At 42.1% G+C, this 139,845-nt stretch overlaps 8 protein-coding genes across 16 annotated transcripts; 7 read left to right on the forward strand and 1 right to left on the reverse strand.

Annotated features, from left to right (window-relative positions):
• Positions 1-2,380: 2,380 nt before the first annotated feature.
• SAR1B (secretion associated Ras related GTPase 1B) lies at positions 2,381-17,206 on the reverse strand. The gene is made up of 7 exons (XM_054841611.1): positions 17,028-17,206; positions 12,349-12,422; positions 8,658-8,777; positions 7,776-7,841; positions 7,117-7,220; positions 6,829-6,960; positions 2,381-5,369 (listed from the first exon to the last, which is right to left on the reverse strand). Exons 2-7 carry the CDS (start codon positions 12,404-12,406, stop codon positions 5,253-5,255), a joined length of 597 nt encoding a protein of 198 aa, XP_054697586.1. The 5' UTR covers positions 12,407-12,422; positions 17,028-17,206; the 3' UTR covers positions 2,381-5,252.
• Positions 17,207-17,376: 170 nt separating this feature from the next.
• Positions 17,377-44,403, forward strand: SEC24A (SEC24 homolog A, COPII coat complex component). Of its 3 annotated transcripts, none has more exons than XR_008579224.1 (24): positions 17,388-17,583; positions 22,969-23,490; positions 25,767-25,934; positions 27,617-27,694; positions 28,030-28,196; positions 28,785-28,957; positions 29,983-30,085; positions 30,892-31,018; positions 31,362-31,471; positions 31,851-31,963; positions 32,619-32,737; positions 33,371-33,426; positions 33,745-33,951; positions 34,312-34,432; positions 35,016-35,174; positions 35,695-35,868; positions 36,249-36,359; positions 36,786-36,961; positions 38,438-38,575; positions 39,254-39,358; positions 39,499-39,591; positions 40,162-40,265; positions 40,676-41,380; positions 43,930-44,403. XR_008579224.1 is itself a non-coding variant. In XM_054841411.1 (23 exons), the coding sequence occupies exons 1-23, from the start codon at positions 17,511-17,513 to the stop codon at positions 40,788-40,790; spliced, it is 3,312 nt and encodes a 1,103-aa protein (XP_054697386.1). In that variant the 5' UTR covers positions 17,377-17,510; the 3' UTR covers positions 40,791-43,740. The 3 variants fall into 3 exon arrangements, 1 of the variants encoding a protein (XP_054697386.1); XR_008579223.1 differs by lacking the exon at positions 43,930-44,403 and having other exon boundaries at positions 40,676-41,090; positions 41,182-43,740; XM_054841411.1 differs by lacking the exon at positions 43,930-44,403 and having other exon boundaries at positions 17,377-17,583; positions 40,676-43,740.
• A 1,322-nt stretch (positions 44,404-45,725) lies between these two features.
• CAMLG (calcium modulating ligand) lies at positions 45,726-53,089 on the forward strand. The gene is made up of 4 exons (XM_054841412.1): positions 45,726-46,098; positions 47,563-48,017; positions 48,797-48,862; positions 50,485-53,089. Exons 1-4 carry the CDS (start codon positions 45,933-45,935, stop codon positions 50,674-50,676), a joined length of 879 nt encoding a protein of 292 aa, XP_054697387.1. The 5' UTR covers positions 45,726-45,932; the 3' UTR covers positions 50,677-53,089.
• Positions 53,090-53,283: 194 nt separating this feature from the next.
• DDX46 (DEAD-box helicase 46) lies at positions 53,284-75,760 on the forward strand. Its single transcript, XM_054841888.1, has 23 exons — positions 53,284-53,395; positions 55,951-56,139; positions 56,419-56,559; positions 57,439-57,556; positions 58,492-58,657; positions 58,966-59,117; positions 59,428-59,541; positions 61,153-61,318; positions 61,682-61,802; positions 62,146-62,321; positions 62,771-62,892; positions 63,573-63,651; positions 65,488-65,570; positions 66,291-66,455; positions 66,819-66,981; positions 67,891-68,084; positions 68,661-68,798; positions 69,464-69,613; positions 70,260-70,457; positions 71,030-71,248; positions 72,136-72,280; positions 72,959-73,032; positions 73,797-75,760. Exons 1-23 carry the CDS (start codon positions 53,379-53,381, stop codon positions 73,842-73,844), a joined length of 3,138 nt encoding a protein of 1,045 aa, XP_054697863.1. The 5' UTR covers positions 53,284-53,378; the 3' UTR covers positions 73,845-75,760.
• A 4,653-nt stretch (positions 75,761-80,413) lies between these two features.
• On the forward strand, positions 80,414-93,507 carry C14H5orf24 (chromosome 14 C5orf24 homolog). 5 transcript variants are annotated; one of them, XM_054841345.1, is made up of 3 exons: positions 80,414-80,549; positions 88,800-89,232; positions 91,123-93,507. In XM_054841345.1, exons 2-3 carry the CDS (start codon positions 88,806-88,808, stop codon positions 91,161-91,163), a joined length of 468 nt encoding a protein of 155 aa, XP_054697320.1. In that variant the 5' UTR covers positions 80,414-80,549; positions 88,800-88,805; the 3' UTR covers positions 91,164-93,507. The 5 variants fall into 5 exon arrangements, with proteins under 5 accessions (XP_054697320.1, XP_054697316.1, XP_054697317.1 ...); XM_054841341.1 differs by having other exon boundaries at positions 88,800-93,507; XM_054841342.1 differs by having other exon boundaries at positions 88,803-93,507.
• A 4,019-nt stretch (positions 93,508-97,526) lies between these two features.
• On the forward strand, positions 97,527-102,251 carry TXNDC15 (thioredoxin domain containing 15). 2 transcript variants are annotated; one of them, XM_054841340.1, is made up of 5 exons: positions 97,527-98,228; positions 98,391-98,830; positions 99,397-99,560; positions 99,751-99,881; positions 100,673-102,251. In XM_054841340.1, exons 1-5 carry the CDS (start codon positions 98,060-98,062, stop codon positions 100,867-100,869), a joined length of 1,101 nt encoding a protein of 366 aa, XP_054697315.1. In that variant the 5' UTR covers positions 97,527-98,059; the 3' UTR covers positions 100,870-102,251. The 2 variants fall into 2 exon arrangements, with proteins under 2 accessions (XP_054697315.1, XP_054697314.1); XM_054841339.1 differs by having other exon boundaries at positions 97,530-98,246.
• Positions 102,252-102,652: 401 nt separating this feature from the next.
• Positions 102,653-127,119, forward strand: PCBD2 (pterin-4 alpha-carbinolamine dehydratase 2). Of its 2 annotated transcripts, XM_054841346.1 has the most exons (4): positions 102,653-102,806; positions 105,302-105,433; positions 123,883-123,963; positions 125,490-127,119. In XM_054841346.1, exons 1-4 carry the CDS (start codon positions 102,705-102,707, stop codon positions 125,583-125,585), a joined length of 411 nt encoding a protein of 136 aa, XP_054697321.1. In that variant the 5' UTR covers positions 102,653-102,704; the 3' UTR covers positions 125,586-127,119. The 2 variants fall into 2 exon arrangements, with proteins under 2 accessions (XP_054697321.1, XP_054697322.1); XM_054841347.1 differs by lacking the exon at positions 105,302-105,433 and having other exon boundaries at positions 102,674-102,806.
• On the forward strand, positions 126,476-138,013 carry CATSPER3 (cation channel sperm associated 3). Its single transcript, XM_054842245.1, has 7 exons — positions 126,476-126,585; positions 131,145-131,298; positions 132,035-132,275; positions 135,365-135,546; positions 135,929-136,051; positions 136,726-136,848; positions 137,870-138,013. Exons 1-7 carry the CDS (start codon positions 126,476-126,478, stop codon positions 138,011-138,013), a joined length of 1,077 nt encoding a protein of 358 aa, XP_054698220.1.
• Positions 138,014-139,845: the final 1,832 nt, after the last annotated feature.

Genomic DNA, 139,845 nt, shown 5'->3' on the forward strand with positions numbered 1-139,845 from the left:
CCAGCTGTACCTACTCCGGGGTTTGGGTACTCAGGTATCATTAAATTACTGAGATCAGGTCTCCAACAGTCCATCTCTGCCCCAAGCTACTGCCGAGGGTTTGCTCCAGCTAGTGCCGCTACGGGGAGTTAATCAAACCACTCTGACAATAAAGTACTGCCTTTGCTGGGGAAAATCTAACCAAACAATATAAATTCTTACCTGCCTGTGCCAAAAGCGAGCATTTGGACCCAAATACCAAGCATATGCCTTTAAATTTTCTCCTTTTACAAGGAGAGTGTTTATTTACACCACACATGTAGGCAAGAGAATCAGAAATTACAAGCAGATCCAAGCTTTGCACCCACTCTACACATTGCAAGTTTTTGTGCTGCTCTTTTCACTTACCTACTAAATATTGTCATGACTGGGTGCCCCATGCTTAGAGCGGCTTTGTTGCTGTGACCAGAGGTGTACAAGAGGAGGTGACCCAAACCACCACTGATCTACACGTGGTCTGTGCGGTATCTTCAGTAGCCTGCATGGGATGAAGGCTTCTGTCCTCTCTAGAACACCGACAAGCGGCGCCCAGGTCAAGGGACATTGCTTCATTCCACATTGCCGGTGGTTGCTGCGTTGCTCTTCTTATTCAGGCAGTGACCAAGTATGACCTAATCCCTCCGGACCTCACTTTCTTCACAGGTTAAACAATAAGAACAGAACCCTTCTGCCTCGCAGGAAGCTGAGGCAGCATTGGCAGGTAGAAAGCTTTGAGATGCTGGAATAAGAGGCATCAAAGGCTCTAAAATGTTACTATAAATTTCTTACTGTGATGGAACACGTGCCATAAGAAAAAACAAGGGATTTTTTTTAATTATTATTTTACCATAACTCCTCACCACCAAACAAGTTTAACTCTGGTTCAAAAGCAGTCAAGTAAGAAATAATTTGAAAAGTGTACACTAAGGAGAACATATACTTAGGATTGGAAAATAGGTGTGTCTCTCAGTAGGTGACGCTTCCTCAACAGGCCGAGTCAAACAGGGTTGAGCAGACTCTGTTTGCTAAGCACCTAAACCCAGTGGGAACCCCCACTCACCACAGTCCCTCCAACACCACAAATCCTAGAGGGCAGCTGCATTCTAAGGCAGTACCATTTGCCTGTAAGACTGGATCCTTCCATCTCATTTTAAAATTGCAACAAAGGAAAAGTCAGTTTTTCCATGCTTGAAAAGTAGAGGATTTGCTCCCGTGCACACAGGAACAGAAACCCTAGCAAAGAAGGGACCGAATTATTATCATACCCAGCTGAAAAAACCCAAACTCACTACTAGACCATGTACTAAGTCAGCACACTTTTTTCCCTGGTTTCGATAATCTGACAAGAGCTACCTGTTTAAAACTCCTTTTCTTCAAATTCCAAATCAGAATTTTATTTTCTATTCCCGATACTTAAACTTCAAGTGTGGAATGGGGTAACATAACAACAAACATCACATTAAGAACATGCTTAAGAACACTTTCATCTTTAGCTTTTTTTTGGTGCAGTTTATTATATAAATTATGCTTTTAAACATTTAGAGCACTCACATTTCAAAACAAAAGTGTTTAGATCCCCACTGAGATACTAGTGCAAAAAGTGGTTTATCTAAGTGCAGATAAGTTACACGTCCCCACTGGCAGCCAGTGGATCAGGCTGTTTTCAGTATAACTCCCAAGTCCATAACTAACAATTCTGTTATCTACACTAAATCCAAGCACGTTGTAGTCAACAGAAATATTGGACTTTGGTAAGTAACAACCAAATATTCCGACAGTACAAACAAGAGAAGAACAATTCAACTTCAAGCAGACCTGGGACTTCACTGGGATTGGAGACCACCATTATCATTTTTCTGAGCTGACTTTAGTTGTAAGTTATAAATAAGAGGATGCCAAACATTCTATTTGACGTTCAATTCCAATTATTAAAACACAATAAAGCTCACGTGCATGCAGGTTTTGTATTCCAGTGAATGCCACAGGTCATCTTTAGCGTATCACGGACAGTAGCTGAACACCAAATACAGGAATATTAATGAAATAATCTTGATCTGGCAAGAGAATAAATGAGAAAGCTCGAAGATCCTTCCTATCTCCAGTGCCAATAATTGCTGCTGAAAAATGTATTAAGTCAGGACTGAAATACAGCAACACCTCTCAGTTACACAATACCTACTAACCCCACAAGTTTAAGTAAATCCAAGCAAAATAAATCTTACTCAACTCATAGATGCTAATGTATGGGGTCACTGCAGTGAAATACAGGCCACTTTGTCAGAAGTGGTTATTAGTATCTTAGAAATCTGCATTAATTTCTGTTAAAGAACTGTTGTGATGTAAAAACAAAGTGAGACACTTCATAAATATCATCTTTATTCATGAGTTTTCTTTTTCACATTCTTTAAAGTGATGTTTAATTGAAATCTGCATAGTCAAGAGTGAAAAAAAAAATTCATAGAAGTCAGACCCAAATGTGAATGTTGCTTTAAGTTAAGAGTGGTCACAATCACAGGAATAAGCAACCTCCAGAAATAAATGGCTGGGGAGATGTGGATGGGATGGGGATGAAAACCACCAGAAAAACTCTGCTCGGTCTATTTGTCTGTTAATGAAGTCTTCACACAAAGATACACAACACCCATTCACATTCATGTGCACAACAGAACATAAACTACAGAAGATAGATACTTCCTCTACTGAATGAAACGAAACAGAGTGAGATCATTTGTCTTTAACTGAGTGTGGATCAGCTATTCCCACAACAGGAACCATTACAACACCCAGGTGGATAAACACAAGGTCCAGATTTCTTCATGCCCTTATTACACCACACTGAAACTAGCATCCTACAGTAGGAAACACAAAATCTGAGTATTTCCATAATACTAAGAATTACTCTTAACACCCACTTTTTAAAGCAGTATCATCCCCCTTCTTTTTTAATTAATACTATCATCCCTCTCCTCACTGCTAATGTTATCTGCAGTTCAAAAAGCAGGTGAAGAGGACCTCTCAGTGCCCACATAACGGCTCAGCCCGTGGAAGCAGTCTGCAGCAGAACACCTCCACCTCCAGCTTCATTTCCATAAGCACAGGCAACACAGTCCCAAGTATCCCGCATCAACACCACAGTGACTGCAAGCAGTATTTTTATTATTTACACCATCTACTGATTTAGCTGTTGCTCTCAGCATTATAACCATCATTAGAAAAATTTAGAGGGGAAAAAAAAAAGGCATGTCCCCTACATGACAGCTGTAGGTAGTAAAGACTCACATATTGTCCACACGCCGGTGAGAGGCCATTTCTTACCTCTGGTTTTGATTTATGCCACAGAGACACTACTCTACAGCTGAGCACTAGTGTAAATGCAGAATCCTCTTACAATACCGTCACTCTGAACTTCAGCATGCACAAACTAGGCTTAGCACTCTGCATATGACTGTACAGTAATAAACTTCAGTTAAAATTTACATGAGTTAGGTTCTGAATTATTCATCTTATTCAGATGCACAATCTAGGAATGTGGGGAATATTCAATCATACAAGTTTGGATCTGGGCAGGGAATAAGTCTCATTTATTCACTATGAGCCTACAGGCTTTAAATCTGAGATTCAAGTCCAGCAGGTCAAGAGAAAAAGTTATTTATGAAATCAAACCAGTCAGAAATACATTTGCTGCCATGGATATTGGAAACTTAAGGCCTGAAGTATTCTGGCAAAGACTTACAGCAGTGAGTAAAAGGGATTCAGCAAAAACATTTGTAGCAAGCAGTTCGTACTCTTACAAGGGCGAAACGAACTACATAGCGAAACTCAAACCCACCACGGTGAAATTGCAACTCCAGGGCTGAAACCCTACCTGCATACCCTACCTGCATTCGACAGGTTAGAGTAAAACCTCCCTGGCACACGGGAACACCAACCAGAGCTCTGTGGCAGTGTCACCCAGCATCAACAAGGTGTTGACAGACACCTACCGCAGCACCCCTCCTTTAAGGATAACCTGCTTTCTCCTCGGGGAACTAACGCACTCAAAGATGGGGAAAAAGTCAGAAGTCTGGAAACGAGGACTGCAGATAACCAAATTTTACCCCAGAAATAAGCCACCTGGGCAGCCAGCAGCTGGCACACTGGCCAGGTTTCAGGGCTAAACCACAGAAAACAATCTTGTCCCAGTTCAAAACACCAAAAATAAAATTGGCTGATTGGGTATGGGCTGATAAATTTTCACAAGAAGCAATGGCAACTTCTCCCCCCCTCCTGGCAATTTCACAGGCAAATCTTCTGGCAGACCCTAAATCTAATTAAATTAGGAACAGAATTTTTAGCACAATGGTATTCTTAATTTCTTCAGAAAACAACCTGTATTTCTTGTGTCGCATCGGGGGTTTAATTCAAGAGACCAGTAGAGTAAGACCAATTTTGACATTAGTTCAAGATCACCATTGGCACAGGGATTTACATTATTTGTACTTTTTAAGGGTGGTGGTTATAAGGGCATTGGATTAGATTTTTCTTTTACCAACGAAAAATCCTAAAATAAATGCAATTTGGTAGTCTGAAAAAAGCCACCTTAACTCTAACATACAATGAAACTACTTTGTGGCCTTCTGTGTTTCAGGAAAATATCCCACATATTCAGATCATCAGGCAGCCTTGCTAGTTAAGACACATTAAAATGAAACATTTTCCATTAAAGTTGCCAAAAACCGGATTTAAATTTATTGCATGACGTTGCATAAGAAAGTATATTATTGAAAACTGTAAGGCATCATGCAATTATCCATCAGCTAGTTATTTATTATTCCTTGAAAGATGGTTATATACTCTAAAGTTATAAAACCAGTTTCAAAAAAGTACATAAAAAAATTTAACATAAGCATTAAATATTTTTCACATGTTCATCGTTTTTAGCTGTTAAAAAGTGCATTCAAACATACTGTACTGGAAAGTTGCTCTGACCAAAAAGTGGTGCCGGAGACTTGTTAAATTAAAAGCTGCAAAAGAATGTTGTATGGGATTAGAAAGCTCACAGGTTGTGAAACTTGCTTGAAATAATTTTTCAATCCTCACACTTACAATTTAGCTTACATGATATAATTAGCTAAAAATGTGTATTTTTATAACTAAACAGTCAAATGAATTCAAGTTACGTACACTGAGTGATCAAATAAGGAGCAGACTTAATATTCAGACACGGGACAGAGTGTACTGATGCGATTTTGGCATTAATCAATATACTGTGCCATCCAGCGGAAGCCTTCTCCATAGCCTTGTCTCTTTAGCACACTGCACATAAACACTTCTAGAGGCCTTGCATTCAGTTCTTTCAATGGTATACTGCCCTGCAGAGAGACAGAAGTATTGCAAGTTACAGTATTGTGATAAAAAGATGGCTACTTTACAAGGACATTTGTTTCTATGGAATGACATTATTTAAATTGTGTCGGATACTAGAATTTTAGAAAATAAGTTAATCTAAAACATGTACATGTTACTAAGATTAAGGTCACTTGAGCATGCAGCATATTTTCATCTGGAGAGGGTGAAGTACATGAAACCAGAATACAACAGCAGGCACGTGCACAGAGAATTGGAGAGCTTAGACCTGGTTTTCAGATAGTTCCCTGCTCTGTTTCTAATAGCTTTCCGACCAGATAAAAAGAGCATTTGCTACCAATTGTAGGACTAACCATAGCAAGAGTGCAAGTTGCTTGCTTGCCAAGATCAGCACAGTGCAATAAAGCTGTTGCTCAACTGGAGATTCACAGTGGTATTCATACTTCACTGACTACATGCAGTGTTGTAAAAACCAGGGCAAGATACAAAAACCCAATAAAAGTCGGTACTAAGTGCCTGCAGCCCATTACATCTATTCTAAAACGAACCAGTGCAATTCTCTTTCACATGGAAAACAAGAAGGTAAAGATTTATTCTCACTCAACCTAAACTCCAACTGGCACTGAGCTTTAAGGGAAGCATCTAAGAGTAAATACTCTTAGAGGAAAAGAGGAATTACAAGGCCAGGTGCACTCCTCAGCAGAGCCACAGTGCTGGATGCCTAATAGGAGCTGGGACAGAAGCCACACCAGAGTAGCTTGCTCAGCTGCAGAGAGGTGTCCTGCCTTTCCAAGGGCAAAGGACAACATAGCAACTTGTTCCTAGCGGCCAGTATCCAAATGTCTCCTACAAGTAGTACACTGCATTTACTTTAAATTAAGAAGAGTTGAAGTATCACAAAGATCCATAATATAAATCTGCCTTTTTGCTACCAACATCAGTAGGAACTTTTTTTTTTTCCTCACAACCTACAAACTCAGACTTCTACAATGTTGTAAATCTATTTCTAAGCTTTAGGTAAACATGTTAACTAACAAATTGTACTAACTCTGCACTTTAAATGAGAAAAGTCACTTACTGAAAGACTTCATCCAGTTTTCTCTTATAGCTTTCACTAGAACTATAGCCTCTGAAAACTTGCTCATCCTTTTTAAAGTACTACACAGGAAAGCTGAAGTACTAAAAATTAGGCTAAGTACAATTAATTTTTCTCTGAAAAAACATGGCATTGAATATGATGTAAAAAAGTTGTAGTAGAGATTCATCTAATGCACACACACACACAGACTCCAGAATTCATTTCATATACAGTTATGTACAAAGTACTTCATAAATTAAAACCTATTTATTTTGTGTAACTGGAGTGAACTGCAGTCAACACATAAATATAAGGCAAACAAACTTCCTGGCAAAAAAAACCCAAAACACCAAAACTACCAAAAAAAAAAAAAAAAGGATCGTTACCTTTCCTGTTGTCTGGCCATACAGACCAAACATTTCTCGTAACCTCTCTTCACTAATGGCTTCAGGTCTGTCAATTTTGTTACCAAGAATTAGGATAGGCACATTAGCAATAGTTTCATCTGTCATTAGTGACTACGAAGGAAAAGAGAAAGGAGGAGAGATTAATTTAGAAGGTCAAACCGCTACTACTCATGTCCAGGTGGCAGCAGAGCTCTGTTGGACACTGGGAATTTGAGCTTATTTCTTAGAAGTTAAAGTTAAAACTTTGACAAACTTATTTAAACTTACATCAAGTTCTTCTTTCGATTCAAGCAATCTTTCGTGATCTGCACAGTCCACCAAGAACACAATGCCATTAATTGCAGGCAGATAGTTTTTCCACACTCTGCGAGCTACAGGGAAGATGTGAATTAAAAACAAAAGGAAGTTATCCCAAAATTCAGAGCAATACACATCCGTAAATAAGAAGCAACAGAGTTATTTTGAAGTCTTAGCTTATGTTGCCAGTCTTCAGGATGCAATTTCATGTTTTACAAAGCTTGAAATCATGGATCAAAAGTATCATTCCCTTTACTGTTATCAGCACTTTATCTATCCCACATGCACACTCATGCACTGAAACGTTTTGTGTTTCCCCAAGCATTATGTCAACAAAGGTAAGTTTGAAGCATAAAGCTTACAAGTAGATGTAAGCAATTAAAGTACAGAATCCTCTGCAAGGTACAGATATCTGTCCAAAGTTACTGCTCTACTGCAGCTCTTCCCAATTTGTATTTGGGATTTGTGATAAGTAATGGAGACGGACAAAAGAGCAGTGAATGTTTTTTGTGCTGTCAAAGACACTGTGGGAAGTTGATCTCTGCAGCACGGTTGTATTTCTGATCCAAAATGAATGGACTGTAGACAATTCACTCAATTCAGTGAAGTAGGTCAATGTATTCTCTTACCTTGAGCATGTCCACCCAGATCAAAGGTAGTGAAAGTCATGCCAGCAATTGTCAGCTCTTCTGAAGCTAGAAATACACAGAATTATGTTCTCTGTGAAGATTATGCAGTGCATTAGAACAGCCTAACTTTCCAGCACGTAGATTCTACTTTCTGTCTTAGGTCTTTTCAGTATTTTGATACTCAAGAAACAAATCAGAGCAATACATTTTCTCTCAAAATCAGTGGCACACTTGTTAAATGGTTAATAGCATTTTGTTGTTAAAACACGTGTGAAAAATCTACAACGCTAAGAATAGCAGAGAGTATTCGTACGTTATTTATCCCTACACATTACACAAACAACAGTTGGCTCTGGCATCTGGTTTGCCACAAAGATGGCATTTCACATACAATACTGCTCAAGGCTTCTCCTCTTCACATCCTTTCCCAATTTTTTACCTCCTTACTGGACTTCACCAATCCACATTTTTAACCTGTGTCAAATTTTTTCCTCCTGCGAGGCTACCAAGATAGCAATTACACAGCAACCTCTGAGCCAAAAAAAAAAAAAAAAATCAAAACAGTGTACAGAAATGTTAGTTTTCCAGCTGCGCAGAGAAGCTGCTCCCAAACACTGCAAGTCCTAATGTTCCACAGCTTCCGTAATCTAGACTCCCAGCTCCATCATTCTGCTTGTTACCTATTAATTTTAAATATGCCACATTGAACTATCCTATACATGGTTTTTTATGAATATTACTTGAATTATCTACAGATGGCAATCCCAGAAATTCCTTTGTTTCTCCCCAGTTACACTGTTGGTCTTATGACATATAATCAGATCCTGCTTTTCCTGCAACACTAACTACTTTCTAGCTATGGAACCAGCAATATTAACTTACTGGGATGTAACGTGGGGACGTGTTGTCCCAGTCTGTCATCTTTGAGCATGTGCAGCAGCGTAGTTTTTCCAGCATTGTCCAGTCCAAGAAACACTAGTTTGCCTGATTTCTTGTACAGTCCTAGAACAAAGGAGGATGTAGTGACTAATCAGTCAAATTGGTCAGAGTTCATTTCCGACACTAGAGATGCTTTTGCTCCCAGGAGCAAAGTGTTACAGTCACAGTACAAAATACAGAGTGGCCAAGCTCCACTGCACACTTTATCAATGCCCTTTATCCACATTCTACACGTACAAACCACATTCATGCTTACTCGTGACTGCTGTACTATGTGTACCACATGTAGCTTATGGGATGCTCGGTGGGAGAGAGGCACACAATTGATGTAAACATGTCACTCATGTAAATGCATTTACATTATCTTAGGAAAACCAGAACAAACCAGGACTAAATTTTGGCAGCGTAGCTTACTCTGCCCCAGTCAAAGGACGGTTTTGCTCACAGGCGGTGGAGGGGGGTGTGTGTGGGTACAGCGCTGACAGTGGGCTTAAAACACGGACCATCCTGAACCTGAACAGAGGGTATATTGTTCAGCTTCCTCCAATTATGACAAACTTGTTCGAGGCAAAAAGAAAGTTCAGACCTCAATGGACATATTACAGAGAAATTAATTTCAATGTCAATAGTCACAATTAGTGTGTGTGTGAATTCTTTTCTGTCAAAATAATATACGAACCAACATAAAGTAACATTCATGTGTACCCTCAGTTAAATTGTCTGGATATATCCTGAATGGCATCGTCAGGGCAATTCTGACACACTTGCTGTCATGTGATAATGCTTTCATAATTGGTGAAAATAAAATCTCTTATTCCTGTTGTCATTTTTATAAAAATGCCTTTCCCCCTTTTCTTCCTCTACTTGTAACCCCAGTAAATGCATCAATTGCTGTAAAGGAGACGAAGGATGCATAAAACACAAACACTCTGTTTTCTTAAGTCTGAGATTATCAAGGAGTGATTCTCCTAAACTTGCCAACACTACATCCTATGCCAGGATTATTTTTCACTGCTTCAAACTGATCGACATTCAAAGTAAAACATTTTAAAGACAAATTTCATTTAAAAAAAAAAATCACATTCTGTATGGGAAAACTACTGAAGCAAGAGTCTCATAGCTTTGAAGAGGGAGTAAGGGAAAATTTTCTCCTTAAAAAAAGTCAAAGAGCTGTGCCTGGATATTACACACTGCACATCTTAGGAACCACTACTGACCCCACAGCCTTCACGAATGCTGAAGAGGGCTGAACACTTACAGAGTGTGTGTGTGGGGGGGAAATGTATGTGCTGAAATTACATTTCTTTAAAAGCAAAACTGGGCTACATTCCTAATAGAATTCTCTTCTTTCCGCAAAAGAGCTGCAAAATACAGCCATATATTGTAATGTGGGAGTTTTTAAGTCACCAGGATCTTTTACTACACAATGTCATAGTATCATGGTACTTTGAAATACACTGAGGAAAAGTTTCTGTATCATCACAGTGGCGGTAAAAAAAATGACCTTTTGTGAAGTACACAATCCGATTTCACTGTTAAAGCTCATCACTGCAGTCCCTACACATAACTGCACCTTCTCCCGCAAGCACAACCAACCCTCCCCATCTGCAAACTACACACCAACGCCCTGCACTGTGCCTTGGGGCCACTGGCAAGCGGCTGGTGGCCGTCCAGTGGGTGCACTGACAGCTGCCCTGGGTCTCTCTACTTGAGGCTAGCAGGCAGAGCGAGCCAGTAACATCAGTTTCTGCAGCCCTGATTTTTTCCTTATCTAATGTGTTATCCTCATATGTGTTTTATTTGGTGGGATTTTAAGCGATGCTGTTGCACAGGTGGCTGCTCAGACAGCCCTGCAGATGCTCCAGCATTACAGGGGGATACGTGCCTTTGCCTAGCTGACCTTTACACTGCTGGTGTTTGCTCACCTCTCCCCCTGCCTTTAAGCTAATCTCTGGGATCACACTCCAGTGGAACATGTTTTGTAACTTGCAGGAATGAATATTCTTTCATACTCCTCAGCCTGCTTCATTAGTGACCTTTATTACTACAGGTACTGTAGAGTGTCTTCACAGTTCTTTCAAATACAACTCTTACTTCCCAAACTCACCTTCTCACATGCCCAAGTGTATATTAACTATTAAACTACAGAGAAAGGAGTGGGCAAACATTTTCTTATATTAACTTATGTCACAGGAGAAACTCCAGTTCACACTTAACCTTACGAGTTAAACAAAATTCTACTAGACCATAGTAAAACAGTATTTTTGCCACTCAGTCTGGGAGCCTTTGCTCCCAAATCAGGTGCTGCTGCTTTCTCTGAAACATTTCACACTTCCCAAGTGTCTTTCATGGAAACACAAAACAAACTAGCAGCAATACTTCAGCCATTAGCTATACTAAGACCACAGTTTATATATATATTTATATAAAGATTCCTTGTGCGTTCTAAAATTGTACGTGTGCTAAGATGTACTTCGTAAAGTGATCTTATCAGCCTGCTGACAGGACAGCACAGGGAACTGCGGGGAGTTTCCCAAATGTTATAATCAACCTTCTTCAACTGTAAATGAGATGGAAAAGAGAAAGTGTTTCTTCTAGATTAAGAGGGACACATTGAAAGTAAGTTTCCTTCCTACTTCAAGCTCTAGTATCTTTCGCCAGAATTAGACTTTGCATGCACAGGACTGGGAAAGCAGGCTACTTGCAGCAATCACTGCTGGCTAAGAAAGAGGAGATAAGAAAGATTAGTCAACTTAGTTAAAATTTCACTGGCTAATATTTCGATTGTAGGCCAAGGGTCTAACATTCAGCAAAAAAGTTTAAACTTTCAACTGATAAAAGGTAGGTGGCACAGCTTGCCATGATTCCTTAATCTCAAATGCTTTTTATCCACTTCAATAAAATCCTTCCAACTTGTAAATTGTGCCTTTTACCTATGTGATCTGCAACTTCTGTTCCTTTCTTCAGTATCCTAACATTTCTTTTCTTCCAGGTTGTTTTGGTTTTTTGGAGGGTTTTGTTTGTTTGTTTTGTTTTACACAAGCTAATATTACACCTCGGATCGATATGGATTGCAGACTCTTTTGGCCAGAGAATACTGTCCTGAGGCTCTTCAGCAGATGCCAGTGAGGCCTCGTACTGATTTCAGTGACACCAGTCACAGAATAATGCACTGCTGAAAGCGAGCGAGGGCTTCAATATCCAGCACTTTTTTTTTTTTGTAGGAAGTCCCTTATATTTGGATTCTCAAGTGATATCTGCATGTACGAAAACTGAACTAAAATAACCGAGTTCAGTTCTTTACAGCAGAGAAAAGTCAGGAGAAACTCCACAGAAGTCAATTGAATTACGCCAGCTTAAATGTAGTATGATTAGAAAACTCAAACCTATTACGTTCATGAAAGAAAATGTAATGTTTTCAAGAGGTTAAAGGATTAATTTAAGATTGAATGGAGAACACGCTCTGGAAATACTCAGTATTGATAAGTGAAACTTTTGTTTGAGTGTTACTGAATACACACTAAAACAAATATTATTATTTAACAAGCGGCTATGTTTGAAGATAACAGAGGTGAACAGACATTTTATACAAAAATAGCAGAAAGGAAAAAAAACGCAAACAACAAATACTTACCTAAAAACTGTAATACGCTACTGAAACCACTGTAAATCCAATCAAATATGAAGGACATATCTGAATCTTATGGTCTGAAATAAACAGAAAATATAATGCATTTAAGACCTGTCAGTACAGCACATTAAACATTGTAAGATATTTACAGATAACAAAAGTAATTCAAAGTCCTGGGTGAAAAAATAAAAAACAATTTAGTTTTGCTAAACTGTATCATGGTCTCGATCAGTGACCCCACAATGCATTAAAAAATTATTGTAGAAATGGAAGACAGAATCCAGACCTTGTGATTCAACAGCAAATACCTTCTCCTCCCCTTGGAAAATGCCACGTGGACAGAAGTCTTTGCAAGAAGTAAAAACAATTTTATCTTAAGTACAGTTTGGTGGAGGCGTGTGATGTTCCACTGAAGATTTCAAATGAGAACTTCACATAAACTTTTCAGGTGGGAAAAAGTAGCACTTTTGAGAGGCCAACAGAGGGATGTCAGCACAGAGTCAGTGATCCAGCTGCCCTTGGAAGCTGCTGCGGTTTGAAGCAGAGGTGATAAGGGGTGAAGAAGTTTTGTTAATCTGAATCCAGAGACGTCTGATGCCAAATAAATCCCTATTGTCTGCACATAACCTGTTTGGCTTGTAACGGGAAACATCTACTTAGCACAAAACACTGGAATTGCCATTCAAAGACCGTGACCTCCTGTACTGTCCTGCACAGGCTGCCACAATTTAAACCTTAAATGCAGAACAACTTGTTTTTAAAAAGGACTCTAGAATACCATGTTTCCCACTGAATTCCTTCAGCTGAGATTCAAGAACAGAAGCTTGAGCTGAGGGGCAGCCAGGATGACCATAACCAACACTCTAGTCGTGCCATACGACCGTCAGCCAACTTCAGCCAACCATCACAGGCAGGACATCTCTAACTACCAGGATGAAGCTCTGTTACTCCACAAGTACCCTTTCTTTGTGGTATAGTTAAAAAAAAAAAAAAATATAAGGCCCCTATGCTCATCTCTGGGAAAGAAGCAAGTGACCAGGATGGATTGTACAGCCTGATAAATTCAGTTAATTGTTCCTGCCCCAGAAAAAACCCTCTGCCACCAAAGGCGCAGCCACAGAAGAGGTGTCAGGGGAGCTTGCACACCTTGGGTGCCTGGGAGGATGGAGAGCGCAGAGGAGGAACTGCTGCTACTGCTGAAGTGATGCTTTAGGGCGCAAGAATAAAGCCATCACTAGGTTCACTGTGCAGCCATAAGCAATTAATTTCTCAGCTTTCATCTTAATTTCCTCATTATCTGAAGTGAGGATAATCACACTGAAAGCACCAGTTTGACATAGTGAATTAGTATCTAGCATGAAAACCTTTTGAAAGACTAAAGGGCAACATCCTTAGAAACATTTAGCCAGCTAATTCCTACTAGGGCACGTAACCCCTGCTAACATCAGGGGATGGGAGTCCGACTGCCCTCGAGAAACTGGACTGCACTCAGTGCAGCTGGCAGAGGCATCCACGCTGCTGGAGGCTGTCCTGCCACGCTCATTTCGATGCTGCAGCAGTGCCTTGGGGCATCACAAGATGATTTTAGGGCAGCCCTGACCCTGGAGCACAGGACACAGTAGTCAAAACACAGGTCAGAAGCAGATCAAAACTTAGGCATCTGTAAACAGCAATTACATTCATGGTAACAAACAGAGTTTCTCCACTCTGCAACAAGAAGTATATTACAGAAACACGCAAAGAGGAGGAAAGAATATTTTATGTAAGTTTGCTTGCACTGGAACAAAATCTATTCAGATGACGAGGCACTAGGAGTCTTGGTTTCTTCATAACTAACCCTGAAACCTTCACCCACGTCTAACATTACTCTGAACAACTGCTCAGCTGCAACAGGCACAAATTTTAAGAATACAAATCAAAAACGCTTGTCAATGCATAAACACCCAGTTACACAACGTCACCACTGAAACTGTCCCTTGCATGGCTAAAAAGCAAAGGTCAAGAATAAGCAAACACGGAAGAACATACACGTCAGCAGATTTATTTATTGCTTGAGCAAAATACCGATCGAGAAAAGCCTCTGTGGGGCTTAGAAAAACGATCGACTCAAATAACCTGTAAATCAGGGCAAACAGCGTGATGTAAGAGAAGTGCTCAGATTACTGAGGTGAGAATAACTTCACAGCATTTAGTTCTATTAACCTTTTCCATCTATTAAACTTATGGATGAAACAAGAAAAAAATCTTTATGTGTTACAGAAAAGACTTTGATGGCCAAGAGTCAAATGAATCTTAAAGTGACAACACGATTACTCTGCAAACACTAATGAAGTGGCATTAATACAGGTTCAACCTCCATCACCACAAATTAAGTGGTTTTAGAAAGAGAGCTACCCAAAACCACCCAGAACAGTCTCTGTATTAGCTGGCAGTGCTTAAAGGGAAATACTTTTAAAATGGGGAAAAAATGGACAGCTAATTGTAAAGGCACACTGGTAATATTTGAATAGAGATATTAAATCGACTCTTATCACACAGGAAAAGTAACTACATAATTCACAGGAGTGTCAAATCAAAGCATTAAAAAGCTCTAGTGGCTCTGCATTGCATTGGTATCAAGAATTGTTACACTGCTGAGACATCCAAGTCATGGAGCTACAGTGAACTGAGGGAAGAGCCGAGGCTATTCAACGTACATGGACTCAAACTCTCAGGCAATGACTGTTCACAAGCCATGAGGAAAACAAAAATACTATTTTAAGGTTATTTTAAGGGTTCCCTTGAAAATAATCAGTTGCAAGCAGACATAAGCATTTAATAAAAAACTGTACTGGACACAAGACAATCTTTTGACACCAACTATTTTTACAGACATCAACTTACTCCTTGACAAAAATACAAAAGTTAATTTTCTAGCATCACACCAACAACAGATGGCTATTACTTCAAAATGTCTTCAACAACCCTGGATGACATGATTTCATCAGCAAAGCGTCATTCGGTAACTCCCGGGGAGCCCTGTAAGCCACTCTATAGACCAAGGAGATGGGTTTGCTCACTGGAGACCACTTTTGACCGCAGGGATGAGGAATTCCCACCCAGTGGCTTTGGTAACATCTTGAGCCAGCCTCCTGAAGGGAATGTCACTGACAGCAAGCAAATTCACTCACACTTATTTCTTTTATATTCTGAAAAACAGGGACTTTTTTCCCCTACTCTGAATCTGCATTTTCCCAGCTAAAAATTCATCGTTTCACTTCTGAACCAGTTAGAATAACACTTACTTCCAAAGTCTGTGAAAAATTAGATAAGAGAGGATATCAGGCTTTTCAAGACAGTTTTAAATTCCTTTATGGAATAATTAAGAAACAGAAACCAGCAACACCCAAGCAGAAGAGCTCTTGCAGTAACTGGAAACGCAATGTGCTGTGCCTGGGTGGGTACTGTCAGCAAGAGTTAGGAAAGAAACCTCTGTCCAACCTAACTGCACCCACCCTGCACCCCAGCTGCCATACGACCGAGAACACAACCTGCGAGCAAGTACTTAAAGTCTACTGCTAAGGGTGTATCTAAACACAATCACTTAAAGTTGTAATTTCACATATGATCATTTTAACATCGGAAAACGTTACTACAGACAACAAAAATCAAAATCCCCAAGAAACTCAGTGAATAAACTGGTATCTGCCTTCTCCAGTCCAGTTTATTCTATGATAAGAAACTGCACTTTGATGTAGCGTTTTAAAAGTTGAGGAAAGGGAAGGAGTTTGAAAATGAGGTAACAACAGATTTTCTTTGGATTTTAATCAGTTTTTTGATAGCAAGTCCTCTTTGAGATTTCAGAAGGAATAATCATCATACTGGACTGTTACTAATTGGGTTGAAAAACAGAAAGATTAGATACCGTACAGCAGTTAAGTTTAGTTGCATCATATCTTTTGCTCTGAGACAGCCTATTTTAATTTAGCAAAGATCTTAAGCACATTTGAAAGAGTAAAGCAAACAGTTTATCCTTGATGACAGCACGGCAGCGCACACGCCAGTTCCTACAGGCACCTGACGCCACGGTTCACCTGCAGCCTGGCTCACAATTGTCAGCTCACATTATCAGAGTTGGCCCTAGCGCAGCAATGCCCTTATTGATTAAGAATAAAATATTACATTGGAGCACAAGTATAAAATTACTCTTGATCTGAAAAGTTATAATCTCTGAAAAAAACAATAAGACTTCGTGTAAGGCTTGGCAGCTCAGTACAACCTGACAGACAGCCGCGGAGCAGCTGGAGGTCATGAGGTAACACAGCGCACTCCCAAGCCACAGACCCCCGAGCGAGGAACGAGCCCCAGCTACAAAGGCGCTGGCGGACAGCCGTGAGAGGCCCTCCCCATACCGGGCCGGCGCCCCCAGCCCCGGAGGCCCGCCGAGCCCCAAGGGTCGTCCCCGGGGCGAGGAAGAAGAGGGAATGGGAGGGAGAAAAGGGAACGGAAGGGAGGACCCCCACACACCCCCCTCACAGCGCGCTGCCCACGGACCCACGCAGGCCGCAGCCTCCTCGGGCGCGCAGGGACCCCCAGCCAGGCCCAGCCGCAGGCCAGAGGCCGCTCCCGGCAGGGTACGAAGGCGGCCCGGCACCCTGCGGGGCTCGCCCGGCCCCTCACCGCCCCACACCCTCCGCGCTTACCCGCCGCTGCCGAGCCTGAGGTGCTGGCGCTCCGCTCCGCCGGCACCGACACGCAACCCCGCGGCTGCGCCCCGCTCCGCCCCCACGCAGCTCCTTCCGGGCCCGGCCGGCCGCGTCACACGCACCGCAGCTGGGCTGGGCTGCAAGCCGGGCTCAAAGCTGAGCTAGGTACTGGGCTGGGCTCAGCGCTCCGCCCAGCCCGCACAGCTCTCCCAGCAGGAACAACAGCACCGCCTCTCCCACAGCCCGGCCTGTCCCTGCCCCGCCCCTGCCCCCTTAAGGCGCCAGGCTCCGCCCACTGCCGCAGCGCGCCGCTCCCGGAAGTGCCACGTGTACGTAGTGCGCCTGCGCGCGTCGCCCGGTAGTTCCGGTGTGGGGCTGTTCCTCCCCTCCTTCCCCGAGCTGGGCCGGGCGCCGCCAGACGGGCGGCACTGCTGAACCGAGCTGAACCGAGCTGAGCCGAGCCCAGCCTAGCCTGCCGCCATGGCCCAGCCCGCCAGGCCCCCCGCTGGCTACCCCAGCCAGAACGGCGCCGGCCAACAGCCCTATAGCAACGGTGAGTGCGGCGCTGGGCCGCCCCGGTGGCGGTAGAGGGCCGTGGGGCCTGGCCGTGGGGAGGGGGCCTAGTGGGGGTGACCCCTGCCCCGCGGTGCTTCCCCCGGCCGTGGGCCGCCCTGTGCCCGTCCTCCCTGGTGCTGCGGGTGTAGCGGGCAGGCCTCGGCCCGCGGCGCGGGGGAGGGGGCCGGTGCCCGCGGGCAGAGCGGCGGGGAGGACGGGGGAGGACGGGTTCCGGGCCACGGGAGCGGGGGAGCCGGCGGGCGCTCCTGGTGCGTTAGCTTCTCGGCTCGCTGAGTTACAGCCCGGAGGAGCAGGCGGCCCCGGGGACGGGTCTGTGTCCGGGTCTGGCGGCGGCCTCACCGCACCCCGGGCAGCCGGCGTCCCGAGGGGCAGCGCAGCTGAATTAGGGGGGAAGAAAAGGGAAAAAAAGCGGGTGGCAGTGACTGATTTCTTCTGTCACCCCCGCGGGAGCGTCACCCGGTCCGTGCGAGGGTGCGGGTGGGAGCGCTGGCTGCGGGGCGGCGGCGGCTGCTCCCCCGTTGGGAAATAAAAGGTGCTGGGGGTCGCTGTGGTGGGAATCGTGGCGAGCTGCTGGCCGGAGCCTGGCCTGCCCCGAGTCACGCTGAGAAAAATGCAGCGCTGTTTATCAACCAAAATAAGTCTTCATTCTAGTCTTGTTTCATGAGAAAGGTATCCCTGAGTATATTTTTCTAGTGTGTCTTGGCTTATAAATTGATAAAAATGCCTTTCAGAAAAGCCATATTTGTGCCAAGTAGGGACAACGCACCGGGCGTCACTTCGTATCCCCGCGGTGACACAGCCAGAGCGGTCTGAGCCTCTGACCCTTTGGAACGGAGCTGTACATGTGGCACCGCTGTTATCACGGGGGGGGGGGGGGGCGCCTGAGCTCAGGCTGCAGCAGCCGGAGGGTTTTATCTTGTCATTCATGTAAAACTGATATTATCTGGTTCTGTGTGCTACAGTCTGGGAAAGCCTTGATGACTTTTTTCCCCCTTCAAAATATATATATATTTTTTTAAAAGCAAGTTATTGAAGGTCAAACTGAGCAACTTACTAGCCAGCCTTTTCAGCTAGGAAGAAAGAAATACAAGGCAAGCCTTGTCTCTGTATCTGTTTTCTCTGCGTGTGTAGAAATCTGTGCTGTTGGAAGTATTTCCTGATTTCACGTATACAGACAGCATCCTCTGTACTTGTTCCTTAATTATACACTTCTGTGTTTCAGTAGTTGTGCTGCATCATAAGCAATTCAGTTATAATGAGATCTTTTGATTTTTCTGCTTTATGCATGAGTAATGAAATGGTTTGACTTGTCTTCCCCCTCCTACTTCACAGCATGCTTATTACTTTTCCTCAAAGTCATCTGCAAAATGGCATTTTACAAACAACTGTATAGTTGCTTATAGGGTCAAGAAAGCGGGAAGCATATGAGTACAGTCTGAAGAGAGAGTCTCTATTCTGGAGAGCTTATGGTCTAAGCAGAGAATGTACAAAGACGACGTTAGCTAATGGAGTAATCAAGTGGGATGATTTACAGACTGGCATCGCTTTATGTTTGCTGATTTCCCTGTAGTCGGATTAAGCACGTAATGGCAGTTCTAGGGAGGCAGTTGGAGGAAGAGGAATGTCGGGCTACCCGGCTGTCAGGTGTATAAAAAATAAAGAACTGAAATTTAGAGTTACGCAAATACAAGGTAATAAAATTAAACAGTTGCTATGGTATGTTAAAGATAAAGTTTGGGTTGCTGGCCTTTTGAATAAATTAGATTATTCAAGCATAGACTGTTCTTAGCATTGTTTAAAATATATGTTGAACAGGTGCTGTGATCTTTGACCTTTACAGTAAAACCAAAGCTTTTTAAAACAGTCTAGAGCATACTGAGAGCACTGTTGTGATACTTACAGTGATAAGAAACCAAGCTGTCAACAGAATAACAAATTGTTATATAGCTGTCAGCTCTTCCTCCCAACTTGTTGCTTGCTTTACTGTTTACAGGTAACTCCACAAGCTCCTACGTCTGTGAAGGCAGTAAATTGTCACAGCAGCACCGTGTGCTGACCGGGAAGTTGTTTAGCACAGAGCATCGGGTTGCTTAGCAACAACCTTCCTCTACTTCATTTGTTTTTTTCTTTTAGTATTCTGTATTCATTTAACTGCAGGTTACTAATTTGCTTTCCAGTTAATAGTGCAAACGAGAAGGAGAACAATTCTTTTAGAACTGTTTTGCTCTCCTCGTGTGACCTTAGCGTGGCACTTTGAGGTCATGAGATGCTTTAGGAGCTGTTGGGTTTGGTCAGCTCTCTGTGTGCTTGGAGACCAGGGGGTCACAGTCAGCTGAAGTGGGTGCTGGGGGTGACCGATCCCATGGCAGTTGGGTTGGGAGGCAGCTCTTCACTGTGTTTATCCTTGCATCTCCTGCAGGTTGGAGAGGTGGTGTCTGGTGAAAGTGATGTACTAAATTCTGCACAGTGGAGAACAGAACTTGAACCCTAGCCTCCTGTGCTAATATTTTGACCCCTCATTTTAGAAAACCATCAGGCAGCCTTCATATATATTCCACTGCCATTCCTGAGCTCTTACAAATGTTAAATAACCTTGTGTTGCTGTAGAGGTGTCTTTTGCTGTGAAGTAGGTGGCCTTTCTTGTATTACTTATTTCTGCTCTGAGTGGTGGTTGGTTTGCAGCCGTGCAGGTGGTCTAGCTCTTCAGTCTATGCTGAATTCCTTCTTCGTTCCTGGCTTTGCAGAACAGTGCAGGAAACCAGCAGCAACATATAGGGAAAGCTGGAGAGCCTATATATGCTCTCTGATAGGCCTTGGTACAGGTCAGGTCAAGATGGGTACCTGGCAGCAGCAAAACAGCAAGTTCTGAGAAGTCTTTATGGACTGTGAAGCCCTTTGGAAAGGGTCTGCACCCCTCAGTGCTGTGCCTTTAGTTTTGTTGGCAGCTTTACGCAGGCTTGTTGTGAAAACATGAACTGCACGTAGGATATTGAGACTTTTCGTTGTGCTTCTGACTTGAAAAATAAAAATTGCAATTTGGAATGTTGTGCTATGGTGAAGTAATTTTTTTTTTTTATTATTAAAGTAAAGCCCCATAGAAAATACCAGGTTAGTCAATTTTGGATTTCACGTCACTTCCATTGCTTTATCCTCAAACTTATCCCTGAAGCAGGGAAAACTGCGTAAGAGAGCAATCCAAGCACTGCGATTCCTGCCTGGGCCATGCAGTCATGCTCTAAAGTGAATAATCGAGTTATGAAATTAATTTATATTTGTTCTGTATTTTTTTGTACAACTTACAGTAATGTTGTTATATCAGTGTACGTGCTGATGCAGTCAGGAGACTTGGAATCACATAAGAATTCTTCATCGTTCTTAGAGTTAGCAAGTTTAATTTACAATGGATTTTGTAAATCAGTTGTTAGAAACCCATCTGATACACTGCAGAGTAATTTTCAAAGGTGAGTCATAATTGTTAGCATTTTCATGTTTGCAAGCTTTTTGTTTAGACACACTGATTTTAGAGAATTATTAATTACTAAGATTTATGAGCAGCATTTTAAGGAGAGTAGAGTATAACTGGATTTCCTAATTGGATGATAAGTAGCATATTGAGATTAGTGGGTGGAGAATAATATGGTATGCACTTTTTATGCACAAATAACAGAGGCAGTGAGGATGAGGTCACTGGCAGTGTAGTAATGCCACGGATATGTACAATATTCAGTGAAGTAACAGCTGTCTGTGAACCGTAGCCTAAGGCTTTCTGGGGAATGATGAGCTGAATCAGTGGTGCAGGATTTGCCCTAACTATTTCAATGTGTTCTGTGTTTAGCTTAATTTATTGTCAGAAATGCTCATGTTCAAAGTTATTCGAACTTGGAAATGTGAACTTCCTCACCTTTTGAATTTAACTAAGATGTTTCAATAGGAAACCAGCCATCTTTGGTTTAATGTTAAATGAAATTCTGTGATTTCATTCTGGTGGCAGCTATTTCCAGGACTTGTATGGTAAATATATGTCTGCTCTCCAAGCCAATCTCTCTGATAATTTTTTGAAAATTTAAGTGTTGAATCCTTCAGGGGTTTCTGGTCTGGAAAATTAAGTGCTTTCGTTTATCTAGGTTCAAAAAAAATTGTCCAAATCTTGACTAATTCTGTAAATCTGGAAAATAGTACAGGGTTGAAAAGAAAAGAATCTTAACTCTAAACCATGAAGAGGATCTTTTCTGCTTTCAGATGATTAACTGTGTATGTGGAATGTCTCCAGTATTCAAACTGTGTGTTTAGGGGGGTTTGGGAGCCACAATGCAACAGTCTAAAATAAACGATACAACATTGGAAAGTGTTTTAGTAATTTTTAAGGAGTTGTGGCTGGCTGCGGCATGCATTATCTAGTGTATTCCGCTCAGAAGGATTTCACTTGAAAATTTATAGTCTCCCTTCAGAATGTCCATTTTGTGGCAAAGGTATGAACAACCTGTAGTAGTAGCTTTCTTGATGGAGCTCTTACGCACTGGAATTCTCATAGTATTCTGTCTCTCTGTGTTCCCGTGTAAAGCAGAAACCTGACGATGCTCTTGCCAGCGTTGTTTACTGTTTGGAGAGTTATTAACCTTTTTTCAATTTTTTTTCTTCAAAATAGTAAAACTTAGTTCAGCTATACCAACCAACCAACACATAAAAAGCGCCATTAACCTATGAAGTTTTATTTTCCTGATTGGTGAATTATTTTACGATAAAATTACCCGTCATTCCACATTTGTGACCAGTTGGCCCCTCACACGAGCGGTATGTGTATGAATAGTTCTCTTACTAAAATTAACTGCAGAAACTTTCATAGCTTAACCCTGTCAGTTCAGAAATAGCATGGTGACCTAGGCTGAGACTGGCTCTTCGTGTCTTTGCCGTAAGCTAAAGTTTAAGTTGGTGTCAATTGTGAAGTGAAACCCAGTTATTATGTAATGGATGCTTCCGCTTTCGGTTTGCTTGCTTGTACGACTGCCAGCTGTGTGGGAGAGCGCTCCTCTTTGGTCGGCTTGCTTTTGGGTGTTTCTGAAATAGTATCGTGTGTGAATTTTAGTCCAGGAGGATGGATTGCGTTCAGGCACTGCAATGCTTAGTGGTTGCGAGGCTACTGTAAAACAAAACAAAGATCTAAGTGTTGATAGCAAAATACTACCAAATTCATGTCCCCTGCAGCAGTACTTCTGTCACACCTGATTGTTTAAAAAAATAAAACTGCTTGGAGACTAGTAAAATCCTAAGGAAAGGGTTTTCCAGGAACATCTCTTATTTTCAGAAGTGATACCCAACACTGACTTTCTAAAGGGTTTATTGCTTGTGTTTTTTTTTCTTCCAGGTCCTGTTCAAAATCAGCTGATGCACTCATCAGATGGCCAGGGATTTAGCCCTTTGGTTCCAGGATCGTATTCGCATCAGACGCCGGCGAAGGTTCCTCCACATCAGTCTTCTGGACAGTATAACTATAGTGGCTCTCAGAATGTTTCTCAATTAAACAATTATCAAGGACCTGGGCAGACTCTCAATAGACCACCAGTGGCACCTTTCTCTGGGTCACCAGTACAACAGACAGGTTCTGTTCCACAAGTGCTGCTGCCCACATTGCAAAACTCAGCTGCTATATCATCTGCTGGTGGCTTTCCTCCTGGAGCTAGCCCGCCAGTGCTTTCAAACTGGCAGTACAGCCAGACTCCTGTGAGTCAGCCCCTAGGGTCTCAAACAAGCCATTTGGCTCACGTGGCGGGGACAGGGTCAGCTCAGCCACCGTCATCGTTATCAGGAAACACAAATCCTCCAGGAAGTTATCAATATGCTGCTTCTCCAGGAGGTCCTCCGCTTCAGAACAGCTATATGAAGCCAGGTAATCATAATGCTTTTGATAATTTACCAATGTCCACTTCTCAGTGTCCTTTTAAAAAGACTAGAGAATTGACTCTGCAGTGGCATTTTGCTTGTGGAGCAAGGTTGTCAAAGCAGGTATTTTGAGAAAACGCACATCACAAATACTGGGGTGGCTTCTTTGGATTAGAAGTGGAAGTTCTGTGCGCCGGTCAGGCATTGCAGTTGGCTGAAGCAGGTAACTCCTGAACGGTGTCTCGTCGTTTTGGGAAGCTGTGTGTGGGTAATGCTGTTTCTGTGACCTTCACCGTTCCTTGGGGTGGCTGTTTCAGTCAAGTGAGGACTTGAGGACTTCACAGTTGAAAACTGTAGTCCTGTTTAGTGAGTGTGGTCTTCTGCAGTTTAAAACTTGTCAGCCTTTCTGTTAATCATTTGATTCAGGTAGTTCTCTGAACAGCCTCTGTCAGGTTGATGCAAACAACTTGAGTGCAGCCTGGAAAGAAAACTGAAAAGTGTTCTGTGTCATTGAAATAGAGGCCAGTTCAGTGGAAAGCTTCCTTCCTCCAAACTTGTAATTTTTGCTATCTAATAATAATAGTCAGTCTTTAGAAAGTATTCTGAAAGAGTGAGGCTTCTGTTCCTGCTGCTTCTGTGCTGGTATATGTAGTGGCGAAAAGCTTTTCTAACACTAAGTAGCTCTATTATGCAACTTGTGATTATTACGGACACAAAGTGAATACTCCAGTTTCTCTTTGCCAAAGCGCTGCTTGTTCTTATAGAGGTTTTTCTAACTGAGCATGCAAATAGGAGTTATGTACAAAAGCATTTTAAATATTAAAGCAAATATTTTTTCTTGTGAAATCCTTTTAGCCTCACTAGAGATTTTTCTTGATGCTAATTTTTTGTTATATGCCTGACTAATTTTCTTATGATGTTCAAACTGTCTGAAGCTCACAGAATTTATGAAACTATTTCTGGCAGTTTATTGGAATAAACAATTAGTACTTTGGAGTTAGTGAGGAAAATGCTGAGAAATCTTGGAAAGTGGCATATGAAATGAGAGTGAGTGTCTGGAATAGGAGAATTCTTATATCCATTCAATGGTGAATCCTCCTGAGCAATTTCCCTGGTAGTTTTTGGTAGAACAGTGATGGCTTTTAAAATGAATTTAGCTCATTTGGTGATCACGCTCATTCTTAGAACAAAGGTCTGCCAGCTCCTGGCCTGCATGGACAACTTTGGACAGATACAGAATCTCTTCCAAGTTCTGTGATAGTATTGCCTGCATATAGCAATTAATTAGCTTTGCTGTATCAAATGCTAAGTGAACAAACAGATAACTTCACTGGATGTGATTATTTTTTTCTTCTTCCCCCCCTTTCTTTTTCCCCACTCCTCCCTTAAATGTGACCATACCGTGCAGGCTCATGAAGTTGCGTATTTTGTGTGGTGGGGAATTCGTCAGTCTACTTTTGCGTATGGCTTACAGGCTTCTGTGCCACGGTGATACTGGACAATTTGGCTTTATCTCTTGAAAGGCTAACTTTTACATTAAAATACATTAGTGTCTTCTAGAGTTAAAGGGCAGTTATGCTGGCCCCTGGAATAATAGGCAACAAAGGGGTGAAAGTGCTTTTAGGTTTGGCATTATTGGGTTTCTAAATGTCTTGGCTTGAGAAAGTTGTAGAATTTTAAAACAGAGGCAATTAAAAACTTTCCTGTGACTTTTAACATGGAGGGTTAAACGTTTCAGAGCAAAACACCTTGCACTTGCACGGCAAGTTCATTCAAACTGCACACTGTTGATGCTTTCCCAAGTGATATATTTGCCCCAAGTAATTTTACTAGCTATAGAATATGTACATTGCTGTTCTGCATCAGATTATTGAAGTGGAAGATGAGCATTCTGTCAGAAGGAATCTGTTTAAACTCTTACTAGTTCATTATTCCCTAATATAGGGATGTACTATAACTTTATAATATAGTCCAGACTTAGTAATTGAAGTTGGGATGGTTTCTGTACCTCTTGAAATTCTCACCAACAATAGCAACAAAAAGCTGAAAGAGATCGTGGACAATAGCTGCAGGAACCCGGTATGAGAAGAGCATGACAGGAACAATCTGAAGTTGTAAAACCTTCTGCATGCCTGTTAGGATTTATGTATTTATTTTATTTATTATATATTATATATTTATGTATATGCTGTTTATCATTTGAATAAGAGGAATATTTAGAGTTCAGTCTGTGTTGTGACTTTTTCAGCTGGGTTAAACTCCTCCTAACTAATCTCTTTACAGGATCTGCACCTCCACCAGTGACTCAGCCTTTAACTCCGCTCCACCCCCCTGCAAGACCGCCTTTAGGACCTCCGCCAGTTGGTGGTCCACCTTTAATTAGGCCACCAACACTGGGAGCAGGACCACCTAATACACAGTCTCTGCTAAATTCAGCTGCAAATCGAGAAAGTAAGAAATAATTTGCTCTTTTTGTTGAATTTGAACATTGTAACTTGGTCTAATGTACAGCCTTTAAAGTTGACTACACTGTTCTATTAGATACTCAAATGGTAAAACTGATACTAATACAGTGTAATTTTATCTGAAAGGAGCAGGTAAGGACCTGGAAGGATGTAAAATATTTCTTGTTGACAGTTGTTAATAAAATAAAAATAATTAACATTTCAAAATAGATTTCTAAGTGCTGTTTAGTGTGTCTGCGTCTCCCATAGTTGCCATCTCTTTCTTTTTATTTTTTATTTTTAATGTTCTAAAATCATACTGAAATTCTGATTTTTCTGCATCCCTGGCTGCTGTGGAGGATATAATCTGTGTATAACTTCCTGTATCGTTTTATTCTGCAGGGAGAGCTAAAATGTGAACCCTGCAATTCCATCCCTGTTTACGTAGCTGTACCTTATTCTTCCCTTCTGTGTAAAATCACTGAAGTGTGTGTCTTGGATTTGTTCATTTTCTGAAGGTAGTTACTAGAGGCTGTTAAGTGTCAGCTGTTGAAAACAGATATCTGACTTTCTCTGTCTCCTGTGGGCCCTGCACAAATATGCCATTGTTTAAGAACTCATCAGGGCTCCGTATCAAACGGACCTGCAGTTGTATTGCATTTACTGCCCATGCTAGATGGGGCCCTGTGGTAGTCAGCAGTTTTATTTTTATATAGATAGTTTGTTCTGTCAAAGCTGTTGGCTCCTTGCACGTTCAGATTGACAGTTTCTTGTACGTGGTAGCTGTGTGAGTACAAGAATAGTATATTCAGATTTAGCTTACTTCTGAACATATGAAATGCATTAGAAAGTGCTTTTGCTAAGAAAGTCTTTTCCTCATAATGAAGAGAAACATTTCTAGGGCCCTGGAGAGAGAGAAATGTTTAGTCTGTGAAGTAGGTTCACTGCTACATACTAGCAAGATTCAGCATAAGTTCCTTTCCCTGGGTCATCTTTGAAGATTTTAATGACAATAAAAAGTAAATTGAGTACCTACTTTTCCTTAGCAATAGATCATTGGGTTTGTATATTTAGACATAGTTAGCTTACAAAAAGCTATCCTTTGGGAGCACTCTCTCAATTTCAAGTTTTTTCTTATCGCAACTGGAATTTATATCTTGACTGGTATGTGACCATATCGGAACTGTTGGTATGTGGTGAGCAGTACTGGACTAAGGGAATTTGGTGTTTTCCTGAATTATCAGTGGAAAAAGTTCTTCAGGGAGCTCAGTGCCTAAATTCCAGGGTACTCTGAAAACCACGGCTAGCCTACAGACACTTCCTCTGATGAGGAGGGAGCGGCCCCTGATGCTTTGCTGCATATTAGCTTGGAAGTTATGGCAAATACCTAATCTAAAGTAATCTTAAAAGGTCATTCAGCCCGAAGTGTAGGGAGTTTTGTTTTCCTTGAAAAAAGATTGTGTGGTTTTATGAATGTCCTTTGTTGAGGTTGTGTCAGCAAGGGAAGCGTGTGTGAGAAAGAGGCCAAGATGTATGTTTAATTCAGTTTCATCCTGGGATAGAAACAAAGTAGATCCAAACAATGCTAATCTTAATATTCATCCAGCAAGTAGGATTTCTTTGCAGTTACCTCATTACAACTTCTTAGTAACTTGTGAAAATTTTTACTGGGACTGTCTTTCTTAACAGGCGATGCTACATCTGCTGCCAGCGATGGGTCTGTGGTCCAAAACAGCTATGATGCAATAGAAGGGGGTGGCCTCATGGGTAAGGATTTGGAATTAAAAATGTTTACTATTACACAACTTTTTTTTAAAAGCCTGGGAAAGATAGAAGTTTAGGCATTTGTGTACAAACATATACACTCGGTTTGATGTCTGTCTTGAAGCTAAATATGAAATTTGAAGCATTGACAATTAGCATGTCTTTGCTTGTAAGTATGGTCAAGCAGTTAAGAGCACTTTGCAAAACTGAGAGCAGTTGTCAGTTGTTTACACCTAGAAACTGAACAACAACAAAAAGCCTTCCTGCTGTAGTAATGCATTGAGCAAGCTGCAGTTCTCTGGCAATTAATTTTAAGTATTTGTCTACTCTGCCTCTAGCAACTCCACATCCTTCTCCTGCACCCCCGAATCTTAAGATGAATAGAAGTGTTGGGTATTCCTACCCTACCTTACCTCCAGGCTACCAAAATACTTCTCCACCCGGAGCACCAGGAATGCAGGCATCTGCTTTGCAATATCCAGATGGATCAAAACATTTCCACCAGGTAAAGATAATCTGGATTTTATCTCGTTATGACCCGTGGTACGTGTGGGTGAAGAAAAGTGACGATTGGTGTGTGTTTGCATCTCTGGGGTGCTGCTTCTGTGGTTCACTGGTGAGCCATTTGTTCAAGACAGTAGACATAGTCCAAAATGAATGCTTTTGCCTTGATGCCAGATAGGAAAAGCTGTGTGCCAGCTCTTTCTGAAGTGTTCTGTACTCAAATCTGTTCAGAATATTTCTCTTAAAACTTTCAGCTGCTTTTGGCATGTTTGTCTTCCCTATTGTTAGCTGAAGTACTTGGGTTTTCTTCTGAACTTTCAAAGCAAACTGAGCAATGCTTTTGCCACCTGAGCTTCTGTATTTCAAGAGCTTTGTAGCAAATGTATGCTATTTTTTACCTCTATTATGTTACAAGCCGAAGTCTGAGTTTGTTACAAGTATTATTTCTAAATATATCACTGTAATGCAATGACAGCTAATACACAAACAAAATTAAAAAATTGAAAGGGAAATATGTTTGCTTTTTAAATGAACTATGGGCTTCATCCAAATAATTGGTGTTAATTTCTGAAATTTTATTTGACTGTAGCCTGCCCTAGGCACTAATCACTTAACTGCATCTATGGCTGGCCTGAGTCTACAGCAAGAAGGATTAAGACCTGTGAATCTTCTTCAAGAAAGAAATATTCTTCCTACGACCCTCTTGAAGGCTCCTGTCCCAAATTTGCATGAAGACATCCAGAAGCTCAACTGTAATCCTGAGTAAGACTATCAATTTGCTATAATCCATCAAAATAAACAGAAGTATACATTCATACTTGTAACTCTTCACAAAATATTTCCTTAATTTTGTGAGTAGTAAACATTGAAGACAGGCTTCACTATATTACGATAAAGGCGGTAAGTGGTTCAAACTTTGAAGTGAGGAAAATGATCTGTAGAAAGTATGAGGAGAAATATGTTGCTTGCAAGGCAGCTATAGATAGGTACAATACAAAAACTTTATAGCTTGCAGTGAGTATGATAGAGAAAAGACATAAAATAGGAGTTAACTCACTTGAGTGAGGTGCCAAAAAAAGATTGTGAATGCAGAAACATGAGTGACCTCTGTATTGAAAGTAACCATTTAAAACAATGGAGTAAATGGAATGTCAAACAAGGGGCTGGCAGCTGGTTATGCAAGTCATCTCTCTGAGGAGACCAACCATGCTGTGTATAACCAGGTACACCTGCTTTGCAAGTCTTTTATGACAGATAAAGGAAATAACAGCATCTTTGTGAAGTTGGTCATGCAAACAAGCTGGGCTGGATTTGCAAAAGTACTGTGCACATCTGCACTTTGTGGAAACCATGGAGTTCTGAAGTCCCTGAAATGACTGTGGGGTTGTTTATAGTTATTTTTGTGTAGTTTTAAGACCACTTTTTAAACTTTGCTGGTTCAGATTTGTATATAGGGCTACCTCAAATTAGTATTCCAAAATAACAGTTAGTATACAAAGATTTGGTGCAATTTTGAACACTGCTAGGCTTAACTTTGACTTGAGTGACTAAAATGACACTCAGTCTGTGTAAAGAGCATGTGTGTAAAATAAGAACTCCAAATATGTACTGTGGGTCAAGCTCAGACTAAACCAGAATGATTTGACAGAGTTGGTGAAGATCCTTTATCTGGAAATGGAAATTCACCATCACCAGCTCTAGAACAATATAAAAGATGCTCTGTACTACTGAAATCATCATTTCATTATCTGAAAGCCTCTGAAAATAACCCTTTGTCCTCCATGTAGGTTGTTCCGCTGTACCCTGACTAACATTCCTCAAACTCAGGCCTTATTGAATAAAGCCAAACTTCCTTTGGGGCTCCTGCTTCATCCTTTCAAAGACTTATCGGTATGACAAATGTTCAAAACTTTAAACGCTGAATTATCAACTATGCCTTTACTAGAATCCAGAGCTGGACAATGAATTATAAAAAGGGCAAGTCTGTTGACTAATCTTGGCCCAGAAAAATTCCACTGGTAACTGACATTTCCCTGTTCCATACAGATCATTGTAATTTTTCTGAAATTTTTCTCCCTGCCATTTTTAAACTGTGAACCCTCACTTCTTAATAAACAAAAAACCTCCCAAACCTCAAAAAAACAGAAGCCTAGAGGCAGCACAGCACCTGGACTGTGACAGAAAGCAACACATCTAAATTCCAGTATTGCTTAGCTAGCTTCATCTTGTCACATATCTCTACAACTGGTAGTTACTGATTTCCTACACCAAACCTAGTACTAATTCTCTTAAGAATTAACACAGTTAAAGGGGTTTGGATGTCCTCAGATAGCCAGGAGACTTTGTGAATTTAGCAGTACCTCTTTTAAGCACTGCTATTTTTCACAATTTAAGTAATTTTTTTCAAAGATGTGGGGTTTTTTCTGATTTTTTGATCTGTATTGGTTTTAAACCATCAATGTAAAATTCAAGACTTTAGAGGCCAAGTTTGACTCTTAACCAAATTGTTTAGAGCTCAGTTCTGACCAGTCTTATTAAGGAATTGTAGGGAAGCTGCAAGGATGCAGAAATACTTCTTCCTTCAACAAGTACGCTTTGACTAGCTAACCAGGAAGCACAGGGTAAATAATGTTGGTATTGTAGATCAATAGCTGTAGTGTGGTGATGCTTTAAAACAGGAAGCTTTTCTTTTCCAGCAATTGCCAGTGGTCACCTCAAGTACTATTGTGAGATGCCGTTCCTGTCGGACATACATTAACCCTTTTGTCAGCTTTCTAGACCAAAGGAGATGGAAATGCAATTTGTGCTATAGAGTGAATGATGGTAGGTTTTAAATGTGCTTATGGCTTTGAACTGTTAAGGTTAACCTTTCCCACCTTGGCCTTTGAGACTGTAATACTGTTGGCCATATCGGTACTAGGGCTTGTCATTGGTCGTGCTGGGGCTGTGAGACATGAGAAATGTTTCCCATGGGCAAAGACAGTGGCGTCACTAATGAAGTACAGTAGCACTGACATGGTCTCCCAATGTACCCAGGCAGGTGACAAAGTAGCTGCCCTACCTAGTGTAGTTCTCCAACAGGCGCAAAAAAGTTGATGTATTTGTTTTAAAATGCACCACAGCTAATACTAGTGTGAAGTAATAACATATAAATTTATCTGCATAGTTCCTGAAGAATTCATGTATAATCCTGTGACAAGAGTTTATGGAGAGCCTCATAAAAGACCTGAAGTCCAGAATGCAACTATCGAGTTTATGGCTCCATCTGAATACATGGTAAGGCTTTATTTACTCTTAGTTTTTCCTCTCCCTTTGTTTTATTTCCGGAGGGAAGTTGGAAAAAGCCTTGTTACAAAAGATGCTTTCCAGTTCAAGGAGTATATCTGAGACCTCTTGGGAAGAACTTCAGATATTTCTTAATTTCTAAACATTTATGATGTCAAAGTTCTATATTTAGAACATCTAGGTGTTTGTAGGTCTTCTGGAAGAAAACTATAATTCTAGAATTACGCAGTAAGAGACAAATGCATTTAGGACTAGCTATCATCTGTGTGCTGGTTTAATAGAGTTTAAATTTGCAGTGGAATGAATAAACTCAATGTAATAAATGTAATTTTGAAAACTAAAGGTAATCTTTTTTTTTTTTTTTGCTCAGCTACGTCCACCTCAGCCACCTGTGTACCTCTTTGTGTTTGATGTCTCTCATAATGCAATAGAGACAGGATACTTGAATACAGTCTGCCAGACCTTGTTAGACAATCTTGACTTGTAAGTACCTTTTTCTTATAATTTTCTATTTTCATTACTCTTACGAAACTTGCGATAGACTTCAACATACTACTTCCTGTCAAGAAATTTCCTAGTGTTCGCTAGCAATGGCCAATGTTGTATTAAAATGTAGCAGAGCGCTGGAGTCTTTTTCCCATCACAGCTGCACTAGTACAAAAAGGTAACTTTGAGGCTTGTTTCTCAGTCTGGCTCTTTTCTATTTGCTTCACCAATCCCCAAAAGGAATAAACATCATGTTTATGATGTCTTTTGACCTGTATTTTTTAAAAAGTGAAATTTAGGTAAGTATTTGCTGAAAGGAATGCATACATCTAATGAACTTGTCATAAAATACATGCTATTTGAACTTAGATAAATACTGCTTGGTATTTTGCAGCTTGTTTCTTCCTTTTCTGCCGTTTCTTATTACCCTCCTAAAAAAAATCTTGAATGTCTGCTGGGTGACTCTACTATGAGCTCCTTTTTTGGGGTATTTTTTTTTTCTCCAAAATGACTTAGTCAAGCTGTTGCAGTGTAGCTGGTAAGCTAACTACTGGGTAACAACCTTGGACAGGTGCAGTGGATGTTAAAAAAAATAAAAAGTCCTGCAGAAATGAAATTTCATCTTGCTGAACACCATATGTCTCATTTTTAGGCTTCCTGGGAACACTAGAACAAAAATAGGCTTCATAACATTTGACAGCACAATCCATTTCTACAGTCTTCAGGAAGGTCTCTCTCAACCTCAGATGCTTATAGTTTCAGATATTGAAGGTATGCAGATACAACTTTTGTGATTCATATCTATTAATGACTGCTGGGTTTGACAGCCTTTTAAACAAATCTGTCTGGTGGGAGTTCTAGATCAGATCATTAGTCTCTGTAGTAATGGCTTTAAAGTAGCATATGTCTGCATTCGTTTATGAAGCCTCTGATGTCTGTGCAATGCTGTGGCTGTTCATGACTTAAAACATGACAACAGCCCACCTAGCCTTTAGTTTACTTTGTACAATTATCTAGGTTTCTCTTGTGATGCCAAATATTGATGGTTGGTAAATTGCTATAGATTCTGTGGTGACTGATGCTTAATGCTTGTTCTTCTGCCTTTAGTTTCAAGTCTCCTTTCACTGTATGTCATGGGGTAGGGCAGAATGAACACTAGAAAATCTTTGCTATGCGTTTTTGCTTAAGTCTTGATTACTCTTCAACCCTGTTGATTGCTACTCTAACGTGGCATTCTAGCCACAGGTATGCTTATGAGAAAAAAAGAAATCCACGTAGCTATGTTTGAATGGTTTTACACACTGATACTGTATTCTTTTTTCAATAGTTATAATGGTTGGCAAATACAATTGGGAGGACTTTGTGTTTTTAAAAAATAACTTAAACATATTTTTTTTCTTCCAGATGTATTTATACCAATGCCAGAAAACTTATTAGTAAATTTAAATGAAAATAAAGAGGTAAGAACTACCTTAAATAACTAGTGGCATTCACATAGTTTGAGATATGCTTGATAATTTCTGGATTACTTAATGCTCTTTAACGCCTACAGTTTAAATGCCAAATTTGAGGTGGAAAAAAGAGGTCTTTTAATTTTATGTATGTGACTGTAAACATTTGCCAACCTGAAACAAGACAATACTTGACTTTTACTAGGGCTTTTCCTACCTTAATAGTAGAAGTGTTAATACATGTTTGTGTGTGTTCTGCAATCAGCTCTATAAAGAAGAAAACTCAGAAGACTCTTAGTATTAATATTTGTCTTTTCTCAATTGTAGCTGATTCAAGATCTGTTGAGGACCTTGCCACAGATGTTTACCAAGTCCCTGGAAACTCAGAGTGCTCTGGGGCCTGCGTTACAGGCTGCCTTTAAACTGATGTCCCCCACGGGAGGTAGAATCTCTGTCTTCCAGACACAGCTTCCATCTGTGGGAATGGGAGCACTAAAGTCACGAGAGGAGCCAAACCAAAGAGCAACTGCAAAGGTCAGAAAAGCAAAAAGGCTGAGAGAACTGACTACCCTGTTCTGTACGTGTAGGTGGTTCTGGAATTGCCTGTTCTGGGTTAACCTCATGGTTCTCTTGTTGAGTTAACCTTCCTTTGCTAAAGTAGTAGAAGGATTTCTTTCCTTCAAAGACAAAACAAAACAAAAAAACACAAAACAAAGCAAAACAAAAAACCCCAAGCACTATAAACCCAGATTAATGACATGATTTTTTTTTTTTTTAAGTATCAGTGTAATGAGTGATGGAGAATCAATTATTAGTGTCCCTGAAAACAGGCAATATATGTGTTAATCTGTTTGAATTTCCTTTGTGTTTTGTAATACTCCATTGTATTAACAGGACATACATCTGACACCATCAACTGATTTTTACAAGAAGTTAGCCTTGGACTGCTCAGGGCAACAAGTTGCAGTGGATTTATTTCTTCTTAGTGGACAGTATTCTGACTTGGCTTCTCTAGGTAAGTCGTATTAAGCTGTTTTGGGACATGTAGCTCTTGTACTTTTGGCAAACACATAGAATCTACAATCACATTTAGTATATGAACCTGGTTTGAATGTATCTAGCATGTCAAGATGCAAATTCATCCTTGCTGAGCAGTGACAGTGAATAGAATGAACCTTTCAGTCTTTTCTGATTTAACCCAGCTGTTTTCATATTCTCCCTTAGTGAGTCAGGATTCTTGTGATCCTGGTATAAGTGGCTGAAATACTTTCCTTTTATGCCTTTCTTTTTATGCATCAGTGTAAACACCTTTAGAGTAAGCTTCATTAGCATTTTAACTACTTTTTCTCTATTTAACCAAACTTTCAAGTGACAAAGTACCTGTAATTTCAGGCCAATGGAAAATTATTACATACGTACTCAAACATATAGGTGTGTTACATTTATGTCTCTGCATGCAGGTCTCTAACTGTGTAACAGAACTATTTGCAGGTGTAAACAGTTTAATAATTAAAGGAAATATTGCATTCAACTGGTATATTTAAAGACCACAGCAGCAACTGTCTGCAGTCTGCCAGTATCTGTTGGTTTTGTTTCAGGTTGTATATCAAGGTATTCTGCAGGTAGTGTCTACTACTACCAGTCTTACCATCATAAACACAACCCTGTCCAGGTGGAGAAATTGCAAAAGGAACTGAAACGGTATTTAACTAGAAAGATTGGGTTTGAGGCTGTCATGAGGATAAGATGCACCAAAGGTTTGAACACAGGTTTTCTTGTTTGTTTTTTGGGGAGGGTGAGGGGGAAGCAGGTGTTTGCTGTCATTTGGAAATGTTTTGATTGCTATTTTGGCTGTTATGTAAGCTTAAATGGTTAAAAGACATAGATTAGAAAAGTAAAATTCAGTACCAGGAATCAGACTGTTTATTAAAGGCTGTATTTGCAGTATCATTACTGGCATCCAAATTCCATTTTCTAATGTTTAAAGCTGGAAATTTTGTTGGACTGCTATTTCAGCAAGGGACTGTTTTTATAGTCTAGAGACGTACTACTATTCTGCCCTGATTTCATTTCCAAATCCCTTGTTTCTGCTAGGCTTTGTGGATTCTATGGATTAGTTGTCTGTTTGGTATATTTACCTTTCCTGAAGATACTTTATTTCATTGAGAAGGATCTTAACATTCTGATACAGAGCCACCTAACAGTGATGGCAGATGTTTGAATGGTGTCTGTACTTCATGACTATAAAATTGATTCGATCCAATGCCTGTCTTGTAGGTCTTTCCATTCATACTTTCCATGGGAACTTCTTCGTACGATCTACAGACTTGTTGTCACTACCCAATGTAAACCCAGATGCAGGATATGCTGTGCAAATGTCAGTAGAAGAGAGTCTTACTGATATGCAAGTTGTTTCTTTTCAGTCAGCTCTCCTGTACACATCCAGCAAAGGTAAGGTACACAGGTAGTGTTAGCTGCATTAACAGCACAGTATTCAGATGGGTCTTTTTGTGCCCATTTATAAGCTTCAGTTCAGTTGCAGTAACTTGCACAAACTATTTTATCTAATATCAAGATTACAGCTGTGATGTGTTGTTTCTTCCAGATCAAGAAGTTTCTTGGGAAACTTAGTTCTGGTCTGAAAATAAGTAGACTTAACCCAGAAACTGAGAACTAGCAGTTTTTAAAAGCTACTGGAAATGACCTGATTCACCACTTGTATGATAAATTAGATCAAATCTTGATTATTTTTTTTGCTACTGACTAAGGGCCATTTCTTGTATTGTTTCATAAAAGCTATGTTTGGAGACTACGGTTTTCTTTTCTGACAGGTGAAAGACGAATTCGTGTCCACACTATGTGCTTACCTGTTGTCACAACGCTGAATGATGTCTACCTAGGGGCAGATGTACAAGCCATCACTGGGCTGTTAGCCAATATGGGTAAGCATGATAAGAGCTTGTTTGGATATGTATGGATGATATCCCAAAAGCTTTGAGCAGTAATCATCTAGGAAGTAACATTAGAAGAAAAGACTCTCTCTTTCTAAGAGTGCTTTCTAAGTTGCAAGTCTAAAAGGTTTGTGGTTTGTTTTGTTTTTTTGTTTTTTGTTTTTTTTTTTAATTCTTGGCTCAAGTAAAGTATCAGTGTAGCTGAAAGTAGTCACCTGGACTTAGTCTTAGTCTGATGTATCATCATGGGCTGCAGTTTTTTTTCTGAATCACTTGTCTTGACTTCCTCTCTAGTGTAGTAAAAGCTTATTAAGAGGCATGGAAGTGTATGTTAAAATGAGAAAAGTTAACATATGTGACTGTATTCCTACCAAGGGTGGAAAAGCCTCTTATTTGAGCTTTGTACTCTCGTTTTAGCTGTGGACCGATCAGTTTCTGCTACCTTGAGTGATGCTCGGGATGCCTTGGTCAATGCAGTGATAGATTCTTTATCTGCTTACCGTTCATCAGTCCTAAGCATTCAACAACCTGGTCTCATGGCCCCCTACTCACTACGGCTCTTTCCGCTCTATGTACTGGCACTCTTAAAACAGGTAAGAGTTGAAAGGAAGCTGTGCAAGAGGATGATTGTCTGTTTGGCATGTCAACCTGAAGTAAAAGGACATTTCTTTGTACCAAAACACATCTATCTTCTTTTAGTATTTTTGTAGGATCCAAAATTCAGAAGTTGCTTGATATAGATTGTTTAATAAAACCAGCCTTCCTGCAATTTGCCATTAGAGTTTTGAGATATTTTACAGATCTGAGAACGGTGCTTCTTGCACAGATGAAGTTCTCTCAAGATAACAATTCCATTTCTCTGCACCCCAGAATTTGATGACTTGAAAGGTCAATGTAGAACAAAACCTATTTAATTGTTTCTCAGACCTGGGTAGATAACATACTATTTTACACATGGTGAATATGTGTTTTTATCTTGGAGTCTGTTATGTTATGAAAAATGGATGGATTTGGTGAATTTTATGGAGCCAATGTATCAGGGTAATGGATGAGCCTTCTGCTCTTGCCTGCAGAGGAGAGCAGTAGAGGGTGGAGAAGATGTCTAAAGAATATCACTATGGAGAACAATCTCGTTGAGAAGCAGGAGTTTAGAAGTGTGTATAAAAACAAAAGTATAAATGTTTTAAACAAGGGAATAGGAAAATAGTAAAGACACTGACTAGTCTAGATAATGTGGCAGGGTACTGGTAGAGTGTTTTTTCAGGAATCTAATTTTTGTGCATTTCTGGAAATGTAGATCCACACAGCAGTTCAGTGTGGATTAAAAGAGAGCGCTAGCTGGCAGGCAGAGAGGTAGTTGGCTGGCTGTTCTTGCAAAAGGTTTAAAGCATTTCACAATATTTGCCTAATGTAAGTATTTTTTGATTGTATTTCCCTGAACTGATAGTAGAAGTCATTTTAAGTGTTGGACAAGCTGGCTTTCTTTTCTAGAAACCTTTTCATAAGGAATTAACCAGCATGTTGCTACTAGCATGTTGAGCTTTTTCACGCAGAAGACTTTATAAGCATTTGACCCAGTCAAGTGGGAGGAGCAAGCCCTTGTTTCAGTTATAGCTGGTTTATTTGTCCCAACAAGCCAGGACTATATCTTTATTGTAAATCCAGAATTACCTAAGATTCTGTACATTGAAGCCAACCATAAACTGCTCCACTATTTGTTATTTTAAATTTCATTGCATAACATTTTTGATGTGTATGTCAGAAGAGATATATTTCAAGATGCTTTCATCTCAGCTGTAGTGCTCACTAGAAGGGATTGATGGTGCAAGGTAGTGTTTAATTCTGGAACCCAGAAATGGGAATAAGGAGACTTGTATGATTTATATGTGAAATGCTGAAGAGACCTATGGAGAAGTAAAATAGCAGTGGTAAAATACCATACCATGAGAAAACACTTAAATCTTAGAGATGAGCCATAAGTAAGTTAGAAATAAACAATAGATGGTGTGCTAAATTCAGCTTATCTCACTTTGCTTTAACGGTCAAATTAAATGCCTGATCGTTTGCAGAAAGCATTTCAAACTGGGACGAACGCACGTTTAGATGAACGCATTTTTACCATGTGTCAAGTGAAAAACCAGCCTCTTGTTTACCTCATGCTGATGACACATCCCAGTCTGTACAGAGTTGATAATCTCACAGATGAGGTGAGTATTTGCATTGCTACATGGTCTGTTTGATCCCAAAGATTTGTATGATGTGAAAATAAATTTGTGTTAACAAAATCTCAGAAGTTTTCCACATTAAAGCTGCGTAGCTAAAATTTACTGTTTCATATTTTCCCATTTGTGGCATTTATGCATTTGTTATTTGGGACTGGATCGATGAATTCTGGAGAGAAGTTGTGCTCTGGCTGTGAATGGATGGGGAAGGTTTTTTCTAACTTATTTCACTTTTTGCCTTGTGTCATTATCTCGCACTGTCACATGTATGTAAAGACAGCATATCATATGTTTTAACTTTTTGTCCCTCTGGTCCTTTATTTTTAAGTGTCAAAATAGTTCTTTGACCAGTGAGAGAATGTTTATGTAAGAGCCTGAATAATTTTAGAAATCACATCTCTTGTACACAACAAATGTGATATTCCAGTTCTAGAACCAATTAACTAAGATTAAATTGATGACGTACGCCCTCTCTAAATAAAATATTAAGAGATTTATTAGTAAATCATGCATGTGAAGTATGACTTGAACTCAACTGAGGAAAAGGGTCCAGCTTCAGTATTCAGTGTAGTATGTCCTATTCTTATTTAACCTTCTGTTCTTGTGCCTGTTTCAACGCATGAAGATGTGAAACACTGTTTTTCTTTTTGCTTTTTCCTTTAGGGGGCTCTTAACATAAATGATAGAACTATACCTCAGCCACCCATTCTCCAGCTGTCAGTGGAGAAGTTGAGTAGGGATGGTGCTTACCTTATGGATGCTGGCTCTGTAAGTTGTGTGGTGGTGGTGATTTTAAAAAGCATCCAAATTTACTTGATGCATTATTTCTGAGAATTCAAAATACGTAGGAGACCGTTGAGATGTGGTTTTGCGTTGGATTAATGTTGGTTTTGCTGGGTATCTTTCAGGTAATGTTTCTGTGGATTGGGAAGAACTGTGGGCAGAGCTTTATCAGCCAAGTCCTTGGGGTACCAAATTACGGCTCAATACCGCAGAATATGGTACGTGCTGCTTGCTTTGCTCTACACCAGTCATACAGTGCCAGAATATCATTTTCACGAGAACTAAACCAGCACTATTGAAATATTAGCCCTCTAGTTATTATTCACTATAAATCCAGATTCAGGGAAAGAAATAATTTATATTGCCTCCCTTGGAGTTTCTCCAGGCTAAAATTATATAAATCTTCCCTTGAAAGCACAGTAAGAAGAGGCTGGCAGTGATTTCAGCTTCTCAGAACTGTGGGAGCAGACTGAGAATACTTGGGAATAGTAAGGGCAGTAGGTTAGTGTGAAATCCTTTGGCTTCTGCAATAAAACAGGTATCAATCACAGCTCAGTCATCATCGTTCTGTTGGCAATTGCTGATACCAGTTTAGTGCATTTGACTGTTTCAAGACCTTTCAAAGGAGACTAAAACACATCATGAAACCTATCTGTCTGGGTTTCCTTTATACCTGATTAGGATAGAGCTGGGCTATTTTAAGTGTTCCTTTTACTTTTTTGGTTTTTTGTGGGTTTTTTTCTGAAAAATATCATGTATGTGTATTAATGACACACTTTGCCTCTTAGACGCATCTCCCAGAACTTGAAACAGCAGAATCCGTCAGAACAATAGCTTTCATTTCTTGGCTGAGAGAACAGAGACCTTTCTTTCCTATACTGTATATAATAAAGTAAGTGTTTTTTTAAGTCTTTGTGCTTCTTTAAGGAACTCTTAACAATACATATTCGGATATCGTATACTGAACTTTCTTAATGGAAGTTTTAACAATGGTGCATGCTGTGCTTAACACATTTGACAACAGATATGACTTGTTATGAGTTGTCTCCAATTAGAATTTTGATGGACTAAAAAAGACTTAAATGTCACAGAACAACCTGCAGTTAATGGCAGATTAATGAAGTAAACGCTGATAAGTGTACTTGTTGGAATTAATCACAAGGGCTATTTGAGATCCTCTTTTTATGTGTTCTTAAGCTCTTGAAATGTCTTGCCACTTGACCTGTAACTTTGTTAATGCATTGCACTGTAGATCTTGGTGAATATTTATTTCACTCAAACACTTATATTTTCATTTTTAAGGGATGACAGTCCATTGAAATCAAGTTTTCTGCAAAATATGATTGAAGACAGAACAGAATCAGCCTTATCATACTATGAATTCCTCCTTCATATACAGCAGCAAGTAAATAAATGAAACACTAGCCTTTGGCTCACTTCTTTAAGGAAAGATTTTGCAGTAAAGAACAATTGTGCTTGTAATATCTTCATTAAATCTGTGGCCTGAGGCAGTTGATGAGAAGTTCTCACTGTGATTTCAACAAACTAAAGCAAATAAAGGACCACATCCAAGAATCAAATGTGCAACTACATAATATTGTACCTTAAAAAAATCAAACTATTGGAACTGGTTGAGCACCTTTAATTTGCTGCAAATCATGTTTTTACTGTAAGTAGTTGCAGCATGAAGTACATTTACAAAGGCAATACTGAAAAGGTGAAATACATTTTGTAAAATAAAGAGTTCTTTGTTGTTCAAAATGTATATTTCTGTAACTCTTTGCATTTTTTTTTTTTTTTGCTGCTAGATATAAAACCTCACAATACTGATCATGATTTGCAGGGAAATTCTTTCTAAGTGCATCCAGTGATTACAGACAGAGCATCTCAATGTTCAACTTAATGCTTAAAGTAGCAATGAAACAACTGTTCATTGTGAAACGAACAAATACTTTATGAAGCGTAGAATCCAGTGCTTGGATTGGATTATGGCTAATAGGACTAAAGGTAAGCTTAACCTGGACAAGATGGCTGAATTTGTTAAAGCTTTTAATAAGTCAGTATTCTAACTAAAAAGTAGACTGGGGAGGAGTAGGCCCTGAGAGACACATTTTAAAAAGTCAGTGGCTGAGTCAGCAGTAAAAGTAGACTTAGGTAGATAACAAGCTTTGTTTTTCTTCAGTAAAAGGAATAGTTTTAATTTCAGTTTGTGAATGGTGTGGGAGGGGAAGGGCAAGGAAGGTTATCTTAGATTTTTTGGTTTACGTTTAGTAGGCTTTTGGCTCTTGTTTACATTAACTGAATGTTAGGCCCCTAAAATCTGGTGTGTTTCTGAAGTGAGTTTGTATGGTGGCACTTCAAACCCCTCCTGTTTTGAGACGACATTGAATATTCTGACGTTAAAATTGGAAAAAGACATTATTTTTCCAAAGACAAAAATATTATATTGTGTTTGAAGATTTTGCTTATGGTTTGAGACATGCCTGAAGTTTTTTTTTTTACTGCAGCTATGTAATGAGCCTAGGTCCAAAGCCAGCGTGCACCAAATAAAAGCTTTAAATATACTCTCACATCCCTGCCAGAGCTACAGATGGAAGTTGACATTGAACTTGAAGTGAAAATTTATATACAAAAATCATGTTATAAAAGTGCATTGATAGTTCTTCTGTTTTGGAGGTTAAGCTATCTTTGATAGCTAGCAACGTAAAGAGAGTTTAAGTTACTGTATCCCTATGCCCATGGAAGTGTTTCATATGGAAAAATCTTGGTTTGCTTTTTTGTTTAGTAATGGTAAACATCTTGCAAAACCTACTTTCTGGGGCAAGTAACTTCAATAGGTAAAACACTTTGAAGTGGTCAAACAAGTACTGTGATTAGGCTAGTTAACTTAGATTTTTGTGATACAAATGTCAAAGGACATCATAGGGTGATCATTTGCTACCATTTCAAGCTGTAGCTGCACGATTGTCAGGAGTTGCCTTACTTCAGGGGAGGACTTTCTTTGAGGAAATTGTTCTTGTCACTTGAGGACAAGAAGCTAAAGTTCAGAACAATATCTAACATAGCATGAAAAGACTATTATGGAACCAATTTAAGCTTCCCTGTCTGCTGTCTCTGTAGCAAACAGGAGTATATTTACTTGAACAGCTTTTCAGAGAATTGCACAGTTTCTAGTCATAGTGAAAACGTTTTTTTTGACAGTCTGATTTTTTTTTTTCTGGGGAAAAGGGGTCTCTTCATTTAAACCATAAATGGAAGCTATGCAGTTGCATAGGTTACGACTTAAAACTTGTGTTTTGGGTATATTATCACTCAGATGTTGAAAATCATCCTTGCATCTAACAGCCCACCCAAAGTCTGTTTCTTACTATGACTGTATTTTGCTATTATCTCTTTTTTAAAAAAAAACAAACACCAACATAAATGTTGGAGATGGCTTCATTGCTTTATGTACACTAGACTAATGGCTAAAGATGTCAGTCTTTGTGGCAGTTAGCAACTTTGAATTGCAGTCCCTAAGTTTTACAGAGCAAAACATTATAAACAATCAGATGAACCTTCTCGGAGTTCTCTTCAACTTGGAAGAAATTCTGTGTTGAACTTTGTTAGTTTATCCCCTCACAGTGGGAATGGCCTGCTGGTTCACCTTGTGTTGCCATAAGGGCAGTACAGTACAGATGAACACACAAACTACCTATGATGTGTCATTTTTACCTGCCATTGAAAAATGAGGACACTGAAGATGAACTGCAAAAATAGGCAAGAGTGGCTCTGGTACTTAGATCTCAGCACGACAACTCTACCACTGCAAATGTATTCTATTTTTCTAGATGAAGACTTTTTTTTAAACTATTTCTGTATTTGACACATTAGTGTTCAGCCAACATTGTTACCATCCATTTTACTTTGCTTTCATTATCGTTTTTAATTTAATATATTTGAGTCTAAGTCCACATAGACTGTGTTGCAATAACTAGAATGATTCACTTTTATTTAGAATTAATTTCTTAACAGAATTTAATCAAAGATGCAGAATGGTTGTTAAGGGACCATTAAATGTGATTTTAAGGTTCTGTTTACTATTATGGATGTAATCCTTATAGTAAATTTAATTTTGTAAAGTAGTGTATAATATTGTAATATTAAATCTTTGTTTTCTGAACTCAAAACATTTGATCTTCAGTATGAAGTTATAAATCTTCCCCCTTCTGAATTTGAGACAGGATTTACTTGTCCTCCTTTTTACAGTTTGTAATTTTCACTGTTTTATTCCTGTAAAAAGTCATTTGTAACACATGCAAATGCTTATTTTATCTGTGCTAATTTATCAGATTTGGCTACTCAATAAAACTCATTGAAAGAACTCATGCAAGTCCATCAGTCCTTTCTTATAAATAAAAATAGAATAATGTATTTGATCAATCGAGACAAATACCATGCACCAACAAGGGATAAATTCTACTTTTTTGATAAAACATAATATTTAGGTGATACAAACTGAGTTCCAGGTGACTCAAACTCTTCTTCTGTCACTGGCATTTTTTTTGTCCCCCCAGAGCATCTGTCAGTGAGCATTGCTATTCAGTCCTACCTTGGGGTCTGTTCTTCCAGTAAGGGGTGCTGTACCCCACTGTTGGTACCCTGCCATCTGGCTGGAAGTTGGTCTCCAGAGCCAGCTGATATTGATGGTTGGAATTTAGCCTTCAGCAGTGTTCCCAAGATGGTGATCAATTTTATTGTAGGTAATCCTGTATCTTCATTTAACATCCTATTCTTTCAACACCTTTTTGTAAAACTCATTCCATCTTATGCTTGCCAGTTTTTTTATGAGCTGTCACCACTGCTGCTTCTGGTTTCATCATACATAAGTTAATGCATGAGCTCAGTACTTTGACCTCTGTGTTTAACAGTTTTTTGAATACAGAATTCAATCATTCTCTAAATCACTTAGTATTGTAGAAATATTAATTGGACTTGTCGGCTTTTCCCCAATACACATAACAATCTGTCCTGCTGCTGCTGAATTTCACCACTCCAGCTGTGGCTTGGCGTTCAACAGGCAGCCTTCCCAGCGCTGGTCTTTGGAACTCCCAAGTACAGGATCTTGAAGCAGAGTCCTGCTTCTAATTGAAGTGTCTGTGAGTTAAGGAGTTTGAGTCGTTCAGTGCCAAGGATGTTGAAGGTAATTAGTTTGAAGTACTGATGGAAAGTATCTATGTCACTGTCTTCATTTGGTTTGGCTTTCAGGTACTTTTGCTACATGTGTTACCTATGTGAATGTTCAACTAAGAGAAGAATACTGTGGCCCGGTTTTGTCTTTTTTTTTTTTGTCACACAAGTAGAGATGTGATGGACTTTTTATTGTACGTAAATATTAATGTTATACCAACTGTATCTTGCTAGAAGGAACTGAAGACATACTCTGTTACAGTAATTCTGGAATCCTTGAGAAGTCCTTGTTGCCTTGTGTTTGTCCTCAGTGTGCATAGTCAATCCCTTCAGCTGCTTACTGTATTACCAGCCATGCAGTGATGCTATATGGATATGTCCACAGGGATATGATGGAGAAGCTGAGCTGTGCTGCCCGGCGGTCCCCTGGAAGGCGTTTCTTTACCTTGTGTATCCCTTCTATGTACATGTGAAGATGTGTATTTGATGGCACCCCAATAAACAGCATATTCTCCTCCCTCAGTTGGAGGGTGCCAATGACAAATTAATTTCCTAAATTCACCCACTCAAAGCTTTTCCAACAGTGAATCTCAGGCCCTGGCACCACGCTCCCCTCGGCGCTGATCGTCGTCGTGCTTCGTTGTTTAAACGTTGTCTGCTGGAAACTAAACAGCAGTGTGAATTTAGCTTAGTGACTACCTCCGGTGTTCTGCTGCTTTTCTATGGCTGCAATTTTAACTGTTCTAGTTAGGGAGTGTTAGGTAAATTCTGCTTATTCTAATACTTTACGTTTTTATACAGAACGCTGCTTTCATCTGTCTGTGTGATAAGGGCAATGTTACCACCCTCCGCTAGTATTTATATTGCATTAAGCAGATTTTCCTCACGGACCGCAAGGTGAATTTCCCGGATTTACTGAAACCAGAATTTTAAGCAAACCACGGAAGGAGCTGGCGACCGCTAGCGCTCAGAGCAGAAGTCACGTCACTGCTGGTTTGCTTTTCCTATCGACATGCAAAAACCCTTACCCTGGCTGAAGCTGCCAGTCAGCTTTCCGTCAGCGCGGCGCCTCCTCCGCCGCCACCTCAACCCGGCCGGGCCGGCGCCTCCCCGCGGCCATCGCCCCCCTCGCTGCGCTGACACTATCGCCTCTCGCGCCGTGATGTCACTTCCGAATCTGGAGCGGCCATCTTCAGTGCGGGCGCCGTACCGTTAGAGAGCACGGCGTGCGGCGGGCTCTCCCTGCGCGGCCCCCTCGTTCTTCTGCCCTTACGCGAGATGGCGGCGCTTGCTTCAGCGGCTGGAGGTGGCGGCGTTGGCGCCTGCGCGCTGAGGCGGGGCGGCCCCATTGTGCGGCGCTGAGGTAGTGTCGCGGCCTTTTCTGCCGGGGATGGAGGACGGCGGCGGGGCGGGAGCGGTGCCCGCGTCCCCGGGGGCCGCCGCCGGCCTCTCGGCCTCCCAGCGCCGAGCCGAACTGCGGCGGAGGAAGCTGCTGATGAACTCGGAGGAGCGGATCAACCGCATCATGGGCTTCCACCGGCCCGCGGCGGGCAAGGGTGAGCCCCGTGGCGGGCGGCGGCGGGGGCTGCCGCGGCGGTGTGAGGGCTCCCGACCGCGGCGCGGGCGGTAACGTCCGGTCTGCGGCCTCCTGCCGTCACCGCAGCCTCCTCGTGGGACAGGAGCGGCTGGCTCCCCGTGGCTGTGGCTTGGCCCCCTCGGTGTGACGCTTTAAGTGAAGCATCCAGGGATCCGCGGATAAAATACGCGTGTCATCAGAAACCTGCCGAGATCGGGTCTTGGGCCTGTAACCGCTCTCACATAACGAGCACACAAGCTGTCATTTCCCTTCAAGTAGTTTTTCTTAGTTGAAGAAATGATGAGCCTCTTCCACGTTTTTATTCAGCAACCGCTTGCTTTCATAGCTGTGTTTTTATATCAAAGTTTTCGTGCATTTGGATAATAACCAGTCATTGGATGTTTGTGGTTGGTGTGCAAAATTTTCTTGCAGATTCATCAGTAGGTCATTTATATTTCTGTATGTACCTCGAGGAGGCTGCCTTGTCAGGAAAGAGTTCTCAGGTTTCAGTTTACAAGGATGCCCATAAACCATGAATCAGTCGGCTTTAATACTGAAAAATACTCTTTAAGCGTTGTACTTTTTAAGCGTTGGTTCTTCCTCTTTGGTAGGACCAGACCTGTTCTGCATTCTTCTCAGTTTGGTTTTTGTTCTCTGGCATCACTTCTTTTGCTGTAGGATGGGGTCTTCAGGTTTAATACAGAGCAGGTTAACGCTGCTTTGCCTCTGACAGAAGAGAAGAACAAGCCAAACTATGCTTCTTCCATTGCCTGCTCATTTGTTAGTCTTTAATGCTCCTTCTGTGCGATTTGCTTTCTGTAAAACTTTATCTTTTTTTTTTTTTTGTGTTGCTCCATGTATTCCAAGCAACATCTTTCCTCTTGTGTGTGCAGTGTTGTTTTGTTGCTTAAGGAAGTCCAATGTTTTAATTTCTCCATTGCTGACTCCATTCAACTTCCGACCTGTGTCGCACAGCTTTCTGTCTCTTGTCTGCGCCATTTCCGAAGAGTGCCCTGCATGCAAAGCGTGTGGTACGGGTAGGGTTCTTTGCAGGCCAGTGGAGAGGAGTCAGGAGTGTGCTGAGTTTAGTTGTGTAAAAATATAATTTTGGTGAAGCTAGTGAGCGTTTTCAGTCTGGTCCGTGCTGTGTGCTTCCCTTTTTGTTATCATCATCTGTGGCGTAACCTAAGTCTGAGTGTAAGCCTTTCCTTTGATACACAAGCAAGTTGTGTATCAGCTGAACCTATTACTTTTTAAAACGGGATTACTTGTATTCAGGTATGTCAAAAGGCTTTGGGATTAATAATTTGCACATTTATTAATCATAACTCTGTCTTTTCACTTTGGAAGTGGAGACATCGACCCAGGACCCTAAACCAGTATGGCTAAAGTGTTGTTCCACGTACCCGGTGTGCATAACTCTATTTTTGTTTCTCTTCTGTAGATGATGAAAGTCACACAGAATCAAAGCTTCAGCACGAACAAGATAAATCAAACTCCCTTCCCATTCCTTCAGTTTCCAAGCGAATTGTGCTTGGTGATTCTGTCTGTAATATGTCAGGCACGACTGAGCACGCAGGCAGCATGGTAGACCTCAAAGGAGATAAGGACTTGTTCAGTAAAACTCCAGAGCTTCTCAATGAGGGTACAAGTGAGCTCCGTCACCGTAATAGAGGGGAACTGCCACCTGAAGCTGCACCACGGCCACCTAGACATGGATTAGACCAGTACTTATCCAGATTTGATGAAGCTCTGAAGCTGAGGAACCAGCTGATGAATGAGAAGCCAAGCCAGGAGAATGGGAATGCAGTGGAGGAGTTTGACTCTTTCCGCATTTTTAGATTGGTGGGGTGTGCTCTGCTTGCCATCGCAGTCAGGGCTTTTGTGTGCAAGTACTTGGTGAGTTCAGGGAAACAAACAATCCTGTTCTGTTTTGCTAGTGTACTGCAAACTTACTGTGAAATACTCTTTATCTAGGGCTGAAGTCTATCGGTAGTGACCAAGTTGTGAACTTTAGGCACTCTTTACATTTGCAACAACTGTATAAAAGCTAAAAAAAAAAAAAAACCTCTAGCATTCTTTGAGATGATAACCAAGTCAGAATCTGTGTTATCTAACACAGCCACTATATAACAGCATAGAGCAACACACATTTGGTCTGTAGCGTTTGAGGAGCAGAAGTGCTGGAATAGTTGTTGCAGCTTAAGTCCCCTGCAAGTTTATTCCCATCTTTGTGAGCATGAGTCAACTGCTCTTCTAGTTTGGAGGCCACAAAAGAATAATAGGGTAAAAACAATAATAGTTGTCCCAAGATAAGCAGATCCTACTCATTTAACAGTCTTCTGAGTAAAGTAGTTCCTCGGTATTCCAGGTGTCTGCCAGTGCCTAGTAGAGAGCCTGCCACCTCCTGGATCCTGGGACTCATTTGTACACAGTGCACTAGGCTTCTGCAATTTCAGGTTTTTAGGCTCAAAGACAATAAGGTAGAACCTTATTTTTGACATGTAACTTGTCTACTTAGTTTGTAGTATTCAAGAATACTGTTGCTATTGTCCACAAATTATTTTTTTTACCTACCTAATTTTCTTTTATGACTTGGGAAGCATTACATTTCTGTGTTTTCTTAGCTATTACTTCTGACCAAGTTAATTTTTGTATATTCTTTTCTGTTCCTTCAGTCAATATTTGCACCATTTCTTACTCTACAACTTGCTTACATGGGACTGTCCAAGTACTTTCCAAAGGTAAAATATTTTTTCAGAATTACATTAATTTGAAATGTTTGAAATTTAAACTTGTGCTTAGATTGTATTGTTTTAGGATCGATGCATGTGAAGTATTCATCCCTTGTTTTAAACTGTAGAATTGAGTTACCAAATGCCGATAGTTTCTACTTTTTAAAATTCCCAGATTTAGTCCAAATATTTTTAAAGTTGCTGTGAAAATGTGAACTAGCAACTTGTTTAGCTATAGCCTAATTAAAAGCCTCTGACTAGGAAAGCCGGGTAGTTCTTCTCATGTATTAAGGAAACTGCTTTTCTCCCAGACCATGCTCTGCTGTGGTTACTGTTCGCTGTCAACAGCTGTTTTGCATCTCGATACCTCGACAAAATTTGGGAGGATGCTTGTTACAAAATGACACAGTCCTTGGATTTTAAGGGCTCTGCATTCCATTGCTAGTATCAGTTTGAGTGGCAACTTGAAATGAGACATTTATTTGTGTGTGAAACTTGCTGCTTATTAACACGATTTGGTATATCATTTGCTTTATATATTTACACCAGTTAATTGTGCTGAAGTATTTGTTTGGTTGATGATTTTGTCAGGTCTACAGTGCAAAATGGGATTGAATGAGTCTCAATCTGTAGTTGAAAGGGAACTTTTGCATTTAAAAAGGAATAATAGATTAGCTGTAGAAAATCAGAATAAATCAGCAGTTCTTTTGTAGTTAAGTATATCATTGAAAACTAAACTTCATAGTAGTCATTGTAAGCTGATGTGTCAAAACACAAAACAGTAGAATTAGCTTTAGACTTGCATTAGCTCATCTGCTAGATCTTTTTGATCTTGTTTCTGCTGGTTTTAAAATCAGCTCTTCAGTTTCAGAATCTAAAGATTCTGAAGGTGGTTCCTTCCTACAACTTGCTTTTATTGCACTTATATCCAGATGAGCTCAATCAGCTTGTTATCCTTCAATATTCTCTCATGAAACCTAGATTCTTGAAAGTTTAATTTAGATTGGATTAAATTAAGATATCCAGTATCATCAAATTACCAAATTTTTCCACCACTATCCCCTTTTCCTGCCTGTCAGACTTTGCATCCTTGGGATTCGTCATCTTAAGGACAGAAGAACAGCTTTCAGAAGGGTTTTGGGGCATTTCTGAGTTCAGGGGATAAAACTGCCAAATGGAGTCATACTAAAATAGAAAGAAACAGTTAGTTTTCGGTTCTAAATAATTTTTCTGTGTTAGAAAAGTAACAGTATTTTTTTCCAAGTGATGTGATGAGATTAATTCTGTTCTGCCAGTGGGGATGCCTGGCTTGCCTTCTTACACCCAGGTTGCCTGTGTCTGGGACTCTTCCCACTCACGCGGAGGCTGCTGCACAGCCCCACTTTACAGCCCGCTTGGAGTGCCAGCGGGAAGTAGGCATAATATCTGTGATGAATTTTATCTGCTAAGTGTTGTGAATGCTGGAGCGTGTCTGGAGAGAATCAATCCGAACCTGTTACTCTTACCGATGAATTTGGAATGTGCCTGGCTGTGTGTGAAATTGGCACAACGTTTTGTGACATGTAAAGCAGAATTGGATTATAACAGAAGAACTAACGTGATACTGGTTGGTGGTTTTTTTTTTCTTTTAGTGTGAGAAGAAGATGAAAACAACAGTATTAACTGCTGCTCTTTTACTGTCTGGAATCCCTGCAGAAGTGATTAGTCGCTCCATGGACACCTACAGCAAAATGGGAGATGTTTTCACAGACCTTTGTGTCTATTTCTTTACTTTTATCTTTTGCCATGAACTTATTCTCTTTTTTGGTTCTGAAGTACCATGATGGCTGTAGAATTCAATGCAGTAGTTACACTAAAGCTTTCTGGACTGTACTCCTTTAACGTCTGACTGTGCAGACAGGTTTAAACCTTCATTAAAACTTACCTGTTCGAATGCTTGAAAGGAGCCTTAAATCCAGTCATTTTGGGAAAGGAAGAACAGGGTCCCAGACTGCCAGTTGTATTGGTTTAGTTTATTTAAATATACTGTGTCTGCCTATTACAAATGTGAAGAATAGGATGCAAGTGTCAGTGGATGATGTATTTGGTTTAGATGATGCCCTTCTCAGCCTCCTTCATACACGTTTACAAAGCTGCCTGTGTTCTTTTCAGTGCGAACAAAGAGAATTCCTTTCAGCAGAACCATATATATAGAGATAGATATATCCAGTATGACTATAGCTAACAAGAACTGCTCATTTTGTGGTGGTCCCATTTTTTTTAAGAAAGCTCTAAATAAAAGAAATCCCTGTATTCTGTTGTTCAAATTCAGAATGTTGAACCAAGTAGCTGCTTCTGGAGAATGTTGGCAAAACATGCCACTTCGTTGTTCTAACCCTTGCCTTGCTATACATTATTTATTGTGATTGTGATTAATTTCATTTGATGATTATAGTGCAAAACAGCTAATCAAAACCAACAACAAAAATGTCCTGTTGCTTACAAATGGCATTAATCAAAAAGTAGGAAGAAATACAACTGTTAATCTCACCCGTTTGTGAGTTTCCAGCAGCCTAATCCCAGCTCATACATGTGCTTTCATCCTGATGCCATTTTTAAAAAGTTTTAACAGTTCACCTCCTGAGGGAAAAGTTGTATATATTGACAACCAACCTGCAGTATCAAATGTTTGCTCTAGTATATGTAAAACATACAAGGCAAGTATTTATTTTTTTTCTAGTTCCAGGCAGGATTGCATAAGACAAATTTTAACATGACTAATTTCTGCAGTTTGTCTCTGTTTATTACCAGACATTTGCATGTAAACAGGATCTTAATTGCGGAGGAGTTCTGCTCCTGCTGCGTAAAACTACGACCCAACACTATACAGTCTTTGAGTCAGCAGAGCTATTTATGTTAATTTTTTTTGTGTGCTCTTAAAATTGCCCCAGTGAAATCACAGTTTAAGTCCTGTATACTACAAGTGACGGTGAAATAAAAAATAGTGCTTCGAGTTGACTCCCACATGAAGATCTATGCATGAAGGGAGAATGGCATTTTGTATTTTTTTTGTGGATGTCCAGCCAGATAGGTGAAAAGACGACAAATACAGATGAATCCTTTCACTGGATAAAGTAGCAAACTAGCGAATGCGCTTGTTTTCAATCTCATATGCATTTTGCACAATAAGGAAAGAAGTGTCATTCCAAATAGCTTCAGTGCTGAAAAGCTGTGGAAAATTTCTATGGAAGTTAAATTTGGTATTATTTTCAACTTGAAGTTTTCTGTTTAGAATCTGGACTTTCAGGTAATCTAGGCCAGTGCCTTTTTTTTTTTTAGCATAGAGAAATACCTATTTATCTTGGCATTTGTCTGCAGAATTTTTTTTAGGGAGCCAAGTGTTTGATTATGCCTCTTTAAAGTAAAGGGCCCTGTTTTCTGCTTAATCTTTTCTGTTAAAGCTTCCTGCTGTAATTTTGGCACTGTGTTTCTGACCCTGAATTAGATACATGTTTGTTTGTGGCATGAAAACAAGAAACTTATGTTTTGATTTGACCAATTTTCTTTTTTAACTGATTATTTTACAGTGAGTATTTTGTTACAGGTGTCCAGGGCTGGGCTGCAGAAGATTCTGACTTAGGTCTATTAGCACAAATATTTATTCAGAAGCTTTAAATTTGTTTATAATTGACAGGATTGTCAGCAAATTGAAATAGCTGTCATTTCAATTAAGGTTGAGATATGTAAATATGAGTTTGCTCAAACATTACACTGGTTCTGACTCTGTTTATATGCCCAAACATGATACAAATAAATTGAAAAAACCTGTGTACTAACATCTGCAAAAAAACAATGAATTTTGAATCCTAATTTTAATCCTAATCAGCTAAATACTAAGAGAAGAGCTGACCCACCTGCTGTACGTTCGCTCAACCCCTTGTACAATCCTTAAATGCAAGGAAAGATTGAAGCGGGTTTTCTTCGCAAGCGGTGAAAGAAATCTTGCTGTGAGACCTAACCTGGAACTTTTTGGCGTGTAAACACCGATTTTTGTCCAATGACTTCACGGTGGGCTGGAGGAAGCCCCCTGCCCTTGGGTGAAGGGGCAGGGCAGGAGGCTTGTGCTAGGTGATGCTTCTTCACCTTTAGTCAAGAAATTAATCCCTTTTAGCCCATTTTACCTTATCTCTGCTCATGTACATAATTCTATTTATTGCCGAACTGATTGTTTTCTATTAAAAGTATATTTGTTACCCCCTTCCTTGGCGGTTTGTCCTGGCTCGGGAAGAGGGCTGCGGTGCGCGGCGGACTCCTTGCAGCGGGAATCCCGTCAGGGCTGGGCGACAGGGACGGGGCAGAGGCCTTTGCCCGTTTCGGGGCGCTGCCCGTTTTGCTGCGCCCTCCGGCCGCCAGGCGGCGCCGCAGCCGTGCGGCGGACAGGAAGTTGGGGGGGCACAGCTTCCCGCCGCGCCTCTCGTCGTCCCGGGGGCTGAGGCGCGGAATGGCCGCTGCCGTCTAGCGCAGGGCCCGCGCCGCTACCGCCGACATGGGACGGGAGTCCAGGTGAGGGCAGCGGGGGTGCCGTCGCCGCGGTCGGCCTGATCCGTGCCGGGGCTCGTGGTTCACTCGGGTGGCGGCGCGGTCGGGGTGGCTGCGTGGGGGGAACAAAGGGCGGCGGCGGGCCCTTCTGGCCAGCCCGGGCGGCGGGAACGCTGAGGGCCGCGACGGGCCGCCACGGCAGTCCCCGGGGCCGGCGCGGGGGCGAGGAGCTCGCTCTGAGGGCAGGGCTGGGTGGCTCGGGGCTCAAGGCTGGGCTTTAGGGCCCCGGCGGGCCGCGGGGCCGAGGCGCTGCGAGCAGGGTCCGTGTCCCGTGGGAGCGGCCAGGCCCCCTGCGCCGCCCGCTGCTCTGAGGAGCCGGCGTGGGTCGTGGCCGCGTGTCTGGGCCCGGCGGCGCCTGAGGGCTCTGCGTGGGGGGTCGCGGGGTACAAGCGCCTGGCTGCGGTGCGTGGCCTCGGACTAACGAATATCCCGAACCCCCGAGCTCCTCTGAGCCCGCCTGGCCTGTGCTGGCTTGTTTTAAAATAATAGCAATAGCGTAATTGGACAGGTAAGCTTTTTTACCTGGATTAGAGTTTTTTGCGTGTTCTTTTTAAGTGCATGGAGGATCACGTATCTTTTGTTCTCTTGTGTAACACCTGATTAGATGTTGTAACCAACTCTGCAGTAATGTGATCGTGTACTTGGAGTATTTTGGGTCAAGCCTGTGCTGCCAGATGATTTGGAGCTGCTCGCACCTATCAGGCTTTAAACCAAGTCCATAATTTGCAAGTGCTGTTGCGGCCTATGTCTCTGTCTCCTAGTTTGACCCAACCATTAGATTTTAACAGTACAACTGTGACACAGTCATCCCACATGCAGTTGTCCTTAAACTGCAACCGCTTCCTAGATCCATAACTGAGATTTATACTGAGAGAGATGAGTTGAAATTTTAATGACTAGCTTGGGTTCAAATTAGTGATTCAGTGAAGAGCTGGGTATGGATATGTCTGAATTAGTTTCAAACCAGCTAGGGCAGCGGTTGTTGCCGACAGGACACCGTTAGAGAGATGGGCTGTGAAATCTCCTGAGAACTGAATGCCAAACTGCTGACACTCAAGCTAGCAGGATTCCCTTGCTTATCACAGTACAGCTGCTCTTCTGATAATAACAAGGTTTTTTTCTGTTTGGGCTAAAAATAACATAAAAAGTGGTTTTAAACTTGTCTTAATTTCCTGGTTTAATACGTACAAAAAGTTTTAAAAGTGAAGAAGGGATAAGAGGGTGAGAGTGAATGGTGGGTGGAGATGGGTGGGCTGGGCTGCGTGTGCTGGAGTTGATGTAAAGAAATGTTTGTCAGATTAGGGCTTTTGAAACCTGAAATCATACACTTAGCTTTATTGCACACTGTAGAAGAAAATAAGCAAACAAAATATTTAGTTTTGTAAAACTAAAATACTAGAAAGGAGGGAGTATGGAGCAGATCCTGTGGCATTTTGTGACAGAGATGGGAAAGAAATTAGAGATACCTATTGCTGAGAGCTGTTCTTTGCATTCAGTTATACTGCTGATACGGAGAGAATATATGGATATTGTGCTGCTACTGTACTGATTCCAGATGTACATGGTACCTAAATATACCAAAGTGCTGAAATAAACTATATTATTTTTAGTGCTGATACTGTTGTAATACAACCCTGTGTGGCAATGACGAAAGGGAAAGGAGGAGGTGGGGGTCTTAGGTCTTGCCTTCTCTGCTTCCTCCTTGCCAAGCCTGGCTACCAGGCTTGGTGGGAGAAAGGGTCTGTGGGTCCTGGGCTACAGGGAATTGAAGCAAGAGGAGATGGTCACAGTCGAGAGGTTTCTGTGTGACTTGTACACTTGGCTGAAGAGTTTCTTATGGAATTCCTAGCCCTACTTTCATCCACAGTGTGGTTGGGATAAGAGAGTCTTAACGAGAGGAGAAAAAGACTCCCATGGCCATCATACACCCCTCAAGCCTTGCTAACTTCTTAAAGCTTCTGTTGTGATGTTTGATGATGTTACGGAATTTCTTTTGATGTCAGCATCATAAAGGCATTGACCATTGCGGTGTCACGTATGCCTAGGGGTTTATGTTTCCTTAATTGCAGTGTGACAGCTTTTCCATTGAGCAGAGGTATAATTTACCCAGCTTACCTGGATAAAAATGATGTATTATATAAAAAGCAACAAAGAACAGTTTTATATGTTTGACAAATTTTGAGATAGCTTCAAAGAGTCTTTGTCTCTTCCTACATGTAATGGAAATAAATGGATTTCTAAAAAGGAAAACTTTCTTGATGTTCTAGTGTTCTTATGATGGGCTTATAGTAGTACTCTAAAACCAAACCAAAAATATGACCGAGTAATCCCTCTAATTTCAGCATTGTTAGGAGTATATGTCTATTAATCAGTTTGGCAAGATTATTACAAATGTTTAGAAATTTAAAAGATAAATAATAATTCTTTTTGGCCTGTCCACCTAAATATGACAAATATCCTTTAACTGCAAATTGTTCTCACACTCATGTTCATCCTTTTTTTGTAAATTTACAATGCAGGCATTATCGGAAGCGCTCTGCGTCACGTGGCCGCTCTGGTAGCCGTTCTAGAAGTCGTTCTCCATCTGACAAAAGAGGAAAACGTGGAGAAGACAGACGTTCTAGAAGTAGAGATCGAGAACGTAGGCGTGAGAGGTCACGCAGTAGGGACAAGAGAAGGTCTCGATCGCGTGACAGAAAACGTCAAAGGTATGAGTTATCAATTCCAGTCAAAGTAGATAAAAGTGTCTGTCATCTGAGTATTGATGTTCTTCCTCTATAATTAGTTACTTTGCTGTCGTTCATGATAGATTTTACTATGCCTAACTTTTTTGCTTATTAAATGATTTCTAGCTGCTGGTCCTGGAGTTTGTAAGCTCTTAGTGGTCTTGATAATTGTTGGATTCCTTTTACAACCTGTTCCTCAATAGCAGCCTAAAATTGTACTATGATCATGTACTAAATAAATACAATTTTGTTCTGTGGCAGACGTTCAAGAAGTAGAGAAAGGGAACGGAGCCGAGAGAGAAGAAGATCCCGGAGCCGAGAGAGGAGGCGCTCTAGAAGCAGGAGTAGAGGTAGACGGTCTCGATCCTCCAGTCCAAGCAAGAACAGGAAAACAGAAAACAGGTACTTGTCTTCTCTAATTACAGTCGATGTCATAGTGACAAAATATCATAAAACTATGGGTAGCATGGAGGGAATCATCAGCTAAAACTGTGCAAAACTTTGGTTTGTAGCACAAGGAGTATATTGTGTGAATGTTCTATTATCTTTTCCCATTGCTTAATGTGTCTAACACAGTTTTTTGCGAGAACATTGCTGTAAAAGAAAAAGATCCAAGTTGTGGCAGCTAGAAAAAAAAGCAGTTCACTTTAAAGTTAAGATTGAATTTTATTCTGAAAGTTTTGTAGTGCTTCATTGTTACCTCAGGTTCCAGTACCAGTGAGTAATGTTTTGTGTCCCAGCATGTATGCCCAAATTAATAAAGTCCTGGTGCTCTCCAGGAGAGGCTACACAAGTAGCTTTTCCCAGAGAGGGGTGGTTTTAGGTCTTTCAGCCAGTACTGTATGCTCAGGGGGACATTCAGACTTCCATAGCAAGATGCTAGATCACTTTACCTTTCTCTAGAGATTCAACAAACAGGAAATGTTTAGTATCTCTTTTTTAACTGCTGTCTTCAAGAGGTGGAAAATAAACTGCGGAACCACTAGAGTATCAATTGTAAGTGTTCTGGAAATGAAGTCTGCAACTTCCCTCTTTAAAGACATGAGAAGAACAGAAGCAAAACATGTGAATTGGTGGATTGCAATAGAGTCTACGTTTCTGGTAGTTAAAGAGAATAATTCTATGAAATGGAAAGATTCTCTGGGAGGCAGTGTGCTTTGTAAGGTATTTGAAAACAAACCTGTACAGGGGGTTCATAATTTTGTTTCTCTCCAGCGCATGTGTATCCTCCCCCTGAGAAAAGCTGTAATGTTCTAAGAAATCTTTGATCTTACCTTTCAGATCAAGATCTAAGGAAAAGACAGAAGGTGTGGAAGTTTCCAAAGAAAAGAAAAAAGACAAAGAAGACAAAGAGGAGGAGAAGGAGAAGGATGCTACCACAAATACTGTGGCCACTGAGGTAGAAGCTTTTAACACTTATAAATTTAAAAGATAGAATTTAAACCAAGAATTAAGTTAGCCATGGATTACTGTATTAAGAAAAGAAAACTTGTTCTTAGAGTTGGACAAAATCCCCACTGAATGAGAGTATTCTCTTCGGTAACACAGACGCTTGTCACGGGGAATGCTTCCAGTTCTTGGCATAAGAAACATTCTTCTCAGTTCAAGATTTCCAGCTGCTTAGACCGCAAACCACAGACAGGTGTGAAGGATCTATCATTTTTCACATATTAGGTGTCAGTAGAGGAGCTGAAGTGTTTTTTGGCCTCTGGACCCAGGCAGGAATCAAAGAACAAAGGGAGGGGGAAGCTAACTTTGCCTTGTTCCCTGACATGAAAAGATGTGCCTGAATGATGAATTCCCAAACTAGCAGTTTTAGCTAGCTCTTCTACACCAGCCTGTTGTTACTAACCCTGCTTGGTTAACAGCGGCTGCACTGTCAGTGAGGGCTCCCCAGGCATAAACCAGTCAGTTTTTTACACTAGAAGGACTTTTGGAGGTAGAGGGTAACATGATAATTCTTCAGTCTTCTATGGATCGACAGCTAAAATGAGTTGAAACTCACTGGTGTGAGTTGCAGTATTTTTTCTAGTAAATAAAGGAAAGTTTAATTCATCAAGGAATATTGCTTAATTTGCTGTTATCTTAAAAATTATATATCAGCTACTGCAATGAAAAATAAAATACCTAACTGCATTTTTTTTAGTTGAAAATGTTATAGTTGGTCTTAGTATTTTCCATTTACTTCTGTTGTGATAAGTATGTGGATGTCCATTCTTCTACTGCGTGGTCACAGAAAAGTTACATTTGTTTGAAGAGAGATTTTTGTCTGAAGAAGCATAGGCTAAAGTCACTGGCCATTAATTTTCACTATTTGGTTGTTTTTTATAATAGAATTTTGATCAGAACAAGCTAGAAGAAGAAATGAGAAAACGAAAAGAAAGAGTGGAGAAATGGAGGGAAGAGCAACGCAAGAAGGCTATGGAAAACATAGGAGAATTGAAAAAAGAAATTGAAGAGATGAAACAGGGGAAAAAATGGAGTTTAGAAGATGATGATGGTATTTAACTTTTTATTTATAAGAGTTAAAGTATGTTTGTTCCTAATTATATTTTTATTACATTATCTTTAAAGCATGTAGTTACTTTTCAGAATATGAACTATAAAATAAAAAAGCCTAAATCTGGTCATGGTTTGAATTGGTTTAAGATACAATTGAGATTAACAAACTGGAGAGATTTGCATGAGGAAAAATGATACAGTAATAAAATTTAACTGTCATTATTTGGGTAGACTAATAATTTAACACACGTGAGCACTTTTCTCTTTCCCTGTCTGCTTTATTCCCATCTTTCTTGCTCGTATTAGATGATGAAGAGGAAACTGCAGAAGGAGAAAAAGAAGGCAATGAGGTTGAAGATGAAGAGTTAGATCCTTTGGATGCTTATATGGAAGAAGTAAAAGAAGAAGTCAAGAAGTTCAATATGAGAAGTGTGAAAGGTGGAGGTGGAAGTGAAAAGGTACAGTCAGTTATTAAGATTTCTTATCTTTGTCTTTTAAAAATAGCTTTGTGTTTTAATATCAAAATGGCTTTGAAAAAAAAAAAGGAGGAAGTGCAAAAAAGTAAGTAGTAAGTTAGATGCACTGTTCGCCTTAATTTTAATTTCTTGGTGTTTTTATCAAGCATTATTCTGATAAAATTTCACTGAAGGAAGTTGAAAAAAAACCCCAGCATAATGCATTCAGAAGTACAAATATTCCATAGATTTTATACAGTATGGTTTTTGTTTTATATGATAGCACAATCATTTTTCTTAACTTTTTTAATAGAAATCCGGACCAACTGTTACCAAAGTAGTAACCGTGGTGACAACCAAAAAGGCAGCTGCAGAGTCAGAAAAGAAGAAAGGGGAGCTCATGGAGAACGACCAAGATGCAATGGAGGTAATGGAAGTTTCTTGTATTTCTATTGTGAAAACACAGTGTGCCTCTTGTAAGAGGCAGGAGAACAAGGATAGTCCTGGGATTTTTCCATCTCCTAAGAGATAAACATTTAGTTATTTAATTTGCAGAAGTATGGTCACAAGATTTTTGATCTTACGCAGTTTCTTATTACTTGTACCATATTTTTTCCAGAAGTTGCCATCACAGCTTTATTGTTCAGAGGCAGTGTTACACAGATGAGACCTGAATGAGTGCATCAGGTTGTCTGGCTTTGGGATTGTTCTTAGTATGACTGGGCTGGTGGATCTCACATGTAGTGTGCATTGAGTTCACATGTCTGAAATTGGGCAGGGATCCTGGTGATCCTGTGTGTGAATGACCCATGAGCTAGTATAGAGTGTTTATGTGTGCAGCTGCTCAGTCTGCACAGTGAGTCGCATGTATCTAATCTAAAAAAAAAATGGAGTTTGTGTGTTAGATTTCTGTTGAATTTCTTTGTAAGTATAAATAATATTAATTTCTGGAACATCTGTAAGTTATGGATCATCAAAACACTTCATAAATCATAATGAGACATCTCTGAGCACAAATGAGAAGTAGATGTTCTCATTTTACAGTTTGGGAAACAGTAGAAAGGAGTTTTGGTTCTGCCTAGGGCTACAAAATGTTATGCCAAGTCATCTGTTCTAGTAGATAGCAGCCTAAACCAAATTTATAAGCATTTGCTGTTACACTGGCTGTGAATAACAAATGTGATATAGTAGGAAGAGGTGCTACAAGTACGTAAACGTCACCTGCCCTCTCTGGATGTGGGTTCGATGAACTGGTAGATCTCCCTGTAGTCTTTACAGTATGCAATTTCTTGCATGTTGAGCAGTGGCAGATCAGCATGAACATTGAATTTTAACAGAACAATGTTTTGCGATTCTCACAGAGCCGTCTTAATGACTGGACCTGAACTTCTCAGAATTACTCTTCTGTGTCCAAACTGCCTTCATAAAATGCTTTTAGGAGAACAGGAATATTGAGAACTTACTGTGGTTCTATGTGGTGGTGTGGGCCCGAATAGCTGTTAAGGGTGTGGGGGTGGTGCTGCCTGGGAGGTCTTAGAGAGACACAGCCTTGCCCAAGTCATGGACTAGATACCCTGCTAGTACCGTAGCTCAGCTAGGTCACGCTGAGCTCTGTTGCTGCAGTTCTGCTGGTAGTAGTACTTGACTAGTGTAAAGCTGAGTTGGGTGCATCTGTCAGAACTGAGACTGTAGTGGGACACAAATCAGCGGTATGCCAGCTGGACTTTTTTTTTTATCTTTGTATTTTCCTCTTACTATCTCTGCTGTATGGCAGCGATTATTTCTAAATGACGAGGCTGGTAGTTAGTATTTGTAAAATCATGGAAGTGACACAGAACACAATGAAAGTTGACATTTGGGAGAAACATGAAAGAAATAGATGAAAGAACCTTCTTAAACTGAGAGTGGGTTTTTGGTATCTGGTCTAATAGGGTAAGGAGTAACTGTTGCTTCTGGTAAAGTTCCTCTATAAATGAAAAACCAGAGCCTCTCAGAATACCATTCATACTAATTTACACACAAATTATAATCTATACAGTATTCCTCGGAAGAAGAGGAAGTTGATCTTCAGACTGCCCTGACTGGCTATCAGACCAAGCAGAGAAAGCTGCTAGAACCAGTGGATCACGGAAAGATAGAATATGAACCTTTCAGGAAAAACTTCTATGTTGAAGTACCAGAACTGGCTAAAATGACTCAAGAAGGTAAGGACAAATACAAGCAGAACACCTTGGGTACTATTGAAGAATGACAGATTTTTATGTGCAAAGAAACAGTAAATTCTTTTGGAGTATAAAGAGCACTTGGAGCCACTTGGTAATCAAAAACACTGAATCAGTTAGATTACTATTATTGATAACTTCATATAATTATATATGAGGCTTTGTTAGAAAAAATTACCTGAGTCCTTTCCACCTACCTCCTGTATTTATGTGTAACAAGCTACAAGCTGTTTTTCTGGTGGTGATAAAGTTAGCATTTCATGTTCAGGGACAGATCAAGAATATTTTGATCAAGGTAGTAGAGAAATGTCAAGTTTGACTCTGTTGTAATGCAAACTATTTCAGAGGTGAATGTGTACAGGCTGGAGTTGGAGGGAATTACGGTCAAGGGAAAAGGCTGCCCCAAACCAATAAAAACCTGGGTACAGTGTGGCATTTCCATGAAGATTCTCACTGCCCTCAAAAAGTAAGCAAGCACTTTATGATCTATGTCATGCTTAATTTTGCTGACTGTGTTTTATCACACGTTTATGAGAAAAAACTTTGTTGCGTAATGCGACATGTCCATGTTTGTAGATGTTACATATATAGTCATCAGAGGGTTTATCACTTGGGATTGAACTGTTGTTATGAATGATTCCTTCTGCCATTTGTGTCATGCTTTTGCTGCTCATTTTTAAGCTGTATTTTTTGAAGGGCACTGATATGTATATGTAAATATGAATATGCAAATTTTTAGCAGGACTTTGTGATTCAGATCTGTCAAATCCTGGTTTGTTCTTAAAATATCTTTTTTCCCTTTCTTTAAGACATGGCTATGAAAAGCCCACTCCCATTCAAACCCAGGCTATCCCAGCAATTATGAATGGACGTGACTTGATTGGCATCGCTAAAACAGGAAGCGGAAAAACTATTGCATTTCTGTTGCCCATGTTCAGACACATTATGGATCAGAGAGCGTTAGAAGAAGGAGAAGGTCCCATAGGTACAATGCTTTTCTTCTCAAAATCGCTATTTAAATAAATAAAAACTCGAGTGTGTGCTTTAGAAGGGTCTTCGTTTCTTCTCTTGGTCGCAGGGAGGAAAGCTAACTTACTAATGTCCATTAATGAGTGGCTTTTTTTTAGTTAATTAATGATCACTGTGCTATTTAATGTTGTTTGTGATCACTGTGCTATCTGATGTTGTTTCAAGAGCACATTCATGTTCATGTGTCTGGAAGGGAGACCTTACTCCTTTGATTTTTGAAACTTTGACCAGATTTCCACCCCATCCTCATACTGTCCTGATTCTCTTTTTTTTTTTTAAAATTACATTTTTTAAATTACATGCAAGTAAATTGCTCTAAACATCATTACAAAAGATTCCTTTTTATTGTATAAATAACAACATCTCTTGTATTACAATGTCTGATGAAAATGCTTTGCTTTTCAGCTGTCATTATGACACCTACTCGCGAGTTGGCTTTGCAGATTACCAAGGAGTGTAAGAAATTCTCAAAGACACTTGGGCTTCGAGTTGTCTGTGTTTACGGAGGAACAGGAATCAGTGAACAGGTATGCAAAAAACACACCTTGCTTGTCAAGTCACTCTTGAACTTCATTAGCTAATGTTACTTTTGCAGTGAATTTAGTTCCTTTCTCTTTCCCGTAAATCCAATATGTTTGCAGCCTTTGCTATGGATTTTCTCTGTATGAATGGTAGTAATGCAAAAGCTTAAGTGTTTCCACATAAGTTAGCCTTAAACATACTGATCTCCTCGAGTTCCCCTCAAAAGCCAGAAAACATTAACTGTGGTTTATTGCATTATCAAATATTGCATGTTAGAGTAATTTAGAGATTAATTTCAGGAGTTCCTCCCCACCCCTGTTTATGGAAACAGGAGTGACCCTCTGTGATGGAATATGGTTTATTTAGTCTCAGTTGTATATATGATATAACATGTGACATTTCTTCTAGGCCGTTAACTGCATAGAAGTCATATCCCCGTTATAACTACTTTGAGTGATAGAACTTAGCTTGTCAGAGATGACTCTCTTGGAAATCAAAATTTTCCAAAGACGTAGCAATTTCTTTAGGTAAAATCTTTACATAAACAATTCATGTTAGTAGAACAGCTGTATTACAGTGTATGTTGTTTTCTTTTTTTGCAAGGTGTTACATGTTTAAAAAACCCCAACCACACCACAAAATAAAAACCCACTCTAATAGTTTGTTTACTATGTTTTAAAATCAGATAGCTGAACTCAAAAGAGGTGCTGAAATTATTGTTTGCACACCTGGACGTATGATTGACATGTTAGCAGCTAACAATGGTGAGTAGAAAACCTTTTCCTATGGAGAATTTTTTATATTTGTTGTGTAATTCTAACAAATTCAAAAGATCATGTATTTTGATAAATGGTCTTATGGAATTTTCTTATATCTCTTCAGGCTGCACTATCTAGCTATTGAGAGTATATATATATATATATATATATATAGCACTAATAATAGCTTTAATCCTATATTGATTTGACTTTTTGGGGGAGGACAGGAAATACTACATTCGTGAAGAGTTTCTGAAAATGTTTATCATTGTTAAAATGTGGTGGTCCAAATTTTTTTAACTTCAAGTCATTTAGATAAAGGTTATATAACAGTTGCTTTCTTTGTCTGCCCATTGATCCTTAATTATTGTTAGTGTAGCTCAGCAGTTACCCACTTTTACCTAAGAGTGTCTGACTCTGCCTTTATGTGTTGGTTATAAAAACCAACCAGGCAAAGAAGCCCTCCCTAAATAATTGTTCAAAAGTAAAAGAACTGACCTTACATCAAATATTCAGATTGATTAAACTGAGCCACTGCAGCTTTAAGAGGTTTTGTCCTAGTGTAACCATTGCATGCTTATTAGATAAAGTTTTATTATTAAATTATTCCACATCAAAACCTCTACTAAACTGTTGACATTATTTAACTTCTGTGGAAAAAGTACCTTCAAGACATATAGAACTGGGCTTCCAAGACTTAAATCGTCAAAGGTAGGTACATTAATGCTGTTCCCAAGTAATTTTACAAAGTTACTATTTGGGGATGAAAGTGTTAAGATGTTAAATAGATATGTAGATTTTAAGAAATACTTATTTTGTTCCTTAAGTATGAATTCCCTATCTTAAAAAACTGCAGCGCTAAATCTCTAAAAAATAATTTGAGGATTCAGCTACAATTTGCTGAAGCCAAAAGGACCAAATTCTACTGTAGTTTGATAGGCACAAGCCTGAGTAATAGTTGTAGAAAATGTGAAAGATCTGTTCCATTCTGAGAGTGTTTGAACAGTGTCACTCCACAGTTGTTTGGAACTGAATGTGTTCACATGTTTATATCGTTTGAGAATATGATTCTTAAATCCTTGAGTTAAATCCTTCTCATGGAAGGGAATCTCTTACTAGTTGTTTGGGAAGGGTGCTAATTATCCTGTCCATCATAGTTCCAAAATGTTCACAGATATACACCTTTGCTTATTTTGTTTCCAGCTGTCCCAGAGTTTGGGGTGGTTCTTAATTTAAAATTTAGTAGTGTTACTGGGTAGGGTTTATTCTTTATATATTCTTTTTGAAGAGACTACTTACTCTGTTTTATGCATATTATTAGCAGTTAACTAGAATTAGTGTGATTATCCTCAAATAGTTATTTGTAGCTCCAAGGAATCATTACAGATTATATGTATAAAAGGAATTTTTCTGAGGCTGCAACAGTTAGCACTGGACTTTGCCTTCCACACATGCGCTGTAATCTCTAATATGTTTTTTTCTAGGTGGCGCTGTCAGATAATGGCTGATGTGGCTCCTTGCTTCATCTCAGTCTTAGTTTTATGATGTGTTTTGGCGAGGGCAGTTTTCTGAATTTTACAGGTTCTTCTGGCCCTATGATGGTATGCAAGAGAAGAGTTTGACAAAATAAAGGGCCTTGTGCATACTTACACATTTCCCAGAATGTATATGTGATTAAAATGAGAACATTAAAATTCACGTTTAGTGAATTTTTTTAAAAAATAATTAATGTCTTTGTTAGAAGATAGTGAGACTATATAACATTAAAAAAAAATATTCCTGAGGGAAACTACATTTCCATTTGATTTTGTTTCCCATGTGTTTTTTCCTCTCCTTTCACAGGTCGGGTGACAAACCTCCGGAGAGTCACATACGTTGTACTTGATGAAGCAGACAGAATGTTTGACATGGGTTTTGAGCCTCAGGTAATTAATGAGAGGAGTGATATTGCCACAAGATGTTATTTTCCACTCAAAATATTTTGCCATGCTACGTTATTACACTGCAAATGAATGTTCGAAAAGATGCGCTACATATGGACAACAGTTTAAACCAACTCTTTAATTTTTCTACTATCCTCACGTGCTTTGTTTTCAATAGTTCTTACGTAGCTTAGAATATGGTTTTTCCCTAATATGCTTCCTTTTTTTACACACTTGTTTTGGATACTGTGGCCATGTTGTAGCCCTATGTAATGCCTGGACGCAGGTGTCGTATCAGTAGTTGTAGGCTGCTTATAAAGCCTTTGATGCCTTCTGGCAATGTCCTGCAGGAGACAGGAACAAAATGTTGGAGACAGATTACTTGCTGGCAGCTTTGGACATCCAGGACTCTTTCAAGCGTCATCAGGCTATATTGTCCTCCAAAACTAGGAAGACATCTTTATTTCATCTCTTGAGCTGTTGGGTTTCTGCTGCGTGTCTTAAGATTTCTTACCGGGTTGCATATTGCCACTCAACTTCTTGAGTCCAGCAAGTTTTGGCTGTATTCCCATGCCAGCACCTAGGTCCCACAAGGAAATCCATAAGGAAATGCATTGTCTGTGTAGTGCAGATCCCACCGAACTTTAAAGACAACAGCTTTGTATGCGTGTAAAGTTCAATTACAGCACTTGGGTACTAACAGGGAATGTTCTCTTAAACCAGGTTATGCGCATTGTAGACAACGTCAGGCCTGACCGTCAGACTGTCATGTTCTCTGCTACTTTTCCCAGAGCTATGGAGGCATTAGCTCGGAGAATCCTAAGTAAACCGATAGAAGTGCAGGTCGGAGGCAGAAGTGTTGTCTGTTCTGATGTGGAGCAACATGTTGTGAGTATCACGCTTCTGCCTCGCTTTTCTTCTCATTTGCTTGCAAAAGATTATTTCCAGCAGTATTGAAAATAAACCCATATACCCACACAACTTGTATTTTTAGATGTTTAATGACCTTATTAAAGATGAACTCGGAGTAAACTAACACCCCAATCTGCAAATGCAATGTGCTCACTTTTTTGTAAATGAACTTGGTTTTGCACCGCTAAGCTGAACAGCAGTTTTGCCACTAGCTGTGGACACAGCCTGAAAAAGTCATCTCCTGTTCCTAATTTTTATTTTTATGCATTCTGAATGTGTTTAATGACTTAAGATACAATTTATACTCTTTCTACTTTGCTTTTGTATGTCTTCTTCCAGATTGTCATAGAAGAGGAGAACAAGTTTTTGAAATTACTGGAGCTACTGGGACACTATCAGGAGAAAGGATCAGTTATCATATTTGTAGATAAACAGGAACACGCTGATGGGTTGTTGAAAGATTTAATGAGAGCCTCTTATCCCTGCTTGTCTCTTCATGGAGGTAATCTGCAGTCTTAAGGATTTATATTGCAACTCCAAACGAGAACATTGGTATTCAGTACTTATAAAGAGAAGTTATTTAGTTCCTGCATAGTACCAATTATTATTTCTTCCTAAGCAGACTTTGCATTATAATTGGGAAAGATATTTGTCTCTTAATTTGAAATAGACATGATAGTTCTCCATAATTACTCTTTATTGTTCCCTGTGAGATGTCATCAGATGCCAAATCTTGTCTCTGTGCAACAGGATTGTGACTGAGAGTTAACGCCTCTCAGGGAATATTATTAACTACTTGCTGTTGTAGAGTAGTGAATGCCATCGGGGCAGTATTATACGATATTTTTATTTTAGATTCCACAATAATAGCAGCTATTGTTTCACTTTTCTGCCATCAAGTAGTAATATAATGGAAGTAGTTTTGTAGCAAGAGGAGGAAATCTCTTTAGAATATTGTCCATCCCAGAGTATTTTAAAACTTTCTATATATAATGCTCTTGAAAATACAGTAACCAGTAAATACAAAACCACCATTCATTTAGTGCAACAATGGAAGAGGGGAAAATATTCTTGTTCTTCTGAGATTCATGTTGCCTTTAGAGAACAGCCAAAGCTTCCAGATGAGGTCTCAGCTGAATATAGGAAGTGAAATAGAAAATAAACTTTTGAGGATCTTGGTATGGGAAAGCATCTTTTTGTAGTGGAAAAACAAAAAGTTTGGTTATACTGGATAATAGACTGAGAGGTTTATTATTCTGGCTGATGTATGTTGCCTGTAAAAGTGCGAATGTCTTGAAGTTTTATTTGCTTAGGCTTTTGGTTGAAGTTGGAGGGCGCTTTGACCTGTGTACAAATTCTTTTGGCTCAAAGCAGAGCTTTATAATTAAGTGGTTTGTCTGGTTTCTTGCAGGTATTGATCAGTATGACAGGGACAGCATAATTAATGATTTCAAGAATGGAATTTGCAAACTTCTGGTTGCCACATCCGTAGCAGCAAGGGGCTTGGATGTAAAACAGTTGATGCTGGTGGTCAATTATAGCTGTCCCAACCACTATGAAGATTATGTCCACCGAGCAGGCCGAACTGGACGAGCTGGCAATAAAGTATGTATACTGGTTGCCTGTTTTGGTTATTACTGAAAATTTTTCCGTATTTTTTGCTTGATCAAGGTGTTCCCAAGGGATAGCTACAAAGGGAGGAATAGTTTACATTATTGGTGGGAAGAGGGTTTTTTCCTTCAGAGTGCATCTAAGTTTTTTGAGTGATCATGTGTAAAATACATTCTGAATTTTAGCACTATGAAAATTGGACCTTACATATTATTCTGATATATGAATGTTCTTTTAAGTCCCATTTGTGGCTGCAAGTTTGGGTGTTTTTCACTGTTGGCAATGTGCCCTATTAAATTCATAAGATTTTATTTTCCAAACTTTTAACCATGACAAGATTGAAACGAAAGACTTCAGTTTCTACCATCTGTGGTTGATTACCTCTGTATCAGCTTCCTGGAAAATCACGTTACTCATTCTACATTCCCGCTAAAAAAGTTTACACGTGAATATCATGGTTACCTTTATTGACCAGAGCAACAGCATCTGTACAGGGGTGCTTCAGTAAATTTAGAGATAAAGTGTCTTTAGAGATTTTTCTTTATTATCTTTTAAATTCATTTTGACCAGGGGTATGCGTACACATTCATTACTGAGGATCAGGCACGGTATGCTGGTGATATCATTAAGGCTTTGGAATTGTCCGGGAATCCAATTCCTACTGATTTGGAGAAGCTCTGGGCTGACTTCAAAGACCAACAGAAGGCTGTAAGTAATTCTTCCTTCTGTAGTGGGCTTTGGTCTGGGTTTAATGCATAGGCACGTGGGTCAAGTTGTGCAGCACGCGTATGTGAGTCATCTCTCTGACTTCATTGAGAACACATAGGTATGCTTAGGTAAGCGTGTAAGTGTTTTCAAGATCGGGATCTTGAATAACATTATAGGACTGTTCTTGAGAACTTAAATATTGTCATCTGGTATGTGATGGAGAGACACCTACTGTGTGAGGGGCACTTGGCTTTTATAAAAATTTACATAAAAGAGAATGAAGTTCTTTCACAGAATTTGTATTATTATTTCTAGAGCTCTCGCCACCAGAGGATCTTGCTCATGCAGAGAGGAGTCACTTCAGAGCTTTTCTGATATAAAAACTGCAGGGTTTTTTTTTTTTTACTGCATTTGAAAAGAATTTAAAATGCATACTTACAGAACATCCCAATAGTGTATTGTTTCTATCTGCTGAATTAACATAGCTTTTTTATTACACTTCATTGTAAAATACAGATTTTAAGTTGGAATGAAGAGCTTTCTAAATGTGCAAGAATTTGCTTTTTAAAATAACTAACTTCATAATTATTTGTGTAGTTATTTTATGACTATTGGAATTGGGATTTTAAACTTCTAAGTATGAAAATACATGTTTTTATTTTCAGGAGGGAAAGCTGATTAAAAAAAGCAGTGGATTCTCTGGCAAAGGTTTTAAATTTGATGAGACAGAACAGGCTTTGGCTAATGAAAGAAAGAAGCTACAAAAAGCAGCTCTTGGCTTGCAAGATTCAGATGATGAAGATACAGCTGTTGACGTAAGCACCTGCAAATAAGATTGAAGTTGCTTAAGAATTTCCAAGATATTTGGGGTTTCCCCAGCAGGTTACATAACATGTTGAAGAATGTAACAAAAATCCGTGTCCTGTGCCACTGATTGAATTAGTTAAATTCCATGAGTAGATCTGTATTTATTCTTCGATATAAAAGAGATATAGCTATGAAGATCAAGATCCATGAAGATCTTGAAAATCTCTTACTGGTGGTTTATACTTAATATATGTAGTTATGTAAACGTCACAAATTCTTTTCTTTATAAGATTAATCTTGTGTAAATGAAATAGAACGATTGCCCTCAATTACAAACATTTTTTACTTGCAGTGTTTTAAAGAAATTCATAGTAACCTGTTCTATTTCTAAATCCTTATTAGATTCCATTCTTAATGTTTGTTAGATTCCTTTTTGTGACCTTGAAAGTAAACACTATGTTCAAACTTTTTCCTGATGATTAGATCATCTGCTCCTTTTGTTGAGTTGTAGTTCTGGGCAGGCTTCTACCATTCATACGAGATTTATTTCTTTAAAAGCACGTAAACTAAATGCTCCTTAGTGTTTTCTTTCTTTCGGATGATAAGATTATCTAATGGTAAATGCAGTGATGTAATAACTGCTATTTTCTTTAGATTGATGAACAAATTGAAAGCATGTTCAATTCGAAGAAAAGGGTAAAAGACATGGCAGCACCAGGAACATCAAATGCTCCTACACCGTCAGCCGGGAATGCAGAAAAATTGGAAATTGCTAAAAGATTGGCTTTGAGAATCAATGCCCAGAAGAATCTTGGAGCAGAGGCACAAGTATTGGTCCCCTTCCACTTCAAGGTCAGACTCTTTACACAGCAATTTTTTTCTTTCTCTTTTCTTGTCTTTTTTCTTTTCTTTGTTTCAATAAAGGTTGATCAGTTCTTTGTGTGGTGGCTGCCATTTTATTTAGTGTTTCAGCACATTTAGCTCATTTGTGCTGGGCTAACTCAGATATAAGTTGTAGGATTTATAATTGAGCTAATACGATAATAAGATTTAATACAGAACTGGAGATGCTTTGTCTGCCCTGGCAAAGAGTTAATTCGTTACCGATAAAATGACACAGTTAGGTTTTGTCAGCTTTAGCAGAGTTGCAGAACATCTTTCTCTGCTGAAGCATGTAATACACTACCCATTTAGATTTAGGTTAACGTGGTCTGGAATGTCCAAAGGTATTTTGAGCTGAAGATACAAAAGTCCAGTCAGATCTTTTCTATGCAGGTGTGAGGGGAGTTACTGAGAGGAAGGAAAGAAGAGAAAGAGAAGTTTGGAGATGTTATGTGGACAGTTATATATACATGAAGCCTTGTTGGTCTATATGGGACTTCTTTTGGCTGCCTTGCTCTTAACACGGACCTGGTTTTTTACAGGATGTGATGCAGCAGGCTACAAATGCTATCCTGAGGGGAGGCACGATTCAAGCTCCTACTGTATCTGCCAAGACCATTGCAGAGCAACTGGCTGAAAAAATCAATGCTAAGCTCAATTACGTACCCATAGAGAAGCAGGAGGAAGAGAAACAGGATGGAGGACAAAACGAATCCTTTAAGAGATACGAAGAAGAATTGGAGATCAATGACTTCCCACAGGCAAGTCACCATTTTGCTGTAGTCAAGTGTAAACAACCATTATTTAACAACAGCTATCTTCATAGATTAGGCTGTGATCGTACCAATTATTTCCTGTCAGAAATAGCTTTGCCTTCAGGCTAAGGCAGTGTGAGCTTCTCCAGTCTTGTCCTGAGTCCTCTGACTTTGAATGCCAGAGCTCCCCATGACAAAAAAAATCGTCTCAATTTACAAGTAACTTATAACAATCTACTAGACGCTTTCTAGTAATTTCACTGTCAAAATTAGTGGAATGCATTTATCATAGTGAAGTACTTTTGAGGATATGGTAGAGATTTGGGACAATTTTTGCAGGGTCCTGAACAACAACTGACAGTGTTTATTCCTTAGGCTTTATTTATGGAGATGTTAAGATTTACTTATTTTTGTCTTTAACCAATGAACTGTGTAGAAATAAATAGCGTTTATTTTGTTAAAGGGGGTACTTGCAGCCATTAACAGTGTATGTTTGCCCTTGAAGTCTATTCCTGTACACAAAGTCCTAAATAAAATACTTGAGCACTGCTTCAGAAAATCATAAGAAAAACTCACAAATTTTAAACTTTGAGTGTAGCAAAATGGCAGGTCTTTAGAGTTCTTGCTTCGGTAGTACTATGCATCCATTCTCTTTTCTCCTTTTTCCATAACTTTGTCTTGCTGACACAAGAGGCAGATATTTTTAAAATAAACTTGCAGAAAAATAACTGGCTAAAATTGCAATCTCCATTTTTAAAGTAGAATGCTGTGACTGATTTTCACAATGCAGTGTTCTTGTTTTTTGTCTAAAACGTCAGCTAACCTCTGGATTGTCATTTTGTGTGATGCCTTTTTTTCTATTTGTTGATCCTCCCATATCCTTTACCTCGCAGACTGCCAGATGGAAAGTTACCTCCAAAGAAGCGCTCCAGAGGATCAGCGAATATTCTGAAGCTGCTATTACAATCAGAGGAACTTATTTCCCTCCAGGCAAAGAACCCAAGGAAGGAGAACGAAAGATTTATTTGGCTATAGAAAGTAAGTATTCTTTTTAGAAATGTTTCAATTAAAGGTATGAGTCTAGTTTTGTAATTAGACATGGAATCTCTGTAGTCGTAGTGTCTGGATGCTCAGTTACAGACCCACTGTAGTTACTTTGCAAATTAATATAATTACTAAAGAAACACTCGTTTATCTTAATATACTTTGCCAACAGCATCACAGAGATGCTTCTCCTGAGAAGACTGACCTGCCACAGAACAACAGGAAACACATATAGAGTCAGTTTGGAGGAGAGGGAAGGAAAAAAGAGGGGGAAAAAATCAGAATAAGTACAAAGATGTCTTGTGCCAGTGTGAAATAAGGAAGAAAATGGAATTGTGTGGGGTTTGGCTGTTAAAGGTATAAGAAATTACATCAACTACTACAACAAAGACTTTGCAAATCTCATGATGGTTGAGTAGTTTTTCTCAAAGAAACCTCTAATCCTGGGTATTTGTGAATAGTGTGATTTATGACTGACTGTTTTAAGTATCTTCCTTAAAACAGAACCGTCTAGCTGTGGCAGTCTGCACAATACTAGAATGTTCTTCACCAAATAGTTGAGGATATTCAGCAAGTTTTAGAATGTTTCTGAAAACAGCCAGCAATGCTTATTCTGTAGGCTTCACATACAGGATGTGTTTAAGGTGGTAATTTTATTTTTTTTGTCTTCAGGTGCCAATGAACTGGCTGTACAGAAAGCAAAGGCAGAAATCACACGACTTATAAAAGAGGAGCTTATCAGATTGGTGAGTGAAGTATCCAGAGTGCAGAGGGAAAGTACCTTAATTTATGCTTTGTGAGATTGATTTCTACAAATGTTGACGCTCTGGCATACGTTTTTACTAATATCAGGGACTGGAGCCTATAGATCTCAAAAACACTGTTCCATTGAACAGCCTAGAAAATAGGTGTTCTGTCAGCCAGACATACAGCTATCATCAGCCAGCAGATGGAGATAACACCTTAACAGAGCTTTTTCAGTGAAGTTAGGTCCAAATAAATTTCCTAATTTCAGCACCATTGGGCTGAATGAAGAGAATTATTCCCCTTATTTTAATAATTTTAATACTTTATATGTGTCGAGAGATTTGTTTTGCCATAGCTTTACTGCATACCCAGCTAATAATCAGCTGTGTTCAACACATGATGTTTTCGAATAAGATGTTGTCTTGAGAAATCCTATTTTCAGTTCTCTGGTTAAAGAAACCTCAGCTTTCTCTTGAATAATCTTCAGTGATCCCACATTAGACTTGACAGCGTCTTTGGCTTTTTCTCTTAAGTAGCCTTTCACATCAGCAGTCGGTTCCAGTGGTCCTGCTGAGCCATTATTGATAGTTTTGTTTCTTTTTCAAAATTGTTGACCTCCCCATAAAAATGTTTTCCAAAGGAAGGAGATTGCTAGGGAACTGTTTATTCACGTGTAACGTGGATTTATTGTTAGTGGGGGTTTACTGCAATTCATTTATACATTTTCAATTTTAACTGTGATTATTCTCTCCTTTATTTGCAGCAAAATTCATACCAACCAACCAACAAAGGAAGATACAAAGTTCTATGAGTATTTGGAGTTATCTGTCTGCCAGTGGCTGGTGCGTGAAACTTTGTGGCTTCTGTTGTTTTTGCTGTTTACACTGCTTATTGTAAATTAAGAATTTTTTTATTTTGTCTTGCGGACATTTTTTAACAGAAAATTGATACTTGCCGAAACATCTTAATTCTCTCCACTAAAGTTATCAGTCTTAAAGCAGACCAGTTTTGGCGGAGCATGGTTTAATTTAAAAGTGCAGTTTATATACTTTTCATCATAAAGAATATAAAATAAAACAGATTTTAATTTTCCTGACAGACTATTCTGTTAAGTAAATGAAACAATGTTGGGATTTGTGTTGGAAATTGTTAGAATGTACCTGCTTCATATTGTGGGGATGGTTCACGCCATATCACTTGATACTGGAAAAATGATAAAACACCAAAATAAAGGCAGGATTTTCTCCTGATCCATAGCATCTCTCTGGCTGGTTCCACACACGTTCGTTCCCTGTACAAATGCCCCTTAAGGTCAGAGAGTCTTGCAGTGATCAGAGTAGAGAATTTTACCTGGAAATACTTGAGGTCTAGTTTTAAGATCTTCATAGCCTTTTCACATCCCATTTTGTCTTTATCGTCCGGGTAATAGAATAAACTCTTTGGGGGTTTTGTAAAGTGAAATGTTTTGTAGTATGAAAATAGATTTCCTGGTGGTTTTTTTTTCTAAACATCAGAATTTTAGGATTTTTTTTTTCCTCATTCTCTGACATAAGAATGAAAGCCTGTTTAGTTTAAAAGGAAATTCTCAGAAAAAGAAAGAAACTTCTTTTGTAATGAAATATGACTTTGTCACTTTTTTATAGTGTTCTTATATATACATTTAATGTGATTTCCCCCCCTGGGGTTGTCGTCTTTATTACTGTTAGGACATGGCTTTACATAAAAATGAATAATGACATTTACGAGTGAATTCCACAAATAGTGACTGTCGTTGCAGGCAGTAAGCTACTGGGACAGGCAAGACCTTTCTTTTTGAGGTCTCATCCCCTTAACCGCTACTATTCACAATGGACGCTTACTACTCTTAGCATTTAGCTTTCCTGTCTACTTACCTGGAGCCTGCGCGGTAGCGATTTCAGTTGTCTCATTCTAGCAGATGCACGACTTTGGAGATGATGACTTCCAAAGGGACTTTTGTAGAAAGCTTTTCTTACCTGACACATTGAGAAGAAATGTGTTGTTTTAAAACAGCCGTGTATATACTGCTCTAACCCTGGTGAAGACAAATCATACAACCTGCATCATGGCTATGTAAATTCACAGCTTCTGTTTCCCAATTTCACGTAATTTAAATTACTATTTCTGTTTGCATACAACTGTCTGTTACTCTAGTGTCAGCGTACCTTACTTGCAATACAGCAAAGGAAAGAAATGATTATACTGAATTCATGGTATACATTGAGGGTAAGAACGCCCAATGCTTGCCAATATTAATACATTGAGTAGAACAAAGAGAAGCAGCACACACAATAACACTTCTCAAATGGAAATCTCAAACTAAAGCTCTATGGTTCCCTTTAAATACATCCAGTTTCCTTCTGTTAAGAACTGGGTTTTGATATGTTTCATACAACTTGTTTGTCAAATTGTCTAACTTTTGACAGTGTCCCCCCAGAAGAGTGACAGATTTTGATGTATTTAATGAAGAGCACTTTTAAGTTGACAGTCTGACACTTCTTAAAAAGTCTTGTTTCAAAATGTTCATATATATATTGATTTCTCCTAAAAAAGGCATGATGGAGACATTTTTGTGATTTCCAGCTTTGCACTGTTGGATTTCAGAGATGCAACAATGTATAATCTTTAACTTCCTGGGGTTTTTAAATGCAATGTCAATATTCCTATGTTTTTTAAATTCCAGCAAAAATAAAAAATAATTTCAATGTATATTTTTCAGAAACTGTCTTTCTGAATAGCTCATCTGTTTTCTGCACTTACATTGCTTCTGCGTTTTTTTTCCTGTGACAGTTAACCTTGTACTTTTTTGAGTAGGGAGATGTGTACAGTAATGAGTGCTTGTGTTTTTCTGCTAGAAATGCAATGACATGCAGCTCAGTCTCAGTTAAGAAAGTTACAGTGAAGGTATTTGGATATATGAAAACAGGAGTGAAATGCAGATAAGCCAGAGGAGAAGAAACTCTCAAATTAAGAAATACACAAGGAAAAAAAAAAGTGCAAAGAAGATGAGAATAAAAGTTGGGAGAAGACACAAGTAATGAAAAATGTTATATTTAGTTCTTTCCAAGAGTTTTGTGGATATAGACAAGTTCTTTATAAACATCACAGGTTGGCTGCTTTCCAGGGAATCTGCCCTGCGCAGAGTCCTCTCCCCAGTTGTTAGATGAGCACAGGGATGCTGAACAATTTTTTTTAATACACATAAGCAGAGCTTGTTCTGTTATCTGGCCGAGGCGATACACGGCCAGCTTTCTAGGTTGCCTTATGTTCTCAGTGCTCAAGTAAAGAGTGGAATTTTGGGTGGCTGCTACAAGTGTTTGATACTGGATCATGAATGAGTTTTCACAGTGTTACCATCATGGAGTGGCTGGAGGCAGAGAGGGAGAGGCCTGTGCCACTGTTTTCCTTGGCAACCTCCGCCACAGCCCGAGGTCCTAGCCACGGCACGGCTCCTCTCAGTATCAAATGGGCAGAGGTTTTTGTCCTAGCCAGGAAAACAGGAGATGAGGCCTAAATCCAGTGTTCTGCATGGGGAAAAAAAAATTCACAGCATGATGAAAAATGTGATCACGCTTTAGAATTTTATACTAACCTAACTACATTGCATGTCATTGCCACCCCTTGTTTCATTCAACAGGCAGCTTGAGGCCTATTTTTACAGCATAAAGACTAACATGTAAAGTTGTAACCAAAATGTAATGGGTGTAGATCACAGCCTGGCATGTTCCCTAACTGTTCCCTGGCCTGGCTGCTTGAGATTTTACTTGTACAATTAAAGCGGTGCAGTCTACTTAATGTGCATTTGGCTGCTAATTGAACAAAAGATTCTGAGGCTCAAAGTGCCATCTGTAGGAGCTTTTCTCACTAGAGTCTTTCATGTGGAAGACAAAAAAATAAAGATCTTTAAGCAAAGCTTTGCGAAAATTCTGCCACTGTAATAGCCCGATATAAAACAAACACCAAAGGCTGGATTTGGGATCTTCCTAAAATAATAAGTACAAGAATGCCAGAGTCTCAGAGAAAGCATGCTTTGGTATTTCAGTCCTTCAGACATCCTTACATTCGTAAGAGACAGTGGTTACTTCAGCGTGACTAGTGACAGGGTTAGAGAGACAGGTATGTGTATCTGCGGGAATGGAGCCTGTGCAGTTTGCCAGAATTAGTTTTTAATGTTCTGACATGTGCTATCGATGGCGTGTTGCTGAACACCTCTATTAAGAAAGCTTTCTCTAAATTTGCCTGAATCCCCTTAAATAGGCTGCTGAGTTTCTTCCCGGAGTGAACATTTGTGTAAAAGCAGCCCTTGCCACAAGCCTGCTCACAGCAAGTTATGCATGAAGGGTGTGCGCGGCCCCTTTGCTGCATCTAAGCACGAGTGCCGGGCCCTGTGCGCGTTCTGGCCTCCTCACGTGATGCTTGAGGAATGCACTTTCCTTTGATTATTTTTCTTGACCCAGATCTCTTCCAAATATGGTCTCAGCTTAAACAAGTTTGTGTTCTTAGAGCTCAGGCGTTTGCAGAAGAAATTCTGGCTTCCAGCTAACTCTGGCTGTATGGGGGGAGTGGAGGCGGAGAGCAACCTAAAAATGTAAAGATAAAAGGCGCACAGCTGGACTCAAATTTGTCCCAAAATGTACATTTTGTAAAATGTTTATACAGTGCTAGGCAGGAGGATTTGTTTTCATAATTTTAGCTACAGTGGAAACAATTGTTTTTAAATAAATGACCATTAGTCTGAGGGATTGCCACCCAAACATTGCTTCTCTGAGACTTCTCATCTGAAACGTTTTTCTTTAGTCAAACTAAGACACAAAATTGTCAAGCTGGCCAGCATAAGCAGAGGCAAATTAATTACTATCATCTCAGAACTAAGTAGTCCTAGTGAGCTAAGAAATTATTAATAACTTACTGTGGAGTGACCGTATGATTCTTAAGTTATTTTATACTTCGCCCATTCTAAGCACAACATTTATCATCACAAACGTGTTTCTCCTAACAATACCACTAGGCAACTGTTCTGAATCTAACTGCTGAGCAAGGAAAATGTTACACTTAACGAAAATCCTTAATCTTAGTTAAAACCTACATTTCCTCTGCCTGTGCGTGTTAGCAAGAAAGTGAATTTGTAGAAATGATCAGCTCCAGTAATTCATAGTTAAATATACAGGAGGTGGTGGTGGTTATGGTGCTGAATTCTCCCGGCTTGCACAGCGTGCTGCGTAGCTGAGACTGGCGAGAAGCTCCTGCGTTGGCAGGAGGAAGAACTTGTGCTTTTAGGCCTTTCCTCTCCTGGAAAATTTGGATCCATGGGCGAGATCTCGAGAAAGGGAGGAGGAGAATGGGACTTTGCAGTCCGGATGTATGGAAGGGCAGCATTTCATTGCATCTTTTACCTTACAGATAATTAATTGTAATCATTTGCTACTGCTAGCCAGAGCAGTCCTGTAGAGAAAGAAAAGGAGGAAGCAGATTCACAACCGGAGTAACGGCCGCGCTTCAGGCCCTGGGGGAGCTTTCACAAAGACAGTCACAGCCCAATTTATCTTCTGTTTGGTTCCTGTTTTTATTAGCATAGCGTGCAGATGAGGAAACCAGACCCTGTTGCTACCAGATTAATATTTGAGCACTGTGGGCACCGGAGCTGGCTTATCTGGCGTGGGTTTGCCTGGAGCACGATACAGAGCAGCCGCACGGACCCTGCGCCCTCACGGAGACACATCCAGCTCCAAGGTCAAATGTTTAGATCTTGCTCTGCCAGTTGGCCGGTGATCACCTCAACAATGGCACAATTCAGGTTTCGTGGCTTCTTGGGAGGGAACTTCTTGCTGGTTCACATTACAAGATCACTCCTCTCTACTATCTGACCACTTCTGCAGTCTGTTGAGATCACAATTTCTTCTAGACAAATCCAGAGCCTAAGCCTGGCCTGACTCTTATCACCTTCCAGACTGAGGTACCAGAAGGAATCTTAACGGGATAGCAAAGAGGTATCGAACTCTACCGCTTTTGATTGGCAGTGGCAGTTCCAACAAGAGTTAAAACTGGCAGAAAGATGAGGCTTGTAAATAAACTGAATCATTTGCTAAATTAAGCTAAATAAATGCTGCTTTTCCCTGCTGCTTTCTTATACTGCAAGTGAGGATTCCTGCATGCAGTAGGAAGCACTGGCAAAAAAATGAACCATCGTCTTGGCAGGATGTTTCACAGCAATTTTCGGCCTGAAGAGCTCCAAGTATTATAGAAATGGAATATCACAGGGTTGGAGTACAGCAGTCAGCTCCCCAAACAACAGCAGGAGAGGAAAATATTTAGAAAAACAGAATTAGCCATTTATAAAAGCTGCAGGTTCTTTTTTGCCTGATCTTTCTTGCTTTTATTTTCTAAGACCTCATCTGAATTAACGCAGAACATCTTCCAGACTCTTTCAGATGTCAGTCATGTAGGGACTTAGGTTCATTTCGACCCTTTAATTTGAAGGTGTATATGCTACTGTGTCAATGGCCCAAGAGTACTAACAGAGTAACTGAACTCTTTAGAATGTAGATGGATAAAGTAGGGCAAATTCTTTAATAATCAACATTGGAGCTGCTGCTGCAAGACATAAGTGGCTGATGGTGCATGGACTTAACCCTGTATGAGTTACGTTGGAAATGGCAAAGTCACCAGTGAAAGAGAACTAACCTAATATGCTATTTTAATACACTCCTAAAGCTTGACTGGTCTATAATGGATTGCAACGTGTGTACTTTTGGGACAGAAAGTATCATGCTATTCCATCCAAATTAAAGTAGTGGAAACACCAGGAATCCTGAGTCTTCATGAATGTGCTTAACCCTTCATGGTATTTCAGATACAGAGGGTGTGTTCTAGGATTTATTTTGCTGCACAACAAATCAGTGATTTATCCTTTAGAGCCAGATGCAAAGACAAACGTGAATAATGTTGTTCACGAGGTGGAGAACAAGAAGAATGATGGAGCAGCGCTGGCCCTGCTGCTCAGCAACCCCTCCTCTGCTCCCCTGCCCTGTCACAGAGGCCCCGGGCAATAGGGATCGCTCGCCTGTGCTCAAGGCCACTCCATGCCGTCCTGGCCAGCCTCTGCGCCTGTGTGGCAGTCCTGCCTTACCCTGTGTGGGAAAGTAAGGTGCCGGCAGGGAGGCCGGCCTCACCCCGGCCCTCATGTCGCCGTGCGCGCCTCGCACTTCAGCTGGCTGCCTACCCGCCACCTTCCCACCCGCAGGACAAAATGGCGGCGGGTCCCCGACACCGAACGCCTTAGAGGCGGGAGGAGTCCCCCGCCGGCCCCGCCCCGCGCACGCTCGTCGCGCGGCCCCGCGGCGCGGCCCCGCTCGGGAGCGCGCCCCGCCCTCCCGCCCGCGCCCGCCGCAGCGCCGCTCCCTGCAGCCGCACGGCGGGGTGTGGGGGAGGCGGCCGCTCGCTCCCGCCCTCCGTCCCGCCCGTCCGCCCGCCGCCCTGCAGGCCGCTCCGATCCCCTCAGGTAGGTGCGAGCCGGGCCGGTGTCCCCTGGCCCCTTCTCTGCGCGGTGGGAGGCGGCGGGCGGGCAAGATGGAGACGCGGCCGGCGGGGGAGGGGAGCTCGGCTTCGCTCCCCTCCCCCGCCGGCCGCGTCCAGCCCCGCCGCTGAGGGGGATCCCCCGGTGTCCTCACGGGCGTTCCGCCTGCGCGCCGTTCTGGGGTGCGGGAGCCTAGCCCGGCAGGGCCGCGGGAGGGAAGCTGCGCCATCGCCACCCCGTCCCGCTGTCCCCCCGTCCGGGAGGGAGGGAGCCAGGCCGCACCCTGGGCCGAGGGGCTTTTGGCTGGGCCCTATTTCTTGCCACCCACGCGAGACAGGTGACACATGAAGCGAACACCACCCCCCTACTCCCCCCGTGACCGCAAGCGCGGTGCCCGCCGGCTGTGGTGGCAGCTGAGGCGGCGGGCCGGGGCAGGGGGGAGCTGCGCCGCCCCTTTGTCCCCTCCGCTGGCCCTTGGCCTCTTCAGGTGGAGCTGGGCCTCCTGCTGCTCCCCGGCCTGGCCTCTCTGCTGTGCTCAGGAATTACTAATTCCCTTCAGCACCCACGGCTCTCGTGCGTGGGGATAGTGTATATGCAGTGCTTTTCACCTAGAACATATTTCCATTAGCGTGTGGAATCTTAATGTGTGCATACAGTCCATGGATGTATTTACTTGATGTGGCTAAGTAGTGCATGCCTTCATTCACCTGCATGTCGGGGTATCTGGATAGCTTCTGATATCTTCCTTCTGCGCCTTTTTGCCTTCTAGCATAATGCATGTGAATGGTGTATGTTCTTGTGGATAGTTGCAGATAGTTTAGTACATCCTTATTTGTGCATAGTCCTTCTGGGGTAATTAATTAGTGAATAGTTGCACCTTTAATTTGCATTCATTTGTCCCTACATATCTCTCTAAAGTAACAGTTATTTTGATCCACGTGGGTTTTATTTTTGTAAAACAAAAGAGTAGGAGGAACACTTGGTTAATATATTTCTTAAATTATGGTTTATTTCTATTTCAATCTTCAGATGCCACAGTTTCTCTTAAAACTTTTTTTTCTGTCTGTATCCATATCCTTCAGGTTTTAGATACAAGTTTAAACAAAAAAGTCCCGCATGTTTGCTTGTCCATTGACCATTGTTGAACAGATTCAACAAGTGGACTTTGTCTTTCTGCAGTCTAGCATAAGTATGCTGCAGAGGCTGTGTTTGGGTGTGTTGACATGTGTCTGGAGCTGTTCTCACTAGTCCTGTCGCAGAGAAACACCGTTGAAGTGCACATTAGGAAGGAGATGTTAAGGAAGGAGATCTCTTAAGCTTCAAAATCCGTTTGTGGGAGGAGGCTAGGGAAAGAGGAGAGGGTAGGTGAGAACACCCACTGAGATGAGTGAGCATGTCTTACCTCTCCGAGCTATTGTTCTAGACTACAGCGAGGTCTGTTCCCTGGGGAGAAGAGCGGGTGGGCGAGAACACCCACGGAGATGAATAAGCATCTCCACCTCCTCAAAGCCGTTGTTCTAGGCTATGGTGAGGTCTGCTCCTCTTTACCTGGGAGTAGCTCCTGGAGGTGAATGGACAATTTCATAAACACTAATAATCCTTTCTTTATAAAGATCTACCTCTACCTGCTCCGTCATTCATATGCATATTTGAATTGCCTTGAAGTTTGGTAATTACAGAACCGCAGAATAATCAGGGTGCAGTTTCACAACCTTACTCCTCTAAGCCAGTCTGTCTGGCCTGATGGCTGCCTTGATTCTGTGCTGCCCCATCCCCAGCTGTGGGGGGTTTTCCCCAACCTCCATTCCCCATGCTGTGTTTGGGATTTGTCGTGCCCTTCATTCAGGTCTTCTGAGTCCATTAAGTTGCCAAAAAGTAAACTTTTTTTTTTTGAGGTCTGGTTAGTTTTTTAAGTAAATGGGACCAGGGGGGAGTGGGTCAGTGGTAACCAGTGGGCAGTGCTGCTTAGGCTGACCTGGGACTTCAGTCTGTCTCTGTGCTTCTAATGGAAATGCGTGTTTCTGTTCCTCTTTTGCCTCAATGCCAGCCAACTGTTGCTTTTGCTTTCTTGTTAGACTAGTTTTCACCTGGGTCAGATCCCTGGTGTTGGTTTGTCCTGCTCTTGCACAATAGTTAGTGTTGGCACAAGGAGTGGGAACGTGGGAGAAGAGGAAAGGGCAAGAAAAGGGTCTCATTCAGAAAAAATGCAGATTCAGTGTAGTTTCTATTGATTATGAAACCAAACTGTCGATTGTGTCAGTGTAACTGGAGGTGTGCAGTTAATTAAATCATTGACATGATTTAATCATGTCAATGAATTTTCCTTAATTTTTGTGAAGCTGTCCTAACCCTTTCAAGTGATCTGTTTCTCATCATCACATGGTTACATATGAGCTTAATTTTGGGGTGGGAAGAAGTCAGCTGACATTCTTGCTGATGTTAGCATCTAGTGAAACTCTGCCCTTAGATAAGACTTATTTGTTTTTTAAGGTTAGAGAGCCTAACAATTACTTGTTTGCCTGCTTTTGCAATCAAATCATGAATGATCCCCAAAAGGTCACAGTTTACTTGACACTTAACCTACCTAGCGCGTGACAAATCTTTGTGAGAGCAGCGCTGATCTCTCTTTAATAGAAAGCTGGTGCTTCGGCTTTGGAGAGCACCGTTTCTCCGAGGGTGTCAGAATCAAAAGACTTGAGCTCCTGGGGGTGCAGAGATGCACCCAGGTTGCAGCTCTCTGTTAAGGAGGAGGAGTCGCAGCCTCTTTGCGAGGGAAGGCTCCCCTTCTGCCTGGCATGTCAGGGGAATAGGAATTTGAAGGGGGTGAGTATATCTGCTCCGAATAACTCTTCCCTTAACTTCTGTTGTGTAAGAAAATGACCCTGGGTCACTGGGGGAAGGACCATACTTGGAAGTTCTTGTATTGCTTGGGGAACTCTTAATTGCTTAGTCTTTTTGCACTAAGAATAATTGAGAGAAAAACTGTTTCCAAAGTTATGTTATCTCTTCAGTTTACAGTCTTGTGTTGTCATGTAGTAGCTCTAGTGAGTCACTGCTTTAAAGAAATTGTTTATTATATTTTGGCTGTTTTTAATATAGTTTACCTAGTGTCAAATGATGAAAAAAATGTTACACAATCAACTGCAGAAAGTGCTTTGTAAGCACAGTTTGGAGAAACTGGTTATCTAGCTTCAGAAGTAGATTAGATTTCAAATGTAGTTTCAGGTGTTACAGTGTATGTTGTGCTGCTGATAGGATTTCCTACTTAGTATTTTTAAGAGATTTACATTTATGGGAGTACTCAAGGTAAGGTGCAACATTGTGAAAACAAGCAGTTACAGGTTTTTTAAAAATTGGGTAAGGCCCTACTTTAACAAGAGTTAACGTGTAGAAAAGGAGGTGATGATAAAAGGGACACTTAAAAAAACATTTAAATCGATATAATTCATTCTTTTAACCAAGTGATGAAAGTATTTCTCACACCCGCTATCCTAAGAGGGAAAAGCAGAACCAATACCATATCTTTGTTGTAATCTTGAAAGGGAAAGTATCGCTGCTGCTTTAACTCCCCCCTGCAAAGAAAATGAGCCCTTTGGTATTCCCCAGGGCCTGTAGCCTCTGTGCTGTCGTACGTGGCATAGAGCGTTCTTTATGCAGAGATCTTGAACAGAGCTGGTCCTGTGCTCCACTCCAACGGTTTTAATTGGTAGAAGTGACGTTCGGAGTACTAGCACAGAAATAATACTTGTAGCTGCTTGTGTTTTTAAGTATGTCTGTGTCTTTTACTTTGTATGTACTGGCTGTAAGCAAGGTGGGAGGGTGATGATGATGATAATACTGCTGCAGTCTCCTACAGCTCCATCAATACTGTTGAAATAGTTGTAAGCTTGGTGGTGGAAATGTTCAGAAAAAATGAGTGGGTTTTGTATACTAACCCTCATTAAAAGCAAAATTGTCCCTGTTGGCGATGGGAGTTTACCTTTCCTGGTATTTGTCATTTGAAAAGCTGTAATATAGATGTACTTCCAGTTTTGTTCAGTTTTGCTCTGATTCAAGTGTGTTTTACCAGAAGTTAAAAGCGCTTGCTGAGTCGGGTCTGTTCTGGTGCTAACCAGGTGTAGTTACAGAAAGCAGGCTGGGGTGGGCAAGACCAGAGCAGTCACCTGCTGCTTATGTTGGAATTGATTATTCTGCTTAATGCAGATAATGGGTCACAGGTCCAGTACTCAGTATAAAATACTTACTGAACGAGTGCCTGTTCTGAGGGGCTTGCATACTTTCTCTGTTTGTCAAAGTTTTCATCTTGTCTATGCTGGCAGCTAAATTCTGCCCACGAAGGGCGTGTCCCAACCCAAGAGGGTGTTTTTATGTAATGTGATTTGAGTAGCTTTGGTCTTAAAATCTTGTGTAGTGAAAAAGATGTGAATGGTGTTTTTTTGCATAGTTGCAAGCCTAGAAGAGAGATGGGCCATACCAGTGACAGAAGCCCTAGCAGTTGTAAGCTAGAGCTGTGTGCTATGTTAACTTGTATTTAGGGATGCAAGGATGTACTGTCTCAGTCTATCCAAAACCTATGATATCACTGGAATTAGGTGAAATTTCTTAAGTTTCTTGCTGCATCTGTATTGCCTATAATAAGGTTTCTATTTCATCTCCCAGCAGAAGACAGCAAACAACATCAAGCTTGACTGTGAAATACAAAAAAAAAAAATATTAATAGCAGCCTCATACATCATGTATTGACTGCTCAGTAGCCTGGCTGTCATCTGAGCAAAACAAAACTTCAAACTCACCTCGGTGGTGCTAAAGCATTTGTACAGAAATAAATTACCAGATAGAAAAGGGTCCATATAGAAAATCCTCTACAGCCGCTTTCCAGTAAAAATCTTCTTGAAATATTCACTAAATTTCATTACTACAATGCCTCATCCTAACTATTTTCTTACACAAAGACGTTCAGCCAGTCAGTTGAATCAGTTTAAAAATTGATTTAAGTAAATGGTTGCAAATATCTTTTACATGTCTGTTTACAGGTTCAAAACAAGTAAGTTCTATTTTGCTGGAAACTTTTCTGGCTGGTTTTATTTAAGAATGCTTGCACACAACGTTGTATGTGTTTGGCTATACAATTGAGCTAGAGTGTGATTTTTAAATTGGCATAGCTTTGCATTTTATACCAATTCTCACTTATACACTATATCTCCCTGCCAAGAAACCTGCTTTCGCCCTACAGATAGACTCACTACATTCTTTTATTCCCCACTGTAACGTGAACGAAGTAAAATTATACTGGAGATGTCCATTTTAGGGTAATTAAGCTCGATTACAGATTTCCTTTTTAAAACTTTTCCAAAAAAGACTTAAATCAAAAAACACAGAATAGGAACTTTGGCTACTACTTGAAATTTTCACGGTTTGATGAAAAGGTAGGGGGGGAAGCATTAAAAAAAATCCCATTGGCAGTCTTCCACCAAGATTGTGGGTTTTTTTTAAGTTTCCGCTTGTAAGAAATTTTAAACAGTTACTGATCTGTACGTCTTTCTTCTTTCATCAATTACAGTGATACTGGCTGTTGCCAGATGAGAGGTAAACAAGCATCAGCCAGGTTTTGTACCTAAAGTTAGTGTTTGTCGAGAGTTCTCGGGGATATTCCAGTAGACACAAAACACATGCATATGGTGATGAGGGTCCAATGTGTGCCGGTTACAGCAGGATACTCCCTGTCTAGGAGTACCTGCAGTGGTTCTCTCCAGGAAAGATGGATGGTGTCTGTAGGAAATATCCTCCTGCCTGCGATGAGGAGAAAAAGCAGAGAAAAAGAATGTAACATAGACAGGAGCAAGTCTGAGCTGTGGTTGGTCTCCTGAGAAATACCAGGGGCCCCCACTTTATTCAGTGCCTTCTCCCTGCTCTGGTGTGTTCCTTGGATACTGGGCAGCTGAACTGATCCTTCTTTGTGGCAGTTGAGCTTGGAGCGGCTTTTTGGGGCTGAAGCCAGTATTCCTGCCTTTAAAGTGAGTACCAAGACAAGAATGCTGCTAACCGCTCCAAGTGTCCTCTAGTGTATCAACAAACAGATGAACAGCCTTTCAGAGCTGCTGGGCTTACTCTCTTGGCAGCAAAAGTACATTATCAAACCTCGTGTTTGCAATTACATATCATGAAAAATCTCAGGTGGGGTTTTTTTTTTGTGATATTGTGGGCCATATTCTAGCAGAGTTAAAGGAAGGTAACATTTTTTTTGACTGCTGATTGTAGAAAACCTTAAGCTTCCTTTTTATTGCTGCACAGAAAAGACTGTCTGGTGGTCTCTTGACCTGTAGCTTACTTCCTTTGTTCTTTGCTAAGCACAGGCTTGCAAATTATTAGTAGTTGTTTTGTTTGCTGGTCAACACCAGCAATAACAGTGGCTTCACATTTGTTCCACTATACCCCATTCAACACACCGGAATGGTAGCACTCAGATAATCTCTGCTAGAACCGTCTAATATTCAAACTATATTACTATCATAATGTCACTATTTGACATAAACCCATATTCATATATTTGCAGAAGAGTAATACACTGTAACGTGCATTTGACAAGCCAACGTAAATTGGGTGTTACAGCAGAGAATGAGAAGAAAAGAGCACGGGGATTTACTCCTGGGTAAACAGACCATCTCTGCTGTATGCTTTCTCTCTGGCTGGGAGGAGACATTCATAACTGCCAAATAAATTCAGTAATCAATGGTACGATTTAAATTGGGTTGCTGTAGGTGATGTTCCAAAGCTACTGCAGGGAAAATACAATAAATCTTCCAGGCCTTATCTACTAGAGAAATTTACCATAGGAAGAAATAGCTGGTGTCCTAAGCATGGCTGTTGGGCACAGAAATACTCTGACATGCCAGACAGTGATTGGCTTAATCTTGTCTTCAGCGTGGCTAAATGTTATTATCTTAAACTGGGTATTTGCAGCTTATTTAAGTTGTAGAACCAATATAGTTGAATGGGTGAAAATATCATCATGTTGCTCCTTGAGTGGCTTGCTGGCTTCTTAACGGTATCACCATTACTAAGAAATCTGAGGCAGTATCTGTGCAGTTGGTATTTAGAAGCACTAATACTAAAAAAGTTTTAGAATACCAGTAATATTGTTAATTATTGCGATTCTGCCCCAGTATATATGCAGCAGAGATTTGATATGATGGATATAAGCATAACCAATTTACTTAGAAATAGTTGCTTGTAATTATCATGGTGACCATACGTGGTTTCTAGCAGCTGGATGTCAATTTGTGCATTGGAACTGGGTTCAGCCTGCAGTAACATGCAGGTGAGAGTCACCCTCCTACTGTCCGGAAGATAGGGCTTTGATTCTTGTTTAAACATGTAAACCTCTGTAAACAGAGCACAGCTCAAGTTGGTTTTGTCTAACAAAAAGAGCAGGCTATATAAAACAGTTGTTGACCTTGATGGGCCACATTTGTTTTCTAGAATATTTGGAGATGTGTGACAATGTGCATGTCTGTAACAGGAGTTGTGGTGTTTTTCCCAAAGTTGTTATCTCAGAGCTGGCATTACCAGCAGTTTGTACCTGCGTTTCTAACTAGAACAGCAGTGGCATTTCTGCAATCTAGCACCTTGTACTTTGAAATAGATTCATTCCATACTTCTGCTTTCCCAACTATGGCATCATTGTCTTTGCTGAATGCCTTACCTGTTTCTTTCTTTAACATTAATTGTGATGAGAAATGACAAAACTGCTAAGTGTTTTATTAATTTGCTGCAGTTAAAAAATCTGTAGGAGCCTATATCTACTAACTCAAGAGAGTGGTACGGTATTTTTCCTTGGCTCACAGGTGATAGGTTAATCTTGCAACTAGAATGGCTAGAATTTAGATGAAATTCAGTTAGAAAGGTTTTGAAATCACAGTGGGTGAGCAGATATTGGGTATCTTGGTTGCTGAAATGCTCTTGTTCAGTTCTTTAACATACTTCTTCCCTAATTATACCTATCTGAATAATACATGGTTTAAATTGTTGTTTTTAACTATGTGTAAAGGTTACTGTGCAAAACCTCAAGTGACTCATTTAAAAAATTAATTTACTGACATCAATACTGTTTACTACAAATAGACAAAGTAGTTTTGATTCATTTTAAGAAATAGAGGTAGCTTTTGAAAGATTCTAATTTGTGGAATGCTGCAGTATGATTATATATTGATACATATTTGTCTCTCTTATTTTTAGTAGAAAATGATGCACCCTGTTGCCAGCAGTAATACAGCTTTCTGTGGGACCGGCAAGAGTTCTTGCCTTAACGAAGACAATGTGAGATCTGCTGATCAGTTTGACTTGTATGCCACGCAGCAAAGTAAATACAGCCACGCAGTCAGCCACAAACCAATTGCATGCCAGAGACAAGATGCATTGAACGAATCACACTTGCAGACCACAAGTGGCAGGAATATAGAGACAAAAGATGAACTAAAGAAAAAGAAAAACCTCAACCGATCTGGTAAACGTGGAAGGCCATCAGGGACCACAAAATCAGCAGGGTACCGAACCAGCACAGGTCGACCCCTGGGGACCACCAAAGCAGCTGGATTTAAGACAAGTCCAGGCAGACCCTTGGGTACAACTAAAGCAGCAGGATACAAAGTCAGCCCAGGCAGACCTCCAGGTAGCATTAAAGCTCTATCACGGCTTGCAAATCTAAGTTATACTTGTGGCAGTGCAGCTTTTCCCTATCCTATGGTGCATAACAGAGGAGTACATGCTGCTGGTGAAACTAGTAGCAAAATCAAACAGCCTAATGAATGAAAGGAGGGAATTAGTAACTTACTAATCTGCTTTACTCTGAATTTTGGCATGTTTCTTGCATTTTGTTGTAGTGTTTGCCTAAGTCTGAGTTTCTAGATTTTATTTTTATTCAAATAATGCCATAGCCTACGGGTGCAATTCAGTAACTTTTAAAACAATGTTGAGAAGGCACTAGTTTAAAGGGGTTTTTGTTGGTTTTAAATCATAATTTATAAGAAAGTCTGAAGTGATGCATATGCCTTGGTGTCAATACTTAAGTAACGTCCATGTCCCTAGTTTTACATTCAATTTCTGGTAAATCTAGTTGTGTGGTTATGCATTAAATAATTGAAATATGGAGGACAGAATTAGCTGGCTGTTGGTTCATGATGTGGCCTATCTCACAATAAGGAGCTTAGCCAGATGAGTTATTACTTGAAAAGAAAAATTGCTAAAGAAAGCAGCAAGCTACATTTTACTTCTGCAGGAGTTTCTACAGAGCTCAAATAGATACTTAAGAAACAAACAAAAAACCCCAAACTTTTTTTTTTAAAAAAAAAAAAAGTGCTGATTTCAGGTGGCTTTTGTTTCTGGAATTGTAGCAGTAAGACAATTTCAACTAATGCTCCAAAAGTATTTTTGAAAATCTTAAAACAAAAATGAGAATTTGTACAGCGTGTTACAGCTTCACAGCGCCTTATTAATACAAGCTAATTTGCCTTTAGGTGATAGCTGTTCTTTTAGTTATGCTGTTACAGGATTCTGCTGTGTAATTTTGAAATGCCTAATAGTACATATACCAAACCATAAATAATTCCTTGAAATTTGAAATATTTTATAAGAAGTTAAGTACTGTTCATTCTAGTTACGCACTTGGTTAATATTAAACAGTATGTTCTTAAATCTGTAAATAGCTATTTACACTGGTTTTTGCCTTTAAAACCTGTGCTTAGGTGGCGACAGTTTAATAGCTTTTAAAGTATTAATCTATAATGTTTACAAATTAAACTTTTTAAATAGACACTGTTGCCAAGTTTTCAGACTTAGTTTTGCCAGATATTCCTGGAAATACAGTTATTTCGTTGTTTGACACTTATACTATATTTAAGTTATGAAAGCTTATATATCTACCAAAGGACACCATTTTCATGATTTATAAAAGCAAACTGTATAGCTGATGCAAACAGGATGCAGTTTACTGCACTGCTAGACCCCAGATATAAAGTAATTCATCTATGCATGCAAGCTGAAAAAAAATGTTGTTGGTTAACTATAAATACCTTTCTTGACTCAAACTAAAGCCTTCACTCCTTCCAAAAGAAATGTTCCATTTTTCAACTGGGCGCGTTTAATTTTTTTTTAAGTGTGAGAGAGTGTGTGAGTGTGTGTGTAAAATACTTTAATCTAGACTTCAAAAAAATCAGTCCTCAATGTTGCATATTGTTTGTTCTAAGTTTATTTTACTGGAATTAAAGCTTTTTTTTTTTTTTTCATCTGGAAGAAAGTTTATGTTTAAGTTGTTACACGTATAATATGACATTATGATAAATTTGTAGCTTCAAATATCTGGGGGGGGGGAATATATAGAGCTTGCAGATTTGGGGGAGAAGAAAAATTTGGGTTAATTGAGCTTGTGCTGAATGAGTAATGATGCTTATAATTTTTGTTGACATAAATGCTATTCTGGCCTGCTGTCATTTTGATGAGAACTCTTGATTTCAGTGATGCCAACTTAAGAAACAGATGTCATGTTTCATACCTTTTTTATCAGGAAAAAAGCAGCAAGCCTTCAGGTGTTCCAGTGATGCCTAACACATATTGAGCTGGACTTTATGCTGTACTTTACAATAGGTGTGTTGAATTGTTTTGGGGGAACTGTGTATGCACTGGCAACTAAGACAATGAACCTCAACTATACTGGATGGCTCCTTAGTCGATAGATGAACTAATGGCAGCTAAACTGCTACTAAAAAATAGTCTCTTCATGCTGAAGCTATGAAATCCAGTTATACGTTCTGTTCCTCAACAAACTCGCAAGTCTGAAATTTAGCAATCTTTCTCAGAACAATGTAACTTCTGACACATGCAAAATGCTAACGTGAGTTAATTCACCCTCAGGATCTGTGTTGTATTGGCTGTTTTTAATCAGATGATTTTTCAACAAAAGACTGCTTTAAGTTCTTTCCTGAACTCAGCTGGGAAAGCAGTCCTCTTCAGCTGAATGTAATAACTGCAGGAGTGTCACACCTCGCTGGCAAGGAACGTGTTGCATGTCACCACTGTACCTTGGAGAAACTCCACTTCTTACCTCCTCCTCTTTATCCTGTTTGCTCCCGTTCCTTTTCTCACTTGTGCATCTACTCAGTGGTGCTGTGCTGTGTGTCAGGAGATAATGCAGATGTATCGCTGTTCTGCTAGTATAATGAATTTTGTATTCAAGTATGCTGATGAAATAATGAAATCATCTAGGCAATTTCTGTTCATTACAGTGTTTATTAATTATATCAGATGGAATATAATCCCAGTAAAAAACAATTAACGTTGTCAATTGTGAAATGATGAGCATAAAGTAGAAAAGTGTTCAGAGAGTCTGTAATGGGCTGCTTGGTGCTCCAGATTTAGCAAGGAGACCAGAAGTGCACTGCTGGGCCTTTCCTAACTCTGCTGTGGTTTATAGCTGACTATGGTTAACTGGTGCCATGCAGTGAGGGGAAGAAAAGAGAAGTTAAGAGATTCAAAGTGAACTAGAAATGGAATTTTCAAATACTTCTGCTTCTCCTATATATAATCTGCAGAATACATTGTGCTTTTTTCAACACTTTTCTTTCTATGAAAAACACTGAAACAGCATGTTAATGCCTAAACTTTATTAGTACCAATGGGAAAACTGGCCTTTTCCCCCCATAGTATGAAAACATTACTTGTAAGGTAAATTGCTTATTTTATATTATATATCATAATTCAGCTATTCATAAGCTCAGATCACTGTTGTGTGTTAACACTGTTCAGAAGATCTACATGTCAAGTTTGGGTTTTAATAATTTCTTTTAATTATCAAGTTTCTAATGTCTTATTTATACATAAATGAAATGTATTAGCTTGCTATTATTCCTTAATGATGCTATACAAGTTCACTGTTTAATATTCATATAGTAACTACTATTCAGTTTCTGATTAAATTTACTTAAACTTTAAAACCAAATAATTTTGCTACTATAAAGTCTTGCACTGGACATATTCAAGATGCTAGCACCCTATTTTGGCAGAAGAAAATCAGATACCATCAGAAGTGGCTGACTGATATCAAAGATAGTATTTTTTAAAATCAGTGGTTAGCTTTGTCATTAAAGCAATGTTCTTTGTATCTTGGATTTAGTTTAAACTAATCAAAATAACTATGTATCAAGAGCCATTAAAGATCTCTGTTCTGAATAAATATATTTTCATTTTGTCTGAAAGATCTGAGAGTTCAGTCAGGACAAAACCAAGCCTTGTCAGTGAAAAGTGATGTGTCTGTGAAAAGAATTACTTGGAACTACAATACACAGAGTAATTCAGATGAGAATTTAACTCCCTCCCCCATTTTTGAAGAGCTTTAAAAGGCAGAGCAATGTGAAGTCATTTGTCCGATGGTTTCATTAGCTGTGACTCTGCTATTCTTTGTTATATGTATAATAATGTTTCACGCTATCCTTAGAGTTGACAATTAAAACAGTTGATAACAATCACAAATACTTTGAACTGCAGACTTAATTTCTGACCACAAAAATTTATTATTCTCTAATGCATATATTTTAACACTGCTTAAATATATTTATGACTTTAGTAGAGACTAGACCTTTCTCCTTGTGATTTTTTTTCAAATAGAAAAATCTGTATTCTGAAATTTGAACCACTTTCTGGTAATTTAATCTTTCATCATTTGCTTTTCCACAGGTTTACTTTGGGGGAAACAGTAATCTGTTAAATAACTAGTATCAGCACCCTGTCCTCTGCTGTAAAAAGCCTGATTAGATACTGTGTATGTTTTTATGTCCATGAACTTGAGCTACTCGTGTGCAATTATGTGTATGGGAATGGAGTAGTGTTCATGATCTGTATTTACATCATCATATGGATGTATATTTATTAATAAAGTTAATACTTTAAAACCTAACTTTTTTTTTCCTCTCTGGGCTTTTTCTAGTATCTTTTAAATTCTGGCTGAAGATGCCTGTTGACAGCAGTTACCATACCAATAGCCTTAGCCCTTCTCTCTTGGAAATGGAAATGCCGTTTGTTCTCCTGATGTCTCAGTCATAGTTACAGAACTCAAACCAGCACTGAAATGTTTTGGCACACCTTGACTGGATTTCACTTAAAATCCAGCAGCCCTTGCCTTCCTGAAGTGTCATTGAATCTAACTGCAATAGGCTGAGTGTGTTCATGCCTGTGTGGACTTCAAAATGCTCACGGGGTTTGTGAGAGCCATGAGGCCACTCTGTTGTGCGATTTTAAAATTGAATAAATAAGCTCAGCCTTTCAGTACACTTTGCTTTCTGAATTTCAACGCAAGATGTGTATTGCTTGTTACAGGCAAGTTCCATGTATTTGAATTAAAGCAAAAAGCCTGTATGAATTGCAAGGTATCAGAAAATAGAGGAATGTTGCTTATTTTTTCAGGAATTGGAAATGCTGCTACAGTAACTTAATTGCTCAAGTATGAGAAGAGAGGAGTTATAACTATGTGTATATAAATAGTAAGCTGCTAACTTTTTTTTCCCTCTGTCACACATGGAAATCAGTTCAAGAGTATGGATAAACTAAACTTTTCATGGAATGGTGGTAATTATTCATTATTCTGTGGTGAATAAGATGCATTTATCCCTGTATTATAGCAATATTCCAATTTATCTTTGTTGATAAGATGTAGTCTGCATACCACCCAACCCCTCTTTTTTTTTCTTTTTCTTTTTTCTCTGCTGAAGTTTTTCCCTAACTCTTGGGAAAGATGGGCAACCCTACCCACCAGAAGCTGCAACCTAGACCGCTAGGTCTGCGTCCTCCCCTTGCTCTCCAGCACCCTCTTGTTTTTTCTTCCAGGTACTTTCAAAGGCCCTGCATACAGTTAGGATTGAAGTTTTAAATGTCAGTTGCAGTTATTTTGCAGCCTTTTAAGTTGCTTTTACCTGAAAAAGACATTTGATACCAGAATGGCCAAAAAAAAAGGCAGCTCTAAATATTTGGCTTTCAAGGTGACTGGATATGTTCAGAATAGAGTTCAACTACAGTCTGTTACATCTTGGTCTGAAAATCAGCTCCTGGGTGTGATTCCTTTAGCAAAATGGATTGTTTTCTTGGTTGTAATGAAACCGTAGGTATTAGATACTCAGTCATAAATTGTATTGTACAAGAATACCAGCTTTCCAACTGTGTTGGAAGTTGCTTGACTGCTTCCGTGGCTGCTGTGTTCTCTGCCATGTGATGAACCCAATGGTTAAAGTTGCACCGCAGTCTGTTCCCTCGACACACAGGTGGTGTGCAAGGCCAGGTCCGGTTTCTGACGACAGTTTATCATTTATTCATGATGACAGACTGGCAGTGTTGGGGTGTCAGCTATGTAAGCGGGTTAAGATGGTTATCTCTCTGAATAATTTCATTTATGCGTATGATCAGACACCAAGGCTCGCTTTGGGGCTGGACTGGCATTTTTATGTTTTGGTACCTCCTTGGTGTGAGCTCTTAAAGTGGCACAAACAGTGCAGCGTGAATTAGTGATATTGTATCTATTACATATGCCAGCTCAACAGAGTGTGTTTCTGGAGCAAGACAAATGCAGATTGTTCTTGACAGTTAATCATTTAAAGATGTAATGCCTGAAAGTAAAGGACTCGCTGCCTTGCCTTGCATGCTATTTTTATCAGGGTTCTGCCTGTGGCTCTGTGTTTAATGTTTGAGAGGTGTGGCCTGACCAGACAGAATTGGCAACCCAAAAGCTACCATGTTCTGGAGCTGGCATTTGCCCAGGTTCCTGCATGGCCTAGGGATGGCAATGTCTCCTTTTTCCCCATCGGTAAAAACACGGCAAAAATACCTGCTTTATCTTGCAGCGTTGCTGGAAGGAATCATTAGTTAACGACTTTTAACTACTTTGAAGCTGAAATATGTTGTGGAATTCTTAAGTGTTGTTTAAATGATCTGAGGCAGATAAATCTTGTCTTTCATGTTGTTGTTTTCATACCACAAAAGCTTGTTCTAATTAGTGAAAAAAATAACACAGTAACAATTAGCACAAGTTTGATTACTTAGGGCAGGCCTTTGAGATATGCATAATACTGAAATGTGTATTTACTGCTTCAAGTGGTCCTATTTTTAAATAAAAACAATCAACTGCGGCAACATCCAGAAAATACAAAGTCACGCATCCCAAATTTAGGTGTAGGTTTAAGTTGCCCACGCAACCTCAGCCTGTGCTCCCAAACTGAATGCTTGTCATGTTTTCTTCCACCTCATCTTTGCGCTATTGAGTACACAGAATGTCATAGCTGTGAGGATGTTGGGGTTACATGAGTGGAAACCTTGGTCTCGGTGAAGGTCCTGGAGTTGCCTGTATCCCGGTCCATGTCCTCTTTCGCTCCTTCTCTTGCTGCGTGCCCATGAAGGAACTTGCCTGTGTGACTGAAATCTGGGGGAGAGAAGTCCAGTTGCAGGAATCTAAATGCACAAATGACCACCAAGTTTTGGTGTTTATTCATGGGTGCAACAAAAGACTCCTATTTTGCAAATCCTCCTCTTTGCTACAGTTCAGATCATTCCCTAGCAAACAGAGCTTTCCTAATGCGTCCAAGCTTTTTGAATAGATGCAAAACAATGTCTTTTTTTACTAGACTTTTTCCTGAAAACAGACATTTGACATTAAAAATCAGAAAAATGTAAGCCACCAAAACCAGTTTTGCAACAAAACTGGCAGGCATTGTAAGAAATGTGCCTTCTCTGTAATAATGGGATAGTATGTTCGTTCTGAGTTAGGTATGATAAAGCCTGGTAATTTGTAATTCTTGGGAGTTAATTTGTCTGCCATTAATAGATTACTTATTATAGTCACCATAAAAAAGAACACAATTTTGCACAAACCTCTTGATTTGTGTTATGGCAGGAAGGATATTACGTTAGGATTAAATCCCCAGGAGGGTCTCAGGTGGAGGTATGCTGCCAGGAAGCTATCTATCTGTTGTTTAAAGGTCTGGAGTGTCATCACTTGTGTTTGAGACCTGACATCCAGGGCTGCAGTAGGAGAGATGCGATGTCCTGATGACGCAGAGCTGAGGGCTGGGAAGCACACACAGTCCTTGGCCAGGAGGAGAATTGTTTTCAAGTTGAAAACGCCGCTTTGTACAAACTCAAAGATGAGGACAACTGGGAACGGGGCAGCTTTTTTTCTGACTGCTCCATGCCAGCTTGGATTCCTTATGTGCTTTTATTTTCAAGCTTATTTGGTCTGTATTGGCTGGTCTAATTACGTATCTTCCCTCTACATGCAAACCTCCCATTGTCTATCTTTGGCTTTTTATGTCCTCAATATTAATGCTTATGCAAATTGTACTTTGAAAGAAAAAAATTTCCAAGCAAGAAAATGCAGTTAGACAGAAGTGTCCTCTAGTAAAAACAAGGACAAAAATCCCCTTTCTGTAATAAAGCTGATGCCCATCTTCATTTATATGCACGTACAGTGCTTTCCTAGCTTTTTTCCAGTGTGCGTGTATGGTTCATACTCTCCTAGGTCCTAATTCTCATTCACTTTCCGACAAGATGCAGAATTTTGGCAAAATCTCATTGTACAGTGCTGGCTGTTTTAAGGAACACCGTGATTTACAGCCTTTTACCCTTACCCCAGCCTGGCTGCACATGAAAGTTTAGTTTCCACGTGAAAACACATCCCAAACTGAATCTGTGCTTCTCTGTAGCGGGTGAAGGCAGCAAACCCTTGGGCAGGGAGCTGCTCGCAGCAGGCCTGCGACACCGGGCTGTAACAGAACACGCTTTTGGAACGAACTACCAGGTACGTTTGTGTGCCCTCTCAATTACCCTTCAGTCACAACATCCTGTCACGTCCTCAGGATGACGTTTCCCTCGTTGCAAGATTTTTTTGACCTGGAATTTAACTCAACGATGAAATGCCGGCCAACCTCCAGCAGCACCAGCAGACCGAACCTGAGCCCCTCCACCGTGTCGATACACCGTGTCGCTGCACCGTATCACACGGTTGTCGGTGGAGCTGCAAAGATGCGAGTGAACGTGTGTGCCTGCCATACCGGGGGTTCGGCCGGGCTGACGTGAGAAAACTCTGTTAAAAACCCCACGATTTGTATTTAATAGCGGCAGGGACTGGGACCTTAGATGGATTCCGTTGTCTTGAGCTGCTCTCTGAGCTCCAGCAGATTTCTGTCCCCTCGTTTGAGGGTTAGGGACACAGGACGGTATTTTTGGAGCCCGCAGACGAACGCGACTGTGGCAATCGCGTCCCCGCCGCTGCGGCCCGCGCTGCCCCCCTCCCTCCTAGAAATACAAACTTCTAGCGAGCGGTCGGAGGACGAAGAGCGCACCGGGCGCAGCTCGTCCTGCCGGCAGCGAACGCCCAGAGCCGGTCCCTGGTCGGAACCGCCGCCACAGCCCCGCCGCCGCCTCTACCGGTAGCGCAGCCGCCGCTGCCCGCCCCGAGCCAAGACAACATGGCGGCACGCCGCCCTGGCCGCGCTACGCACGCGCGCACCGGAAGCGGAAGCGAGCGGAAGCGGGACAAGGCTCCGGCGGAAGTGGCCGTTGTCTGGGGAGACGCAGCGCTGTGGAGACGGCCGGGGCCGAGGATGTGGCGGCTGCTGCTGGCGCTGGCCTGGCTCGGTAGGGCTCTCCCTGCAGGTGAGGCCGGCGGGCTTCGGCGCTGGCAGCTGGGGTGGGCTTTGGGGACTGGGCGGCGTATGTGGGGCCTCCCCGGGGTGGGCGGTGCGCGGGGAGGCCGGGGCTCGGCCGCAGCGCGGAGCTGACATCTCCCTCCCGGCGCAGGGGCGGTGACGGAGCAGAACGCTGGCGGGCAGCCCCGCTCCCCCGGGGGCGGCTCCGTGCAGGGCAGCGGCGAGCCGGTGCGGTACCGGACCGCGGAAATGGCGGACGCGATGCTGGGCAGCGGGTTCCCCGCGCAGCAGGCCGTGGTGCTCTCGGTGGTGCCGGGGGAGGCGAGGGAAGGCCAGGCGTCCGGCGTAGCCAAGGGGGCTTGCGATGCGGCGGCCGGAGGCGATGCCTGCGGCGCGGGGAGCAGCCCGGCGGGTCCCCCCGGCCAGGCGGGCAGCCAGGGCCGGGAGCAGGCCGTGCTGGAGACGGTGCTGCCCGCGCCGGCTGAGGAACCCAATAGCACCGACAGCGCCAAAGCTCCCAAAGTGAACTGCGAGGAGAGAAACATCACCGGCATGGACCGCTTCACGCTGCAGATCCTGAACGTGTCTCAGGTAAGTGCATCGCCCGGTTCGCTGTTTGGTGTTACTCTGAACGTGTGAGGATGGTGAAAGATGCCGCGTCAGCACCATGTGCGTGTTTCTGTCAGTGTCTGAGTTGGTGACTTTCCTTGCGTAACATCCTCTGTGCTATCGAAAAGAGGAAACCTCTGAGCTGGGAGGTTTTATGTGTCATTCTGAGCAGAAAAAAGTGGAGATACAGCTCAGTCCATATGCCTGTGGCTCTCATCTCTGTGCCTGCAGTAAACTTCTGTGCTGCGTGGATTAGTGTGTCTGAAATTGTTAATGGTGTTTACTGTCAGTACCAGTGCCTATTTCCAGCTTGTTTCTTATAATGGTTATGTTTTTGGGTTTCTTTAAAGTAATAAATTTTTAAAACAACCTTAACAAAACGTTAAATACCCTTCTCCATCTGTTTTAAAAAGCTTAAACAAATGTGCAACTACATGATAAATATTGTCAATTATCTAATTGATTACTGGATGATGCATTCCTATGTAGAATTTAACTCTGTTAAATATCTAATTGTCCATGTTTATTTTTCTTCTGCTTTCTCAAAGGACCTAATGGAGTTCTTAAACCCAAACAGCAGTGACTGTACGTTAGTCTTATTCTATACGCCGTGGTGCCGCTTTTCTGCCAGTCTGGCACCTCATTTTAATTCTTTACCTCGAGCGTTTCCTACTCTTCGCTTCCTGGCGCTGGATGCATCTCAGCACAGCAGGTAACTCACACTTCCTGTGCTCTAGCATCTGTTTACTTCCGTTAGCAAGTTGTGTGTTTTAGAAACGCTTTCTTATAAAGTGACAATTTAATTTAGTAAAATTGATACTTGCTATATTGTGACCATCTTTGCTTTTTCCTCTGGTGGATTTCTTTTCCTTCATGCTTTGTATTTGCTTTATGTCCATCAGTTTATCAACTAGATTTGGAACTGTGGCTGTACCCAATATCCTCCTTTTCCAAGGTGCTAAACCTATGGCTAGATTTAATCATACAGACAGAACGCTGGAAACACTGAAAGACTTCATTTTTAATCAAACAGGTACGTAAATCAGCCCTGATGTGTCAGTAACAAGAACAGGCTGGCTTTTAGCTCCAAACTGGGCTTTCTTCTCCCTGTTGTTTGTTCTTTAAAATTAATTTCATGAAGACCCTGAGAAGACCTGGCAGAGGTTTATATGCTGAAAGCAGAGACTCAACTTACTGGTCTGCTGTCACAGAGTAGGGGGAAACAGCGGGGTTTAGCTAAAGAGGGTGCTGGAAGGATTAAGCATGTCTTTCTGCCCAAATATTTAATTTGGGAATAAAGGCAGATGAACCTTGGGATCATTGCCTGAGCCACGTAAGACTGATAGCAGATGGGGGATGAGATGGTTTTGATTCTTGCACTGGAGGAGACGAAAGGATTCCAGTTTGCATGATCTGGCTGTCCACATTGTGAGCTCTCTGCTCCTTCTGTGCTTCTGTAAAGTAAAACAAAAAAACATGTATAGGCCTACAAGGGCCTTTGTTAGAGGCCAGAAATTGTTATAATTGCTAATACAGCAGAAATACCCAAAAAACACAAACACACACCCACTCCCAAACTTACACAAAGCTGTGCTGTGGAAGGACAGGAGCATTCTCCTATTATGAAAATACACATAAAAATCAATATATTTTTATGTAAGTAAACTGTATGCTAGATATACCTGAACACACAAGGACCATCTCACCAAAATTTTGTGTCTAACTGTACATGTGCCTTAGTTTGAGAACAGGAACAGAGCTCCAAATACGAACCAACTTCTCTAATGATTATTGCTGGTGTTGATCAAGTGCTTTCTTTTTTAGGTATAGAAGCTAAAAGCGATGTGGCTGTGACCGAGGAAGACTGGGAAGGGCCCCTGCCCAGTGTGCTGACAAAAGGCATAGACTGGCTGCTTCTCTTTTCTGTGCTCTTCCTGGCTAGCTTTGTCATGTACGCTACTGTTCGAACGGAGAGCATTCGGTGGCTGATCCCAGGACAGGAGCATGAACACCAAGAATAATCTGAGGTGCTGAAATAGGGACAGAATTTCCCGCTTATTGGTAAAGCAGGAATTTGCATGGACTAGAAGTACGTAAGAATGGACTGTTGAATTTGTTGGTTGTAATTTATAACCTTGACTGAACGTCTGCTTTATTTATCAACTACTGAATCTGTAAAAAGAAAATTTGTGGCGAATAATGTGGTAAGTAAACAAATATGAAAAAACATGAACTAAAAAAGTATTTATTAAGCTGCTCTGATGGGCTTATTTTTCACAGACTCGTAGATCAAGTAAGGATTTTACAACATGTTGGCCCATGTGCGTGGCACTGCTTGGCACAGGAGTGGCATTGCTTCTGCTCTGGTGGAATCTGAGGATTTCGTACAGATCCTACAGGCGTATGAACTAAAGCTGCTACACGTTCAATGTGGTAGACACTACGGAGTTAGGATGCGTTGGCCCACTTGGATCATGTTATTCTGGAATAGTAATGTTTTAAAGGGATACACTGGTGAATGGTGATGTTCCTCAATTAGTTTGTCAGTAAAATGAGCTATGAAGAAAAAAATGGTTTTAAAAATAGTGTGCTTCAAATGAATTATTCCAGTGTTGAAGAGATTTTAATGTTAACAGCGTGTATGCCAGCAATGGTAACAGCAGTTGACAGGGTGACTGTTTCCCACCCTTGGTGCTGGGGTTAAATGTTTCCTTGTTTGCGGTGTTCTAGGAGTTGTGACGGGCAGTTCTTGATAAGATTTAGAATAACTCCCAAAGCTCACCTCATTATTTTTGTGCATGTGTACACAACTTATTTACCACATTCCTACAGAATTAAATTGCATTCATAGTCCTTACTCTTTTTTAAATAAATCAGGTTTTTAGTGTAACCTTTTAAGTCACTTTCTCACAGGACTGGAAGCATGTGGCTTCTGAAGTACCTGCCTAAATTAGCAAGACCAGTCATGAGGTTTATTTAATTTTCTGCTAATGTGTTTGCTGGTTGCACAGTCCGCAGCTGAGGCTACATAAAGAATTGATATGGGTTTTAGTTATAATTAGTATGGAAGACTTTGAATAAGGTATGGACTGGATCGTTGTGTAGTTTTAGGATTATTTGATTGCATAGCATTTATATGTGGTGGAGGCTTGCCCTAGTACCTTGATGGGAAGCTTTAGGGTGCAAATCAAGCTAAAGAGAAACAAAGTCATAAAGAGCTCATATCCCTGCAACATAATTCTTCAGCTATTTTTCTGGTGGCCACATCTTTCCAGTTTGGAAAGCTGAGATCCTGTATTTTGGTGTGTTAAAAGGGAACTGCACTGATAAAACTTTGGTATTACAGAAGATAAAGCTAGGAAGTATTTTATTAATAAAAGATTCAAGATTTTTGAACAAGAAATTGGAGCGTTCTTGCCTTTACCCTCCGATGAGTTTGAGAGGCCCAGGGCTGGATTCTCCCTGGTAGTGATCTCCGCACCTCTGAAGAAATAGCAGTGCCGCCCCTCTCCGAGCAGTGACCCGTCTCAGTGCTGCCCATAGAACCGAACGTGAAATCCCCTTGCTCGGAGTGACCAGAGGAGTTCGGCCTGAGGCGGTGGCCGGCGTTGTGCAGCGGGCAGGTCCGCTCTCCCCTTCGCCGCCGGGCCGGCGGCTGCTCTACCGCTACCGCCCACCGCACCGGTGCACCGGGAGGCGGTCGGGGAGGGGGACACAGCTCCCTCCGCCACCTCTCCCCGCTCCAGGCGCGCTCCGTTTCGCTTTGCGGCCGCGGACCCCGCCGGGAGAACCGGGCGGCGGCTCCTCCCGCTGCCCGAGCGGCGGAGGCGGGGCCGGGGTAGGCCGGCGCGGAGCCATGCCAGGCGCCGGGGCCGGCCTGCGGCTGGCGTTGCTGGGAGCGCGGCGGGCGGCGGGCGCGGTGCCCCGGGGAGCCGCCGGCGGGAGCCGCGCTGCCATGGTGAGGGGTGCGGCGGGGAGCGAGGGGGGAAGGCGGGCGGGAGGGCGGCAGGAGCCCGGGGCCGCGCTGTGTCCCAGCCCGGGGAGGGCGGCCTGCGGGGCCGGGTCCTCCGGGCCGGGGGGGGGGGGCCGCTCACGGAGCCGGCCGCGGTCCCGCGTGTTCGGAGCGCAGCCACCCGTCCCTCCTCCCCTGCTTCCCACCGCCATCCCACCCGATGATTGATTTTTTATTTTTTTTTTTTAACATGAAGTTAATAACTAATGGCACGCGTGGGTTTAGACCCTCACCCCTCAAGCGTGAAATATTTTCTACTAACGTTGTTATGTAATTAACGACCCTTTTCCCCTGAGCGTCTTCCAAACGAACGTTATTGATTACGTGGGTTGAACCCACCGTTTGATACCATGTCGTCCGTGTGTCGCGGGTCAGGTGCAGTTACCTCCTGTGCTAAGTCAGTATTTGCACGGCAGTGCCCGCGCTGCACGTTTCTGCCTCTCCGGGGGGTCCGCGCTGTGCCGTGGGGCTGCGGGCGCATGGTTGTGAGAATGCAAATGGCATCTCCCACCTTCTCTTTTTCCTTTTACGAGCGAGTTCCTGCTGCTCTCTGCTAATTTCTGAATATAGTTGTGATGCGTCGCAGGGGCTAACTTGGGACGGGGTCTTTGCAACCTATTCTGAAGCAAAATGCTGCTATCGGTGTACTCCGGGGCCTGCATCAAACTCGGTCTCCGTATTTCTATTAAAAACTGTATGATCCGATTTCAAGTCGCAGCATTGTCTCGTCAATGCCCGTGTCTAGGCGAGGCCTTGGGAGGTAACTGCCGTGTCCCTAAAACTAACAGAGAACATCTCTGCTGCCGGCTGGGGCAACGAACTTTGTCCTGCCTCCTGGTTGCAGTCTTGGACTTTGCTATCTCAAAAAAACCCCATGATTTTTTGTAAATAAGCCTCCTAATTTCATCTCATGCCAGATAAAATAGTACATTTCAAGACAGCTGTTAGCTTTGGCAATTTTTGTGTACGTTTGGAAAAAGAAGGACATAAGAAATTCATGCCTGCAACTGCGGTTATAGAAACAACAAATCCGATATTTGTATTCTTGCAAGTCCAAAGTTGTGTTTGAAGCCTAAAGAGCCTAAATTAGTTCAATTTGGGACCTGTAAAATCCATCTCTTGGGCTGGCTGTATCCTACTGAACACAAGTGGTGGCAGCGATGCTGTTAGATTGATTTACGCCATTTGTGATTTTTTTGTCCCTTATTTTTGGTGAAAATGTTGCTCCTTGGCCGTCCAGCATCTTCAATCCTTGCTCAGGTCGCATTAATTGCCTTAATTCCTGCTCTGCTCGGGCTCGCAGCCCCATCTGGTGGCACTGGGGCTCCTGCCGGTCTTTAGGCTGGCAAAGGCAAAAATATTTGGAGCTGCTGGGCTGGCGGTGGGTACTCGCAGACCTCTGTGGAGCAAAATTGCTCAGCCCCTTTCTGGAAGTTCTCACAAAGCTGCGCTAGCTGGTAATCTAAAGACTAAAGCAATCTGAATTTTGCTTTACTGGGGAGAAAGGTTCTTCCCATCAAAGTATTGCGTTTATAATAGGAGTTTGAGACCTATCTGTTAGAATATATCATCTAAGTAATCACTCCTGCCCTTAGTCTCTGCTTTTAGGAAAAATACCAAACCTCTTCCCATAGACCTTTCCTCTGGGTCTGGCTCTGGCTTGGTGCGCGGTTCAGGCACCGATTCAGGTATTTAAGCAGATAGTGTAATCTGTAACATCTGTGCTCCCTGTGGCTTCAGAAGGACTCCTTTTGCTTCAAAGACAACATATTTAAACATAGGTGCTTTGCAGAACCTAGTGCTTCTACCAGTAACTTGTAACATCTCATAATTGTGTCTGTGTCAATTTTTTTCTCTTCATTGTTAGTTAAAAAGCTCTTTCTTGCTTGTAGAACTCCGCAGTGCGTGCTGTCTATAAATCCGTTCCTGCTTTCTTAGGAACAGTGAAATACAAGCTAGGTAGAATACAGTCCCTACAGTCCCCCCTTTTAGCTTCTGTCTTTCGAAACAGATATTCCTCGATATGCCTTTTAGCCTTATAATCGTACATTTAGCATATAATATAAATAATCCTTTATTTATATGGCAGAGTGGAATATTTGAAAATTAAGTCTTACAGTATCTGGATAATTCAGATGAACAAGGGATGGGTACAGGTATGCTGGTGTCTGTATTTGCTCCTCTGAAAGAGCCTGTTGCTTCTTGTTACTTTTGTACAGAAGCTGAACTTAGTTGACCAAACAGAAATGGTGTTTCTTGGCTGGTTTAAGTTAAGCTGGTCCGTGAAATTATAACCAGTAAGAAACTGCACAGTGAATTTTCCACCTCCTTACCTACCTACAATACATAACCACAATTTCATCGTGTGGTTTTCTTATTGTTGTACAAAAGAGAACCTCAGCCTCACTCGTGTCATGTTTTTATTTTTTTGTCCTCAATAGTCTTCGCAGTCTCACTGGTTGACGACGGAGGAGAGGAACCAAGTTTTACTTGATCTCAAAGCTTCAGGCTGGTCTGAGTTAGGTGAAAGAGATGCCATCTACAAAGAGTTCAATTTCAAAAATTTTAATCAGGTAATTATTGTTATATACCACTTTTAATATAAAGGAAGTGTAATTTCTTTAATTTCCATATGATCCTGATGGGAAAATATTTATATTCAGAAATTTGGGAGTATCCTCGTGGGGCCAAACCCTCTTGGGTTTGCCTTGACAGATTGCTCTCTGATTCTGATCTCGTTAGATGGAGTAAATTAATTCTGTTGTGTAGTTGTTAAGTAGATTTGTTCTAATATTACAATTTCTTGATTATAATACTAGGGTCAAGGTCAGGGTCGGTACTATGGGATTAGACAAATAATATTTGATTCTGATTTTTTTCTTTTTTTGCATTACTAGCACTCATAAATGAATGCTGGAAATATGTAACTGATGAACAGAGGTTCATTTTTGTCAGGGAAAAACTTGAAAAAAATGGGTATATATAAGCACAGAAACTTTTGGCAAATAAGATGGGGAAAACAGGATACATTTCACCTTCTAAGCCGGAAGACAGAATTCTGGTATATTCTTGAATTAATCCTAGTAGCTGATCTCGCAGTGTCTTTGGCACAGCAGACTGCTGGTTAGACCTCGTTGGGTTTTTGTTTGGAGTCAGGATCCTGAGCCGTATCTCAAACTCACAAGAACACGTCTTCGACATCAGTTAGAAACCTGCTTTGGAAATACTGAATTTATCTTGAGATCTGCAGTCAGCTACATTCCCCTAAAAAATTGCCTTCTGAGGAATCATGAGGAATCATGACATCGCTTAGAAAAAAGTCATGTTCCATGCATTTTTCTCCTGTTTTATTTCTGAAGGAGAGGTGAGCACTTTCTCGGAGGAAGAAAGGGAGAAACCCAGGGTTTTGTTCATGCGATGGCTCTCGCTGAGCTGGTTCTTTTCCTCACTACGGGACGGACACAGCGAGCTCCAGGCTGTGTTGGTGTGCAGAGGGACCACGAGCTGTGCTGGGAGATGCTTATTTACATGGCTATACCTAAACCCAGACCGAGATTTCTTTTTTTAGGAGCTCACAGTGAGCTAGATAAACAACAATTTGTAATGCTGGCTCTTTTTTTTTTTTTTTGTGTATGTGGTTTTGGACAGTAGTTGTCACGGTAAGGAAAGCCCCGGCAGTAGAGAGAGGGTGGGTGAGATGCTCACAGCCCCTCTGAGCTGCGCGAAAGGAAAGGAGAAAACAACTGCAGAAAAATCCAGCTCATGAGCAGGATGGTGCTGGTCCAGGGAGCACGTCTGGAGCCCCGAGTACATTTTTTTCCTGGATTGCACTTCAAACCTGAACACTAATACAGAACAGATAGAACCATATCAGACAATTCTGAGGGCAACAAAGGAGGGAAGCCCATGAGAGGGAGCTCACATGAAACCTTGGTGAGATGTGCAGGCAGCTCAGAGCTGGAGCAACCAGGAGAGACCAGCACTTTTGAGACAGATAACATAGAAGTAACACTTGGAATACTCAAGATTTTCAGCCTTTGTGGTTAGAATATTCATGAAATGATGTCTCTGCCAGGGCATGGTCAAAGTCTTTGTTGGTTCAGCACAACTAGAAATGACTCTTTGCCCCCCCCCGCCCCCCCAAGTTAATTAAAAAGTGGGTTTGCACACTGTAAATAAACAAGTCGGTTTGATCAGATGGGCTCAGGCAGAGTGCCAACAGGCAGGTCAAGAGACAAATCAGTGTGCTGCGCCAGCAGATATCTAGAAAACCCATTGCTTTGGCAAAAATTTACAAAGTTGTGGGTTTTTGACTCTAGATGTATCTTACAACATAGGTAGGTATCCATATGTCTGCCTAATTTGAAGACTGATGAAGCACATACTGGTATAGGAAGTTGACTATATTAAAATATGCTCATTAGAAGTATACATGTACACTTCTAGTACACGTTATCTGGGAATTGGCTTCAGAACTGAACTTTCTGTGCCCAGCCAGGAGAACAAGCTGGGCGGGTGAGTCTTCCGTGCAGCTCCGGTTGGATCGAGGTGATACGCGAATACCTGAAGGCAGGATTTCACCGCTGGTTCGTAGGGACTAGCTGCAGGGTTCCTGGTTGCGGATGGCAGAAGCCATTCCCGTTACCGTAGTCCGGGAAAGGGCTCAACGTGCAGATCCCGAGCCGCTGTTAGAGAGCGAGTATTCGCCTTTTTGTAAGTTGAAGCTTCTGGTGAATTAAAATGAACTGATGCATGTATGCTTATTGATGCTTATGTTTATAATAATTATTAGTAAATACTGTTCTTACTACGACCGAGGGAACAAATGACCAAAGCGGAGCTATCCCTGTATTTTACTTTGGGAGAATTTAGTCTTGCAATGGAAAAAATGGAACTTGTAGGTACAACTTCTTTCATTTCATGTAATAAATATTCTGTTTATATTATTTAAAGTGCAAGTATTTAGTAAAAGTCAAAGGACTGAGAAATATCATTTCCTCAGTGATCTTCCTGCTGCCCTTTTACAGATGGCGTAAAATCAGGTGCGTAAAGAAAAAAGAAAAAAAAAAGTAGTTGAGCTGACATGAAAGGTATTTCAGATTTATGTTTTGCAGATGATATTGGTATGATTAATGTATTCATTGCTTTTTTTTATTGCTTCTCGCAGATAATGTTCATGATGCATGGAAAATTCTGTGGCTTTAAAATCTATGCCAGGTTTACAAAGTCTGTGTATGTCAACAGATGTTAAGAATATAAACACAACTTTTATTATAAAGTCGTGCAAATGTGTAGACATGAGTTTGGTTTATGTATATTATTTTCAGCATGAGAATGAAATGAAACTTCTGTGAAGCAAGAATTATTTAGATTCCTGAAGCTTTCAGGCTGAGATTAGCTCTGTTAAAAGCGATCAGCAATGGGCTGCCTTTGTACGGCTGACAAGCTAATGACACTTCGGGCTTAGAGAATTAGTTTGTAACCCAGAACTTGAAAGCGCTGGTGCTGTTTGTTAGTCTGAAGATACGTTTTCATGAAAATGGGCTTTGGAGGTACAATTCTCTGAAACAAGCTGGAAACCAGCCTGGGGTTCCAGCTGGAAGCCCTTTGTTATGTTGCTGTGGGTGCCCACCACCCACCAGTTCCAGCGTCCTGGACTGGGCAGCATTGGTGCTGGGTGGTGGGTGCTGCTCCGTGGTCCCTTTGCTTTTAGCGTGAGACAGGCTCCTGGTGGGTGAGTGTTCTGAGTCTTGTATAAAATACAAAATACACCAGCAGTGGGGGGGAAAAATGCAAATGCAACTCAACTGTAGAGCGCATTGTCTAGAAGAGCTGTGCTGATCACACCAATGCATCCGTTGCTCCTTATGCCTTGCAAGTGCTGCATGATACTGCCGCTGTTGAACAGCAGGTAGGCAGCGATGAGTTAAAATCAGAGTCTTTTTCAGGTCTGCTCGCTCAAGAGCCCCCTGGTTGAGTCACTTTTCCTGAGCAGCGTGTGCTCAGCAGAAACCTGTGGCTGTGGGCAAGGTCTTGGAGAGCAGGTGGGCTCGGACCGCTCCATGGCAAGTCTGAGTCCTGCTACGCATCCGGGTGCTGGTGAGCCTCCGTAAACCTCACAGCCACGTCGGGGAACTTATTTAAGGCCTCTTCCCCTGTCTGCAGGGAAGGGAAAAGCAGCTAGCGAGGCTTTCAGGCCACCGCTAGCCTCAAGAAGGCACGCTGTCATCTGTTCGTGTCTTTGTGCTACTGAAACAAAACGTTTCTCTTCCAGCTGTGGAGCAAGCCCTCTGCTTCCAGTCTGCCCAAGCAACATTCAAAATCGGGATAGAAGGTTAATTTATGCTTCCAGACCATGCTGGTAACTTCTCCCAGTTATCGGTCTGCAAACTCAGAAGCTGCAGAAACGTCGGCATTCTTGTTAAAAGTTGGTCATCGAGGGAGGGAAGGATTGCTGAGGACCTTGATATCCTGGCCTGTATCTCAGGAATTTCCTGGGATTTGCTCAGAATTTCAGGTCAGTAGACTCAGGAGGAGTGATCCTGCAAAGAGGACAGACCTGGCTTAAAAATCTGAATTTCCCCAGACTCACCTCAAGCCCGGTCCTGGCTGGGCTGGCGGCTGCAAAGGGCTCTGGGTGATGGGTGCTGAGCGCTTGGTTTGGGTCCTTTACCCAGCTGCTCCTTTCCGCCAAGTTTGCAGAAATGTCTTAACTTTGAGACTACCATGTCTTTTGTCAAAGTTGGTTGGATTTGACCAGAGGGTTTAAGGGGCAACTGCCTGTGTGATTGCATTTCCTTAGGTAATCACGCAAAGGCAGAAAATGCAGTTAGGAAATTACAAAGGTGGGCATGTTTGCTGATGGTCAGGTTCACCATTTACAGCTGCTTTCTTTTATAGGGTAAGTTTTTAATTAAGGTGGGTTTTTTAAAAAAAAAAAAAAATCATGTAGGAAGTCTCCGTAAGAGTTCTAACGTCATTTTATAAAATGACAGGAAATCAAATGCTCTAAGAGTTTTAAAAGCTATTTTAAACACGTTTTGGGGCCACAGGACACAGCGAAAGATGAGCCTGAGTGGAGGGGACAGTAGGGAAGCGCTTTGGAGGCTGGCGTGCAGTGGGAGTAGAAGCACATGTGTTTTGTTGCAATTGCGGACTCTGGGTTTTTGAGAACTTATTTAAAGAGGTGCAAAAAATCTAGAACTATTAAATAAATTATTATTCTCACTTTGCATTTCCTTTCCAAACTTGCTAGCTCTCTTGCTTGAAATCCAGGAAAAAAAGACAGAGCATGTTACGGTAGATGCCTTTTTTTTTTTTCCTCCCCCCTCACTGAAATGCCAATTATTTTCCTTTAGCTGTAGGGAGACATGCTCAGATTTGTCCTTTTAAATTGGTCATCCTTGTTGCATTACCACAGTTACACATCCGAATGAATTTGGTAGGATATGCAATGAAGACTCTTTATTTATTTTGATGGTGGTACTCGGTGCCAGTCCCTGTAATCTGTGTCAATACTTCATTTTTCTACTCCTGGCATGTTGCTTTGTCTTCTGCGTTGATCAAAGATTGGAAAATTTGTTTTTATATACGTAGGCAGTGTATTTCATTGCCGCTTTACGTACTTAATCTTTTGGCTGTTTGGCTGAAATACGTCCGCGCCTTTTACGCATTGAAAACATAATATCCTTGAACCTACAATCTGCAGAGTTAAAATGAATTTTATGTTAAATATTCAGTTGTGGACCACATCTCCAGCTTTTTATATGCCACAGCGGTCTTGTGGGTTTTTTTCTTCTCCATTGTCTGATAGTGAGGTCATTTTCAGTCCTCTGAGAAATTTTATTCCCAGCCAGATGCGGGCCATATATTAAAAGTAGCACCTGTGGCTAATATCACAGCAGCTTACCATAAATTTACATGGTAACTAGGATTATATCTGTCAAGACTGTTAAAAAATGTCTAGATTTAATTTGATTTCCAGTATTGAAGGAGCTCTCCAACATTTTGCTTCATAACTATATTTTAAAAGTTAAAATCACTCCATTGTTAAGTTTTATAGCACTCCCAGTGCCCATTAAGTTGATTTGTTAAATGGAGGTCAGAATAAAGCAAGCTGGCTACAGGAGGATCGGAAACCAACCCATTTGTGACAAATTTAGTCCTTGCGTGTGAATCTTCTCCGAGCCCGGGTACTGATTGCATTCAGGTGCAGCTTATGTCAGTTGTGTTTAACCTCAAAGCCTGAGCAGCCTCAGCCCCTGACTGTCACTTCTGCTAAGCAAAAGACGAACCTGTTTTCATTCATTTTGGGGGGGAAAATTGCTATTTTTAATGTAGCATCGGTCCGCTTGCTCCCTCTGGTAGAGTTTTGTATTAGATTGCCTGTCGAATGAAAATAAATTATTTTTTTTTATCCGCCTAGGTAGGTGCTGGTTTTCATATAGTCCTTCCTAAACTGCTTCGGTTTCCATTATCCTTTGAGTCCTCTCCCATATGCTATGATTTGTGCACCTGCGAAGTTATGAAAGTATTTCTTTTGGTAGTTATGTTGTTCACTAACTTCCCTGCGTTTATGAATACAATAACTGATTTACAATAAATCAGAATTATTTATGAGGGGATTTACAGAGTCGAGAAAATCTTTGTATCTGAAAATAATGAATTTCTGGCGTATCTGCCTTTTGACATTTTCCTTTATTAGAAACTGATAGTGAAGTTTTCGGGACTGGCAGAGGTTAACCTGAAAGGGAGCGAATGAACTGGCTCAAGTGTCTTAGAGCGGAGCACAGTAAAAATATATGATTCCTGGATGGTGACACCTTCCTTGCGGTTATTCTTGTGACTGACTGAGTAAATAACACTCTCGGCTCTGAGTCGGAGGGTCAAGGTGCAGCCGCGGGACCTGGACATGGTCCACCTGCCCACACTGCCCGCAGAAGGCAGGGAGCTCCGCGTCTGGGTGAAATGAAGGGAGAACTTCTACGGAGATGGCTCGTTTGAATGCTTACGAGTGTCCTTCCCTGGCCGAGGAGGAGGAGGAGGAGACGATGCTAGTGCCCCGCTCGGCGGGTCCTGTTTCTATTGATGCTTCCAGTTAACTGGCAGCCAGTGGTTTGCTGCAGGTGGGAAATTCTGCAAAGCTAGGAAGTCCGTGGTGGTGGAAATATGCAATTGGGTTGCATCTAGGCAGAAATTAAATCCTTTGTGCTCGGAGTTGGGAAAGACAGGATTTGTTTTCTTCTCATGGCCAGCATGGCTGGTGGCGTACAAAACCATATGTAAAGTCAGCCAGTGCTCCTGAATATTTTCAGACCAATGTTTTGCACTTGGCAACATTTTTCTGTCTTAAATAGAGCTGCCCTCGTGCATCAGCAGCCTCTTAGGTCTTTTGAAGTGCTTCACAATTAGCCTTTACTCATATGTCCGGGAACCGTCGTTTTCTCCTTCGGTCCCTTCATTGCAACTTCACGGTTGTAATGCATGTGAGAAATACGTGCCTGATAAAAGTCAGGCAGGCGATGAGCAGTGATTGCTCCTCTTTGTAGCGCGGGTGTCTCGTCTCCTGTTCGGCCAGGGTCTGTGCAGACAGATCCCAGTGCCCTCGTGTCCCACCTGCTGGTGGCGAGTTACAGTACCGGTGTCACCGTTACATCATTATCGTCGTGGCAGTACCACCAGTATCAGCCCACCAGGATTATTTAGAATGTCATGACATTAATCATATTTAAATGAAATTAATCATGTTTAAGTGAAGACTCAGAGTGGGCACGTGTCCTTCATCTCCATTGTGCAAGATGTCCCATCCCAGGCGTTGCAGAAGTTGCATGTTTATTTTTTTCTTGTGACTTAACTGTAATTAGGGATGCTCATTTTCTTGATGAGCTAAGTCATGTTTCTCCTTAGAATAAGCCATTATTTTATTGTTTATAATTATTGGGGTGGTGGCTTTCCTAATTGCTGAGTTTGCCCCTCCAAGTAGACCTGTCATATCTCCATTTGAGCAGGCCACTGCTTAAATCTGCCCAGCTGAACTTTGGGCTGCTCTCCAGTTGGCTTTAATTCAAATGCTTTCCTTAAAAGATGGATTTATTGTCACTCAAGTAAAAATTATTATAGCATTTGCCTTATGCTTGTTTCAGGCATTGATCTGAAAGTGCAAAAGAAATTATTTGTCAAAATGCCTTTTGGATTTCACAAGCTGTCTTGTAGATTTGGAGTAGAAGAAATGTTTCTCCATTTTTTTTCAGCTGCACAAATTGATCGTTCACTCTGTTTGAATTAAACAGAACAAACATTCTATCAGCCATGCGGTCAGGGCTGCCGTACATTCGTACGAGCAAATGTGAGCAGGTCAACTTGATTTTAAGTACAGTTCGGGCTCTGTGCTAGTTAAACCAGCCTTGGAAAATGAACAGAAAATTCAATGGTTTTGAATTGACTTGGACACCTTAATTTGGGAAAATGCAAATAAAACTGATGTTGCCTTTTCTGAAGAAGATGGTCACTCAGTAATTTTTTTATCTTTTCAGTTAAGGAAAACCTAGTGTCTTGCAACTCTTTATGCATTAAAATTTATTTTTATGGGAGTGCTGGAAAGATGCTGATTAAATGCAAACAGCACATCTCCGCCTTGGTTGTTTAACCTTTTGCATCTCCTTGCTTTTGGAATAACGCCCGACTACATTTTCAAACCATAAATTGCCTTTTACACCAGCAGCTCTCACTTTCTCGTACTCCCGTGAAGGAGAGACACGCTTTGGGATATTATCCTCTGCAATTGTAATTAAAAATGGACTCCGGCTGGCAGAATAAACTAAAATAAAACTACAACGCCCCTATTTAAAAATTAACCATTACTCGCCAAAAGCACATCAAACCCACTTAGCGGACATCCGTTAATCCCGCCGTGAGCCGTTTCAGGCTTTAATGCACACTGTTTTACACGTTAAGGGTTTTGAAGTCGCGGGCCAGCGCTGACCTTTCGCATCTGCTCCTCTCGCAGTAGGAATCTCCGCTCGCCGCTCCCCGTCAGGGCGGATTAACATGACGAAGTGCAGCGCTTCTGCTGGCTGCAATTTCGGGTTTTGATCAGAATTATTTCTTTCACAAACAATCACGTTTGGCTAAAATGTTGCATCTGCTCTGAAAAGCCACTGGCGGGGCCGCAGTTTATCGGGGTGAGGCGAGTGTAATTTTTTTCATTCTTCTTTTATAAAGCTGTAAACCCGCTTCACGGAGGTTTTTTTGGGGGAGAACTTCCCTTCTTCCTCTTCCCCTTGCCCTTTTCTTCCTTTAATTTTTGTTGGGATGAGGTGAAAAGTTGCTTTGGCCAAACATAAAGCTGGCTGGGATGTCTTGGAGGGGTTTGGTGGGGAACGCGCTGATGAGCGGGGAGCCCCGTGCCAAGTCAGCACCGCACCGTTGGGTTTATTTAGTGCTAAGGGTGCTTTGAGGAAAATGGGGTTTATTCCCAGGATCAGAGAGGAAAGTCCTGATTTTGTGATCTAGTGTGATTTTTTTAACTCGTGCTGTGATGAGAATAACAGTAGGCAGTTAGATACATGTCTGTGTATGACCAAGGTGTCCCTGGTTGGGAGGATCTTTATTCCGTGATAGAGTGGGTGGGTGCTTGTAGCTGTACAAGCCCAGGGCGTTGTATTTATGCATGCGTCTTGTAATGCCCAATCCAATAAAACCACAGAGGTGTGCAAAGAGTTTCCCTTTGTGGTGTGCTCATATGAGTTTCTGAAGGAAATTTGATGTTCACCAGAGGACTCAGTATTTGTCTCCCCTTGTGAGCCCATCTCTCCGTTTCCAGGTGTACAAATGGTGTGGGTTGCCCAGAGGAACCCTTGTGTCTTAGTGAAAAAACAACCAAGAAGAAGAACATGGAACCCCTCAAAATATTGCACGTTGGAGGTACTCTGCCGCTTCTGTGCAGGTGCTGGGAGCACACAGGGGGGATCTGAAGACAGTTGAAAATGTTAAGTGTAGGTTGTCTAAATTGTTGGCAGTTAAGTGAGCCTCGTTCTTAATAATGTGACTTAACGTAGCTGCCTTTCTCCACGACCTGCTCCAGCCGTTCTTCCAGACACCAGAGACAGGAGAAGCAGGACAGGTCTAGGTGACCTGCAGATCACGTAGGGGACAGTGGGCATGGCAAACCAGGCCAGGTACACAACTGCTTGGAGGTTGAAGGATGCCCCAAAGAGCAACATGTTGTCTGGGAAGATGCTTGCTCTCTCCTACCCTTTTTTTCAAAGGATCTGTCACTTCTAGACTTGAAATGTCTGTTTGCAAAATAATATTTGAATTTTATAGTGCACTATAAATTAAAAGCCATCCAGTGCTGGCCCAGGTAAGTCTCCTACTGAGTTCACTGCCCCCATGTATCATCTTACTCTCTTCTACTATAAGAGGAATCCAAACATGAAGACCCATTCTGACGATACAGTAGGACGCTTTGAGCAGCTCAGTTGAGTGAAATGATTCCCTGACTGGATCTGCTGTAAATGTTCCTTAGTTTGCTTTATTTCACAGCTTTAGGTCTTTTTAGATTCTGGCTTGGCCAAGCGAGTGATTGGAAGACCTCTCCAAATTCTTCACAGCTCCGTTGCGATGTGTGTGTCGCGTGTTTGAATTGTTGACCTTGTCTTTAAAAAACCAAACCAAAACAAAAAAGCTGACCATGCAGTGGGTAGGAGGATAGTGGAAGATGAAATGGTCATGAGACCAGCCGCTTCTGCTCTTAATCCATCATAAAGCAATGCCTTTCTTATCACTCTTTGATGTTTTGTTAGGCTCATAAATGGCAGAGGTTTAGAGGATTATCAGAGGCAGGATATGATTGCCCTTGGATACTCAGCAGAGAAGATCTTGGATATTAAACTGGTAGTATGTGTAATCTTGGCCAAAAGACTGAGGAGAATTTTGTGTGAACGCTCCCTATGTTATCAACAGCATGGATAGCATGTGGACTTCACTTTCATGTCTGCAGTATGAAATCATTCCTTCGCACAAGAGTAAAAAGAAACATTGGGAAAAGAGTAGTATTTTGCTCTGCTATAGCCAGATCTGTTCCATCCAAAACGCGGTGCGATGGGATAATGAACTTCTCTGTTCTTCTACACCGTACCTGAACTCTGTAAAAGTCAGAGGATTTGAGCACCTTTTTGAAGTGGAGCGTTCACTTAAATTAATTCTTATTTGGTCTGTTTTACAACCGCTTCATGTCGTGGGCTGGCACCGTGCGGCGGAGGACGGTTCATTGCCCGAGCGGCAGCGTCCTTGCGCAGCACGAAGCGTGTCGGTGAGCAGAGTGCCTTGGCAGAGGGCTCAGGTGCCTCAACTCAAAAGGTTGGAGCTGGGGACTAACGGCACCTTGTTACTAGTTTATTTTTATAGTGGTTTGTGTGATGGCTTTATTACAGTACAGCCAGGGGTTTGATTTGCTGGGCCAAACATTTGCTTTAACAAGTAAAATTATCATTGTTCTTTCAGTTGCGCAGCCAAGAGCGTTTATTATTTTAAGTGACTGATTGCTTTAGCAGGTGCTCAGTTAATGGGGGCTCCGCTGTATTATTTAATGTTTTTAGGTAGGGTGCAAAAAGCTCATTTAAAAAAGTCATGTTTCTTGAAATAGCTATTTTATTTGGTGTAAACCTCCTAAGTGCAACCTTTATATTCCATTTTTGAGCACAAAGCACACAAAAATGGCTTGGGAGATGGAGAGCCACATTGAGCTGACTACATGGCTGGAGGATTTCTTTTCCATGTTCTAGTTCAGTCCTGAAACCTGGGATTATTTTCCTTCTTTTTCTCAAAAATCTAATTTAGAGACCTACATTTTTTAATAAATAAAATAATATTTATGAGTCTATGTTTACCTAGAGTGCTAAGGAACTGCAACTGGGGAAAAAAGAAAAAAGCATTTATTTTGAATATTTCTATATGAAGTGATAGATCGCAAATACCATGTGACCTTGTTCCAGGTTGGGTTGGGATTTAGGATGTCTACTTATTTTGCAGTAGTCTTTATGAGCAACTCTAATTATTTTTATCTACGTATAAGCAAACGACTGTATTTTGTAATACGATTGTATTGAGCCAGTGGAGTCTAGGCTTGAAACTTTTATCGCTCCCAGAAAGAAGTTTTTATGCTGCCTTAAGACATCTCCATGTTCTCTCACTTCTACTCCATCAAGTCTATAAATCTTTTTGGTGGAATAGGTGATTAATTTTGGCATGAAGTCTGTTCATTGAATCACCGAGAATATTATCTGCTTTCTGTTCATGAAATCCAGGTGCAATCACTTACTGTAATAAAAAAGAGAAGAGGAAAAATGATCCTCAGCACCGAGGCTGCTGGAAAAGTCAAGATGTGACGAGGAAGAAGGTGTAATAGATGTAACATTTTATGTCACATTATCACCAATAAGAAAAAAGTAGGTTGAAATTCAACAGCTATGGAAGTCCTGATATGAACAGGCTTAGAAAAGGTAAAGTTGAGGGTTGTCATGCAGATTTCACACACTTAGTGAGCACGAGTGGAACAGGAAAGCAAAGCAAGGAGAACGCTTTGAGAGCAGGTCAGTGCTCTCCACCTTCCTCTTAGTCCCTTTTCTTGCGTTGATCCGCGTCCCTTGGCCTTAGCAGAGAATTTGCATTTGTTTTTCAGACCAGTTGAATCTCAGATGGGGCAAATTACGCTTGCACCTGCTTTATGACAAAGTGATGTCATAGCTTAGGTCACTGCCAAGCTTGGAAGATGAAGCCTTTGTCTCAGACCTCTTTTGGAGAGCTGCATCTCGAGCATCGTCAGGACCGTGTTGCATCTAGTGCCGCACCTGGTCTAGATTGTGCCGAGCGAGTGTAAACTTCCGAGCGGCTTGGGTTTTTCCTGGGACGGCATTCCTGAAATTGCCTTCTGTCATCTCCTGCGGCTCTTGACATTGTACCGGTACCTGTGTGAGAAACATCCCCGTTGAGGAAAGGCCACGGCTCCGAGCTCCGCTTCTCTTTGCCTCCATTTATTCTTCATGTTCTTCAAATTGGTAAATCATATGACAATAAACAGAAATACCCTCAATGAAGAGAGAAGGGGAAACTGTTGTTTATCTGGTCAGGTGGTTTAGATTAGCAGTGATGCTGGTCTGTATTATGTTACTTTAAATCATAGTGTCCCAACAGGACATAAATTATGAAGATTGTTACAGTATGTTTCATCCAATGTAAGATCAACAAATTGGAATAATTTTTTTTATAGGAAAATCAGTGCTTTGGCAAGGTTATTGTTGAAGAATTTAATTTAACTTGAGCTTTGCTTGCATTATTTCTTAATATATAAAAACTATTTGCATAATGTATGAAGTATAAACATTTTTAGAATCAAAGGCAAGAATGCCTTTTCCAAGATTACATAGAGTGGCAAACTACTTAGAATAGATCAGTGTTTGTGCTTTTGCTGTCAAAAATGTTTGATATAGAGCTGGCGAGCTAGTTTCTTCACCGACATAATTGTAAACAAGTGTTGGGAGACAGAAACAGCGTTCTTTGTAGAACATGGTGTAAAGGTTTTCACATACGCTGCTGCAGATCTAACACGGAGAGCAGTGTTTACAGCTATAATATGAATATAAATAGGTAACTTTTTTTAGAGAGCAAAGCAGCGTTTCACTTTTGTATAAATGATGTGTGCAGATAAGTCTGGGGGATGCGAGCAGTCAGCTCTGGATTTTAAAAGGATATGGTAAATACAGAAAAGCATAGACAATTAAGTTGGAAATTGTAGTTGTGGGGGGTTTTTTTAGTTTCACATTTCATTACGAAGACAGAAATGGCACCTTGGTACATGCCAGTGTGTCTGCAGTGTTCCTCTTCCACCCTTTCCCTTGATTAGTGTCCTTCAGACACCCCAATCCTGAGCGGTGCTTGGGGAATGGCAAGGTTGGCTGAATTCACGATATTTTGCTGCTCAAGCTATTAAAGAGGAGGAAAAAATATTTGTTAGGTGGTGTTCATCTTCAGACCCTGCTGGCTGCCCGTACCTGGATGGGGTGGGATGGAGGGAGCAGGGGAATGCCTGAGCCGGCTCGTCCCTTGCTCGTACTCCCACCAGAGAGGTGGGGACGTGAACAAGCTGAGGTTAGCTCTGCTTTGGGCCATGGTTTAGTTGTGTTCTTAAAGACTGTCCTGCTGATCTTGGAATGGTATTAAAAAGGGGAAGAGCAATGGGAAGGTGTTCCCCTGGTTTGTGTCGTGGATGAATCCAGACAGGGCTAAAAAAAAAAAAAGAAAAAGAAAAGAGGAAAATATCTAATGGCACATGGGTCCAGTGTCCCTGGGGATGGGTCAGGCAGGATGATGATGCCAACAGGGAAGAATCTCAAAATGGGCACGTGGTTTTGAGAATGAATACCTGTCCTCCTGTGCTGCCATCACCTTCCTAAATACTACTTGGAGTCCTCTTTTTGTGTCTTTTAACCACATTGTCACTTAGAGATGAAGAGCGTGGTCTCGTGAGATGATTTTCGTGTATTTGTAAGGTGAAAGTCTTTCTTAATGGAGTAAATGGAATCAAAATAAAACAAACCCTGGATTTTTCTTGAGAGCACAACAGAAAATGTCATGAAATTAAGTCAAACCCTGGTGACTAGCTAAACCTAACTTAAAATAGCTGGACATTAAAGAGCTTTTTCCTTTTATTTGCTGACTCGTAGCTCACTGTTAGGTGGTAACGTCAGCTGGATATGTGAAAGCTTCCGCAGTTTGGAAGTGAACCTTAATGATTTGAATTTATTGTTGTTAAAAGTGTCAAAGCGCTAAGGAAAAGACGTGCCATGTGCTGGGTAGTTTTTAGTTGGGCGAACGGAAAGCAAATGCGTGAGGCGTAGTCATCTCTTGCCTGGTACGACAATGTCACTATAACTTGTTTTATTTATTCACTTCCCACTGATAAATGATACAGATGCAGCCCGGGTGGGTGGGGAAGGGAAGACAGGTAGCCCTCGCACTGCAGAAGGTCAAGGTTAATGCTACCTCCGGCGTTACAGTGACAGATGGGAGGCAGAAACCTCAATGTACTTGTGATTAGCACGTGGTTTCCTTGGCTGAGTGTCCAAAGGAATTAAGAAGCCCGGGTACACTCTTCATAGCGTACGCACTTTCAAAACAAACAAATAAAAAGTGCGTATGGTTATATTGTTGAGCCTTTCAGCTGTTTTTTCTTGGATATCTCTGCTTTCGAGTGAAGCACCGTCAGCTGCTTTGTTCTGGAGATGCACTGGGGTAATCCATCACTGGGGACTCGCGGGTGGGTGATGTATTAGCACGACATATCGACCTGTGTTCCTTTGGTGTATAACTCATCAAGATAATGTTGGCAAGCATTGTACGAAAGCAGCATGTTTAAAAAGTATTAAGATGAATTGATTCCTTGCTTAAGAAGTGTGAAAGGAAGAATAATAGCAGATTAGCTCCGGGATGCCGCGGTTCTCCTGGAACCGTGCAGCGTTGTGCGGTGCAGAGGGGCGGATGGAATTTCATCTTTTCCTCCCACTTCTGACAGCAAAGTGTCTGGCCCTGGTTTTCCCATTCTCAGGCAACAAAAGTCACATTAAGTCTTATTTTGTGATAGCATATTTTGTCGCTTTCAAAAGCAATTTGGCCAGTCCTGGAACATTATGTGATAGCTGAATTTTTTTTAAGTGTGGTTTTTGTTGGGGGTTTTTTATTTTATTAGGTTAACTTGTTCTTCTGCAAGTAGCCCTGATCTTTATCACATGGAGACATGCTATGGCTGGTAGCATTTAAAAACCATTTTAGAAGTGATGTTACGACTGAAACACCATTAGTTTTTAGTTCCTTCTTTCATCATCTTAAATACCATGAAGGGAAGAGACGTACTGGCACACCCAAGGCATCTCCTTGTCCGTGCAGGATTGCTTCACTCATTACTTCTTCTCGTGCTGTTGATGGTTCGTTACAGGGACTCCACAGTCTGCCATGACATGGGTGACGTGATGTTCTTGTTTAGAATAACCTGTATCTCTGGATGTTATTTTAGCCCAAATGTCCTAAAAGGATGAGGTTGAAAATGTCTGCCTAATGTGCCTGTTACTGAAATAGCGGAATACTTTATAATGTTATATACATCAAAGTCTCTTTTAACCCTTCTTTATGACTTCTAAAAAAAGCAGGAATCCTTTCTTTCTCCTCCCTTTTTATTTTTTCAAGGAAAAAGTCTGAAAAAGTTCTGATCAGGGACCGAGGGGCTGCAGAATTCTGTTATTAGTATAGCAAAAGTCAAGACTATGTTGGGTCTTACTGTCGTGAGTAAAGTACTCGTCCCACTTTCATCAAGAAAAGTGTGATGGTCCGATAAACTCTGCCCACCAATGCGGTCTTGACAATGATCTTGCACTGCAGACTGCTTAATAATTTTCATTATTTTTAATTAAAGTTGAAGAAGTGCAGACTCCTACTCAAATTAAGGTTGGTTGTGTTGCCGGAATGTGGTAATTACTTTAATTGATCACAAGATAGTTTCCTTGATCACCAATTAGACCAAATTACCGATCAAGTTTCAAGACGTGAAGAAATGTCCAAACTGATTTTATGTAATAGTGTTTTCATATCTAATCAAACCTAAATATCTTTTCCTTCCAGAGCCAATTGTATTTTCCCTAAGAAAGGTTATGGCTCTACAAATATAAAGGTGATTCATAAACAATAGCATTCTAATTCATTTAATTAGCAAAGGAAGTGTTTAGGACCTTAATAGAGATTGCGCTGGTGAAATTACTCGGTAGAACTGTAGCTCATTTTCTTGGTGGGAGATGCTTTTTGCGTATAATTAAAATAAACTAAAATGCAAGAAGTAAGTTGCTTTGGGTAATGTGCAGTGAGGGAGCACGTCTCTGAGCCGAGCGGGGTGTGCAGAAAGGTGGGCATGTCTGGCGGGTGCGCACGCTGCCGTCCTTCGCTGCAACACCACATTGACCCGGCCGGGACGGTCGTGGTCAACTGGAGCAAAGAGCAGCAGGACCTGTCCTGGGGAGGGTCCTCTGTGCCAGAATTCATTCCTGTTCGTGATTCAGCCAGCCCCAAGTTGAGCACTCTGCGGGAAGATGAACAGTATTAAGACCAATCTCTGGTTTGTCCAGCTGGAGGCTTTTTACTGTCTGCGGGGGAAGAGGCGGTGGGTTGGCGTGGTGGCCCACTGGTGAGAGAGGATTTGGTGGCCCACTGGTGGGAGAGGATTCGTTGTCATGAAGCGCGAAGGTCTGCAGAGCAGATTAATTTAGTAGACTCGTTTGCTTGCGGAGTTGGCTCTGCCTTCCGCTGGAGCGATGATTGTTGTCGCACAATCAACGACTTGTGCCTGTGTAGTGTAACCTGCTCGTGTGGGTGGGTGAGTTCCTCAGGTGGACAGACAGACGCTGGTAGAGCGTGCACGAACGTGGTAGGGTTTTCATAAATTTAATGGGTTTTTTCCGTTGGTGGTTTTTTTGTACAAAGGCAATCTAGTTGCAGATGCATCGCTGGTTTAAACTTTTTGGGACATTTCTGTGTATGGATTGCTGTGTTGGAAGTAGCATTCTATTAAGCCCGTGGACGCTCTAAAAACATTTAAATCAAATATTTTTCAGAACTGTTAATGCAGGAGTTTTCCAAATTGTTGCTAACATCTAATGCAGAACTTGCAGTTTTCTGCTTCAAAGCGTGCTGCTGAAACATTTGCAAATTTTTAAACATAATTGTTCGCTCCAAGTAAAACTAAACCGAGCGAGAGCTTCAAGGGAAGTTAGATTTTCCCGAATTTTGGAATGCTCTTGGGTCAAAGAAAAAAGCTTTTTAATTGCTGACAGTTTGGTGATTTCCAAATGACAAACCTCATTGGAATGATTTTCTCTGATTATAACGTTTGCATTCATTTGACTGGCAAAGCGACTAACAAAGTCATACTTCATCCAGGCACTGATTCTTTTTTTCAGTTAAAGGTTTTTGTAATTTGTGAGAGGAAAAAAGACTTGAAACTATTATCAACCATTATATGTTATTCATTGACCACATGTTTGTTTGAAACAGCCATCGCTTGGTGGAATGCGGGCTATATACATTCTCTTCCATAAATTAGCACTAAAAACCTACCTAAATCAGGTAGGGTTTTGTTGAGCTTTTTGTATTATAATACGAACCAGACTATAACGTGGATGTTACTTTAGCTGTGCATGTTAATTCAGGTCCCGAACCCCGATGGATGGAGCTCGGTATGAACAAAGCTCGCTGACTTAGAGGCGTCCTGCTCACGCACCGAAGCCCTTCGGGCCCCGCTGCGTAATTGCATTCTTGATTTACATGGACATTCTAATTTTCTTTATAATGCAGTGATTTGCTCCTAAGTATTTTGGCAAGGGCCTGCTATTATTTTCTTCTTGAGCCTGTGATAAAACCTGCGTCCTGGGGGAGTGTGCCGTGCAGAATATAGGGGCAGGGGATCGGGAAACCTATTTTAACTCATTTTAATGGAAAATATTTTCTCATAAAACAGAGGGGCAAACCCACCTGCTGCCTTTTCCCCCCAGTAAAATAAATAGCAAAATAGTTACGAGAAAGGATGTGTTTCTGGGAGTGGTATCTGTCTAGTACAGGAATACTGTGGCATGATGCTCAATTAGAAATGGCACGTTTCTAAGATGCAGTAAGGGATGAGGGGTTTGGGATGGATGTTTAAAAACACTGTTGGATGCCAAAGGGTAAAATCATTGCTCTCGTGCAATGGCTTTGAGTCCCGGAGTCAGTAACATTGAGCAGAGTGATGTAGATGATTTCAGCAGTCGCAGAAGATGCTGCGGTGGCATGAGAAGGTGAAATGCTCCTTTGACACACGCAAACCCAAGGTGCAGCGATCTGGAGCATCTCTAGGAGTTTTTGAGGTTGTGGAGTGAACCTTGCAGATCCACCGCCAGTCCTGGCAGGTGGAGGAGTATATTTTCCTCTTTGCTCTTTCTCTCCTTAGGCTTTCGGATTTATGACGCGCGTTGCTCTGCAAGCAGAGAAGATGAATCACCACCCGGAATGGTTTAATGTGTACAGCAAGGTAACGTGTTCACCAGCCCTACTTCCAGGCATGGCAAGTTAAGGAGAACGAACCACTGGCCCATTCTCTCTGCCTTCCTTTGTAGCTTATATACAAGGAAGAGGTAGGGGAATGGAAAGTGGTTGTGTCTTTATAGAGGGATTTGAGACTTTAAAGACATATCGAGGTATTTGTGGTGGCGATTCAGCCCCAGGAATCAAGCTCTTTGCAATTGTTTGCTACCGGCTGCATGGTTTGGACCTCTCACTTCACCTCTCTGGCTGAGAGCTAAAAATAAAATAGAAGCCTTTAAACTCTTATTTGGCCAACCTGAATAAATGACTGTTTTCAAACTACTGAACACTCACCAACTTTCATTCCTTTCAGTGCAACAAGTCAAGAACCCAGCGGCGTAGGGTAGCAAACCGTCGATGTGTAGGTACCTAAATGGGAACCCGGCAGTCTCAATTTAGGTTTGATTTTTTTAAAAATTGTAGGCTTCTATGTCTCAACATAGCAGCTTATAAAATTTGTTTATAATATTACCTAACTGGTGGTGGTCTCATATTTACAAGGGTTACAAGGTATACTGCAACCCTCGAATGAAAGGTGCTGTGTGAAGGGGGAAATTATTGCTCTGCCTTTATTTTTATTTTCTAATGCTTCTCATTGCATTGTATCAAGCTGTTTGTTTTAGTGTTTGGTGAATATATGGCAATCCCACTGAAACTATACTAAAAGGACATGTGGACAAGCAGCATGGAGCTGGGAGCCACCACCACCCCCCAGAGCAGAGCATCCCCACCTCATCCCACTAAGCGAGGCATCCATCCCAGCACAGGCTCCTCCTCATCAGCCCTTTAGGTCACCCTGTTTAAGGGGACATTAAGTGATCACCGGACAAAGTCCTGATCACCTACTCTTCATTATTTTCTTGGTTTTCCAGAATATTCGGGGTTTTTATTTTTTTTTCCCTCTTCAGTCTTCCCAAAATCTCAGTCAAATGCGAGACAAAGTAACGCCCAACTTGTCATCTGGCTTAGTCTAAACAAACCCGTGCAGGCAGCTGCGTCATAGCAAAATGCACCACTCCGTTTGTTTTTCTTTTTTAAATTAATCTGCAACAAGCTTAACAATTTTTTCACCTTCAGGGTGCTGGTTTTTAACAAAACACGTGAGCCCCTGACTGGGCTCTTGGCAGCTCGGTCACTGGCCCGGGTTCTTCGTGAAACCGATCCGTGGAATTTAAATGTAAAGAACGAGTTATTTAATCGGACACCTCTTCTTGGATGAATCCCAAGAATGCAAAGCCTGTTTTATTCTGCGAAGGGGCTCGCTTCGGTTAGACTTCAGGCTCTGCTAAGCCTCCTCACCTACAACGTCTCCTGGTTTACGTGAGCAGTGAGCATCCAGCTCGCTGCCCGCCGGGAGCATCGCGTAAAACCAGTTCGCTAGAGAGACACACAGCGTTCCTCACGAATTGCTGCTCAGCCTACTTGGCAGAGATCAAACTGGCTTTGTAACCCCTTTCTTTTCCTTTTTGACAGGTTCAGATAACTCTGATTTCCCACGACTGCGGTGGACTGACCAAGAGAGATGTGAAGCTGGCTCAGTTTATTGACAAAGCTGCTGCCTCAGTGTAACCAAGATGTAAAATGCTTTAATACAGTGTCCACCAATATTTTGTATTTTGAAAGGGTATCCCTCATTCCTTGTAACCCTGATTTCACAAAACCCCTGAGACAAGATATTTTGGTAAAAAGAGTGGCTTAGTTTTGTTGGCCTTTAAGACCTTGGGCTGAGAGACCCCTCTGGATGCTGCGCTTGTCCTTTGCCATCCCTGGCTCCGCGTGAGGATGTAGCAGATATAAACCAGCAACAAATAAGTTTTGAACAATCCTTTTCTAGAAACTAAAGCTGGAATGAAAGCAGGAGCCCACCTGCACGTGTCGGTGTTCCCCATCTGAGATGCAGGGCTGGATCCTGCAGTTGCTGAAAACTTTAGATCTGGTCCAGCAAATACAGAAATAGCCCAGTGAGCTTCCGGCACTCACATCATTAAACGAAGCATGAGCTTAAATGCTTGGCTGGGCCGGATCGGTGCTCAGCACCTTGCAGGATTGAGGCATTATTTGTGTTGTAACGCTCCCGTACCTGCCGGGTTGGGGGGTGTAGCTTGGCCGGGTGCCCGCAGCGCTGGCCAGAGCTGCCGGCGGTGAAGGAAGCGGCATTAGCAGGATTCTCGCTAAGCTGGGCTCGGCTGAAGCTATGCTCACCCTTTTTTTTTTTTTTTTTTTTTTTTTTTTGTGTGTGGCTACAATTACTCATTGCGAACATTGTTCCGAGAGCTGCAGATCCCACTGACGAGCTTTAAAATAATTTCTTCCGTGGTTTCAAAGTCTTTGTTTTTATCCTATGATCCTCACCGAGACAGATTTCCACTGCCGGCAGGGAGATTTCAACCTGCTTAAGGCTTGCAGAAGGGCCTCTCGCTCTGCAATCCCGCTGCCGAGCGTCCCCAACGTGCGCCGTCATGCCCTGCAAGCAGCTCTGGGTGCGGAGCTCCCGGGAGATTGACACCTCCGAAATGCCTGAGCGCATTAGTCGAATGACACCAGCGGCGCAGCCACCGGCTACTGAGAAGTGAGATACACGAGTGCCAAAATCTGCATTGGGTGTATATGTGAGGTGTGTGGTCTCTCAGATATTCGGGATGCAAAATGCCACTAGCTGCCGTGCAAGTATTCGAGTCAATAAAATAAGAAAGGTATTTTTTGTTAATCCTTAGCAAGCGCGCTGTCATGTGCTAATTGGTCACGGGAAGCAAGATGTGGGGTTTATTGTTAGTAACCCTACTTGGGATATCAAGTTAATACCTAAAAAGACCCAAAATTCGGACTACGTGCTCAAATGTTCTTTGCTTCCAAGTGCCTTTCCCCAGTGAAGTGGCGGATTTCCCTGATATGGTTTGAAAATGGTCACTGTTATGAGGAATGAATAAAACTAAAACAAACAACCAGGCTGTGATGTCTCCTGTTACTGGTGGGGAAGTGAAATGAGCTTCACCCAAAGTTTTGACAGCATCTGTAATGGACTGTGAAAACTCTGCTGTTAGAAATTGATATATAATGTGTGCACTTTGAATAAAACCAATAAAATCAAATTCCTCCTTTGTAATTTGTTTCTTTATTATTGTACATATGTGACAAAGCTGTTTAGTTTTGAGATAAATTTAAGATAAATAATATCTAGTTACTGGGAGGTCTTTGGTTTAGAATATTGATATTTATTTACATATTCCAAGGAAAAAAATAATCCCCACCAACTAACGTAGCTCGGAGAGCTGCACTGTCCAGCTATGGCATAGAGCTGTGCAGCCGTGGTGGTTTGAGGATCCCTGACAGGCAAAGAGGCAAAAACACTCGGAAGAGAGGAGGATGGCTTTGAAACACTCATAGTTTCTAGGTCAGCGCTTCTTCAGCCATGATTTCTTGTGAACTTCTGGGGCATCCCACAGGCCTGCGAGTGCCTTTCCTGAGAGTTGGTGTGCAACACTGATAGTAATAAAATAAAAATAGCGAATAAACGGCTTCTGCTTTCTTTTCCAGCGGGTGCTGACTTCAGAGGCGGGCTCACGAGTGCAATGCTGGCTCCGCTGCTGCCACGAAGAGATCTGCCACTGTGCCGCTCGCACCACGGCGCTGCCTTTGCCTCCGGCCCCTCCTGGTTTTGTTCGGCTGCTGCTGGCCGCTCCCTGCCCGGGTCGGGATGCAATGGCACTCTCCTGGGCTTCGCTTTGCCTTGCAGGCACCAGCGATTTCTTTCTTTATAAAAGCACCTTTTATTTTGAGGTTATTTTTTTCTTTTTGGACAGGATTCTCAGCATTTCTGATAGGCATCCCGAATCTGCGGTGAACCCCCATTGAATCCCACCTCCCGCCCCATCTCAGCAGCATCCTCAACTGGCTGATCTCTGCAGAGCTGGGCAGGGGAGCCCCGCGATGCTGAGGAGCCCTCACCCCCCCTTCACGTGGTTCCCTAAATCCACGCCAGCCAGTTCCGTGCTCCTGTATCCCTGCTCCGTGCTCCTGCATCTCCCCAGCTCTTCTCCACCTGCACGTGTGCTGCTGCTGCTGCAGGGAGTGCAGGATGCTGAGGGGCACGGGGGGGGGGGGATGCACAGTTTCCCTGACCGAGCTGGAACTTCACAGGAAATTTATACAGCAAGGATTTAATGACAGGCGCTGGATTGGGGCCAGGAAACAGCCTAAGGCGCCTTCTCTTGTGAAGAGCATCGTCAGCTCCGCTCTGAACAAAAGTAGCCAGAGCGCAGGGTTTGGGTCTTTTCCAGGTGATGGCATCGCTGGAGCTGCGCTGGTCCATGACGTTACGGATCGAGCAGCTGCCCAAAATACGGCTTCATCCCCTGTGCCAGCTTCTCCTCAGGGTCAGTTTGGTGCCTGCTCCCTGTGCGCCTGTAAGGTCGCACCCCGATGTGGGATGATGCCGTGCCGGCAAATTAATCACGTTTCCCTGTTGCTGTGAGGCTCAGCTCATGGCTAGCAGCCACCAGGTTAAATATTCCCCTGGAGTGTTTGGGGTTTTTTTTGCTTTAAGGCTGATTGTGGCTTGAAATGTTTGGATAATCCATCGCAGACGAGCCTTCTCCTTGCAGTAACTTCCCTGTGTCGAGATTGATTTAACTCAGTACGCTCCCCCCACACCAACCTAGTCCACGGCGTGTGGGAAACGCCGTCCCTGGGAGATCCTCCGATGGTGCTCCGTGGTCACAGGAAATTAAAAAGCGAAAACTCGAGGCTGAGAGAGCAGAGTAGGAAAGATGCCTGCAGCATGCTATGTGGTTGGGATCGCTGCTTGGGTCCTGCAAGGCTGGAGATCACACCTTCACAGGACCGTCTCGAAAACAGAGCCAGCGAATAATCCTTTCCTTTCCCCAGAATGGGAGCTCAGGTCCAGTAAACTGCAAAAATCACGTTGGAAGGGGCGGTGGCGGCATCGGATGTGCTCCAGGGTTTTGGGGATGAGGTCCCACAGGCAGCTCTGCAGGAACATGTTGGAAAACAAACTTCTCTGTCTTGCTCTGTGAGTTATGGCTCTGTCCGACCACGCCAGGGTTCCTCCTGCCCTTCCTCCTCCTCCTGGCTGCCCAGACTGGTGGCCGAGGCGTGGTGGTGGAGTGGCTGAAGAAGAGGTGGGTTTTCTGTTAATGAACCTCTCTCATCAGGGGCAGTTTGGATGTTAGAGGGCTAATGAAGATGTGTCCTCACCCAGCTGCTGCTCAAGGCTGGAAGAACAGACTGACATGCTTCCCCGTTGTCTGTGACACGTCCTCAGCTCCAGGATGGGGCTGGAGGGGTCACAGCATCCCCTGGGACATGTCTGCTGCTGTGCCGGTGGCTGCTGGTTCAGCATCGGCCCCTCCTGGAGCCCTGGGGGGTTCAGCAGAGCGAAACCAGAGGGCAGATCCTGTTGGACTGGAGTTTTCTGTTGGTTTATGTCCCCCAGATGGCTTGGCCCTGGGGCAGGGACGCTTGCAGCCTCCCCAGTTTTCAGTGATGAGCACAACTTCTGGGTTTGCCCAGACCCCTGCCCCAGCACTACCTTCCTGCTCAGCCTTGCAGCCTGCCAGGTCCTCAGTCCCACTCTGCCTTTTCCTCATCCGCAAGTGCTTTTCAATCATGCAAAACGCAATTTTGAAAGCTTCACGCTCTCTGCAGCTTCTAATAGGTGCGTGTATCTCCTCTGGCCTTTGCACCCTCAGGTTGACGAAAGGATTGCAAATTAACTGAAGCTAATGAGTTCTTCTGCATGAGCTAGTTGCAGTTTTTCACAATTGTTTGCTCCAAGAAACAAATATTTATGGCTTACTCAAAGCTGCACCTCGGGATTAGCCAAACGTGTGTGTCCTGGAACAAGTGCTCGTGGAGCATCCAGACTAGCGAGCACAGAGATGCTGACTAATTGAAATAAATTGGCAATTGTTAATACTCTTTCTCCTAAAGAACCCGGGCAAGAAGCAAACATGGATGTGTTATCCTGCTGACATCAAAGGCTGTGTTTACATAAGTGCTGCTCGCACTGAAGATTTGTTGCAGAGCTGGACCCTTTGGTGAGGAGCTGACAACTCATTCGCAAACAAACTTTGGGAAGAGTCCAGGCACGGCTGCCAGCGGTCCTCTGGTTCGAGCCAGGCCAGCCCGTGCAGGCTGCAGGGATGCTGGAGCCCTGGGAAGGGTCCCCAGAAAGAGCAGAGGTCTGTGCTCGGGCTCCTGCACCGTTTCCAGACCGGTTGTGGGTGCACGAAGGAGCTTTACCCCCCCCCCACAGCTCAAACGCACACCTCGTTGTAAGAGCACTCGGCATTTTTATTCTCTGTTAGACACTAGTGCCAGGGTGATGCGATGGCGCGATGCTCCTCTGCGGGGCGGGCAGTGTTTCACCGCCGGCTGCTCCCGCCTCAGCACGGAGATGACGTCACCCCGGGATGCTGGGAGGGACAGGACCCGGTGCCCATGCAGCATCCTCCTGGCTCATCTCAGCATCCTCCCGGCTCATCTCAGCATCCTCCCGGCTCATCTCAGCATCCTCCCGGCTCATCTCCTGCCCCGGGTAGGAGCGGGTCTACGCCTAAACCCCTCAGCAACGCACACCCAGTAAATTAAGAGCTTGTTATACTGCTAATGCAGAAATTTTGTTTACCCAGGACTTGGCCCCGGCACTCGCCTGTGTGATGTCCTCATAAGCTGGTGACATCAAACAGCAAGTTCCACGCTGCCGCCCGTGCCGAGGGTCACTTGGGGAAGCAAAGGAGTACCTGGCTATTTCATGGAGCCATCAGGGAAGTGGCACATGGAGCATTCCGACCCTTCCCAGAATGGACAAATCATCTCCAATTTTCTTACTAGATGCTTCCAGTGTCTGTTGGAGGCTGTTGCAAGGCGTGCTCCCTTCTGCCGGCTCAGGCACACGCGGAGCAAAGCCCTTTTGGTGCGGCCCTACCCCCCAGGTGATGCCGTGCTGCAGGACCTGCGGGTTCGGGTCCCCTTCAGCCCCGGTGGAGGGAGGACTTGGGCAGGAGGAGGATCTCCAGCTGGGTCTGGCTGCTGGAGTGGGTCACGGGAAAACCCACAAAAACAGCAAACTGAAAGAGCTCCCTCCAGCTCTGCCGCTGTTTCTGACAGGAGACAGGACGCCAAGCTCCGTGCCTCCCTGCACAGGCTGCTGGGCAGCCGCAAATTCACAGCGCTTGTGAGCTGCATCGTCTCCATCAACGTCAGCTCCTCGGCTGTGGAGACCAACTACCGCTGCCGGCTGTGCTGGGGCACCTTGTTTGAGGCGAGGCGTGGTGGCACGCTCCCACGTGCCATGGCCAGGAGGGGGCGGATGGAGGGGATGGGGGGTCTGGCCCCCGCGGCCGCTCGACGTGGCTGCCAGCCCGCTGTTGTCCCCTGTGCCATTGCCTGCACCAGCCCAGGGCCTGGATGAAATGCGTTTCAGCTTCAGATCCCTTCACTTATTTGATAATTATCATTCTCAAAACGCAATTGTTCAGTTCTTTCCGTGGCGGCCCTTTCCCCCCTCGCGGTTTTAGCACTGCTAGTTTTAAGCACCCTTTTAATACTCAATTTTCACATTGAAAAATCCCTCTTGGTCACACTCCTTGATTTCCTTGTCTTACACAAGCCAGCTACTGTACGCAAACCTCTGAGCCTTAATTATATATCCCAGTAATATATAGCCAGGCCTGGCTAATGTCAAGAAACCCAGTCATGAGCGTCGGAGGTTTCCTAGAGCTCTGGCTCTGCGCGGGGAAGCGAGCGGTGCGTGCTGAGCTCCGAGGGGCTGATGGAGTGCATGGAGCGCTGGGATGTGGGCAGCACCCTCCCGTGCTGGGCACTGACCCGTGATGACGACTGCAGTGGGGTGAGCTCGGCTGGCATTTGAAATGGTCCCCGTGGGCAGAGGGACGTTGTTGGGGACATTTAATATGAGAGCGGGGGAAGCGCCAGCTCAGTGCTTGAGGTCTGGCAGCTGCAGGCAGCTGCCCAGGCTTGCTTGCTCCTCTCTCCAGGTCACAGATGCCTTCTTCATCGCTGTTTACACCACCAAGCTTTTGCTGAAGGTGTACGTGGCTCCCATCACCTACTGGAAGAGCGGCTACAACATCTTGGATGCCACCATCCTCCTCATCACCTTCCTCCCGCACGTCTTGCCTGTGGACACCACCACGTGCACCCACCTGGAGGGGACAAACCAAAGATCTCCAGACCCTTCGCGTACTCAAGCTCATCAAGTACAGCAGCGGGATGAGGGTAAAGCACGACTCGCTGGTTTAGTCACAGCAGAGGGGGGATCCCCAGCCCAGGGGTGGGGGGAGGCTTTGCTGTACCCAGGTGTCGGGGGCTGCCTGGCCTGAGAGGGGCTGATGCTTGCGGTAGCTCATGAGCAAAGGTGAAAAACTAATAATTCATGATTTTTTAAGAAGCCCATGGCTTGGCCATTGGTTTTTCCCTTGTTTCTCCTTCCCCCATGGAGACAAGAGATTTTTCTTTTTTACTATAGCAGAGTAGACTAAAAAAAAAAAAAAAAATCCCCATAAAACATAGGTCACGTCCTATTCTTGGTCTGTGTGTATTTTTCTCTCCAGCACACCATCTCCTACTTAGTTTTCTCTTGACGACTCTGGAGGTTTGTTTTTCAGCAAGGAGCTTATGTGGGCAATGAATGCTCAGCCAGCATTTCTGCGTGTAATTAATTGGCTGGGTAGCCCACCAGAAGTGGGATGTTTATGGGCACAGGGCTCTTATAATGTTCACTTCTGAGCCTTCGTTCCTCTAGTTTGGATCGTAAACTTCACTTATCACCAGACTTTTATATGTTAATTATTCTGTGTCGCTGGGAGAAGGGAGGACACGTAGAAGTGCATGAAATAATGAATGGTTTAGGCTTGGGGGATCAGATGCTTCAGTTTGGTCTGGCTGATTATAAGAGAGCAAATTGATGCATGGCGAAATGGGGAGACATTTAAATCAGAGTAAGCATGTGTTTGTTGGTTTGAGCCTCACGCTAGGCACTTGTGGAACTCACTGCCAGGAGATGCCTCGTCTGGGGACCACAAGGAAGAAAACCTGTAGGATAAGATTTGGCACCGTTCCCCCCTGAGACGCTTAAAATGTTGAGGTGCTTTGAAAAAAAATCCCACTCGGCACAAATCTGCAATTTTAAGAGCCTATATGCCTTTGAAAATCTGGGCCGTGCAACACTAGGTTTTGATGGAAGTTGGTGGGACTTAACGCCTAAGGGACTGGGGCCACTGGGAAAATGCATCCTGGCTTTGGGTGAGAATGCCTAGAACGGCATTACCGAGGGGAAAAAATACCAAAGAGGAAAATTTTTTAGGCTCTCACAGTCCCTTCCTGTTCCAGGGATGCTATAAATATCCTGCAAGGCCCTGCCGCGCCGCTGCTTCCAGCTCCAGGGGCATTCGGTTGCCTTTGCATCCTGACCTGGAGGGACAAGTGCCCTGAGCTGCTTGGCATCCCAAGAGACAACATCTCTTTGCTTAAAATTTGTTTTAAAATGTGATAGGGCTGTCTAAATGCATTTTGCTGAAGGTGCAGGAGGCTGTTTATGCTTCTGTGTGTATTGTAATTTATTAATTGAAGCCTAAATTAGCCCTCAACAGGTTAGCAGTATTTAATGCAGAGAGCTCAAACATGCAACACATTCTTGGCACGTTTCCCTTTATTAATTAAAAACCTCTTTAAAACACTCTGCCTTCCACCTTGGAGCAATAAATTTCCACCTTGAGGAAATAATTTCCTTGTTGTATTCCATACAGAGACGTTCTGTTAGCTGCAATCCCTGTTTTAGTGTAGGCCCCATTCATCCTTATTTCAATTTCAAAATAAACTTTAAAAATGCCAGGTTGTTCTGTAAAAAAAAAAAAAAAAAAAAAATTAAAAAAATTTGACTTTTCTGCTTTTTTTAAAATATATTTGGGATTAATTCTGATGTAGTTTACTACCTGTGCAGACTGCAAACCACAAAGCTCCTTCTCAATAAAAGCTCATAAGCAGTTCCTGAAGCAGCCGGAGAAGCCTTGGCAATGGGGTGATGGTCCTGCACGGGAGGCTCTCGGCAGCCGGCAGTTACTGGGAGCGTTTTACGGCCCTCCTGTCACCCCCAGCGCTGGGTGGCTGGTTTTCTTTATGACCACGTGCCACAGCCCAAACCTGCCCAACGCCATGACATAACTTGGCAAAAATGTCACCTGATTTTTGGGGTTGAATGGCTTTTGTTCCCCTGCTAGTCCTGGGCTGCGCCTGCAGGAGAGACCTACGTGTGCAGGGAGGCAGGAAAACCCTCCGCCAGTTCCTCCAGGAATTTGTACCAAACTCGGTGGATTTTGGGCCTTTTTAGGTTGGACTCTCTGAGATGGTTCTGCAGACTATGCAGCTGCACATTTTGTTTCAGATGATTATCTGGAGCAGGCAAGACTGCCGCTGCTCTCCAGGGGGATGTAGCATGGATGCAAGAGACCACAGGTAGGCTTCTGGGTTTGGAGTTTACGGAGAAATTTGCATTTGCCTAAAAGTCACTACCAACGATAAACCCAGTTCACCAAACCAGCACTCCCATCAACTCCCAGGAGCGTCTTTTGTATATGTTGGTGTCATATGTGGGTCTTTATAAGAAGTGAGATGGTCACAGGGGCAGTATCGTGTCCCTTTCCGGTGACCCCAGGCTTTGCACGGGGCTTTCCCAAACTGAGCAGCCGTGCAGGGATGAGAGGTGACTGCGGACTCTTGTCTCCCATCCTGACCCATCCTGCAGAGCAGGGGAGGAGCAGCTGGACAGTGAGGGCAGCAAAGATATCCTTCTACCTCCAGTTTGTGCTCAGACCCCAAGGCACGAGGGTTAATAGCCCTGCTCATTTTTATTCAGCTAATTAATTAATGCAGAAGCTTGGGAAGAGCTGTATCCTCATCAACAGGAATCCATTACTCGGTTAGTAACCTGTCCATATTTCAAAAGACAGTGAGAAGCCCCTGTGTGCCAGGTGTGATGATTCTGGGACCAAGCAGCCCTTGGTCCTGCCACTGTGCAGCACTGACTCACCACTGAGCCCTACAAGGGCCATTTCCCACTCCAAGAGACTGACGCACAGCCACAGCCTCTGGATGTTGTCATGCTCCCATGCATCGTGGTGGTTGCCCCTTCCCTCTCCTTAATTCCTGGTACAGCCCTGTGGATGCACGTAACAGAGCTGGTTCAGAGGTGGTCCAGGGAGGCTGTCACCTCCTGCATCCCCAGCCCCGCTTCCCAGCCTTCATCCCTGCTGAGCATCTCCCTCACCCACAGAGCACACATTTGTTTTTCGTTTTGCGGGTTTTCACAGAGACTCTTGGCGAGATGGTGCAGACAGTGATGTATGCCCTCACCCTGCTGTTCCTGCTGACGTTTGTGTTTGCTGGTTTGGGACATGGATGGTATGGAGATCCCAGAACTGGAGACACCGGAAACTGGGGCAGCTTGAAAGCTGCCCTCTTCATGCTCTTCAGTTTAATAACCGAAAGTACAGCAGCATTTTCCAGCCTGTCTCAGCCACATGACAAACTGCAGATTTTGGAGTGCTGCTGAAGCAGCCCTTTGATTAACCTGTGACTTTATTAGGGAGAGCATAAACTGCTCGGCAGTGAACTCATATTGCACATCCCTGGGAAAATTTGCTTTAATTGATAGACAAACTTCCCTACCCAGTATTGCAAATTCAGAGGGGAAAATCTCTGAAGCTGCTAGCAAGGAGATCTGTACTAGCTGATTTAAACCTGGACCTCTGAGGAACAGAGGAACTGTGCTCAGTGTTAAAAAAGAAAGAAAAAGAAGAGGAAGATTTCATACGGCTTGTGAGTTATGCTGTGGTTTGGAACTAACTCTCTGGTCTGCTTAAATGCATTTGCAGGTTGATGGTTGGACAGACTTACAGTGCGAGATGGATCATTATGGGTTTACAAGCAGCCACGTGTTCATAGTTGTGTTCATCTTGTTGGGCAACTTCGTCTTCTTCAATATGTTGATTGCACTTGTAATTACCAAAACCCAGGTCATGCGAGCTCTGTGCATTGAGTGTGCATGCGTGTGTGAGCATGTGTGGCTGTGTGTGAGTGTGGGTGGGTGTGAGTGTGCGTGCTACCAGCCAACAGGCTCTGGTTGGAAAGCTGGTGCTTGGCAGCTTGCAGGAGTTGGCTTCTGGTGCAGCTAGAAACATTTTGGATACAGAAGTCCCCAATCCCTGAGCAGAATAAGAGTATCTCCCCCCACGATCCCCTTTTTGGGTCTTCTCTACACTCCTGCTTTGACTATTTTTCCATAGCTGCCGCAAGCTCCCGTTCCTCCCTCACAGCCAGCCCCCAGGTCCCCTGGGTGCACACTTTGCACCCACGTCCCCTCAGCCACGACCCGTTTCTGCCTCCGTTTAACCCAGGGCTGCTCTTGTGATCTTGTAGCTGCCTCTGGCCCCTCCGCAACGAACCCCTGCATGGAGCTGGGGCCAGGATCAGCGGGGTGGGCTGGGGGAATATGGCAAATCCTATGTAAAAGGCATCAGCTCCCCAGCAGCTATCGGTGGTCCCGCTTAACGCCTCTCGCTGCTGCACAGGGCAGATTTGAAGCCCAAATCTTCTTGACCGATGTCTTGACCCACCAGCTGTGAGCGGTGCTTGGGGACTCACTCGCAACCCTGCGGTTTGGCATTGGCAGGACTTGACTCAGAAGTACGAACAGGACTGCAAAGCAGTGAAGGCGGCTGCTGTTTGGGCCAAGAAACAGAAGATCCTGAAAAAACAGGGGAAGAATGTGAGCGACCTAGTCACGCTCGAGCAGGTGGGCGGATAGCACTATCTGCAAATGTCAGATGCTGTTTAACAGGGAAAGACATGGATGAACTGCTTTCAGCAGAGGAAAAATTTGCTTCTCTTTCCTTGCCCATTTTTATAATAATCCAGGCTGTAGATCCCAGATGCCTTTTTGGTAGGCTCATCACATATGCAGCTAAAAGTATTATGATGGCACATAGTGGTTAAAGTATTATAAAGGTGGAGAAAAATTCTTAATTGGTTTTGATGTCTTTTGTCCGAGTTTGTTTAACTTCAAAGAGAAGTTTAAAAAGAAATCCTTTTAGGTCATGGCAAGCCAAGAGCCCTGTCCAGAAACGGCTTGGACTCGCTTTCTGCGAGTGCTCGAGGGAGGTCGTGCTCCTTCCCGCGCTCCTGCAGCCTATTGATGCGACGGATCCAAAATGCTACTGCGGGCTTGAAACACATGCTGCAGCATCTGTAGGAGAGCTGTGCACTGCTTGATAAAGGGCCTTTGCAAAGCTGACTTGAAATAAATGCAGTAAAACTGTCACTGAAACGTAAATGATTAGAGCGACCTGACTCACTGTTTCCCCCAACTCTTCTGCTCATTCTTGCTTTTAGAAAATGTAATTTAAAAATAATCAGTTCAGGATGGCTTGGTTGAGAGTGTTCTTGCCTTTGGGCCAGAAAATCACTGGTTCGAGTACTAGACTGAGTGACTGATTTGGGTGAGTGGTTTGGGTCCCACCCCAGGGGCAGGGGTGGGGGGGTCCTGCAGAGCTGCAGAACCTGCCTGGGTGGGTGCTGAGGAGACCCTGGGCAGCTCCCTTGGGACAGGCATCCCCATCCCATCAGCACCCAGGAGCTCCTGCACCCCCTGGCACGTCTGGCTGCTCCAAAAGTGCATTGGGGTGGGGGGGGTCACAGACTACCCCATTTCCAGCCTGCAGCCAGTGTGAAGCCGTGTAGGGGTCTGCAGGGTGACAGTCCCAAGTGTCACCTCCTGCTTGCTAACAGCGTTTTCTTCCTGGGCTTGTTCTTCACAGCACAAAATCACTCAAGGTGAAGATTTCAGTGAGCTGCTGGATGATATCAAAAAGACTTTGTGCCACTCTGATATCATCATTATGGAGAGATTTTACTTCACCATCCCATTTATTGATCTGTATTTGCCGTTCCTGGACCTCTAGGATGACACATTGAACAGGTCAGTAACAGTGGAGCAGGTGACTGCAAGAGAGACTCCAAGTTACAAAAACAGCTGCCCTTTTGATGTACTGAATTATTTTCTTGGAACAAGTGGACATTTGGAAGCTGTTCTCCCTAAGGAAAATGCTACTGGTCTCAGCATGAGCAGTGCTGAGAGTCTGGGAAGGTACCAACATGTGGCACGTACTAGAAATGGGACTGGTTTTGTCCCTGTCAGGACTAATGCCTTTTCCCAGCACCACGTAGTGCCGGTGTGGGATCAGTGTCCATCACAAATGTGCTCGATTTCCTGCTGGAAAATTCACCCTTCATCACTGTTCTTCGTTGCACCCCAGCATGTCCTGGGGTTCGCAGAGCCCTGGGTGTCCCCTGGGTGCACGGCCCCGAGCAAGGCTCCGTCCTCCTGGTCTGGTTCCCGTGTTCCCAGCACACCTGGGAGAGAGGCGAGAGCGCATCCCGGATTTATGGGGGCGGTGGGGTTGGAGGATGTGTTTGCACCTGAGTTTGGGAGGTGAGGAGGACTTGCCGCCGCCTTACGGCAGTAGTCCAGGCTGACCCGTGCTTTGCCTCAGCAATGGACTTCCCTGGATCTTGTTTAGGGAACGACTAACCCCAGGCAGTGAGTCTAAACCATGTAACCAGAAAAACCTCCCACAAATCCCCCAAATGGAGACTGCTGAGTTTTACATGTCTTAGGTTAACCTTAATGTGATAAAAGCCTATGATCACAGCTTGGTACCTATTGTTTAAAAAACCTGCGGTCTGGCCTGGAGTCCAGAAAAAATTCCCTGGATGTCAAAAATTCCCTTTTGCCCAGTTTCCCAGGTGACTGCGGTTACTATCAGGAGTGTCTGTGTTATTTTCCCCCCGTACTCTGAATGCACTGATCAGGACTAGTGCTTCTGAAAATGTTTTGCTGTGCTCTTGGCACACGTTGCAGAGCCCGTCCTGGGTTGCACTTCTGCCATTCTCCTCTGATCTTTTGGTAGAAAAATATTTACAAGGATGTTAAAGAAAACCTGCAGAGCCAGGGGGCTGAACGTCATGCAAAATACTTGGGATCTTTCCATTGCTCCCTGCCTTGGCGGGTGAACGGAGGGGTGCAGTTCTCCTTATGCCTTAGACATGGCGTTTCCTATTTTGCATGGTATTTGGGGATCTTTCTGCCATGCTCTTCTCTCACTGCAGGTTGCAACATCACTATTACGAATGTACAGGCATACCTCTCGATCATGGAAGTCATGAAAGAAAAATTCACGAGAAGACAAAAAGTTAAAAGCTCTTTAGGGGGAACATGATCCTTGGTGGCTATCAGAGCTCTGCCTACAACCTCCTCTTCAAACCTTCATTAAAATAAGCCAGAAACATTTACAGTTAAAAAGAATTCAGAAAATATCTGCTCTCCTTTCTTCTTGCTGACCGGGTGGAAGTGCAGCCGCCAGTTCTGGCCCTGCGCTGCAGGCAGCTGCTGATGGAGGGAGGCACGTCACCGTTGAGAGCTGGAGAAACCGTGGGCTGGGAAAGGATCGCAGCCCGGGTCCTTTTCCTGGAAACCTTGTGGCAAGGCTGGGACTAGAGCCCAGGCCTCCGGTGCTCTCCCTGCCAGCTCCCTCTTTCTAAGATCAAGCAGCCTCGGCATAGCAAAGGGGCTGCTCCGAGTCAGAGCAAACCAGCCCGCGCTAAGGAAACGGATCATGATATCTCTGAACGGAGCAGCTCGTTTCTGTGCTCTGATGCTGATTAGCATCTTGGAATAACCCGCTTGGGTTCATCTGGCAGTTTTAATGCAAACACACCCACACAGCTTTGGGTA

Source organism: Grus americana, chromosome 14, assembly GCF_028858705.1.
Source record: "Grus americana isolate bGruAme1 chromosome 14, bGruAme1.mat, whole genome shotgun sequence".
NCBI lineage: Eukaryota > Metazoa > Chordata > Aves > Gruiformes > Gruidae > Grus > Grus americana.

What these genes read in the sequence shown, in the direction of transcription:
- C14H5orf24 (XM_054841341.1), top strand. Translation starts at nt 88,806, where the DNA reads ATGATGCACCCTGTTGCCAGCAGTAATACAGCTTTCTGTGGGACCGGC.
- PCBD2 (XM_054841346.1), top strand. Translation starts at nt 102,705, where the DNA reads ATGCCAGGCGCCGGGGCCGGCCTGCGGCTGGCGTTGCTGGGAGCGCGG. An exon ending in GCGGGAGCCGCGCTGCCATG is followed by an intron (nt 102,807 to 105,301) that starts GTGAGGGGTGCG and finishes TGTCCTCAATAG; the next exon opens with TCTTCGCAGTCTCACTGGTT. An exon ending in ATTTCAAAAATTTTAATCAG is followed by an intron (nt 105,434 to 123,882) that starts GTAATTATTGTT and finishes TTCTCTCCTTAG; the next exon opens with GCTTTCGGATTTATGACGCG.
- DDX46 (XM_054841888.1), top strand. An exon ending in ACATGGGTTTTGAGCCTCAG is followed by an intron (nt 65,571 to 66,290) that starts GTAATTAATGAG and finishes CTCTTAAACCAG; the next exon opens with GTTATGCGCATTGTAGACAA. An exon ending in TGGTCCCCTTCCACTTCAAG is followed by an intron (nt 70,458 to 71,029) that starts GTCAGACTCTTT and finishes GGTTTTTTACAG; the next exon opens with GATGTGATGCAGCAGGCTAC.
- CATSPER3 (XM_054842245.1), top strand. Translation starts at nt 126,476, where the DNA reads ATGCCCTGCAAGCAGCTCTGGGTGCGGAGCTCCCGGGAGATTGACACC. An exon ending in TCAATATGTTGATTGCACTT is followed by an intron (nt 136,052 to 136,725) that starts GTAATTACCAAA and finishes TGGCATTGGCAG; the next exon opens with GACTTGACTCAGAAGTACGA. An exon ending in ACCTAGTCACGCTCGAGCAG is followed by an intron (nt 136,849 to 137,869) that starts GTGGGCGGATAG and finishes TGTTCTTCACAG; the next exon opens with CACAAAATCACTCAAGGTGA.
- SEC24A (XM_054841411.1), top strand. Translation starts at nt 17,511, where the DNA reads ATGGCCCAGCCCGCCAGGCCCCCCGCTGGCTACCCCAGCCAGAACGGC. An exon ending in ATTTAAATGAAAATAAAGAG is followed by an intron (nt 33,427 to 33,744) that starts GTAAGAACTACC and finishes TCTCAATTGTAG; the next exon opens with CTGATTCAAGATCTGTTGAG. An exon ending in ACCTTATGGATGCTGGCTCT is followed by an intron (nt 39,359 to 39,498) that starts GTAAGTTGTGTG and finishes GGTATCTTTCAG; the next exon opens with GTAATGTTTCTGTGGATTGG.
- TXNDC15 (XM_054841339.1), top strand. Translation starts at nt 98,060, where the DNA reads ATGGCGGCACGCCGCCCTGGCCGCGCTACGCACGCGCGCACCGGAAGC. An exon ending in CGGTAGGGCTCTCCCTGCAG is followed by an intron (nt 98,247 to 98,390) that starts GTGAGGCCGGCG and finishes CTCCCGGCGCAG; the next exon opens with GGGCGGTGACGGAGCAGAAC. An exon ending in AGATCCTGAACGTGTCTCAG is followed by an intron (nt 98,831 to 99,396) that starts GTAAGTGCATCG and finishes GCTTTCTCAAAG; the next exon opens with GACCTAATGGAGTTCTTAAA.
- CAMLG (XM_054841412.1), top strand. Translation starts at nt 45,933, where the DNA reads ATGGAGGACGGCGGCGGGGCGGGAGCGGTGCCCGCGTCCCCGGGGGCC. An exon ending in CTTTTGTGTGCAAGTACTTG is followed by an intron (nt 48,018 to 48,796) that starts GTGAGTTCAGGG and finishes CTGTTCCTTCAG; the next exon opens with TCAATATTTGCACCATTTCT. An exon ending in TGTCCAAGTACTTTCCAAAG is followed by an intron (nt 48,863 to 50,484) that starts GTAAAATATTTT and finishes TTTTTCTTTTAG; the next exon opens with TGTGAGAAGAAGATGAAAAC.
- SAR1B (XM_054841611.1), bottom strand. Translation starts at nt 12,406, where the DNA reads ATGTCCTTCATATTTGATTGGATTTACAGTGGTTTCAGTAGCGTATTA. An exon ending in TCTGGGTGGACATGCTCAAG is followed by an intron (nt 7,221 to 7,775) that starts GTAAGAGAATAC and finishes TCTTCCCTGTAG; the next exon opens with CTCGCAGAGTGTGGAAAAAC. An exon ending in AATCGAAAGAAGAACTTGAT is followed by an intron (nt 6,961 to 7,116) that starts GTAAGTTTAAAT and finishes TTTCCTTCGTAG; the next exon opens with TCACTAATGACAGATGAAAC.